Source organism: Cornus florida, unplaced genomic scaffold (assembly GCF_030987335.1).
Source record: "Cornus florida cultivar Cherokee Brave unplaced genomic scaffold, ASM3098733v1 CherokeeBrave_3.0.0_Hap2_Chr01, whole genome shotgun sequence".
NCBI classification, from domain to species: Eukaryota; Viridiplantae; Streptophyta; class Magnoliopsida; order Cornales; family Cornaceae; genus Cornus; species Cornus florida.
This window is the reverse complement of record NW_026775571.1, coordinates 36,065,306-36,209,484: the sequence shown is the minus strand read 5'-3', so window position 1 is coordinate 36,209,484 and position 144,179 is coordinate 36,065,306. Positions and strand designations below refer to the sequence as shown.

The 144,179-nt window shown below is 36.7% G+C and overlaps 1 protein-coding gene across 1 annotated transcript; it reads left to right on the top strand.

Annotated features, from left to right (window-relative positions):
• The first annotated feature begins 38,393 nt into the window (after nt 1–38,393).
• On the top strand, nt 38,394–95,222 carry LOC132294793 (monothiol glutaredoxin-S2-like). The gene is made up of 2 exons (XM_059792785.1): nt 38,394–38,573; nt 94,623–95,222. The coding sequence occupies exons 1-2, from the start codon at nt 38,479–38,481 to the stop codon at nt 94,831–94,833; spliced, it is 306 nt and encodes a 101-aa protein (XP_059648768.1). The 5' UTR covers nt 38,394–38,478; the 3' UTR covers nt 94,834–95,222.
• Nucleotides 95,223–144,179: the final 48,957 nt, after the last annotated feature.

The window sequence follows — 144,179 nt, the reverse complement described above, 5'->3', positions numbered from 1 at the left end:
TGATTTTGAAAATGATTTGAAGAAAGATTTGCCAAAAAATGAATTTGAAAAGGTTTTGTTGAAAAATGATTTGAAACAAAGTGATTTAAAAACTTCTTGTGTTGAAGAGACTTCAAAGAAAAAATTTGAAAAGAGTTTTGAACCAAAAGTTCCATTTCCATATGCCTTAAAAGAATCTATTTCAAAAGACAAGCAAAAGGCAAAAACTAATGAAATCATAGAAATGTTTAAGCAAGTGAAAGTCAATCTTCCACTTTTGAATGCAATCAAACAAATTACGGCTTATGCCAAATTCTTGAAAGACTTGTGCACCTAAAAGCGGAAGAACAAGAGACAAGCACCAAAAAAAGTGGTTTTGACCGAGCAAGTAAGCTCAATTTTGTAACATAACACTTTACCAAAGTTTAAGGACCCCGGTTCACCTATTACTTCATGCATTATTGGTGATCATATCATTGATCGGGCGCTTCTTGACTTAGGAGCAAGTGTTAACCTTCTTCCATACTCGGTTTATGTCAAATTGGGCCTCGGTGAATTGAAACCGATGTCGATAGTTTTACAACTTGCCGACCTATCCATTAAGAAGCCTAGGGGTATAATTGAGGATGTATTGATTAAGATTGACAAATTCTTCTTCCCCGTTGATTTCGTTGTCATTAACATGGAACCGGTCCCCAATCCTAACAGCCAAATTCCCATTATTCTTGGCCGTCCTTTCTTGGCAACCGCTAATGCCAACATTAATTGTAGGACGGGGATAATGAAGATCTCATTTGGCCACATGAAGGTGAAGTTGAATATTTTCAACCCCACACCCAATTCATTTGACAAATATGAAGGAGATGTTAATGTTGTAGACAAATGTCATGATCTTCAATGTCAAGGAAATGAGCTTTTGTGTAAGACCAAAACTTCAAAAAGATCATATTTAACCTTGCATTCTCAAAGTCTTGTTTCAAATTCTTACTTTGAAAAGGCATGGAAGCCCAAAGGTTGTGATTGCATTGACAAGGGATCAAAAGTTTCTCTCGAGTTTAATCCAACAAGTTCCTCAAAAAACTATTTGTTAGGTGGAGTTCAAAGCATCTATCACCCCAACAAGGAGGGGTAACATTACAAGATCTTTGATCTGGCCTAAAAGAGCCCAATGTCTTGCTAGAGATGTTAAAGACTAGCACGACATTTCGTAGGGTGTCAAAACCCTATTCCTCCCTCATTTCTATCTTGAATTTCATTTCTTGCGAAGTCTAGATACTTGTTTTTGGTTCATATGCATTGCTAGGAACTGTGATTAGGATTGCATAATTTTTATGTTGTGATTGAGCATTTTGTATAAGTTCGATCAATCTCAAATGAGAGTTCGATCGATCAAACTTCCACTTGCATCCAACACTTAGAAAAATTTTCGACTGGCATCCGCCTGCATCCAAATCACCTCTCTGTCCCATCGTACGAACTAATTCTCAGATCGATCAAAAGACCTTAGATCGATCCAACTTCAAAGTTCGATTGATCTTAAGATCCAACACTTAGAAATTTTGAGCCTGCATCAACCTACATATTTCAGCTCTATGTCTAATCAATCGAAAACATTTCAAGATCAATCTAAAGTTTTTCAATCAATCCAACTCATCATTTGATTGATCTGTAAGTTCCAGGACTTAACCAAATTTTTGAACCAAAAACCTGCATATTTTTTTGCTCTCTGTCTGATTGATCGAACATTTTGATCAGATCGATCTCAATTTTCCAATTCTCTATTTTGACTTTGGTTTAACTTCATTCGACTTTTTAATTTTCAAAAAAAAAAAAAAAAATTCCAAAAAATTTTTATTTTATTCCATATTTCAAAAATCCAAAAATATTTTCTATTTTTCAATTTTAATTTTTAATTTTTAATTTTTAATTTTTAATTTTAGTTTTAAATTTTTCAAAAATTTCAAAAATTCCAAAAACACTTTGAAGAGAGACCATCGAAGTTCGATCAATCTAAAATCTCAATTCGATCGATCGAACTAATCGGGAAAAGTTTTTTAAAATAGACCTGGAGGGTCTCAAGATCGATTCATTAGATCGATCCAACCCTCCAAACCCTTGTCCCTCATTCCCGTCACCACTGTACCCCATCTTCATTATCTTCTCCGATGAATCTTTGGCGAGATCCAAACTTTGATTATCTCTCTCCTCTCGGATTTTCATCTCCATCCTCTTCTCATCTTCTCTCGTGACTTGAGGTAAGATCCGAGCCACACCTTGTTATTTCAAGCTTTAACTTAACAATACATGTTGCCAACATGTTAGATCTAGGATATTTCATTGATGATATCCTCCATTGATGGAGCTTGAAGCATGTTTGTATATATGTGTATATATATGTATATATGGTTATATATTTTTGAATTTTGAATTGATTTATGGGAGTATGGGCATTATAAAGTGACTAGGATTGAGGATTTGTTATGTTGATGGGCCCACGGCCTTGTTCGTGTGGCCCCTATGCTTCCAAAGTCACAGATCTGTAACCTTTCAGTTTTCACCTTCGCACAGTTCGATCAATCGAACTTCTATCTCAGATCGATCTTGAGAGATCGATCGAACTCATCTTTTTCAATTTCTCAGATCGATCGAAGTTTTGAGATCGATCTCACTTTTTTGTGATCGATCGAACTTCACATATCTCATACACATACTTTATTCATCATGTATTTTGTTCATGCTATCTCATATATACCCAATGCCTGTGATATTCCACATTAGATGCATTTCATACTTACATTGTTTAGCATGTTTCATATCCTGTCACTTGCATAGATTCATGTCATCTATATATTTTGTCTATCTTATTTGACATGCATGTTTCTATTTCGTGTTTTTAATTCTTAATTCTGGTACTGACTCCCCTTGCAAGTTTTTAAATTATTTTTCAGGCCATGACTAAGTGCAAGACTATTGCCAAGAGGCAACACTGGCCTCAGAGACATATCCGACGGAGGATAGAGGAGGCATCAGAGCCTTCTCATACGCAGGAGGAGCCATTACAGCCTATTCTACCTCAGTCACTTGCTCATGAGGCTGAGGATGATCATAGTCCATCCACTTCTGTGGCTCAGCCTGCGTTTACACTGTCCCCATCTCCATCACATGCTGGAGCTGAGCATTCACCATTACCATCTCCACCACACTAGCCAGCTCGAGAGCATGATAGGCTAGAGCATAGATATGCGCACATAACAGTGGATCATGAGTCGGTGTTCAACATAGATTTCTTCTCCAGATCGGTGCTGACCCGATCAGCTTTCCATGATATTATCCAGAGGGGCCTTGCAGCTATTCTTGCCCCAATTACTGAGCCAATCTACCCGCGACTAGTACCGATGTTCTTCCAGAACCTCCGACCGTCCCCGTGTACCACGGTAGAGCTGGTCACTACTATAGATGGCCATCAGATTACTATTACTATGGACACGCTAGCCCGCTCATGCCATTGTCCACACCGATGCCCTCCGGAGCTACATGAGCTATATTCAAGGCTATATAAGCCTTTTTATGCCGACATGGCAGTATTTCAGACAGGTCACCATGCCGATGGCGAGACTTTCGCCACCCGCACCTTTCTTCCAGATGACATATGGTTCTTTGATTTCGTTCTCTTTCAGAATATATATATGGTCAGGCACAAGATTCAGCGGTGAGGAGACTATCTGACAACCCTCTATGCTTTTTATACAGGCCACTGGGTATCTATCCCCGCGCTCATCTGGAGCATGATGAGGAAGCTCTTCGATGAGTATATCAGTAAGGAGAAGCCCAGAAGGGCTAAGTCTATTCCATTCGGCCGCCTCACCTCCCAGATACTGATTGACCAGTGCTACCCTTTTCATCCTCGGGAGCACCCTGAGAGAGGTTCCTATCACTTCTTGAAGAAAGACTGGGACAAGAGCTACAATGCTATCATTACTAGACTACAGGACCACGTAGTAGTGGCTGCAGAGGAGCTCGAGGCTGAGGAAGCAAAGGCAGCAGCTGAGGCAGCAGCAGCAAACCCCGCAGCGGATGATGTACCAATAGGTCCAGCTACTGAGCATATAGACATTGATTTATAGTGACCTGCAGATGACGCAGAGCAGCACTCTCCAGCTGGGTCGCCAGTACATGAGGAGGAGCAAACTCAGGATCTTTCTTCTGATTCATCCATACCTGAGGCTCCTAGTCAGACCCCCAGCTTTGGAGAGTGTCTTCAGGCTCTTGAGGATGCAGTGGTTGCTATCAGAGTTGATACTGCTGGCATTCGAGCCGATGTTGTAGCCCACCGAGCTAATTTAGCTACATTCTGCATGGATGTCATGACTGCACTCCGAGACTTATCTCCCAATATCCGCAGAGCTCGTCCTGCCCGTCCTACCTTGTCCTCCTGAGATTCCCAGTTCTTCTATCTTTTCATATTACACCTCTACACTCTATACTTCATTTTTATCACTGTATATTATTTACAGCCGGTCTGTTGGCTTTGATCTTTTGATGTATCCAGTACTCTATTTTCCTTATATATGTTTTTGTTTTAGATGTCATATGTTATATTCTTATCTCTGTATGTTTGACTCCATCAGGTGCATCATAGTGACTATAGTGAGAGAGAATGCTACACAATTTTCAGGACCACCCTTATACCTCTCTCATTGCTTTATTTTATTTACACTTGCATGTCTATTGTGCACTGATTATCCCACTTTGTTATCTGATCAGTTTATCCGAGTGCCAAATTTCAGGAACATAGTTAATCCCAAGTTTGGGGGGGCCATGCCACCCAATTTGGATACTTCAGTCCCGATCATTCTATGCCTTAATTGCACCGGTATACTCTTTCCTTTCGTTCACTTTGCACATTGAGGACATTGTGCCGTTTAAGTTTGGGGGTAATGGTGTACTTTATAGTGTTTGCCTTTAAATTTAAAATTTTGAGCATGACTTGTGTATTTGAGAGATTTTCTATGATTGGTCCATATCTAGCTATGATTTTGATCTTTTGAGGACTATATTCCTTAAAATTTAAAAATTGTTTGACTTGAGAGTCCAATACTCCTTGTATGCCTTGTGGAAGCCATTTAGGAGTAAATTTTTCTTTTTCGAAAGATTAATACCTTGCTTGCACTTGTGGTCCGCATCATCTTGATTTTGTGATTGTTTTGAGATTCATTCTAGGATTCTACACTAGCACAGGTGCACACTAGCATTCATTTGTGGGGTACATGCTTTGTTGATTATTAAATTGGTTATATCCCAATTGAGCTAGTAGTGCATTGAAAGCTTTCATTCTTGATAAAGGTGGATAACAACCTCTTTTCACTAAGTATCTGGGATTCTAGCCTCATCAAGCACTAAACTTCTCGTGCTAAAAGGTGGAGGGCCCAAACTCTAGGTTAATAATTGAACAAAAAAAAAAAAAAAAAAAAAAATTACAAAAGCAATAAAAAAGTGAGAACTTCTCCCAAATGGTGAGAACTGGAAAATGATTAGATGGAGGTTGTCTTGATTTGTAGCCTAGTTGATTTAAGCTTGTAAGTCTGTAGGGGTGTTTGAACACCTAGTGCCCTAAAGCCGTCTAGTTTAGGAGTCATTGACCTAACACTCGACCACGTGAATCGCTAGAAAGTTTAATAGATCAACACATTGCACCATGCTTCCATCTTTGATCCTATAAAAAAATATATATATATATATCGAGTGAAAAGAATAAGCGCACCTAGAACAATAAAGCTTTAATAAAAGGTTCACTTTTTGTCTTGATGATCAGTACTAGATTTGTGTTCTAATTTGAGGGTAAGGATGTGATTAATTCTTTAGTTGGCTAAGATAACAACATATTTGATGTCGGTCCACTCAAAAGGATTCTAGAGTTGTTTTGATTTGCGTGATCATTTTCTTGATGAATGGAGGACCATATTTGCTTGCTTGATTTTGAGATTATGGGAGATTACTTAAAAATGTTTGAAAAATTGCATACTTGAGGTAGTTTTCTCCCAATGCTTGTTTGCAATATTGGTGTCTCTTTTGTGTAAATGAACTTAATGTTTGTGGGTATCATTTCTGGAAACCCTCACGAGACTTCACTCGTCCACTAGGGGTAACTTAGGGGTTTAAAAGGCTTGTTGCATATGCTGAGTGTAATCGTGTTCCCTACGAAAGTAGCGTTATCCATTTATTATTTTCTACTTCATAGTTGTTTAGTTATTCATTTCATTTCTTTACTTTCTAGTTCATTGCTAGGGACTAGCAATATTTAAGTTTGGGTGTGTGAAGAGCGTTGAAAAGTGCATATTTAAACCCCTTAAGCTTAGGCATTATAGTACCTTTATCTATCTTACTTTACCGTTTTAGATTGATTTCATATTATTTCCATTTTTAGGCATTTATCCTGAAAATAAGCTAACTCAGCCAAATAAGAGCAGAAATGAAGCAATTCTGGAATGAATCAAAGAAAGAAGCCAAATGGAAGCAAAAGGAAGAAAAATGTGGAAATCAACATCTTCGATCGATCTCATATCAAAGTTTGATCGATCCAACATGATCGATCTCAGCACTTCAAGATGGATCAAAGCCATGATGACATTTTCAGAGATCTCAAAAGTTTGATCGATCCAACATCATTCTTCGATCGATCGAACTACCTTGTCCTTATCCAAATAATTGATCTTATCTAGTTATACCACCCTACCAACCACTTTTGTCCTTTTCCTAAAAATATCTTCAAAATATCTCAGATTTGTCTTTATTCAAAAAGCGCCGCCATTGAGGATCGATTCAACTTCAGTTCGATAGATCTCAGCCATATTCGATCGATCTAAGTCCAATGTTCGATCAATCGAACTTCCTACAGTGCGAAAAAGTTAAATCTCCAGCTCATAAAAGGTTGTCATTTCTCCAATCATTGGGGAATATTTTGTGCACGACCCTAACTCATGTTGTGTGTCATTTGACCTACCTATACAAGCATAAGGATTACTTTTCACATGATATCACCTTATATCACATTATATCATCTCATACCTTGTAAGAACTCTTGGAGAACAAACTCAGAGGAGGAGGAGGCTAGAGACACCATTGGGGACTCTTCATCAACCAAGGAGCAAATCTCTACCATGGAGTTAGCCCTTGAGGGTTGAAGAAGCACTACCATGAGTGGCTAGACATCCTCTTGGGGCTAGAGTTAGCCCCAATTATGTTTTCTACATCTTGATTTTGTGTATTATTGAGGGATTAGTGTTGTAATACATGTTTTGACACTTTTATATATATAGATCTTGTTTATTCAATGATTTATGTGGTTTAATGCTTCCAATTGATCATTTCATTCTATCCATATGTCTATGTATGCTAGAATAGATGTTCATTTGTTTATCTCTATTTCTTGTGTTATTGATGCATGTCTATGTGTATTAATGCCATAGATTTAGAGATTGTCAAAACATAGTGCTTAAAGGAATGCTGTTGTAATTTTCTAGATGGTTCTTGCTCATTTCTTGATGGATTGTCTCTCCCTTAGCTTAATTAGTTTAATTTCATATCATTAGCTTAATTATAGTGTAGTGGTAGCATAGTTGTTAGATGGGAGGACAATCCATGCTTGTTGTTTGATGTTCCATACTTTTGAATGCAAGTAGCATTTGTCTCTAACCTTGTGGTGTATTTGGCTTGTGTGCTTAATGAAAAGATTAATAACTTGTTAGATATATTGTGCTTTTCACATGCCATTTAGACAATATATACTTAATTGCTAGATATATTGTGCTTTTCACATGTTAATTAGACAATATATACTTAATTAGTCACCCTTGCTAATTTAATCAACCAAACACACACACAAATCAATATTACAACACACATTTCCCTCATTAGTCACTTGTTAAGGGAGTAGAAAAGTATTATTTGGTGGTAACCTCTAAATCGCAAGATATTTCTCTCTCTTACTTACTCTTTATTGCATTAAATTATTTATTTTAATTTGCTCTCTAGTTTAATCAACCAACCAACCATTTGTTTGATCACTCGACCTACTCCCAATCCCTTAGGATGATCCCTACTCACCCTATCTATATTTTTAGTGAAGGTAGTAGTGGCTTCTATAAATGTAAAACTTGACCTTCGCCTTAATGCATTCTCCTAAGCTTGTGGTGCGGCGACACACCATAGTTTTTGTGTGATGAGCGCTGAAAAGTATGTATTTAAACCCCTTAAGTTTAGGCATTCTAGTACCTTTATCTATCTTACTTTACCGTTTTAGATTGATTTCGTATTATTTCCATTTTTAGGCACTTATCCCAAAAATAAGCTAACTCAACAAACTAAGAGCAGAAATGAAGCAATTTTGGGATGAATCAAAGAAAGGAGCCAAGTGGAAGCAAAAGAAAAAAAAAGGTGGAAATCAACATCTTCGATTGATCTCAGATCAAAGTTCGACCGATCCAACATAATTGATCTCAGAACTTCAAGATGGATCAGAGCCATAATGACATTTTCAAAGATCTCAAAAGTTCGATCGATCCAACATCATTCTTCGATCAATCAAACTACCTTATCCTTATCCAAATGAAATCTTATCTAGTTGTACCACCCTACCAACCACTTTTGTCCTTTTCCCAAAAATATCTTCAAAGTATCTCAGATTTGTCTTTATCCAAACAGCGCCACCATTGAGGATCGAGCCAACTTAAGTTTGATAGATCTCAGCCATGTTCAATCGATCCAAGTCCAAGGTTTGATCGATCGAACTTCCTCCTGTGCGAAAAAGTTAAATCTCCTGCTCACAAAATGTTGTCCTTTATCCAATCATTGGGGAATATTTTGTGCATGACCCCAACTCATTTTGTGTGTCATTTGACCTACCTATATAAGGATAAGGATTACTTTTCACATGATATCACCTTATATCACATCATATCATCTCATACCCTATAAGAACTCTTGTAGAGCAAGCTTAGAGGAGGAGGAGGCTAGAGACACCATTGGAGACTCTTCATCAACCAAGGAGCAAATATCTACCATGGAGTTAGCCCTTGAGGATTGGAGAAGCACTACCATGAGTGGCTAGACATCCTCTTGGGGCTAAAGTTAGCCCCAAGCAAGCTTTCTACATCTTAATTTTGTGTATTATTGAGGGATTAGTGTTGTAATACATGTTTTGACACTTATATATATATAAATCTGGTTTGTTCAATGATTTATGTGGTTTAATGCTTCCAATTGATCATTTCATTCTATCCATATGTCTATGTGTGCTATAATAGATGTTCATGTGTTTGTCTCTATTTCTTGTGTTATTGGTGCATGTCTATGTGTATTAATGCCATAGATTTACAGATGGTCAAAACATTGTGCTTAAAGGAATGCTCTTGTAATTTTCTAGATGCTTTTTGCTCATTTCTTGATGGATTGTGCCTCTTCCTTAGCTTAATTAGTTTAATTTCATGTTATTAGCTTAATTGTAGTGTAATGGTAGCATAGTTGTTAGATGGGAGGACAATCCATACTTGTTGTTTGATGTTCATACTTTTGAATGTAAGTAGCTTATGTCTCTAACCTTGTGGTGTATTTGGCTTGTGAGCTTAGTGAAAGGATTAATGACTTGCTAGATATATTGTGCTTTTCACATGCTATTTAGACAATATATACTTAATTGATAGATATATTGTGTTTTTCCCATGTTGATTAGACAATGTATGCTTAATTGGTCACCCTTGCTAATTAAATCAACCAAACAAACACACACATCAATATTGCAACACACATTTCCCTCATTAGTCACTTTTTAAGGGTATAGAAAAGCATTGTTTGGTGGTGACCTCTAAACCCCAAGATCTATCTCTCTCTTATTTACTCTTTAAGATCAATCATTTGGATAAGGACAAGGTAGTTCGATCGATCGAAGAATGATGTTGGATCGATCGAACTTTTGAGATCTCTAAAAATGTCATCATGGCTCTGATCCATCTTGAAGTGCTGAGATCGATCATGTTGGACCGATCGAACTTTGATCTGAGATCGGTCGAAGATGTTGATTTCCACCTTTTTCTTTCTTTTGCTTCTACTTGGCTCCTTTCTTTGATTCATCCCAGAATTGCTTCATTTCTGCTCTTATTTGGCTGAGTTAGCTTATTTTCAGGATAAGTGCCTGAAAATGAAAATAATACGAAATCAATCTAAAACGGTAAAGTAAGATAGATAAAGGTACTAGAATGTTTAAGCTTAAAGGGTTTAAATACGCATTTTTCAACGCTCATCACACCCCCAAACTAAAATATTGCTAGTCCCTGGCAATGAACTAGAAAGTAAATGAATGAAATGAACAACTATACAACTATTAACTAGAAAACAATAAATGGATAACGCCACTTTCGTAGGGAACACGATTGCACTTAGCATATGCAACAAGCCTTTTAAACCCCTAGGCTACCCCTAGTGGACGACTGAAGTCTCGTGAGGGTTTCCAGAAATGATACCCACAAACATTAAGCTCATTTTCACAAAAGAGATACCAATATTGCAAATAAGCATTGGGAGAAAACTACCTCAAGTATGCAATTTTTCAAAAATTTTAAGCAATCTTTCAAAATCTCAACATCAAGCAAGCAAATATGGTCCTCCACACATCAAGAAAATGATCATGCAAATTAAAACAACTCTAGAATCTTTTTGAGTGGACCGGCATCAAATATGTTGCTATCTTAGCCAACTAAAGAATTAATCACATCCTTACCCTCAAACTAGCACACAAATCTAGTACCAATCATCAAAACAAAAAGTCGACCTTTTATTAAAGCTTTATTATTCTAGATGCAATTATTTATTTATTTATTTATTTATTTATTTAGGAGCAAAGATGGAAGCATGGTGCAATGTGTTGATCTATTAAGCTTTCTAGCGATTCATGAGGTCGAGCGTTAGGTCAATAACTCCCAAACCAGACGGCTTTAGGGTATTTGGCGTTCAAACACCCCTATGGACTTACAAGCTCAAATCAACTAGGCTACAAATTAAAACAACCTCCATCTAATCATTTCCCACTTCTCACCTATTGGGAGAAGTCCTCACTTTTTTATTGCTTTTGTAACTTTTTTTTTTTTTTTTTGTGTTCAATTATTAACCTAGAGTTTGGGCCTTCCACCTTTCGGCGTGAGAAGTTCAGTACTTGATGAGGCTAGAATCCCGGCTACTTAGTGAAAAGAGGTTGTTATCCACCTTTATCAAGAATGAAAGCTTTCAATGCACTACTAGCTCAATTGGGATATAACCAATTCAATAATCAACAAAGCATGTACCCCACAAATGAATGCTAGTGTGCGCTTGTGCTAATGTAGAATCCTAGAATGAATCTCAAAACAATCACAAAATCAAGATGATGTGGACCACAAGTGCAAGCAAGATATCAATCTTTCGAAAAATTTACTCCTAAATGGCTTCTAGAAGGCATACAAGGAGTATTGACTCTCAAGTCAAGTAATTTTTAAATTTTAAGCAATATAGTCTTCAAAAGATCAAAATCATAGCTAGATATGGACCAATCATAGAAAATCTCTCAAATACACAAGTCATGCTCAAAATTTTGAATTTAAAAGCAAACACTGTAAAGTACACCATTACCCCCAAACTTAAATGGCACAATGTTCTCAATGTGCAAAGAAAACTAAAGGAAAGAGTATACTGGTGCAACTAAGGCATAGAATGATTGGGACTGAAGTATCCAACTTGGGTGGCATGGCCCCCCCAAACTTAGGATTAACTATGGTTCTGAAATTTGGCACTCGGATAAACTGATCAGATAACAAAAAGGGATAATTAGTGCACAGTGGACATAGAAGTGTAAATAAAATAAAGCAATGAGAGAGGTATAAGAGTGGTCCTAAAAATTGTGTAGCATTCTCTCTCACTATAGTCACTGTGATGCACCTGATGGAGTCAAACATACAGAGATAAGAATATAATATGTGACATCCATAACAAAAGCATATATAAGGAAAATAGAGTACTGGATACATCAAAAGATCAAAGCCGACAGACTGGCTGCAAATAATATACAGTGATAAAAATGAAGTATAGAGCGCAGAGGTGTAATATGAAAGATAGAAGAACTAGGAATCTCAAAAGGACGAGGCAGGATGGGCAGGGCGAGCTCTGCGGATATTGCGAGATAAGTCTCGGAGTGCAATCATGACATCCGTGCTGAATGTAGCAAAATTAGCTTGGTAGGCTACAGCATCGACTCGAATGGCAGTAGTATCAGCTCTGGTAGCAACCACTGTATCCTCAAGAGCCTGAAGATGCTCTCCAAAGCCGGGGGTCTGACTAGGAGCCTTAGGAATAGATGAATCAGAAAAAAGATCCTGAGTCTGTTCCTCCTCATGTACTGGTGACCCAGCTGGAGAGTGCTGCTCTACGTCACCTGCAGGTCGCTCTAAATTAATGTCTATATGCTCGGCAGCTAGACCTACTGGTATAACGTCTACTGCGTGGTCTGCTGCTACTGCCGCCTCAGCTGCTGCCTCTGCTTCCTTAGCCTCGAGCTCCACTGCAGCCACTACTACGTGGTCCTGCAGTCTAGTGATGATAGCATTGTAGCTTTTGTCCCATTCCTTCTTCAAGAAGTGACAGGAACCTCTATCAGGCTGCTCTTGAGGATGGATAGGGTAGCGCTGGTCAATCAGTATCTGGTTGATAAGGTGGCCAAACAGAAGAGACTTAGCCCTTCTGGGCTTCTCCTTGCTGATATACTCGTCGAAGAGCTTCCTCACCACGCTCCAGATGGGTACGGGGATAAATACCCAGTGGCCTATATAAAATGCGTAGAGGGCTGTTAGATAGTCTCCTCGCCGCTGAATCTTGTGCCCGACCATATATATATTCTGAAAGAGAATGGAATCAAAGAATTATAGGTCATCTAGAAGAAAGGTGCGGGTGGCGAAAGTTTCGCCATCGGCATGGTGATCTGTCAGAAATACTTCCATGTTGGCATAAGAAGGCCTGTATAGGCTCGGATATAGCTCCTATAGCTCCAGAGGGCATCGATGTGGACAATAGCATGAGTGGGCTAGCGTGTCCACAATAATAGTAATCTGATGGCCATTTATAGTAGTGACTGATGAACGCTAAAAAGTGCGTATTTAAACCCCTTAAGCTTAGGCATTCTAGTACCTTTATCTATCTTACTTTACCGTTGTAGATTGATTTCGTAATATTTCTATTTTCAGGCACTTATCCCTAAAATAAGCTAACTCAGTCAAATAAGAGCTTAATTGAAGCAATTCTGGGATTAAACAAAGAAAGAAGCAAATGAAGCCAAATGTGGGAAACAGCAAAGTTCGATCAATCCAACTTCAAGGTTCGATCGATCGAACACTGATCGATCTCAGTACTTCAAGATAGATCCAAACCTTAACCCAAAGCGTAAAGTCCAAAGTTTGATCGATCCAACACCACCCTTCGATCGATCGAACACTTTTGTCCTTGATCAAATAATTGATCTTATCTAGTTGTACCCCCCTACCAACCACTTTTGTCCTTTTACCAAAAATATCTTCAAAATATCTTAGATTTGTCTTTAGCCAAAAAGCTCAACCAGTTGGATCGATCCAGCCTAAGTTCAATGGATCTCAGCCAAGTTCGATCGATCCAAGTCCAAGGTTCGATCGATCGAACTTCCTCCAGTGCGAAAAAGTTAAATTTCCAGCTCATTGAAAGTTGTCCTTTATCCAATCATTAGGGAATATTGTGTGCACTACCCCAGCTCATTTTGGGCGTTATTTGACCTACCTATATTAGGATAAGGATTGCTTTTTAGAGGGGAGGCTAATATCATTTTTTCATATCATCTCTTGGAGAGCAAGCTTAGAGAAGGAGAAGGCTAGAGACAGCATTGGAGTTCTTCATCAACAAGGAGCAGATTTCTTCTATGGACTTAGCCCTTAAGGGTTGGAGCAACATCAGTATGGGTGGCTAGACATCCTTTTGGGGCTAGTGTTAGCCCCAAGCATGCTTTCTATATCTTAATCTTGTGTATTATTGAGGGATTAGTGTTGTAATTAATGTTTTGACACTTTGATTTATATAGATCTTGATTGTTCAATGATTTATGTGGTTAAATGCTTCTAATTGATCATTTCATTCTATCCATATGCCTATATTTGTTAGAATAGATGCTCATGTGCTTGTCTCTAGATTTAGTGTTATTGATGCATATCTATGTGTATTAATGCTATAGATTTAGAGATTGTCAAAACATAGTGCATAATGGAATGCTCTTGTGATTTTCTTGATGGTTCATACTTATTCTTTGATGGATTATGCCTCTCCCTTAGTTTATTTTCATGCTAGTAGTGTAGATGTAGTGTAGTTGTAGTGTAGTGTTAAATGGGAGGACAATCCATGCTTGTTGTTTGATGATCCAAGATTTTGAATGCAAGTAGCATATGTCTCTAGGCTTGTGTTGTATTTGGATTGTGAGCTCAATGAAAGGATTAATGACTTGTTTTGATCTATTGTGCCTTTCACATGTTGTTTAGACAATATATGCTTCATTGCCTAGATATATTGTGCCTTTCACATAATGTTTAGACAGTACATGCTTGACTAGCCATCATTGCTTGTTGAATCAACCAAACACACACACACACCAATATTGCGACACACCATTTGCCCTCATTAGTCACTTGTCAATGGTATAGAAATGCATTGCTTGGTGGTGATCTCTAAACCCCAAGACTCTTCTCTCTCTTATTTGTTCTTAATTGCATTCTTTTGTTATCACTTAGTTTAATTTAGTTGCTCTCTAGTTTAATCAACCAACCAACCAATTGTTTGATCAGTCGACCTTCTAGTCCTAATAGCGATTCCACAACCTTGTTTGACCCTCACAATCCCTTAGGACGATCCCTACTCGCCCTAGCTATATTTATAGTGAAAGGTAGTAGTGGCTTCTATAAATGTAAAACTCTTGGCCCTCGCCTAAAATTCACACTCTTCAAGCTTGTGGTGCGGCGACACACCATAGTTTTTGGCGCCGTTGCCGGGGATTGATTGATTTAATTAGGCAACGTCGGAATTGTGGAATTCATTAGGAATTAGTACTCTTTTGATCGTATCTTTACTTTGTTTTTATTTTTCTTTAGATTTCTTATTGTGTTTGTTCATCTTTGATAAGGAGCATTGAGCTAGGAGGCAAGCAAAGGAGCATCCAAGCAAAGGAGCTAAGCAAGAAAGGAAAAATGCTAAATTTTTTTTTAAAAACATTGTAAAGCTAAGCTTTAAATTTGGAGTTGAAGTGCTAAAGGACCTTTGTGAGACTTTCTTTACTCAATCTCTTAGTTAAATCGTGAGCCCGCGTGGAGGCTTGTTTCTTAATTGTTCTTTGCATCATTGTTGTTAAAGCATAGGAGTATAGGTTAAGTGTTTGTGGAAGAAGTTTCATTGAAATTGTTGTGAAGGCATAGTGTTTGTCATTCTTTGTGCTTGTTGTGTTTTGCATTATGCATGCAGGGACATCGTTCATTGAGACCAACTCTTGTCCCTCTTGAGTTGCATCTTGAATCCATCGTTAGAAATCCTAGAGGAAGAGGAAGTTCAAATAGAACCAATCTATCAATGGATGACCATAATGATGATCATGTTGAGGACCTTGGTCACATAGACCAACAAGGTATTCTTCATCCTAATGTGCACAATGAGAACATACAAGTACCATTAGGCATGCCTAGGCCATTCATTCACCAACCACCACAACAATAAGGCCAAGTTCCATATGGAATGCCAAGGCCAATGTATGCTCCACAACCTCCCATCATCAATCAAGGAATTCAAAACCAAGGTGTTCATGTTACACCTTAAGTAGCTAATCCACCTCTTGCTTTAAGAGACCATTATGTGCCTAATGAGTATAATGCACCTACATGCATCCAATTGCCTCCATTTAGAGTACATCATTATGAAATTAAGCCACAAACCGTTCAAATGCTTCCTAACTATCATGGACTTCCAAGTGAAGAACCTTACAAGCATTTGGATGAGTTTCTTGAAGTATGTTCCACCGTAAAATATACGGACATGCCGGAAGAGGTCTTAAGACTCAAACTTTTTCCATTCACCTTAAAAGACAAGGCAAAGTATTGGTTTAACAATCTTAGGCCTTTCTCAATCACTTCTTGGGTAGAATTGCAACAAAAGTTCTTGAAGAAGTACTATCCGGTTTCTAAAACCAATGCCATGAGCACCTTAATTCGAGATTTTTCATATGGGGATAGAGAAACGTTTCATGAGGCATGGGAACGCTTCAATGAGTTGCTTAGGAAGTGTCCACATCATGACATACCCAAATGGCAATTAGTTCAGTATTTCTTTGAGAGCTTATTAGACAATTATAAGGGTATGGTTGATGCTTCTATGGGTGGCTCATACATTGATAGGCATGAGGATGACGTGTGGCGTCTTTATGAGAGCATGAGTGAAAATTCTTTGCATAGAACATTATCATCCAAGAATGGTAGAAATTTACAAGGTAGGAAGAGTGCTGGCTTACATCAAGTTGACCATTCAAATGAAATAGCTGCCGAAATGAAGTCTTTATCTCAAAGGTTTGATCAATTTTTGATTAACCAAAACTCGGCGAACCAAGTATTTTCCTTCCCTAACCATTCTCATCGTGCCCCAAATGAAACATGTATGACTTATTCTAGTGTTCTTCATTCTACTTCTCATTGTCCTCACGGACATGTGCAAAATGAACCTAATGAACAAGTCAATGCAGCTTTTGTGAACTAAGGGAACAATCCTTATGGTACTCATTATAATCCAAGTTGGAGGAATCAGCCGAATTTCTCTTGGAAAAACCAAGAGAGGGCTCAAACCCTTCCTAAGGCTATTTTTAAGGGAAGTACATTCCACTTCCACTTCAAAACCAAGGATCCCAAGGTTATAGACCTTATCAATCACAAGGAAATTAATTGCTAATTCTCATTTTCCTAACCAATCTTATTCCCAAGGAAATACTAGAAGTCCGGCCTTTGAAAAAAAAAGTTTTGAATGCTTTGGGCACTTTAGAGGCTAACACACAATTGCTTCATTCTCACTCTCAATCTATTGCGAAGCTAGAAACCCAAGTAGGGCAAATAGCAAGCACTCTCAACGCAAGAGAGAAAGGAAAAATGCCTATTAATGCCCCACCTAAGCAACAATGTGTTGTGGAAACCAATTCCTCATCGGAAGGCCACATCATTGAACATGTTAATGCGGTGACTACCTTGCGGAGTGGTAGGATTGTGGACAATCAAGTTGAAATGTCCAATGAAGAGAGTGAACCGGTGCAACCTCAAGTTGTCACCCGTCCCGTTTCACATTCCATTCCTCCTTCATTGCATATACATGACCTAGTGAATAAGAAAGTCTTGAAAAATGTGTTTAAAAAAGAAGTTTTAAAAAATGATGTTAAAAAAGTTTTGCTGAAAAATGATTTGAAACAAAGTGATTTAAAAACTTTTTGTGTTGAACAGAGTTCAAAAGAAAATTCTGAAAAAGTGTTTGAACCAAAAGTTCCATTTCTGGATGCCTTAAAAGGATCCAATTCAAAAGACAAGCAAAAGACAAAAACCAATGAAATTATGGAAATGTTCAGGCAAGTAAAAGTTAATCTTCCACTTCTGGATGCAATCAAACATATTCCGGCTTATGCCAAATTCTTAAAAGACTTGTGCACCCAAAAACGGAAGAACAAGAGCCAAGCACCAAGAAAAGTGGTTTTGACCGAGCAAGTAAGCTCAATTTTGCAACATAGCACTTTTCCAAAGTTTAAGGACCCCGGTTCACCTACTACTTCATGCATTATTGGTGATCAGATCATTAATCGGGCACTTCTTGACTTAGGAGCAAGTGTTAACCTTCTTCCATACTCGGTTTATGTCAAATTGGGCCTAGGTGAATTAAAACCGATGTTAGTAGTTTTACAACTTGCCAACCGATCTATCAAGAAGCCTCTGGGTATCATTGAGGATGTTTTGATTAAAATTGATAAATTCTTCTTTCCCGTTAATTTCATTGTCATAGACACGGAACCGGTCCCCAATCCTAAGAGCCAAATTCCTGTTATCCTTGGTCGTCCTTTCTTTGCAACCGCTAATGCCAACATCAATTGTAGGACGGGGATAATGAAGATCTCATTTGGCCACATGAAGGTGAAGTTGAATATCTTTAATCCCACACCCAATTTATTTGACAAATATGAAGGAGAGGTTAATGTTGTAGATAAATGTCATGATTTTCAATGTCAAGGAAATGAGCTTTTATGTAAGACTAAAACTTCCAAAGAATCATCTTCAACATTGCATTCTCAAAGTGTTATTTCAAATTCTTACTTTGAAAGGGTATGGAAGCCCAAAGGTTGTGATTGCATAGACAAAGGATCAAAAGTTTCTTTTGAGCTTAATCCAACAAGTTCTTCAAATAACCATTTGTTGGGTGGAGTTCAAAGCATTTATCACCCCAACAAGGAGGGGATGCAGTACAAGATCTTTGATCCGGGCTAAAAGAGCCCAATGTCTTGCTAGAGACGTTAAAGACTAGCAAAAACATTTCGTAGGGTGTCAAAACCATATTCTTCCCTCATTTCTATCTTAAATTTCATTTCTTGCAAAGTCTAGATACTTTTTTTTGGTTCATATGCATTGATAGGAACTTTGATTAGGATTACATGAGGTTTGTGTTGTGATTGAGCATTTTACATAAGTTTGATCGATCTCAAATGAGAGTTCGATCGATCGAACTTCCACCTGCATCCAACACTTAGAAAAATTTTCTACCTGCATCCACCTGCATCCAAATCACCCCTCTGTCCTATCATTCGAACTTATTCTTAGATCGATCAATAGACCTTCGATCGATCCAACTTCAAAGTTTGATTGATCTCATGATTCAACACTTAGAAAAATTTTGAGCCTGCATCAACCTGCATATTTTAGCTCTCTGTCTCATCGATCGAAATATTTCAAGATCGATCGGAAGTTTTTCGATCGATCCAACTTCCAAGTTCGATCGATCTTCACATTTCAACACTTAGCCAATTTTCTGAACCAAAAACCTGCACATTTTTGCTCTCTGTCTGATCGATCGAACTCTTCTTCCGATCGATCTCAGTTCTCCATTTCATTGTTTAACTTTGTTTTAACTTTTCAAATTTCAAAAATCCAAAAATATTTTCTTTTTTATTTTATTTCATTTTTTTAAAAGTTTTCAAAAATTCAAAAATATTTTAATTTATTTAGTTTTTAATTATTATTGTTTATCTAAAAAATAAAAATAAAAATAAAAATACAAAAATATTTTATTCTATTTTATTTTATTTTACAATTTTTAATTTTAATTCTAAATTTTTAATTTTAGTTTTTCATTTTTCAAAAATTTTAAAATTTCAAAAAAATACTTTGAGGAGAGTTCATTAAAGTTCAATCGATCTGAAGTCTCAGTTCGATCGATCGAACTCTGTCAGAAATGTTTTTAAAATAGACCTGGAGGGTCTCAAGATCGATCATTTAGATCGATCCAACCTTCCAAACCCTAACCCCCTTCTCTCTCGCCGTCACTGTGCATACTCATCTTTTCCATCTCCGGCGAGATCTTCGGTGAGATCCAAGCTACACTCTCTCTCTCATCTCGGATTTCACTTCCTTCGTACCTTCTCCACTTCTCTCATCGTTTTGAGGTAAAATTCGAGATCTCATCTATGATTTAAGCTTCGATATAATGATTACATGCTTTATATGTTACATTCATGCTTTATACATGATTGAATCTCCATTTTTGAAGCTTCAAAGCACTGAGTTTACATGTTTATATATATATATATATATATATATGCTTCGTATGTTTATATATATATATATATATATATATGTGTTTGATCTACCTATAGGAGGATAGGCCATAATTGGGTGATGATTATTGTTAATTTGTTCTGTTGATGGGCCCACGAACACATTCATGTGGGCCCCGTGCTTCCAAAGTCACAGATCTGTGACTGTTTACATTCATCACATAGTTCGATCGATCGAACTTGTATCTTAGATCGATCTTGAGAGATCGATCGAACTCATATCTCAGATCGATCGAAGTTGTGAGATCGATCTCACTTATTTTCGATCGATCCAACTTTTGTGATTGATCTCACTTCTTTTTCTAATCGATCGAATTTCACAGATCCCACACACACACTTTATTCTTCATATCTTGTATTCATGCTATCTTATATATGCCCAATGCCTGTGATATTCCATATTGGATGCATTTTATACTTACATTGTTTAGCATGTTCATATCTTGTCACTTGCTTAGATTCATGTCATCTATACGATTTGTCTTTCTTATTTGACATTCATGTTTCTATTTCGTGCCTTCAATTCTTAATTCTGGTATTAACTCCCCTTGCAAGTTTTTAAATTATTTTTTAGGCTATGACTAAGCGCAAGATCGTTGCCAAGAGGCAACACGGGCTTCAGCGACACATCAGACCACGGCTAGAGGAGCCAACAGAGCCCTCTCATGCACAGGAGGAGCTAGCACAGCCTACACCACCTCAGTCACCTGCTCATGAGGCTGAGGATGATGATATTCCATCCACCTCAGTGGCTCATCCTGCATTTACACCATCACTATCTCCACCACATGTTGCAGCTGAGCATTCACCAGTACCATCTCTACCACGCCAGCCAGCTCGAGAGCGTGATAGTCCTGTGCCTAGATATGCGTATATGGCAGTCGACCATAAGTCAGTGTTCGACACAGCCTTTTTCTCCAGATCGGTGCTGACCCGATCAGCTTACCACGATATCATTTAGAGGGGCCTTGCAGCTATTCTTGCCCCAGTCACAGGGCCAGTCTACCCGCGACTGGTACGGTTGTTCTTCCAGAACCTCCGATCATCCCCACGTACCACAGCTGAGCTGGTCACTACTATAGATGGCCATCAGATCACTATCACAGTGGACTCGCTAGCCCGGTCTTGCCACTGCCCATACCGCTGTCCTCCAGAGCTTCAAGAGACATATCCGAGGCTATACAGGCCTTCTTATGCCTACATGGCAGTCTTTTTTATAGGTTACCATACCAGTGGTGAGACTTTCACCACCCAGACATTCCTTCCAGATGACCTATGGTTCATTAATTCCGTGCTCTTCCGGAACATCTACATAGCAGGGCACAAGATTCAGAAGAGGGAAGATTATTTGACAGCTCTCTATGCCTTCTACACAGGCCACTAGGTATCTATTCCCGCACTTATCTGAAACGTGATGAGGAAGCTATTTGATGAGTATATTAGCAAGGAGATGCCCGAACGAGCTAAGTCTCTCCTATTCGGCCACCTCATCACCTAGGTTTTGATTGACCAGCGCTACCCTATTCATCCTCGGGAGCATCCTGAGAGAGGTTGCTGTCACTTCTTGAAGAAGGACTGGAACAAGAGCTACAACGCCATTATTACTAGAACGCAGGACCACGCAGTAGTGCCTGCAGATGAGCTAGAGGTGGAGGAGGCTGAGGCAGTAGCTTAGGCAGCAGCTCAGGCAGTAGCAGAGGTAGCAGCAGCAGATCCCGTAGTAGACGACGCATCAGTCGATCTACCTGCCGAACATATAGATATTGATTTAGAGCGCCCTGTAGATGACGTAGAGCAGTACTCTCCAGCCAGGTCGCTCATTCACGAACAGTAGCAGACTCAGGAGTTTTCTTCTGATTCATCTATACCTAAGGCTCCAGATCTGACCCTTGGCTTTGGAGTACGCCTGCAGACTCTTGAGGATGTTGTTGTTGCCATACGAGCTGATCTTACGGCCCACAGAGCTGATTTTTCTACCTTCCATACGGATGTCGCGACTATGTTCTGAGATCTATCCAGAGATATTCGTGGACCCCGACCTACCCATCCTACCTCATCATCCCGAGTTCCCAGTTCCTTCTATCTTTTGATCCCTCTCTGCTCTCTGCTCTCTGCTCTCTGATCTATATTTTTGTCACTGTACAGTACTATTATTTTTACAGCCGGTCTATCGGCTTTGATATTTCTGTTGTACCTATACTTTATCTATTTTATATATCTATTTTTGTTATGGATGTCATATGATTATATCCTCATATCTGTATGTTTGATTCCATCAGGTGCATCACAATGATTTTAGTGAGAGAGTGTTATCCGATTTTCAGGACCACCTTTATACCTCTCTTATCTCTTTATCTGTTTATCCCATTTACACTTGCATGTCCACTGTGCACTAATTATCCCATTTTGTTATCTGATGAGTTTATCCAAGTGCAAATTTTCAGGACCACAGTTCATCCTAAGTTTGGGGGGGCCATGTCACCCACTTCGGATACTTCAGCCCGATCATTCTTGCTTAGTTGCACTAGTATACTCTTTCCCTTGTTCTCTTGCACATTGAGGACATTGTGCCATTTAAGTTTGGGGGGAATAGTGCTTTGCAGTGTTAGCTTTAAATTTTTAAGATTTTGAGCATGACTTATGTATTTGGGGGATATTTCTATGATTGGTCCATATCTAGCGATGATTTTGATCTTTTGAGGACTATATTGCTTAAAATTTAAAAATTGCTTAACTTGAGAGTCTAATACTCCTTGTATGCTTTATGGAAGCCATTTAGGAGTAAATTTTTCGAAAGATTGATATCTTGCTTGTACTTCTGGTCCACATCATCTTGATTTTGTGATTATTTTGAGATTCATTCTAGGATTCTACACTAGCATAGGCGCACACTAGCATTCATTTGTCGGGTACATGCTTTGTTGATTATTGAATTGGTTATATCCCAATTGGGCTAGTAGTGCGTTGAAAGCTTTCATTCTTGATAAAGGTAGATAACAACCCCTTTTCACTAAGTAGCCAGGATTCTAACCTCATCAAGCACTGAACTTCTCACGCCGAAAGGTGGAGGGCCCAAACTCTAGGTTAATAGTTGAACTTGCTTATAAAAAAATTAAATAAATAAATAAATATAAAAAAAAAAAGGAAAAGTTGCAAAAGCAATAAAAAAAAGTGAGGACTTCTCCCAAAAGGTGAGAAGTGGGAAATGATTAGATGGTTGTTGTCTTGATTTGTAACCTAGTTGATTTGAGCTTGTAAGTCCGTAGGAGTGTTTGAACACCTAGTGCCCTAAAGTCGTCTGGTTTGGGAGTCATTGACCTAACGCTCGACCTCATGAATCGCTAGAAAGCTTAATAGATTAACACATTGAACCATGCTTCCTTCTTTGATCCTATAAAAAAACTAAAAAAAAAAAAAATCGAGTGAAAAGAATAAGCGCACCTAAAACAATAAAGCTTTAATAAAAGGTCCACTTTTTGTCTTGATGATCGGTACTAGATTCGTGTGCTAGTTTGAGGGTAAGGATGTGATTAATTCTTTAGTTGGCTAAGATAGCAACACATTTGATGCTGGTCCACTCAAAAGGATTCTAGAGTTGTTTTGATTTGCATGATCATTTTCTTGATGTGTGGAGGACTATACTTGCTTGCTTGATGTTGAGATTTTGGGAAATTGCTTGGAAATGTTTGAAAAATTGCATTCTTGAGGTAGTTTTCTCCCAATACTTTTTTGCAATATTGGTGCCTCTTTAGAAAGAATGAGCTTAATGTTTATGGGTACCATTTCTGAAAACCCTCACGAGACTTCACTAGTCCACTAGGGGTAACCTAGGGGTTTAAAAGGCTTGTTGCATATGCTAAGTGCAATCGTATTCCCTACAAAAGTGGCGTTATCCATTTATTGTTTTCTAGATTCATACTTGTATAGTTGTTCATTTCATTCCTTTACTTTCTAGTTCATTGCTAGGGACTAGCAATATTTAAGTTTTGGGGTGTGATGTGCGCTGAAAAGTGCGTATTTAAACCCCTTAAGCTTAGGCATTCTAGTACCTTTATCTATCTTACTTTACCGTTTTAGATTGATTTCGTAATATTTCCATTTTCAGGCACTTATCCCAAAAATAAGCTAACTCAGCCAAATAAGAGCTTAATTAAAACAATTCTGGGATTAAACAAAGAAAGAAGCAAATGAAGCCAAAGGTGGGAAGTAGCAAAGTTCGATCGATCCAATTTTAAGGTTCGATCGATCGAACACTGATCAATCTCAGTACTTCAAGATAGATCCAAACCTTGACCCAAAGCATAAAGTCCAAAGTTTGATCTACCAACACCACCCTTCGATCGATTGAACATTTTTGTCCTTATTCAAATGATTGATCTTATCTAGTTGTACCCCCCTACCAACCACTTTTGTCCTTTTGCCAAAAATATCTTCAAAATATCTCAGATTTGTCTTTTCCCAAAAAGCTCAACCAGTCGGATCGATCCAGCCTAAGTTCGATGGATCTCAGCCAAGTTCGATCGATCCAAGTCCAAGGTTCGATCGATCGAACTTCCTCTAGTGCGAAAAAGTTAAATTTCTAGCCCATTGAAAGTTGTCATTTATCCAATCATTAGGGAATATTGTGTGCACGAACCCAGCTCATTTTGGGTGTCATTTGACCTACCTATATAAGGATAAGGATTGCTTTTTAGAGGGGAGGCTAATATCATTTTTTCATATCATCTCTTAGAGAGCAAGCTTAGAGGAGGAGGAGGAGGCTAGAGACAGCATTGGAGTTCTTCATCAACAAGGAGTAGATTTGTTCTATGGACTTAGCCTTTGAGGGTTGGAGCAACATCACTATGAGTGGCTAGACATCCTCTTGGGGCTAGAGTTAGCCCCAAGCATGCTTTCTATACGTTAATCTTGTGTATTATTGAGGGATTAGTGTTGTAATTGATGTTTTGACACTTTGATTTATATAGATCTTGATTGTTCAATGATTTATGCGGTTAAATGCTTCCAATTGATCATTTTATTCTTTCCATATGTCTATGTATGTTAGAATAGATGCTCATGTTCTTGTCTCTAGATTTAGTGTTATTGATGCATGTCTATATGTATTGATGCTATAGATTTAGAGATTGTCAAAATATAGTGCTTAATGGAATGCTCTTGTGATTTTCTTGATGGTCCATACTTATTCCTTGATGGATTGTGCCTCTCCCTTAGTATATTTTCATGCTAGTAGTGTAGATGTAGTGTAGTTGTAGTATAGTGTTAAATGGGAGGACAATCCATGCTTGTTATTTGATGATCCAAGCTTTTGAATGCAAGTAGCATATGTCTCTAACCTTGTATTGTATTTGGATTGTGAGCTTAATGAAAGGATTAATGACTTGTTTTGATCTATTGTGCCTTTCACATGTTGTTTAGAAAGTATATGCTTCATTACTTAGATATATTGTGCCTTTCACATGATGTTTAGACAATACATGCTTGACTAGCCATCCTTGCTTGTTGAATCAACCAAACACACACACACACACACACACACACACCAATATTGTAACACACCATTTGCCCTCATTAGTCACTTATCAATGGTACAGAAATGAATTGCTTGGTGGTGATCTCTAAACCCCAAGACTCTTCTCCCTCTTATTTGTTCTTAATTGCAATCTTTTGTTATCACTTAGTTTAATTTAGTTGCTCTCTAGTTTAATCAAACAACCAACCAATTGTTTGATCACTCGACCTACTAGCCCTAATAGCGATTCCACAACCTTATTTGACCCTCACAATCCCTTGGAATAATCCCTACTCGCCCTAGCTATATTTATAGTGAAAGGTAGTAGTGGCTTCTACAAATGTAAAACTCTTGCCCCTTGCCTAAAATTCACACTCTTCATGCTTGTGGTACAGCGACACACCAGTGACCAGCTCTGTCGTGGTACGCGGGGACGGTCAGAGGTTCTGGAAGAACATCCGTACTAGCCACGGGTAGACTGGCTTAGTAACTGGGGCAAGAATAGCTGCAAGGCCCCTCTGGATAATATCATGGTAAACTGATCGGGTCAGCACTGATCTTGAGAAGAAATCTGTGTCAAACATCAACTCATGATCCACTGTCATGTGTGCATATCTAAGCACGGGCCTATCAAGCTCTCGAGCTAGCTGAGCTGGCTGGTGTGGTGGAAATGGTAATAGTGAATGCTCAGCTCCAGCATGTGATGGAGATGGAGACGGTGTAAACGCAGGCTGAGCCACAGAAGTGGATGGAATATGATCATCTTCAGCCTCATGAGTGGGTGACTGAGGTGTAGTAGGCTGTAATGGCTCCTTCTGTGCATGAGAGGGCTCTGTTTGCTCCTCTATCCTCGGTCTGATATGTCTCTGAGGCCCGTGTTGCCTCTTGGTAATAGTCTTACGCTTAGTCATGGCCTGAAAAATAATTTAAAAACTTGCAGAGTCAGTGCCAGAATTAAGAATTGAAAGCATAAAATAGAAACATGCATGTCAAATAAGATAGACAAAACAGATAGCTGACATGAATCTATGCAAGTGACAGGATATGAAGCATGCTAAACAATGTAAGTATGAAATGCATCCAATGTGGAATGTCATAGTCATTGGGCATATAAGAGATAGCATGAACATAATACATGATGAATGAAGTGTCTGTATGAAATCTGTGAAGTTCGATCGATCACAAAAAGGTTTGAGATCGATCTCAAAACTTCGATCGATTTGAGAAATTTGAAAAACTAAGTTCGATCGATCTCTCAAGATCGATCTGTGATAGAAGTTCGATCGATCAAACTGTGCGAAGGTGAAAACTGAAAGGTCACAGATCTGTGACTTTGGAAGCATGGCGGCCACATGAACAAGGTCGTGGACCCATTAACACATTAAATCATCAATTCTACTCACATAGCATGGCCCATACTCCCAAAATCAATTCAAAACTCAAAATATATAACCATATATACATATATATACACATATATACAAACATGCTTCAAGCTCATTAATGGTGGATATCATTAACGAAATATCATTGATTCAACATTTAAAACATGTATTGAACAAGTGGAAGCTTAAAATCATGAGATATGGCTCGGATCTTACCTCAAGTCGAGAGAGAAGATGAGAAGAAGATGGAAATGAAAATCCGAGAGGAGAGAGAGAGAATTAACGTTTGGATCTCGCCGAAGATTCGCCGGAGAAGATGATGAAGATGGGTGAGTCCAGTGGTGACGGGAATGAGGGACAAGGGTTTGGAGGGTTGGATCGATCTAATGAATTGATCTTGAGACCCTCCAGGTCTATTTTTAAAAACTTTTCCCGTTTAGTTCGATCGATTGAACTGAGATTTCAGATCGATCGAACTTTAATGGTCTCTCTTCAAAGTATTTTTGGAATTTTTGTAATTTTTGAAAAATTAAAAACAAAAATTAAAAATTAAAATTGAAAAATATAATAAAATAAAATCTTTTTGGGATTTTTTTTTTTTTTAAATTAAAAAGTAGAATGAAGTCAAACCAAAGTCAAAATGGAGAATTGAAGAACTAAGATCGATCTGAACAAAATGTTCGATCGATCAGACAGAGAGCAAAAATATGCAGGTTTTTGGTTCAAAATTTTGGTTAAGTCCTGGAACTTGCAGATCGATCAAATAATGAGTTGGATCGATCGAAAAACTTCAGATCGATCTTGAAATGTTTTCAATCGATGAGACAGAGAGCTGAAATATGCAGGTTGATGCAAGCTCAAAATTTCTAAGTGTTGGATCTCAAGATCGATCGAACTTTGAAGTTGGATCGATCTAAAGGTCTTCTGATCGATCTGAGAATTAGTTCGAATGATGGGACAGAGAGGTAATTTGGATGCAGGCGGATGCAGTTCCAAATTTTTTCCAAGTGTTGGATGCAGGTGGAAGTTCGATTGATCGAACTCTCATTTGAGATCGATTGAACTTATGCAAAATGCTTAATCACAACATAAAAATCATGCAATCCTAATCACAGTTCCTAGCAATGCATATGAACCAAAAACAAGTATCTAGATTTCGCAAGAAATGAAATTCAAGATACAAATGAGGGAGGAATAGGGTTTTGACACTCTACGAAATGTCGTGCTAGTCTTTTGATGAGCGCTGAAAAGTACACTTTTAAACCCCTTAAGCTTGAGTATTCTAGGAAGTTTATCTATCTTATTTACCCGTTTTAGTACTTATTTGTGTTTTTGTCTATTTCAGGTCAATAATATTAAAATTGGCTAAAAATGGTTTCTTAAGGCCTTTTTGGAGTCAAACTAAGTCTTGGAGAGGATTCGGAGCAAAAGGAGGCTGATTTGAAGCAAAAAAAAGGCTGATCCTGAAAAGCTGTCAAGTGAGATCGATTTGAAAAGTGAGATCGATCAAAGTTGGATCGATCGAAAATCAAAGTTGGATCGATCGAACTTTTACTAAAAGTTGGATCGATCGAAAATCAAAGTTGGATCGATCGAACATTCCTGGCAGCGAGCTGTCTTATTCCGTGCGCGCCCAAAAGTCCACCTATCACATAGTACGGGATTAGATATTTTTGGGGCTATATTCCTGACTTAGTGACTAAGAAAAGGACCTTCTATTTAAAGGGAAGTGACCCATTTGTAAAGTAGCTTTTTATCTTTTTATTTTTTTACATTGTATTTTTTATTTCTCTCTAGCAAAGTTAGAGATTAGGGTTAGAAGAAAAAAGGGAAGTGGAGGCACATCTTAAGATCCATCCCTAGACCACTCTCTCTCTCTCCATCTCTAGAGCTTCAAAGAAGAAGAAGAAGAAGAGGAAGAAGAAGATGGAGCCATATTTAGAGCTTGATTCTATGACCACATCCACCTCCTCCATGATTGGCTAGATCTACACTTAGGGCTTGGATGAGCCTTAAGTCTTGTGTAATCTAAACCCTTGTATTTCTATTTTTAGGGATTTATATATATTGTTGTGATTTGTGTTTTAGCTTTGTGAATTTAATGAATCTTGGTATATTTCTATGATTTCTATGGTTTAATTCTTCCTATTAATTCTCTAGTTTATTTACATGTCTATGTGTGATTAAATTAGGAATTATTTCTTACATGATTTATGTGGATTAATTTTTTCTATTGATTCTCTATTTGATTACATATTGTCTTATGTGTGATTATTTGGGAATTAATCTCTGCACTAGTTTTTCTATATTAATTGCATGTCTATGTGTGGTTGATTGAAAATCTAGTGATGGCTAATCATAGGTTTTCATTGAATGGATTTGTCAATTAATTTGATGGTTTATACTTATGCTTGATGGGTTGTTCTACAATTTAATTCATGTTTGTAGGTAGGTAGACAATCTATGCTTGCTTAGATATTCCATGGCTTATTATTGCAAATTCCATGATTCTCTAGATTGATGTGTGCTACAATTATTGCTACTTAAATAGGTCATGCTTAAAATTGATGGGTTGTGCTACACTTAGTTTAGGTAAACAATTCATACATAAATTAGATGGTCCATGCTTAATATTACAAATTCCATGATTCTTTAGATTGATGTGTGCTACAATTGTTGCTTCTTAGATGGGTCATGCTTAAAATTGATGGGTTGTGCTACACTTAGTTTAGGTAGACAATTCATACATAAATTAGATGGTCCATGCTTAATATTGCAATTGGTAGTCGCATTTTGTTCACAACAATGTATTCCCCATTAATAGAAAGCAAGTGGTTAATTACATGAGCTTAGTGGTGATTCCGACACCCTAAGACCTCTCTTCATATCTCTTAAATCCCTATCTCTCACTAGTTTATTTTAATTTCATTGCACCTTAGTTTAATCAATCCAAACCCTCTCTTTGCAATCTTGTGATCCACTAGAGTCGAAGTTAAATTCCAACACGTATAATACGTATAATCCCTTGGGACGATCCCTACTCACTCTTGCTACATTAGTAGAAGTGTTGGTAGTGGTTTTTATAAATTTAAACTTGACCCAAAAGGCTTTTCTTGAACCGTTCATTCAATACATTATTTTTGCATATATCAAGCGGCCTCGTCGTCATCTTTAACGTCTCTAGCAAGACATTGGGCTCTTTTAGCCCGGATCAAAGATCTTGTAATGTGTCCCCTCCTTGTTGGGGTGATAGATGCTTTGAACTCCACCCAACAAATAATTCTTTGAGGAACTTGTTGGATTAAACTCGAGAGAAACTTTTGATCCCTTGTCAATGCAATCACAACCTTTGGGCTTCCATGCCCTTTCAAAGCAAGAATTTGAAACAAGACTTTGAGAATGCAAAGTTGAAGATGATCCTTTTGAAGTTTTAGTTTTACACAAAAGCTTACTTCCTTGATATTGAAGATCATGACCATTTTCTACAACATTAACCTCTCCTTCATATTTGTCAAATGAATTGGGTGTGGGGTTGAAGTTATTCAACTTCACCTTCATGTGGCCAAATGAGATCTTCATTATCCCTGTCCGACAATTGATGTTGGCATTAGCGGTTTCCAAGAAAAGACGGCCAAGGATAACGGGAATTTGGCTTTTAGGATTGGGGACCGGTTCCGTGGCAATGACAAAGAAATCAACGGGGAAGAAGAATTTGTCAATCTTAATCAATACATCCTCAATTATACCCTTAGGCTTCTTAATGGATCGGTTGGCAAGTTGTAAAACTACCGACGTCGGTTTCAATTCACTTAGGCCCAATTTGACATAAACCAAGCATGGAAGAAGGTTAACACTTGCTCCTAAGTCAAGAAGCACCCGATTAATGATATGATCACCAATAATGCATGAAGTAGTAGGTGAACCGGGGTCCTTAAACTTTGGTAAAGTGTTATGTTGCAAAATTGAGCTTACTTGCTCGGTTAAAACCATTTTTCTTGGTGCTTGGCTCTTGTTCTTCCGCTTTTGGGTGCACAAATCTTTCAAGAATTTGGCATAAGCCGAAATTTGCTTGATTGCATCCAAAAGTGGAAGATTGATTTTCACTTGCCTAAACATTTCCATTATTTCATTGGTTTTTGCCTTTTGCTTGTCTTTCAAAATGGATCCTTTTAAGGCATTCAGAAATGGAACTTTTGGTTCAAAACTCTTTTCAAAAATTTTCTTTGAAGTCTCCTCAACACAAGAAGTTTTTAAATCACTTTGTTTCAAATCATTTTTTAACAAAATATTTTCAAATTTATTTTTCGGCAAATCTTTCTTCAAATCATTTTCAAAATCACTCTTCAAATCACATTTTGAAGCTTTCTCATTCACAAGATCATGTATATGCAATGAAGGAGGAATGAGATGTGAAACGGGACGGATGACAACTTGAGGTTGCACCGGTTCACTCTTTTCATTGGACATTTCAACTTGATTGTCCACAATCTTACCACTCCGCAAGGTAGTCACCGCATTAACATGTTCAATGGTGTGGCCTTCTAATGAAGAATGGGTTTCCACAACACATTGTTGCTTAGGTGGGGCATTCATAGGCATCTTTCGCTTCTCTCTAGCATTAAGAGTACTTGTTATTTACCCTACTTCGGTTTCTAGGTTCGCAATAGATTGAGAGTAGGAATGAAGCAATTGTATGTTAGCCTCTAAAGTGCCCAAAGCGTTCAAAACTTTTTCTTCAAAGGTGAGACTTCTAGCATTTCCTTGGGAATAAGATTGGTTGGAAAAATGAGAGTTAGCAAATTGATTCCCTTGTGATTGATAAGGTCTATAACCTTGGGATCCTTGGTTTTGAAGTGGAGGTGGAATATACTTCCCTTGAAAACCACCTTGGGAAGGGTTTGAGCCCTCTCCTTGGTTTTTCCAAGAGAAATTTGGATGATTTCTCCAACTTGGATTACAATGAGTGCTATAAGGATTGTTCCCTTGGTTCACAAAAGCTGCATTAACTTGTTCATTAGGTTCATTTTGCACGTGTTCGTGAGGACAATGAGAAGTAGAATGAAGAATACTAGAACAAGTCATACATGTTTCATTTGATGCACGATGAGAATGGTTAGGGAAGGAAGATACTTGGTTCGCCGAGTTTTAGTTAATAAAAAATTGATCAAACCTTTGAGATAAAGACTTCATTTCGGCGGCTATTTCATTTGAATGGTCGACTTGATGTAAGCCAACACTATTCCTACCTTATGATTTCTACCATTCTTGGATGATAATGTTCTATGTAAAAAAATTTCACTCATGCTCTCATAAAGACGCGACACGTCATCCTCATGCCTATCAATGTATGAGCCACCCATGGAAGCATCAACCATGCCTTTGTAATTGTCTGATAAGCTCTCAAAGAAATATTGAACTAATTGCCATTTGGCCATGTCATGATGTGGACACTTCCTAAGCAATTCATTAAAGCATTCACATGCCTCAAGAAACGTTTCTCCATCCCCATATGAAAATTCCCGAATGAAGTTCTCATGGCATTGGTCTTAGAAACCAGATAGTACTTCTTCAAGAACTCTTGTTGCATTTCTGCCCAAGAAGTGATTGAAAAAGGCCTAAGGTTGTTAAACCAATACTTTGCCTTATCTTTTAAGGTGAATGGAAAAAGTTTGAGTCTTAAGACCTCTTCCGGCATGTCCGTATATTTTACGGTGGAACATACTTCTAGAAACTCATCCAAATGCTTGTAAGGTTCTTCACTTGGAAGTCCATGATAGTTAGGAAGCATTTGAATGGTTTGTGGCTTAATTTCATATTGATGTGCTCTAAATGATGGCAATTGAATGCATATCGGTGCATTGTATTCATCAGGCACATAGTGATCGTTTAAAATAAGTGGAGGATTAGCAATTTGAGGTGCAACGTGGGCACCTTGATTTTGATTTCCTTGAATGATGGGAGGTTGTGGAGCATACAATGGCCTTGGCATTCCAAATGGAACTTGGCCTTGTTGTTGTTGTGGTTGATGAATGAATGGCCTAGGCATGTCTAATGGTGCTTGCATGTTCTCATGGTGCACATTTGGATGAAGGATAACTTGTTGGTCTATGTGACCAAGGTCCTCTACATGCTCTTCATTATGGCCTTCCATTGATGTAATGGATTGGGTAGAACTAGAACTTCCTCTTCCCTTAGGATATCTAACTACAGATTCAAGATGTAAATCAAAAGGGACAAGAGTTGGTCTTAGTGATCTACGACCATGCATGCACAATGTAAAAACACACAAACACAATGAATGAACAAGTCCTTCAACTTCACAACAATTCAATGAAACTTCATCCACAAACACTTAACCCATACTCCTATGCTTTAACAACAATGATGCGAAGAACAATTAAAATTGCCTTCACGCGGGCCAATGATTTAACTAAGGGATTGAGTAAGAAAAAGCTCACTAAGGTCCTATAGCACTTAAACTCCAAATTTATAGCTTAGCTTAGCAATTTTTTTAAAATTTTTGGCATTTTTCCATGCTTGCTTAGATCCTTTGGTGAGTGCTCCTTTGCTTGCCTCCTAGCTCAATGCTCTTTGTCAAAGATGAATAAACACAATAAGTAACAAAAAGAAAAATAAAAACAAAATAAAGACACGATCAAAAGAGTACTAATTCCTAATTGATTCCACAAATACGACGTTGCCTAATCCCCGGCAACGGCGCCAAAACTGATGGTGATGTCTATGTCGTCCTACACCATAAGCTTAAGAGTGTGCATTAAGGCAAGGGCCAAGTTTTACATTTATAGAAGCCACTACTACCTTCACTAAAAATATAGTTAAGGTGAGTAGGGATCGTCCCAAGGGATTGGAGTCGAATTTGGTTGTGGAATTGCAATTAGGGTTAGTAGGTCGAGTGATCAAATAAATTGTTGGTTAGTTGATTAAACTAGATAGCAAATTAAACTAAATAATTTAATGCAATAAAGAGTAAGTAAGAGAGAGAGAGATCTTCGGGTTTAGAGCTCACCACCAAACAATGTTTTTCTACACCCTTAACAAGTGACTAATGAGGGAAATGTGTGCTGCAATATTGATGTGTGTGTTTGTTTGGTTGATTCAATTAGCAAGGGTGACTAATTAAGCATACATTGTCTAATCAACATGTGAAAAGCACAATATATCTAACAATTAAGTATATATTGTATAATAGCATGTGAAAAGCATAATATATATAGCAAGTCATTAATCATTTCATTAAGCTCACAAGCCAAATACACCACAAGGTTAGAGACATATGCTACTTGCATTCAAAAGTATGGAACATCAAGCAACAAGTATGGATTGTCCTCCCATCTAACAACTATGCTACCACTACACTACAATTAAGCTAATAACATGAAATTAAACTAATTAAGCTAAGGGAGAGGCATAATCCATCAAGAAATGAACATGAACCATCTAGAAAATTACAAGAGCATTCCTTCAAGCACAATGTTTTGACAATCTCTAGATCTATGGCATTAATACACATAGACATGCACCAATAACACAAGAAATAGAGACAAACACATGAACATCTATTCTAGCATACATAGACATATGGATAGAACGAAATGATCAATTGGAAGCATTAAACCACATAAATCATTGAATAAACAAGATCTATATATATATAAGTGCCAAAACATGTATTACAACACTAATCCCTCAATAATACACAAAATCAAAATGTAGAAAACATGCTTGGGGCTAACTCTAGCCCCAAGAGGATGTCTAGCCACTCATGGTAGTGCTTCTCCAACCCTTAAGGGCTAACTCCATGGTAGAGATTTGCTCATTGGTTGATGAAGAGTCTCCAATGGTGTCTCTAGCCTCCTCCTCCTCTAAGCTTTCTCTCCAAGAGTTCTTATAAGGTATGAGATGATATGATGTGATATGAGGTGATATTATGTGAAAAGTAATCCTTATCCTTATATAGGTAAGTCAAATGACACACAAAATGAGCTGGGGTCGTGTACAAAATATTCCCCAATGATTGGATAAAGGACAACTTTTTGTGAGCTGGAGATTTAACTTTTTCGCACTAGAGGAAGTTCGATCGATTGAACCTTGGACTTGGATCGATCGAACATGGTTGAGATCTATCGAACTGAAGTTAGATCGATCCTCAATGGCGGCGCATTTTGGATAAAGACAAATCTGAGATATTTTGAAAATATTTTTGGGAAAAAGACAAAAGTGGTTGGTAGGGTGGTACAACTAGATAAGATCAATCATTTGGATAAGGACAAGGTAGTTCGATCGATCGAAGAATGATGTTGGATCATTCAAACTTTTGAGATCTCTGAAAATGTCATCATGGCTCTGATCTATCTTGAAGTGCTGAGATCAATCATGTTGGATCGATCAAACTTTGATCTAAGATCGATCAAAGATGTTGATTTTCACCTTTTTCTTTCTTTTGCTTCCACTTGGCTCATTTCTTTGATTCATCCCAGAATTGTTTCATTTCTGCTCTTATTTGGCTGAGTTAGCTTATTTTTGGGATAAGTGCCTAAAAATGGAAATAATACAAAATCAATTTAAAACGATAAAGTAAGATAGATAAAGGTACTAGAATGCCTAAACTTAAGGGGTTTAAATACGCATATTTCAGCGCTCATCACACCCCCAAACTTAAATATTGCTAATCCCTAACAATAAACTAGAAAGTAAAGGAATGAAAAGAACAACTATACAACTATGAACTAGAAAACAATAAATGGATAATGCCACTTTCGTATGAAACAAGATTGCACTTAGCATATGCAACAAGCCTTTTAAACCCCTAGGTTACCCCTAGTGGACGAGTGAAGTCTCGTGAGGGTTTTCAGAAATGATACCCACAAACATTAAGCTCATTTTCACCAAAGAGGCACCAATATTGCAAATACGTATTGGGAGAAAACTACTTCAAGTATACAATTTTTCAAACATTTCTAAGCAATCTCCCAAAATCTCAACATCAAGTAAGCAAATATGGTCCTCTACACATCAATAAAATGATCATGCAAATCAAAACAACTCTAGAATCCTTTTGAGTGGACTGGCATCAAATATGTTACTATCTTAGCCAACTAAAGAATTAATCACATCCTTACCCTCAAACTAACACACAAATCTAGTACCGATCATCAAAACAAAAAGTGGACATTTTATTAAAACTTTATTATTTTAGGTGCGCTTATTCTTTTCACTCGATTTTTTTTTTTTTTTTTTTTTTTTTATAGGATCTAAGATGGAAGCATGGTGCAATGTGTTAATCTATTAAGCTTTCTAGCGATTCATGAGGTCGAGCGTTAAGTCAATGATTCCCAAAGCAGACAGCTTTAGGGCATTAGGCGTTCAAACACCCCTACGGACTTACAAACTCAAATCAACTAGGCTACAAATCAAAACAACCTCCATCTAATCATTTTCCAATCAAGACAGTGAATGGATTGGTAAGGACCTTCATAAATGTACATCATGTTCCAAGTTCAATTCGTTGATGTGAGAATAGATTCCAACTTTGACTATTTGAACTTGGAGTTTGGTAGCAACAGGTGAGTGTGATAAAATGGTGAAGAATGGGAAGAAGATGTTTGGTTCAAGGTGGAGGAATATTTGTTTAAGGTGGAGCTATGGAGGATTGCATGAAGACTGAATTTTAGTTAAGGTGGAGATTGTTTGGCTTGTATCTCAAATCTCTGAAGGATGTTGTTATGAAGAAATCTGACAAGTTGCATTATTCCCGACAGGCTGCACTTGTTGAAGTAGTGAAGATTGAAGTCCTGAAAATTTTGACCGCTCGCACTTGCCTAATATGTGCGGGAATACGCTTTTGTTTTTTTCAAAAGGTATAGACTTGTGGAGGAAATTGTTTCTTGTGTCGCTTTTATTTTAGAGTTGGAGTTTGTTTTAGTAACTCCTTGGTAGGCAAGTTGTGGGAATTCATATCCAACAAGGAATTGGCAATTAAAAACTCTATAAATAGATACCTAGGGTATTGTTGAGAGGTATAAGTGGACAGACATGTAGCCCGTAGAGGTAGACTCACGAGGGAGTGAGTTGTGAATTGATGGGAAGAGTGAGAGTTAGGTTTGGTAGATAATTCTCTACAAATTGTAACAATGTCTCCTCATCAGTATAGTGAAATATCCTCATCCATGAAAAAGCCTAAAGTTTTGGCAAACCACATAAATCTTGTGTTGTGCATCGATGCTGTTGCTTCGTTTTGATCTCCATCATGATGTTCTTGTTGGCACCGATTGCTTTCTGGCAAAAGTAGGCCAATCAAACTTTTTCGGACCTGTCCAACTTCTACAAGTTCCCGCTGTTGCTTGATCTTGTTGTTTCGCTTCCGCTGCGCCCTAACAAGTAGAGCACAGCCTCATATCGCCAATACATTTAATTACCCAAAAATAAGTTCATTTTCTCTGAGGAGTTTAATTCATTTCTTCTCTAAAATAATATTATTAGTTTTTAATGATTTTTTTTTTATTAATTTTCTTTTTTTTTTGGGGTGCAAAATAGACTAATTATTTTACAATTGAACTTTATAAATCGAAAAAAATTACAATTGCAAATAAAGTACTAATACTAAACTTTTTTTTTTATATTCAAACGAAGGATTTAGCTTTTAAAAGAAAATAGTTTTATGAGCATTGTCTCATATCTAGTCTATTATGAGTTTATGAACAATGCCAAATGTTCCTCTTCTAGAATTATTATCTGTAGATCATAGACAATAGGATTCTCAAGAGATTAAGCGAATATCTAAAGAAGTCAAAATACATGCAAGTGTTATATATAAAATCAGCTATATTAGGGATGATAATGATACTGATTTTCACATATTCATGCACACACGCCAACACGAAGAATCACGCACAGATTGCAATCAATCTTAGTAAGACTTCGGCAGATCATAATGCTATATAACTGATGATTAAAGAACAAAATCGTAGTAGTAGATATATATAGACTTTTTTATATTTTCCTCAGCTAGCTTTTCCACGAGTTGTCCTCTTCAAGGAGGAGAGAGAGGGACAGAGTTTTCTCATTAACCCTGTACCTCACCGCCCTCGCTTTCATCTTTATCTTAAGCCCATAAAGTTGACCTTATCCTCTACACCCTTTATCCCCGAAACCATATGCAACATGGTTATTTTGTGTTCTTGAATAGTATTTAGCATGTATCATCACTATTGAAAAAAAGAAGAAAACGAAAGTTCCCAAATGGATCAATTCAACTTGTTTCCCCAACTCAGCAGATTCTCCTGACCACATTTAGAGAAAGCTGAAAGTTGTTAGTGGCTGGGCGAAAATTGGACCAGTTGATGGAGCTAAAAGACAGGTCACTTTCTCCTCCGTATGCACAGATTCGTTATCTTGAAACTTTTATTCCATGGAATTTTTAAAAAATAAATAAATAAATAAAAAATCTAATGGAAAACATTCTCTTTTCCCTCAATTATGACTTTTTCCTAGTGAACAAATTACGCAATATTCCACCACCATTGCCATCCTATAAATACCCCAATGGGGCTCAATTTTCATCATACCAAAACTCACATTGGTCTGTTTCATTGTTTGGCATTTGAAGTTGATACTTTCTATATATATATATAGCCTAATTTTTCTTCACGTTAGAGCAATTAATGGAGAGAGTTAAGAGAACCGTGTCTGAAAGGCCATTGGTGATCTTCACTAGGAGCTCTTGCTGCATATCCCATGCCATCATAACCCTCTTAAGGAACTTTGGCGGCCACCCGGCCATCTACGCGCGAGCTTGATCAACTACCGAGAGGCCAACAACTTCCTCACCACCACTACGACAGTCGACAGCCATAACTGCCACCACCACCACTATCTCTCTCTCCTCTCTATTTTTTTTTGCCAATGCTCCACTTCTGGTCTCATTGCTCTTCCTCTATCATCACCATCTCTCTGTCGACTGAGAAAATTATTTAATCTGTTGACGAATTTGATTTATTCCAAGGGGGGAGAAACAAACCCAGATTTGATGTAGTAAAACATAATAGAAGAAGAAGATACTTTAATTTCTGAAATGATTCTTTTTGATCAACACAATACATCAGACTTTATATATAGCTTTGTGGGTACATGAATTCACTAGATACATAAATATTTTAGATACATACTAATTAAGATCTTTTAGTCTTTCAAAAAAAAAACATGAACCTGCCTTCAATCTTCCAAAGACAATGAACCTTTCAACACTCAATGTTCAGAAATTTCCAAAATTTAGTTTAGTGTCCCAACATTTGATTGGGGTCCAAATCCTTATTTTCAACCATCACAACCACCATCCCCGCTGCTCCAAGAAGTCGAGCCCTGGGCCACAACCACCACCAACTCCGACCTTCAAAATCTATCATTGGGACTCCCAAGACTACCAGATCGACGTGAGGAAGTGTATGTTCTTCTTGTATGTGTATGTTTATAAGTGGGTTTCGGTTTTGATTCTTTGCAGTTTTTTTATAAATTTATTATTATTTTTTTTGTAATTTTTGTTGGATTTGATACCAATTGATGGACAAATGTGATCCCAATCGATTGGAATATGAATTTGGTACGGATTTATCAATGAATTTCAAAGTTTCTGTATATGTGTAGGTGGGCTTCGGACTTGGATTCGTTACAGTTTCTGATTGAATTTTTGGTTGATTTTGGTTACTTTGACATCAACTCATGGCAGAATATGATTCCAGATGATCCGAAATTTGGTTAAGTGATAATAAGTGCTCAAATGTGATGCATTTTAACATTATAATATTTTAGTCTATTCATCTATCTTATTTTTCCATTTTAATTCTAATTTGTGTTTCTATCTATTTCAGTTTTGGAGTTAAGAAGAAAATCCAGAAAAAGTCAGTGCACTGTTCAAGTTTCGATTGATCGAAGGAAGTGTACAACATATTTATCTCACAATCTCCCCCATTGGCAATTTCATGACAAAACCCTAAAAATAACATTATAATTTACCCAAGCAAAAAAAAGAAGATTTCAAAGTTGTCATAGAAAAAAAAATGCAATTTTTCCCAAAAATTCTTTCAACTGCTCTTGAACCATGACATGAATTTTTTTCACCTATTCTCTGCACAAAGATTAAGAAAAAATACCAATGAAAGCTTAATAAATAAAGTAAAATAAAATAAAAGTTCCCTTGATTAATTAAACTCCCCCTGAATAACACAACTTATCTCTTCCCTTTTTGGAACAAATTGACATATGTAGGAAGAATATCGAAGACCACATTGCAAAAGACAGCAGATTATTTGACTCATGTCATTGATATAAAAAATAATTTTAAGCACCCATGACTATGTCAGCTAAACCATGATGCTTATGACTATGTATGAACATATAAGCACAAATCATGAGCAAAAGAATAATCCACCAAAAGAAATCCAAAACCTGATATCATAAAATATATATATATATATAATATATATATTTGCCTCCATATCAGTCATCCCCATCAAACAGAACCGTGGATGTGACAATATCATCTTCATCATCACTATCATCACCCGAATCACTCTCAGAACCATCATCATCATCATCATCAGCAGCTCTCTCTGAAGTCTCTAGAGGTGCGGGTCTATAAACATCCTCAATAGGAATACCCGACTGCTGCTCCCTAAGAACCTTGACCTTAGCTCATAGTTCTCTAAATTCATTCTCCTGAGAGTGAATTCTTTCCATAACAGCACGATCCTCTGAAGTAGAGAAGCAAACAGAAGGTTCGCATCATCCTTCGTAAAGTTGCCTTTGGTTGTGAAGAGCTTGTCTGGAACTATAACAAAGGATGTTGGTGCAGTGAATTTTCCTTCTACTATCCGAGAATTTTCCCGAGTTGCCTTGGACTTATTTAAGGCAAGAAGATCCAACTCAGTCATGCTCTTCTGATGATAAGCTCACAGAGAAATCATAATGTTATTCTTCTTGTATAATTCCATAATGATCATAGGGAATGGAGAATTATAGTCTGTACAATGGATGGTCCAAGTTCAATGAGAGCTCACATAGCCAAGAAAAAGAGGATTTGAGCCCGTTCCAAATTTATCTCATCCTGCTTCCCAAAGGACCCTAGATTCGCAATAACAAAAAGATTGAGTGCAGCCTCATCCGTGAGATATCGAGAAGGAATGAATTTAGGATTCTTTGGAGATACCGGAAAACAAATAACAGCATGGATTTCCGGAAGTTGTGGCTCATAATTTTTACTTGGAACAATTGCTCCATTACTTTCAAGATAATACTCTAAGCCCAAAACATCACTGATGATACCATCTCCAATGTGATAATCATTATCAAAAATAGCTACAACAATTTGTTGTCATGGAGATCCATTTCCTTGATATTGGCGTAGAAATAGTGTCCCATATTCGGAGAAAATCCACCTTTAATTCGCGTGAAGAATATCTAATTGTTCTTCTCTATGTAGTCCACAAGCTTCTTCCCGGCATTGTCCCTAAGCTTTTGAAGAAGAACATTCCTTTCTGTCTTATCGGCCCATCCTTTTAGACATCATTTTAGGCCTTCCACTCATCTTCATTGAAAAAATGATGTCGAGTAAATTCAATTTTCTCAGTCTTAGACACAGTAGGATACCGGCTGGTATGTCTTGTGGAGGTACATTGGGAGTAACGAGATGAGATGAAGCAGCCGGAGGATTCAAAACCAACATTTGGTTCCCGAATATAAATCCCAGTTCTTCGATGCTTTGGAGCCTTTCCGGTATTAATCGCTTTCCCCTTTGCACTGTTGGATGCCTTAGGAGCCATGTTGATTCACAATAATTTTTGGTTTGAAGATGCCAAGTACTTTGAGGAATTTTGTCAAACACTTGGTGTGCAACGCAAAAGTGTTCTTCACGGAAGCTTGATTTTAATCCTCTAAATCCGAAAACCAATGTCAACAAGATGATGAAGGTCTTCAATCCGCAAGACAACAACCATAGAAATCTTCAATCCCTTTTCCTTATCAAATATTCAATCAAAACTTCAAAAGTTTTAACCCAACCTCCAAATTCCATCAAACCCAATTAATTCACCTTGTCCAATATCGCAATGATGCAATGAAGATCATGAACACAAGATTTGGAAGAAGAGAACGATGATAACATGTAGTTATGATGCAAAGTTGATGATATATGATGACAGATATATATGGATGTAGGAGAGGGAGAGGGAGAGGGAGAGGGAGAGGGAGTGTGCAAAGAGACCCAAACCCGTGCACAATACAAGTCTTAAATGACTTGGGCGGTGGGACTTGAACCTGTTCCGGGGGGTCCTGAACCGGTTCAAGTCTAGCGGTGTAATTTGCAAAGTGCAATTTAAGGCACTTGAACCAGTTCGGGAGAGGCTCGAACCAGTCCAAGTCTTTCAGACTTGAAACCATACCAAAATTACGTTCAAAATATTTCTAGCTCCTCCAATGATGGTCAAAAACATTAATCCTCAAATAATTCACCAAAAACTCTAGAAAGCTAAACAAAATAAAATATTTTTGAATTTCTGAAAAATTTTCAAATTTTTCTTTTTTTTTCTTTTTTTTTTTTTCTTTTCAAAATGATAGAAAATAAATCCCATATAACTCAATTCCACATATGATAAAAAAAAAATTCCAGAAAATTTATGAGTAGACCGAACTCAAATTTTTCAACACCACAAAATTTTCAATTTAATCAATTTTCGGAAAGCAATCACAACATGAAATTCAATTTGCAATTTTTATGAAAAATTTGGAAATTCATCTAACAAGTTTATGTGTGTATGTGTACCCAATCTCTTCAAATTTCATCAAATAATTGTCTAAATCATATGGATTGAAAAGTATCAAGATAAAATTATTTTTGAGCAAATTCTAAGCAAGGCGGCTTTCACTCTAACGAGTACAAAACAATTCCCTATTTCAACTTATCTCCACCTTTCTTTTTACTCAAATAAGTCCACTTCAAAGCCTAATAGGAGCTTTCTTTTTTTTCAAGCTGATTTTTTATTTGTTTTTTTATTGCTCCATTTTTTTTAAACACTTAATAACCATCATAACTTTTATGAGCAATATTACCTAGTCAACTTTTCAATAATTTTCAATCAATTTCCTTAGAGATGGACTAGTGCACTAGAATATGAACTCGAATGATTCAAATCTAAAAATCAAATAAACACAGCAAATTGACTTTCATTGTATAGATTATAAAGAAAAATCTATTTTACTGAATCATCACATGTCCTCAATTTACATTCAGAGATGGATCATAAATTTTATACATAGAATTTTCACACACGTGTTCAAATAAAATATGATCATTATTCTAAAAAAAATAAACCCTAGACTCCAAGAAGTGATCAAATGGTAACCAGATCTTCAATAATCACATTCCATGATCACACAAACTTTCTAGGACCTAATTAGGAGGTTTTTCACCCAATGACGTATTGGAAACAAGTTCCATAGAATCAACCAGTACATAGTTGACTAACTCTTCCTTCTTAATCCAAACGGCCTTCATATTCAACTTTTGAAAAGCTTTTTTAGTTTTGACTTTTCCTTTCATGCAAATTCTTAGCTTTAGAATTTTTGGAATTTTGGCTTTTTCTTAGCATGCACCCTATTTCTAACATAAAATCTATGATTATGAAATCTAGACTGATTTTCCCTTTTATTTCTAAAGCAATAATATTGGATATGTCTAGTCCTACCATAAAAAGTGCAATGCAACACATTAGGCACATAAGACATGTTAGAATGCAATGAATCAACCAATTTAGGTTTAGGCATGTTCTGATTTACAGGTTTCACAAAAATTGTTTTACCCTTATTACTAGTTGAGTCCTTAACAAATCCTAATCCAGTTTTGTCATTCAAATCCCAATCAATATTTATCATCTTATTCAGTTTGATTTGTCCAGATGTAAAAGTAATCAATTTCTCTTGTGATTTTCTCAACTCAACATCAAGAAATTCAATTCTAGAAACAAGAAAATCTTTTACAGAGTTAGCTAGTCTTACCTCGCCTTCAAGAGATTTGACTTTTCCTTTGAGATCAAAGATAAATGAATTGCTTTCGATAATTCTTAATTTACTTTCTTCAACTTATTTTTTCAGTTCATCTCTCTTTTCTTTAGCTTGTTTAAGTTTTTTCGCCAATTTCTTGACAGCTAATTTTACTTCTATAGTTTCTGCAAACATTTTTTCAATTACTCTTCATCAATCTCATCCTCTTGAACCTGTTCATGATGGAATTCTTCGTCTTTATTGTCTAAAATATTAGAATCTGACAAGGTAACAATATAAGGACCTTTATTAAGAAAAGCAACAAAAGAAGAATCATTACAATCATCATGAGAGGATTCTTTATCACTAGGAGTAGTACTATATATAAAAAACTGAAACTTTCATAACTTTTCCTTTATTCATATCTATTTACTCTTTCTTAGGACTAGGATAAGCGGTTGAGGTGTGACCCTTGCCACCACAATTCAAGCAAGTAAGTTCAGTTTCTTTTGATTCTTCTCGTTTCTTTTCATTAATTCTAAATGTCGAACCCTAGCCTTGTTAAAATTACGAGGATTGACCCCATTGTCATTCCTTCTCTTTTGTTTTTGTAGAAACTGGTTAAACTGTCTAGTTATGAGTGCCACTTCTTCATCAGAATTATCATCAAAAATATTTTCAACCTGAGTTAACTTTAAAGCTAGATTCTTTTCTTTTTAAATTTGATAAAAATTTTGCATCTCAAAGTGTTTCAGGAAATCCACAACAACATCTACCTTAGCACTAGACAAATCCCAGTGTTCATTGATAGTTTCTACTATAATTTGAAATCTCTTAGGTAAAGACCTCAAGATTTTGTCACAAATTATCTTATCACTAACTCTTTTACGTAAGTGACAAAGTTCAGAGATGATTTCAAGAAAACTAGAATAAAAATCAGAAACAGTTTCATATTCTTTCATCACTATGTTCCCAAACTTATGAGAAGGCATCTGAATTTTGGATTGCTTTACTTTTGATGTTCTTTCATGAGTAACCTGCAAAATATCCCAAGCTTCTTTAGCAGTTATTGATAAGTGCTCAAATGTGACGCATTTTAGCACCTAAGTTAGGGTATTTTAGTCCATTCATCTATCTTACTTTCATGTCTTAGATACTTATTTTTGTTTTTGCCTATTTCAGGTCAATAAAGTTCAAACAGGCTAACAAAAGCCATTTAACTCAATTTTAAAGCTAATGAGCAAAGTTGGAAAGAAGCTAAGAAAATTGCACCAGAGGTGCTTCAATTGATCGAAGGGAATCCTGATCGATCGAAGAGGTCTACAATCGATCAAGATGAGGCGGTGCCAGCTCAACCAATTGGATAAGGCCAAAGAAGATATTTTCGAGCCACATCAGCTTCAATTGATCGAAGCGAGTGTTGGATCGATCGAGAATCTTCGATCGTTTGAAAATGCTACTGGCAGTGAGCTGTCTAATTCCCGAGCACGCCAATTATAGGCTGTAATACGAACTTGGTCCTTACTCAAAAGAGTATGTAATTGATTTATTGAACCATATTGTATGATATCATCATAGAGAGATATTATCAATTATAGAAAAAAAAAATATATATTCCTTTCTCTAAAACTAGGATTTTGGGAGGAAAGCAAGGATGAAGATGATGATGCCAACCTCCAAGCTAGCCCATGAGGGTTCTATGATCGCTACAATGAGTGGCTAAATTCTTCTCTTGAGGCTAGAGATAGCCCCTAGGCTTGTTTCCTAAACCTAACTTTTGTGTATTTTTGGGGATTTTAGTTGTAATAGATGTCTTGATGTTGAATTAATATAAATCTTGTGATTTCTACTTGATTTGTATTGATTAATGCTTTCAATTGATCATTTGTTTCTATTCATATGTCTATGTATGCTAGAATGGATGTTCATATGCTTTTCTCTAGATTTAATAAAATTAATGCATGTCTATGTGTATTGATGTTGTTAATCTAGTGATGGTCAAAACATAGTACTTAATTGAATACTCTTGTGATTTATTTGATGGTTCACACTTGTTTCTTGATGGATTGTACCACACCTTAAGTTTAATTAGTTTAATTCTTATGTCTTTAGCTTAGATGTAGTGTAATTGCTTTAATTTCTTAGATAGGTGGACAATCCATTCTTGTTTCTTGATGTTCCATACTTATAAATGCAAAGAGTACATTTCCCTAGACTTTTGTGTGTGCACTAATTGTGGTTTAATTGAATGGTCATTGGTCTCATTTGGTTGGCTGTGCTATTCATTTGGTTAGACAATCTATACTTATTTGCCATCCATCATGCTTTATTTTAAATTAGTGACACACACACACATTTTACAACTTAAATTTCCCCATTAATCTACAATTGTTAATGTTTGGTGAAGTAAAGCTTAGTGGTGAACTTTAAGCCCCAAGACCTTTCTCTCATTTGTTTTCCCTCTGATATGTAGATTGATAATTGCATTATTTTTAATTGGACTTAGTTTAATCAAATCAAACCCCTCTTTTGATCATTCGACCTATTAATCCGACATTAATTTCCAAGCACAAATACACCTCTTTTCCCTTGGGACGATCCCTACTCACCTTAGCTATATTTATAGTTAGAAGTGGTAGTAGCAATCTAAATTTAAAACTTGGCCACACTACACACTTTGTTACAAATTTGGTGCACCCATGACACCGCACCAAGTTTTTGGCGCCGTTGCCGGGGATTGGCACCGTCATATTTTGGAAATTAATTAGGAATTAGTACTCTTTTGATCTTGTTTTTATTTTTATTTTATTTCGGTTACTTATTGTGTTTGTTCTTGATTGGCTAGGTGAATTGAGCCAAGAGGGTGAAGTAAAGGAAAATTCAAAAGCAAAAGAAACAAGCCAAGCAAAGCTAAGCAAGAGCATAAAAAGCTTAATAATAAAAAATTGCATTGCAAAGCAAAGCAAGGCAAAGAAAAAAAAAAATGAAAAAAAAATTGAAGTTGCTTAAAGGACCCTTTGTGAACTTTTCTAAACTCTTTCTCTAGTTAAATCGTCGGCTTACGTGGAGGCAAAGTTTTTATTTTCTTAGATAGATCATGAGCCTGCGTGGAGGCAATTTTATTTTTCTTGCATATTATTCAAAACATGGGAGTATGGGATCATTGTATGTGGAAGATTGTTGATTGATTTATTAAGGAGGAGAAGTGCTTGTTGTTTGTTTTGATAGTGCATACATGGTCGTAGGTTGTTAAATCATACTCTTGTTCCACTTAATTTGAATCTCGAATCCATTATTCATAATTCTAAGGGAAAGGGTAATTCTTGTCATTCCATTTCATCAATGGAAGACATCAATGAGGACCATGTGAAGAACCTTGGTCACATAGACCAACAAAGTATCCTCCACCCTAATGTGCACCATTATGAACACATTCAAGTACCATTAGGCATGCCAAGGCCCTTCATTCCACAACAACAAGGCCATATTCCATTGGGAATGCCTCGACCAATTTTTGTTCCACCACAACCTCACATTATTCAAGGCAATCAAGGTGTTCGTGTAGCACTACTAGTTTTGAATCTTCCTCTTGCTTTGCGAGATTATTATGTGCCAAATTAATATAATGCACATGCATTCAACTTCTCCCATTTAGAACACACCACTATGAGATTAAACCACAAACTATTCAAATGTTTCCCAACTATCATGGACTTCCAAGTGAAGAACTTTACAAGCATTTGGATGAGTTTCTTGAAGTGTGTTCTACCATGAAATACATGGACATGCCAGAAGAGGTTTCGAGATTAAAACTTTTCCCTTTCACCCTTAAAAATAAAGCAAAATATTGATTCAACAATCTTAGGCCTTTTTCGATAATTACTTGGGCAGAAATGCAACAAGAGTTTTTAAAAAAGTACTATCCGGTTTAGAAGACCAATGCAAAGAGAACTTCAATTAAAGAATTTTCTCAATGGGAAGGGGAATTATTTCATGAGGCATGGGAACACCGTAATAACTTGCTTAGGAAGTGTCCACATCACGACATTCCTAAATGGCAATTGGTACAATTTTTCTTAGAAAGTTTGTCAGATAATTTTAAAAGAATGGTAGATGCTTCCATAGGTGGTTCATATCTTGATAGGCATGAGGATGATATATGGCATCTTTATGACAGCATGGGTGAGAATTTTATGCATCGATCCTTATCTTCCAATAATGGTAGAAATCTAGGTGGACGGAAGAATGTTGGCTTATATCAAGTTGACAATTCCGATGACATAGCCGCCGAAGTCAAGTCTTTATCTCAAAGGTTTGATCAATTTTTTATCAACCAAAATTTGGTGAATCAAGTGTCTTCCTCCCCTAGTCATCATCATCATAATTCCAATGAAGATTGCATAACTTGTTCTAGTGTTTTACATTCCACTTCCAATTATCCCCATGGACATATGCAAAGTGAGCACCATGAACAAGTGAATGCCACATTTATTAACCAAGGGAATAATCCCTATGGCACTCATTACAATCCCGGGTGGAGGAACCATCCAAACTTCTCTTGGAAAAGTCAAAGGGAAGGGTCAAACCTTCCCCACGTGGATTTTAAGGGAAGTATGTTTCACCCCTAATGCAAAGCCAAGGTTCCAAAGGTTATCGATCATTTTTTCAATCATCACATGGAAATCAATTTTCAAACTCTCATTTTCCTAATCAATCTTCATATTCTTAAGGAAATTCTAGGAGTCTCGCTTTTGAGGAAAAAGTGTTGACTGTTTTGGGTGCTTTGGAGGTAAACACCCAATTACTTCATTCTTATTCTCAATCGATAGCAAAGCTAGAAACCTAAGTTGAGCAAATAGCTAGTACCTTGAATGCTAGGGAAAAAGGGAAAATGCCATTGAATCCACCACCCAACCAACAATTTGTTGTAGAGACCAATTCCTCTTCGAAATGTCCCACAATTGAATATGTCAATGCGGTGACAACCTTGAGAAGTTGAAGGATTATGGATAATCAAGTTAGTAAATCAAATGAAGAGGGTGAACCGATGCAACCAAAAGTTGACACCCGTCCCGTATCACATCTTATTCCTCTTTCATTGCATGTGAAAAACCCTTGTGTTGAGAAAGATTTAAAGATAGATTTGCAAAATGATTTGAAAAATTCTTATGTTGAAGGTGCTTCCAAAAAGGATTTTGAAAAAAAATTTGAGCCAGAGGCTCCATTTTCAGATGCCTTAAAATGATCCAATTCTCTTGAAAAGCAAAAAATCAAAGCAAATGAAATAATTGATGTGTTTAGGCGAGTGAGGATAAATCTTCTTCTTTTGGATGCAATTAGACAAATTTGGGCTTATGCCAAATTTTTGAAAGATCTTTACACCCTAAAGAGGGAGAACAAGAGCCAAGCACCAAAAAAAGTTGTTTTGACCGAGCAAGTAAGCTCTATTTTGCAACATAACACTCTTCCAAAATTCAATGACCTCAGTTCACCTACAACTTCTTGCATCATTGGTGACTATGTCATTAATCGGGCCCTTCTTGATTTGGGAGCAAGTGTGAACCTTCTTCCATATTCAGTGCATGTTCAATTGGGCTTAGGAGACTTAAAACCGACATCTGTAGTTTTGCAACGAGCTGACCGATCCATCAAAAAGTCCCGGGGTATTATTGAGGATGCCTTGATTAAAATTGATAAGTTCTTCTTCGAGGTCAATTTCGTTATCATTAACATGGAACCGGTCCCAAATCCTAAGAGCTAAATTCCCGTTATCTTTGGCCGTTCCTTCTTGGCAACCATTAATGCCAACATAAATTGTAGGACGGGGATAATGAAAATTTCATTGGGGCATATGAAGTTGAAGTTGAACATATTCAATCCAACCCCCAATTCCATGGTCAAGCATGAAGAAGTGTGTGTTGTTGAAAAATGTCTTGAGAATGAATCTACCAAAAATGAGTCTTTGCTTGAGGTTGAAAATTCCAATGATTTGTCTTCTAAAAAGATTGCAAAGAAAAATGTTTTCAAACCAAGTGTTAAAAGGGCATGGAAGCCCAAGAGTTTTGTTGACAAAAAACCATCAATCTCGCTTGAATCAAATCCAACAAGTTCCTTAGGGAACAATTTGTTGGGTGGGATTCAAAGCTCCATTCACCCCACCAAGGAGGGGATGCACAACAAGATTTTTAATTCGGGCTAAAAGAGCCCAACGTCTTGCTAGAGACGTTAAAGACTAGTGCATTTTGTAAGGTTTATAACCATATTCCTTCCTCTTTTCTGTTTTTATCTGTTTCTACATTGTCTAGATATGAGTTGAATTGAAAATTCCAGTTTTCATAAAATTTCCTGCATTTTGTGCACTTCCAGTGAGGTTTCGATAGATCAAACTCCAGTTTGATTGATTAAAATCCCACTTCGATCGATCGAACCACCTAGGTTGAAGGCCTTTTCAAATTCCATTTCGATCGATCAAAGTCCAACTCAATTAATCAAAGTCCATTTTAATCGACCGAAGTTAAGTGTTTAATCGATCGAAATAATTCAATCGATCGAAAAGGCGTCATTTGAATTTTTCGGAAACCCCTTTGGTAGTTCAACTTCCTAAACCCAAATTTTTATTTTATTTTTTTTCTTTTTCTTCCCTCCCTTCTTATTTTTCTTTTCTCTTTCCTTTTCTTTTTCTTTCTTTCTTTTCTCTCTTTCTTCCTCCCTTTCATCTTCTCCCTCCCCACCTCATTCTCTCCTGATTCATCTCTCTCTCTCATCCCATCTCTCAACCTCCCTAAATGTCTCCCACAATCTCACATAAACACCACCCACCTACCTTCTTCTCAAGCGCTGATGACTTAAACCCCATTCAGCCAAGTCACCGCCAACATCCATTTCTCCCAACGAGTTTTTGGCCCAAAAGTGGCCAAAAATCAGTTTATTCCTCTTTATCACTCTCGGTTCCATCATATTCTCCATCTCCGGCCGATTTAGGCCAAGGATATCTTGATTCTAAGCTTTGGTGAGTCTCCAGGCACCTTCTCCGACGTCGGCAACGTTGGAAAACCCCCGTTTTGATCCAAATCTCTTTGTTTCACCCTCTCATTCTCTCTTTTGGATCGGGTAACCTCTCAATCTTCTTCTTTTATTTTATTCTTTTTATTTTTGTTTATTTTATTCTTTTATTTTGTTTTCTTTAGTTTATTTTTACTTTGCATGACCCATTTTTATTTTCATATGCTTATGGATAATTTTACTTTATTTTGTATTGTTCGTTTTACTGTTTTATGCTTGTATAAAAAAATGGAAAGTAAATAAAAATTAGAAAAGAATAAAAATAAAAAAAAAGTAAAAATGCAAAATAATATATATATATATATATAATAAAAATTGAAAATTGTTTATAAAAAATTGGGAACATTTGATTTGGACTGAACTTTGATGTTGGTTGCATATTGATGGGAATAAATGGAAATGGATGATGGATTATAGTTATTGTAGTTGTTAGAAGGAGAATGGACATGATTTACTTGGATATTGTGGATTGATTGTGGGCAGTGTCCTCTATTGAATGTTGAAATTGATTGTTGATTGATATTTCTTATGTTTGAAAATTTTGGGATGTCCATTTTTAAGAGGAAACCATGCCAGATTTTCGTAAAATTTTTAGACTTTGTTTTTAAATTCCAAAAAAAGCATGTGATTTGATTTGTTTTTGGGGATTTGAGATGGAATTTGAAAAGAATTTTCAGAGTTAGATGTTGAAGTTGAATTGCAAAGAAAGAAAATTTTGAAGTTGTTTTAAAAATCCAAATTGTTTTTGTCATACATAGTCTTTGACTTTGGAAATAAATTGATTGTTCAAAAATTGTTTATTGATTTAAATTGCAAGGTTGGATGCCAAATTGAAATTCTTGTCTTGATATTTTGAATGAAAGGAACATTTCTTTGGACTTGAAATATTTTTGATCTTGTAATGGCATTGAAAATTTTGAAATGTTGTGAGCATAGTCCTGACTTGTCTCATTTGTTTGTCTTGAATATGAAATGCATGGATGTGTTCTAAGTTGTTTAACTTAAGTGCAAGCATGATTTGACTTGAATTTATGCTTTTGAAATTGAAAATGCTAAGTCTTGTCCTCATTGCATAAAAATGTTTCAAATGGACCTCTTTGAAAAGTTTCGATTGATTTGAGTGCATGTTTTGGTAAATGACCTTTGAATGTTAAAATGCTTTGTGATCACACTTGTTGGGTTTTAAATGATTGAAAAGGAAATTTTTGAACTTTGTTTGAAAAATTAAAAGTCGAGTTGCATGATTCCTTCTCTTGTTGTTCATTCATTGCATGATTCTTATCATGAAGTTTTTCTACAATGCAATTGAATGCCTTGAACCCAAAGATTTCAAAAATTCCAATTTTGCCCCACAAGTGTAGAGTAATTCCAAAGTTTACCAAAATGCCCTTGTTTGAGTTGAAATTTGTTCCATTTGATCCCTTTGCATCCATTTGAACTTGATTGTGATTTAATTCTTAATTCTTGCCATGCTAGGGCACAAGTTTGATGTCTTTTGACATTCCTTATCATGTCTTCTGAACTTCTCTTGTAAACTAAGTTGAATTGTCATTCCAACCCAACTGTTTGAAGTCAAATAATTCCATTGTTGCTTGAATGACTTTGAAACTTGTCAACTATGATCTCTTTTGAATGATTGTGTGCCTTTTGGAATAATTGCAACATGTTGCTTGTATATACACCATTTTGCACACACTTATATCACATTGACAATTTTTTAGAGTTCCTGTGCATTCTTTGAACTCATTTTATTGGAATAGATTTCTGACTATGTTTGGGGGTGTGTTATGGATTCTTGGAGTTTCAACTGCATGATTTGGATGATGTGTCTGATCTTTGGCCTTAATATCAATCTTTGAGCTTAACTTCAATTCTAAAATGCAATCTGAACCAAGTTTAGGACTGTGTTTGCTTTATTTTGAAAAATATATGTTTACATGCCATTGTCTTGATATCTTACACTTATGATCCATTCTTGATGATCGAGGTTCTTTCCAGTCCAGATTTTGACTTCCAGATGGTGAGCTTCTTGTATTCTCAGTATTTGACCATTCTCTACTTTATTTAAGCTATAAAGGGGGTCACGAGCCTTGAGTGATCATAGGATGTTGATTTTGTTGCATTGTAGTACATGATATTACTTTGTCTGGAGTTGTTATTATTTGCGCACCATTCAAATATATGCCATCTAGTTGCATACCATGTCCAGGATTCATTCTTGAACTTGCTTGACATAACATGCCTTGGATTGTAGTGTTTTGCAACCATGCATTTCATTTAGTCTTTATTACATGACATGCCTGCTTTTTGAGTCCTAGGTTAACAGTTGTCATCACTATATGCTCCATGTTATCCTATTTGCTTTATTTGATCTTCATTATTGCACTCGTAGACATTCTTGCTTAGGAATTGATATGAGGTCATCCTAAGGTCTACTTGTCATGTCATTGTAGTATCTACTTCAGTTTTAGGTTTGTGAATGCACGTTGCATCATTTATGCACATCATAGCTTATGTTTCTCCTGTTGATCATCTTTTTGCTCAAAATGTTCCAAATGTGACTTTTCTGCCTTCTATGCCATTATTACATATCTGATCTGTTTTATTTAGCTGAGGCATGTAGAATGATGATCTTGAATTTTTCTTAATCACTTCTTACACAAGCATGATCCTTCTTGTCTATTCTTTGTTCTTATTTAACTCATGCATGCTTTGTGTTTTCTATCAGTTGCTTACCTTATCCTATACTTGTGTATTGATTTATACTTGTGATTTTGCAATTGCAGCATCGACGAAAGACTCTTGCTAGGAAAAGAGTTCATAGAGTGCCATAGCCTCCTCCATCCCCAGTTGCAGAGTCTTCTTCCGCTTTTTTATCGTCTGCATCAGTCCAGTCTAAGCCATCTTCCATGGACGCTGAGCATGCTATTATTTGAGAGGTTCTCGCTGAGTCTTACACTATTAAGATGTGGGAGACCGAGTATAGATTCGATAGAGATCTATTTTTTACTTTGGATTAGACTAAGTGGTCCTATGATGAGCTCGTGAGGCGGGGAATTGATACTAATATGACTCCAGCAGACACAGTTGTCTATCCCCGGTTGGTTGCACTATTCTACCAGCACCTCTGGATGGATGAGGATGACAGACTTCTTCTTCATACCACCATTGACGGCCAAGAGATTGATTTTTCTCTTCCGACCATAGTTGCTGCTAGTCATTGCCCCCACACTTCTCCATTGGCTGATGATTCTCAAAAGCCTCTGTACCCTACACATCCACCTTTTCCTACTGAGCTGACCATGGTGGCTACATTATCTCCATATACTGCATTTGAGGGGCACACCTTTGCAGACTGGGTCGAGATTGATCCCCGGTATTAGTTCTTTAATTTAGTGTTGCACCTCAATGCATTCTCGACAGGCCATGGCACTCAGCGGCGAGAGGGGATCTTTTAAGCCCTATATTGTCTAGACCAGGGGTACTGGATTTCTATTCCCGTGCTTATATGGGAGATTATACACAAATTTTGGAAGAACCTGCAGCACACACACAGTACTAGAGTAGAAACTTGGCCCTTACCTTTTGGCCATTTGATTACTCAGCTGCTTCTAGACTAGGAGCATTTGATGCAGAGAGAGCGAGGAGAGCTTATGATCTGACCCGGTGGAATAAGACTTTCAACTCATGCCATAAGAATATGGCAAACAGGGATATGAGGAGACTATAGGCGCAGCAGCAGAGAACAATAGCACAGGCAACCTTAGTAGACGATACTCTAGAGGATGATACAGTAGACAAATCTCTTCCCAGGCGGAGGTGTCGCACTACCACTGTAGCCTCTAACACTCAGCCAGATATTCCTTCTTCATCTCAGTAGACCGATCCATCTTATGTCCCTCCCATAGAGCTGATAGAGCAGACTGACACTCGTTCCCAATATGTTAGCACAGATTCCAGCTACAGATCAGAGGTTACTCAGCTATACACAGACTTCATTTCTTTCAGAGCTGATATGACTGGGCGATATGAGGATGTCACGAGGTGGCATAACAATCTAGTGAGGCAACATGATAAGTTGCTAAGGAGGCATGATGAGTTACGAGCAGATGTAGCTGCAGTGAAAGGTGAGCTAGGCGCACTGCGGACTGACCTTACAGATTCTCTCACTCGTCACAGCATTGAGATGTCTACCATGCTCCAGCATATTGCGGACACCATTACTCCAGATCCTACTGTCTGATTCCACCATTTTCTTTCTTCCTCATTATCTAATATTTGCACTGTTATTGCTGAGATATTTTTACATCATCTTGACACTTGTACTAGGTTTTGAATATTCTAGATATTTTGGGTATTTTTTGGATATTATTACTTACATTGCATTGATACATTGATTTCTCGATATCTGATCTTGCATTTATTTTCTATATATGGATTTTTGGATCTTTGATATCGGTTTTGGATATTATGAGCTTTATAGTGGTATATGCCATCCTTTTTGCCCAGTTCTCAATTTCACCTCTTATTTTTATCATTGATGCATATGCTTTGACAGTTATTAGTGTGACCATTTTCAGACAGGTTTTTCAAAATCTAAGTTTGGGGGTGCACCTTCTAAAGTTAAGCTTCCATTACCGGGTCTCTTTTGCTTCACCCATTTGGTATATTCTTTCCATTATCTGTTGCTTCTTTGCACATTGAGGATAATGCACAAATTAAGTTTGGGGGTGTATGTGCATATTTCACATGTCACACTTACTTTCTATGCATGTGGTATGATTTGAGAGTCTTAGACTATGATTTTGATCTTTTAAGGACCATAATACTTAGAATTTAAAAATTGTTTGACTTGAGAGTCTAATACTCCTTGTATGCTTTGTGGATGCCACTTAGGAGTAAATATTTCAAAAAATTGATATCTTACTTGCATTTGTGGTCCACATCATCCTAATTTTGTGATTGCTTTGAGATTCACTCTAGAATTCTACACTAGCACAGGCGCACACTAGCATTCATTTGTGGGGTACATGATTTGTTAACTATAGATTTGGTTATATCCCAATTAAGCTTGTAGTTCATTGAAAGCTTTCATTCTTGATAAAAGTGGATAACAAACCCTTTTCATTGAGTAGTTGGGATTCTAGCCTCATCAAGCATTGAATTTCTCACGCCGAAAGGTAGAGGGCCCAAACTCTAGGTTAATAATTTTACTTGCTAAAAAAAATTGCAAAAGCAAAAAAAAGTGAGGACTTCTCCCTAAAGGTGGGAAGTGGGAAATGATTAGATGGAGCTAGTTTTGATTTGTAGCCTAGTCGATTTGAGCTTGTAAGTCATTAGGGGTGTTTAAACACCTAATGCCCTAAAGCCGTTCGGTTTGGGAGTCATTGACCTAACGTTCAACCTCATGGATCGCTAGAAAGCTTAATAGATCAACACATTACACTATGCTTCCATCTTTGATCCTTAGGATTAGGAAAAAAAAAAAAAAATTAAGTGAAAGAATAAACGCACCTAAATGAATAAAGTTTTAATAAAATGTCCACTCTTTGTCTTAATGATCGGTACTAGATTTGTGTGCTAGTTTGAGGATAAGGATGTGATTATTTATTTCGTTAGCTTAGATAGCAACATATTTGATGTCAGTCCACTTAAAAAGGATTCTAGAGTTGTTTTGATTTGCATAATCATTGTCTTAATGTGTGCAGGACCATACTTACTTGATTGATGTTGAGATTTTGGGAGATTTCTTGGAAATGGTTGAAAAATTGCATACTTGGGGTAGTTTTCTCCCAATGCTTGTTTTGTATATTGGTGCCGCTCTTGTGAGAAAGAGCTCAATGTATGTGGGTATCATTTCTGAAAACCCTCACTAGACTTCAATCGTCCACTAGGGGTAACCTAGGGGTTCAAAAGGCTTGTTGCATATGCTAAATGCAATCGTGTTCCCTACGAAAGTGGCGTTATCCTTTTATTGCTTTCTAGTTCATAGTTGCTCAGTTGTTTATTTCTTTATTTTTCTTATAGTTCATTGCTAGGGACTAGCAATATCTAAGTTTAGGGGTGTGAGAAGTGCTCAAATGTGACGCATTTTAGCACCTAAGTTAGGGTATTTTAGATCCTTATTTGTATTTTTACCTATTTCAGGTCAATAAGTTCAAATAGGCTAACAAGAGCCATTTAGCTCAATTTTTGAGCTAAGAAGCAAAGTTGGAAATAACCCAAAAAAATTGCACCAGATGAGCTTTAATCGATCAAAGGGAATCACGATCGATCGAAGAGGTCTATAATCGATCGAGACGAAGCGGTGCCAGCTCAGCTAATTGGATAAGGCCAAAGAAGATATTTTTGAGCCATGTCAGCTTCGATTGATTGAAGCTAAGTGTTGGATCGATTGATTGAAGCTAAGTGTTGGATCGATTGATTGAAGCTAAGTGTTGGATCGATCGAGAATCTTCGATTGATCGAAAATACTGCTGGCAATTAGCTGTCTAATTCCCGAGCGCACCGATTTCTACCAAACTTGTGTAGCTGTGAATTTCCTCCAATCATAGGCTGTAATTTTGACTTGGTCCTTACTCAAAGGAGTATGTAATTGATTTATTGAATCATATTGTATGATATCATCATAGACAGATATTACCAATTATAGAAAAAAATATTTCTAGAACTAGGGTTTTGCGAAGAAAGCAATGATGAAGATGATGATGCCAACCTCCAAGCTAGCCCTTAAGGATTCCATAACCACTACAATGAGTGGCTAAATCCTTCTCTTATGGCTAGAGATAGCCCCTATGCTTGCTTCGTAAACCTAGATTTTGTGTATTTTTGGGGATTTTAGTTGTAATAGATGTTTTGATCTTCAATTAATATAAATCATGTGATTTATACTTGATTTGTATGGATTAATGCTTTCAATTGATCATTTGTTTTTATCCATATGTCTATGTATGCTAGAATGGATGTTCATGTGCTTTTATTTAGATTTAATGAAATTATTGCATGTCTATGTATATTGATGTGGTTAATCTAGTGATGGTCAAAACATAGTGCTTAATTGAATACTCTTGTGATTTATTTGATGGTTCACACTTGTTTCTTGATGGATTGTACCACACCTTTAGTTTAATTAGTTTAATTCTCATGCGTCTAGCTTAGATGTAGTGCAATTGGTTTAATTTCTTAGATAGGTGGACAATCTATTCTTATTTCTTGATGTTCCATACTTATGAATGGAAAAAGTACATTTCTCTAGACTTTTGTGTACGCACTAATTGTGGTTTAATTAAATAGTCACTGGTCTCATTTGACATTAAATTTGCTAGACAATCTATGTTTATTTGCCATCCATCATGCTTTGTTTTCAATTAGTAGTACACACACACATTTTACAACTTAAATTTCCCCTTTAATCTACAATTGCTAGTGTTTGGTGAAGTAAAGCTTAGTGGTGAACTCTAAGCCTCAAGACATTCTCTCATTTATTTTCCCTCTAATTTTTAGATTGATAATTGCATTGTTTTTAATTGGACTTAGTTTAATCAACTTAAACCCCTTTTTTGATCATTTGACCTACTAATCTGACATTAATTTCCAAGCACAAATACACCTCCTTTCTTGGGACAATCCCTACTCACCCTAGCTATATTTATAGTTAGAAGTGGTAGTGACAATCTAAATTTAAAACTTGGGCCACATTACTCACTTTGTTGCAAATTTGGTGCACCCGCGACACCACACCAGTTATACAATAAAAAACTCTGACATATTTAGATGAAACAACAGAATTAGTAATTGCACACAAAGGTTTTACATTAGCGTCACTACGATCAGTTTAAATAGCTGTGTAAGTGAAGGTATCCTTCAAAACCTGAACAGTACTGTTACCATCTTGTAACTTATCCTCAGTCAAAAGTGTATAGCCTATCTTAACAATACCACAGACTTTACCTCCTGAATTTTATAAATAAGCTTTCATCTTTGATTTCCAAAAAGAGTACTTGTCACATTCGAATAAATGACCACATTGATTAGATCCACCCTCTTTCAAAACATAAGACATGATGAAAGAATTTTTTATAACATAAAAAAAAATTTCCACTTGGATCAACTTAGTGTGTAGAGGTTGGCTCTGATAGCAATTGTGAGTTGTGCAATGGAATAGGTTGCGAAAATTCGTCTTTTAAAAATTGTTTTAGAGAGACATTAATTACTTATTTCTTTATCCAATTTTTACTCTACAAAAATTACCAGTTAATTAACAATCGCACATAAATAATGAGAAAGTAAAGTTAGAGTGACATCATATTGTAGTGAGGAAACCAATTGGAAAAACTCGAGGATTTTTACATTGTCGCGAGTGTAAAATGATCCACTATGTAAGAAGCAAAGTACACTAAACTTTGACTTGGGCTCCCACCCCTTCACTCTACCAAGACTCAATCCGTTGAACACCCCTAGCTTTGCAACTTCCCGTCCAACAGCTCTCAACTTCAGACTTACACCTTGAACCTTGTAGAAGGATTACTGGTAGATAAACAACACTCCGCAAGTGCCTTGATAACTTCAAAGTGTGATTGGAAAATTTTCTTCTTCAAATCTGAATTTGTTGTAGTAATGAAAAGATTTCCTTTCTCTTATAATTTTAGATGCAATCTTCAAAAGCTTGAACTCGATCAGGGATTTGAACAACACCTAATTCATTCATGTGTATGTAGTGTGTAGCTCTCAAAAAAATCTCACAAACTTAGCTTTGTAAAAATATGAATTTTGATGCAAAAAGCCGTCTCAACTAAAATGAGAAAAATATCTTTTTATAGGCTTTAGAAACCTTAATTGTATTTTGCAAACAATTTAAATTCGTGCATGAGTTTTAAGGAAAAAGTACTCTATGTAAAATAGAAAGTTGAACACAAAAGGAAACAAAGTTTCAAAATCCGTTAAAGGACTTGAACTAGTTCGGCTAACCCTTGAACCGATTCAAGTTGGCCAGTGTGAATTTTGAAATCCAAGTTTTAATACTTGAATCGGTTTGGACCCTTTGAATCGGTAAAAGTTGGTCAGATCTAAATAGGGGTTTATACTTAGAAAAATTCAGTATCTCAAGTTTTAAAAAATATGCAAGTGCCTTAAACTTCAAACTAACATTCCTAAAGTGTTGTTCTTACCTTTTCGAAATCATTAAGCTATCAAACATGAACAACTCCATCAATCCGCTTCCGATCTTGATCTTGAAAAGAAAACAAAATATTATAACTTGATCGGACTTATTTTATTAATAAAATTTGCCAATAGAAAATATATATCTCTACTACAACACCAACGCTTTTTCAAAAGCGCTAGTAAAGACCCTTTACCAGCGTTTTTTTAAGAAGCACTGGTATAGGGTATTTACTAGCGCTTTTTTGAAAAGGGTCATTTTTTATTTTTTTTTGGAAAAATATCTTTACGGCTGCTAAATGTCATCCAATATAATATAAGTTGGCAATATGAAAATACCATCCAAATTGTTTTTACATAATACAACCACAAGTTAACCTGCTGCCAATATGAAAAATACCATTGAAATTGTCTACTAATAGATAAAGCTGGTAAATGTCAACCAAAACCCAAAAAATGTCAAACAAAAAGCCAAAATGTCTACTAATACAACCACAAGTTAACCTGCCAATATGCAATTACCATCCAAATTGTCTAGATCTACTAAATGTCACACAAAAAGAATTAAATTTTTTTGACAAATGTAGTACAAGTTCTTCCAAAAGAACCCATCCAAGGTGAAGGAAATGCAGAAAGCACAGCCACAACCCCATCTTCAGCTTCAACTTCAACTTCAACTTCAACAACTCTTCTTGCCCATTTGATTTGAATTACCCTACATTTTTTATAAATTCATTAAGCGCACATTATAATAAATGAAAATTTAACATATAAGAGAAATTAAAGTTCATAACCTTAACTGAATTGGCATCATGACTAGAAAATGAATTTGGGGATACTCTAGGAGCATTTAAAGAATCAGAACCCTTTAAAATAACAAAACAAAATGCATGAAATCTTGGCATAAGTAAACGTGTATTTAGTAAAGAGTAAAACTAATAATAAATATACCTATCCAGTACAATTTTGTTGTTGCATCTACATTAGCATAGCCACCTGTTGTTGTAAATTTTCCAACTTGCCGTCATAGATGGCTCGTAAATTTTCTAATTTGTTGTCATAGTTGGCTTGCATTTTTGAAATGGTCTCTTGCAACTCTACACGTGCAGCATATGCCTCCTCATCAGATTTTTTGGCATTATTAATCAGTTCAGCTTTACTAGGAGAGGGCCCTAAACATCGCTTGGTGTAGACCCCAAGCCAAGCATCCGCACACGACCAGTTCTCTCTTCTCCCCTCACAATGGAGAACAAATCTTTGGAACTGCCAATAGGCGAGTCAGGGTAACTTTCTGAAGACCTTTTATGCTTTCCTGCCAAAAAAATAATAATAATAAAAATTAAAATTAAAAATTAAAAAAAAATGTATAGAAAATAAATTAAATAGAATGCTTCATGTCCAACATTTCTAATTGTAAAATAAATTAACTATATCAGCTAGAAAATTCATTCTAAACTTTTGAAATAGGGTAGAATCTTAACATGATTTTGTTTCCTAAAGGAGAAACAAAGAAGCACAATAAACCAGGTAATTCTAACATTTATAATTTGAACATATGAAACAGCAAAGAAACACAATAAACCAGGTATTTGAGGATGACAAGCTAGGGGATGTGGCCAGAGAAGCCAGAGACAGATTGAATGAAAGGCTAAGAGCACAGAGGAAATCTGAAACCAAAAGGTACATCAATACTGCAAATGTATATCTTAATCTTATGCTTCTATATATATCTGGCGCATGTTAGCAATGACATTATTATTATTTATTAATTCTAACATACGCCTTTACATAGAGGGTTGCATCTATGTGTGCCATGGTCATTTTGAATATATAATTTTTATGACGTTATTGGTTTAGTCAGGATGATTGGAACTTCTATGATTTTCTATGTTTTGGGTGCTAGACAAATCAAGAACCAAGCTAAAAAAAATGTTGTTTATTGTTCACTATTGATATATAAAAATGGTTTTTTTAACTGTTATTATGTGGTTCATTTTTTCCTAGTATATATGATTCTTTCTAGTCCATGGATGGATAGAAAGTGAGTGGGCATACCGAAAGGTTTGGATCATTACTTTAGATCACAAAGTTAGCATCTATACGTTAATGATTTTTACAATGACAAAATTTTATCTATTTATATTAAAAAATGATATACATCATGAAAATTTTCTCATTATTTCATCATGAAAAATGTGGCAGCATTCCATTTCCCACGTTTTTATTTTTTTTATACTTATTTATACTTCTTTCTTTCTTTTTCTTTTTTTTTTTGGGGAAAGTTTTTATTCCTTCTTTAAAAAAAGAGTAGATATAGATTTATTTAAGGAATGCATCTCTCTCTCTATGTCGGGAGAAAAAGAATATGATATGTATATGTATAAGAAGAGATAGAGAGGATTAGATGTGAAGAAGGATTTTTAGTTAGAAAAATGATTATTATTTCATGAATATAACCATGCTATCATATTTTGGAAATGAAAATCAATCTTCTATTCAAGAAATTTATAAACATGTTTGGTTCAGATATTTTAGTTTATGAAATTAATTAGTTCTTATTCACTAGACGACCATGCATGCACAATGCAAATTAACACAAACAACAAACAACAAATAACAAATATTTCTCCTCCACAACACAAATCAATCAACAAGAATCCTCCACATACAATGATCCCATACTTCCATGCTTTTCAACAAATACAAGAAAGTAAATTGCCTCCACATGTGCCGATGATAAACAATGAAATTAAAATGCCTCCACACGGGCCGATGATTTAAAAATTGGTCACTTCAAGGCATGTGAGCCACTAATACACCGCAAAGAGTTTAAAAATTGGTCACTTCAAGGCACGTGACCCCCTTTTTGCAAATTGGAAGCATGAAAACTTACAATCATCTCTGAAGCAGCAGCATCAGTAGCATTGCCATCCTTATTTATATGTGTGTGAATGAATAAATCTGCACGAGAAAGCTGAATACCTTCTTTTTCCTCAATCTATAAAAGAAACATAGACATTGTGATATATATTATTTACCACTAACATTTATAATCATTCAATGACGTAAGAATTGAAATAATTTATATTGCCAAAACTTCAACTAACCTCAGCAGAAACACGTGCAAAGCTTTTTGTTCCTATAGTATGTAGCATTGTCTGCTTCCCACGACGTTCTTTATTTTTTTTTGCCGACCTCCTACAAAAAGTGAGAAAAAGTAAACATTCTTTGAGTAAAGAACATGCCACCTAAAATAATGACTGAAAGCAGGTAAACTATAAATTCAACTCATTGACTTTAAACAAAATTGGTAGATGGAGGATAGCTTTCGCCATAGGTGTACCCCAATGACTAACCAAAAATTCCCAATGCTCCTTCTCAACATTAGGTGGTGGGTTTGCCAATCTTTCTGCATCTGTATCCCGAACAGAGTAGTATTCACTTTTTAATTCAAACTTGTACCCCCTCCATTTTATTCCGATGGAGGATAATGTCCACTGTTTTGACATGATTCCCACATCATACTTTCCCTGAAAATGTGATAATTGCTGCATGTTAATCCACTTTTTCCATCAAAATTATTTTAATGTCATTGAAGGGTTTTACCTTTACAATGTTCCACATGTCCTCTTTAAGCCGTTTAGGCATCTCCCACCAAGTTCTGTAGCATAAAAGAGCTAATCTAGCACTCCGGGCAAGTGTTCCCAAATAATTAGTAGATGTACCACTTCCAGGCCGATCGGCTGTCCAAACTTACTAACCCTAAACAAAAATTAACAATTGTAGATGTTTAGTACAAAAATAAAGAAAGTAATCCTTTTTTCTCCTTCATATTGAATATAGTCTAATTATGTAAACTATATAAGATGATCTCTATATATATATACCTTAATGCTATTAAGGTTGTCGCATTTACGACATTCTTGCATCGTGTCGAGCCCCGTCTCTTCTTCGCCGGTGGTTCGGATGATTTTGAAGTTAAAGCTTCAGTATTTTCTTCACTCATTTTTTCCACTTCACTAGCCGTTCATTTCATTGTGAGCTTATTATTTATCCTTCTTGGAGAAGCAAACAAAAAGGTGAGAATTCATTTAAGAGAATGTAATCAATTGTTAAAAAAAGGCGGTGCACAATCCACGTAAATGTTCATGTAATGTAACATTCACTCGATTGTCATACACAGTAGATGAGGAGGTCTCAGATTTGAGATTCAATGTCAACCTTCGTACTTTTACACATTACTAGTATCTTTAAAAACAAAATTAATACAACAATTATACTTCAACAATATTTTTAATGTTATGCAATTAGTATTCAATAGATTACTTTTTACATCTTATCCGAAGTGGACTTTTAACATGGGACGGAGGGAGTATTTTCCATTTCAAATAAATGAAGTAAAACTGTAATCAAATTCCCATGTCTTCATATATACACATAAACACACTAAATTTTGTTACAAATCAACAAACATTAGTTCAAATGAAATAATTATTATATAGTTCAAAGATGATCACCAACGAACACATAAGTATAAATTTCAGTCAGCTTTTTTGTTTACACAGGGCCCAATAATTCTAGACAATTTAAAATTTTCTCCATATTCCAGCCCTACTAAAACTTCATTTGCTTGTAAAAAAAAGAAAAAAGAAAAAGAAAAAAGGGTTTTTGATAACGTAACATTAGTTAACACGAAATATTTTAGGGCTGCCTTGACAGTATCATTTCCAATGCAAATCTAAAAGTCAGGAAATGTTTGGGAACTTTTGATTGATAGAGATAATGACACTTAACACCACCCCTCCCCCCCCCCCCCCCCCCCTTTTCTCTCTTTCTCTCACACCTAGGAGAGAGAATCATAACAAAGGTTGGAATCCTTGATACCAGAACCCTCTGCGAATCCTCGAGTCTTTTTTATATGTTACTATTCGAGGTACATTCTTCTTTTGTTGTATTATTAATTAAAATTTTCGTTGTATATATGTGTGTGTATATATATAGTGGTTTAACCTAATTGTGACCGACTCGATGATTATTGCTTGGCGTTGAAATTCTAGATCCATCATATCTATTATTTGAATACCATTGGAGGTTTTTTTTTTATTTATTTTTCTAAATTGTTGTTATTGTACTCTTCTTGATCTATAATATTCAGGATCTTAAAATGCTAATTGGCTATGTGTTTCTGAAAATATGTAGACTTGCAATTGAAATGCTGCATTTGATTCGTGAAAGAGTTAGTTGACATTATATTGGGGAGTTTTGTTGCGTCTTTCTATCACATTTTGATCAGATTTTTACTCTTCTTATTTTTTTTCATGCTGTTTGTACTTGTAGGAAGCCAAACAGATTTTTTTTTTTTTTTTTTTTTGTACTTTTCAGCCTTTTATTGGATGCTTAGTATTGAAATAGTTTGGTTTTGCCATTTGGCTCATATGTCCTTAACATTCCCAAAAACACTCACCTGAACTAAGTAACGGTATAATTTTCTTCAAAAACCTGCATAAACTTTGTGTTTTTCTTTTCGCCTTTTTAGTTTTTGCCGCTGAACCCACTAATTTATAGACTTATTATATATATTTGGTGAGTAATAATAGATTTAAAATGGCAAAGTTAAGGACTATCGACAATAACAAATGAGCAAATAAGTTTTTATAAGCTTTAATGAATTCAAAATAAGAGGCAAGTATGATTATGACCATAAGTCAAAAATATGACTTTAATCAATGGAAAATGCTTTAGATCTCAATGTTGGAACACAAAAAACAGAAAGAAAGAAATTACCTAAAAAATAAAATCAGACTAATCAATGACAAAACTTGTTCCAATAATCCAAGCTAAGATCGATTATTTCCTCCTATACAAAGAAAAAAAAAATTGAAAATTTAGACAACTAACACCGAGAAATAAAAAATAAAAAATATTAAATTCATCTCCCAAAAAATAGCAAATCATTCTACTGCTCGCTATGGTTGCTACGGAAACTGAGGAGACAAAAGGGAAAGAAAATTTTCATTCTTATGCTTCAGTCGTTCTTCATTTTCTTTCCATTTCTGGGCGTTTCCTCAGCAACCAAACAGAGCACAAGAGAATCAAAGTAAAAACAAAATGGATTACTAAAATTTTGCTAGACTTGATAATGTGCCATAGAATACATTCAAGTGCTAAAACAATCATAATGAAAGGATTTTTCTCTCTTTTTGTTTTGTATTGTAAAGGATGAGAAGTCATAATTTTTTAAAATAAAAATGGTACTGAATGAAGGGGGATAGTAATGGAAAGTCTAAAATTCCAATTCAGTTCTATAAAGCTTAACTTATAATAGAATGTCTAGAATAGGAGTGGAACTATCTGGGCGACTTGTATAAAATATTCTCTCAATTATTAGAATATGAAATTAGGAGTGTTTTAGACCATTAGCCATTACACTTTAGAGCCTATATTCCTAGGAATTTGATAGTACCACTTATTAACAAGTTCATTACAGGAACTAAACTGTTTGAAGCTCTAAATTCTAGAGCACCATTTTAGAAGATTGTATGTAGGCCTTGAAAAGCTACTCTTAGAACAATCTCTACAAAAATTGATATATTTACCTTTTATCTCAGTGGACATCTCCAATTCAATGATGAGTACTGAAAAGTGCGCATTTAAACCCTTTAAGTTTGAACGATCTAGTACCTTATCCTATCTTATTTTCTCGTTTTAGTCTAATTTCATTTATTTCCCTTTTTAGGCGCTTATCCCCAAAATAAGTTAATCCAGCTGAATTAGAGCATAAAAGATGCAATCTCAAGCTCAATGGAAGAAAAGAACAAAGTGGAAGCAAGTTGGTGAAAGGAAGCCCCTTCGATCGATCGAACAGATCTCAGATCGATCTCACATTGATCGTTCCAACATTGCCAAGATGGATCGAGCCTTTTGTCCTTATCCTCAGCAAAATGCCTTCTTCGATCAATCTAACAATTCTTCGATCGATCGAACATCTTTAATCTTATCCGCACTTACCACTTTTGTCCTCTTCCCAAAAATACCTCAGCCTTGTCTTTATTCCAAAAAGGCGCCGCCAAGGTTTGATCGATCGAACCAACCTTGAGATCGATTAAACTGTCTCGAGTTGCGTGAAAAGTTAATTTTAAGCCAAATTAAATGTGTGCTCGTGGTGCAATCATTAGGAGGTCCTAGTGCACGAGGTCTAACCATTGGGTGTAACATTTGAGCTTTCTATATAAGGATTTTGGCTATTTTGAGTAGGGAGGTTGGTGTGATTAGAGAGACTTGGCTAGAGATTACAGAGAGAATACTCAAATTGTGAAAGTTCTTCATCACTTCTAGGGTTTCCACCAAGGAGGAAAAAGAAGATTTCTAGCATGGAGATAGTCCTTGAGGGTTGGATAACAACATCAATGAGTGGCTAAACATCTTCTTGGGGCTAGAGCTAGCCCTAAGCATGCCTCCTAGACTTTGATGTTTTATAATTAATAGGGATTAGTGTTGTAATTCTTGTCTTGACCTTTGATATATATATAAATCTTGTTTCTACCATGATTTGTGTAGTTTAATACTTCCAATTTATTATTTTATTCTATTCGTATATCTATGAATACTAGAATAGATGTTCATGTGTTTATCTCTAGGTTTTGTGACATTGATGCATATCTATGTGTGTTGATGCTATGAATCTAGTGATGGTCAAGGCATAATGCTTAAATAGAATACTCTTGTGGTTTGTTTGGTGGTTCATACTCATTTTTTGATAGATTGTGCCTCTTCCTTGGTTTAATTAGTTTAATTTTCATGTCCCTAGCTTAGTTGTAGTGTAGTTGCTTTACTTTCTTAGATGGGAGGATAATCCATGCTTGTTGTTTGATGTTCCATACTTATGAATACAAGTAGTATATATTTTTCTAATTTGATGATGTGTATTGGTTGTGGACTTAAAGGAAGGAATAATGGCTCAATTTGATATGTTGTGATATTCACTAGTTTGTCTAGACATTATATACTTATCTAGTCGTCCATGCTTGTTGATTCAATCAATGACGCACACACACACTAGTATTGTAACACATAATTCCCCTCATCCATCAAACATTGAATGTCTAGGAAGGTGATGTTTAGTGGTGACCTCTAAATCCCAAGACCTCTCTTTCATTCTCTACACTTTACTCAATTTAGTTGTTCTATATTCCATTTGTCTATTTTAATTTGTAGTTGAACTCAACCAACAAACCATCTTTTGATCACTCGACCTACTAATCAACATTGTTTCCGCACAAATACTGCCCTCTTTCCCTTGGGACGATCCCTACTCACCCTAACTATATTTATTGTTAAAAGTGGTAGTGGCAATCTCTAAATTTAAACTTGGCCACACTATACTCCACTTTTGCAAGCAATTTGGTGCATAGGTAGGCGACACACTAAGTTTTGGTGCCATTGTTGGGGATAGAGGCAACGCCTTGAAAACAATTAAGGAATAGTACTCTTTTGATCATGTTTTTATTTTATTTTATTTTGGTTACTTATTGTGTTTGTTCTTGATTGGCTAGGTGCATTGAGCAAAGGAAAATTCTAAAGCAAGGAGCAAGCCAAGCTAAGCTAAATATAAAAAGCAAAAATCTAAAAATATAGCAAGGCAGAGCAAGGCAAAAATTGAAATTAATTTGAAGTTGCTTAAGGACCCTTTGTGAGCTTTTTTAACTCTATCTCTAGTTAAATCGTCGGCTCGCGTGGAGACAAGTCTTTAAATTCTTAGATAGATTGTGGGCCTGCGTGGAGGCAATTTATTTTCATGCATATTGTTCAAAGCATGGTAGTATGGGATAGATATATGTGGAGGTTTGTTGATTGATTTGTTGCGGAGGCGAAGTGATTGTTGTTTGCTACGTGCTTGTTGTTAGTTGTTGCTTTGTTTATGCATGCATGGTCGCAGGTCGTTAAATCCTACTCTTATCCCACTTGATTTTCATCTCAAATCGGTTGTTCATAATTCTAGGGGAAGGGGTAGCTCTCGTCATTCCATTTCATCAATGGAAGACATCAATGAGGACCATGTGGAGGACCTTAGTCATATAGACTAACAAGGTATCCTCTACCCTAATGTGCATCATGACAACATCCAAGTACCATTAGGCATGCCAAGACCATTCATTCCACCACAACAACAAGGCCAAGTTCCATTAGGAATGCCTCGGCCAATTTTTGCACCCCCACCTCCCATTGCTTAAGTGAATCATGGTGCTCGTTTAGAGCCACCAATGTTGAATCCTCCTCTTGCCTTAAGAGATCGATATGTGCCAAATGAATATAATGCACCTATATGCATTCAATTGTCCCCATTTAGAGCACATTACTATGAAATCAAACCACAAACCATTCAAATGCTTCCCAACTATCATGGACTTCCAAGAGAAGAACCTTATAATCATTTGAATGAGTTTCTTAACGTGTATTCCACTATGAAATACATGGGCATGCCAGAAGAAGTTTTAAGATTCAAACCTTTTCCTTTCACCTTTAAAGATAAGGTAAAATATTGGTTCAACAATCTTAGGCCTTTTTTGATAACTTCTTGGGCAGAAATGCAACAAGAGTTCTTGAAGAAGTACTATTCAGTTTCAAAGACCAATGCAATGAGAACTTCCATTAGAGAATTCTCACAAGGGGATGGGGAATTGTTTCACGAGGCATGGGAGTGCCTTAATGACTTGCTTAGGAAGTGTCCACATCACGACATTCGCAAATGGCAATTAGTGCAATTTTTCTTTAAAAGTTTTTCAGATAATTTTAAAGGAATGGTAGATGCTTCCATGGGTGGTTCATATCTTGATAGGCATGAGGATGATGCATGGCATCTTTATGAAAGCATGAGTGAGAATTCTATGCATCTATCTTTGTCATCTAAAAATGGTATAAACCTAGGTGGAAGGAAGAATGTCGGCTTATATCAAGTTGACAATTCCAATGACATAGTCGCCGAAGTCAAGTCTTTATCTCAAAGGTTTGATCAATTTTTGATCAACCAAAATTCGGTGAATCCAGTGTCTTCCCCCCCCCCCCCCCCCCCCAATCATTCTCATCACAATTCCAATGAATCTTGCATGACTTGTTTTAGTGTCTTACATTCTACTTCCAATTGTCCCAATGGACATGTGCAAAGTGAGCATTATGAGCAAGTTAACGCTGCATTTGTCAACCAAGGGAATAATCCCTATGGCACACATTACAATCCTGAGTGGAGGAACTATCCAAACTTCTCTTGGAAAATCCAAGGGGAAGGCTTAAACCCTCCCCATGGTGGTTTTTAAGGCAAGTATGTTTCGCCCCCAATGCAAAGCCAAGGTTCCCAAGGTTATAGACCATCTTTTCAATCATCACATAGAAATCAATTTTCTAACTCTCATTTTCCTAATCAATCATCTTATTCTCAAGGAAATTCGAGGAGTCCCGCTTTTGAGGAAAAAGTGTTTACCGCTTTAGGTACTTTGGAGGCAAACACCCAATTACTTCATTCTCATTCCCAATCCATTGCGAAGCTAGAAATCCAAGTAGGGCAAATAGCTAGCACATTGAATGCTAGGGAAAAAGGGAAGATGTCTTTGAATCCACCAAAGCAACAATTCATTGTGGAGACCAATTCCTCATCGGAAGGCCACGCGATTGAGTATGTCAATGCGGTGTCAACCCTGAGGAGTGGAAGAGTGATTGACAATCAAGTTGGAGTTCATAATGAAGAGAGTGAACCGATGCAACCAAAAGTTGACACCCGTCCCGTTTCATATCCTATTCCTCCCTCATTGCATGTGCATGAACCTTTTGTTGAGAAAGTTTTGAAAAATGATTTAAAAAATCCTTGTGTTGAAAAAGTTTCAGAAAAGAATTGTGAAAAAGATTTTGAGCCAAAGGCTCCATTTTCGGATGCCTTAAAATGATCCATTTCTCTTGAAAAGTAAAAGACCAAGGCCAATGAAATAATTGAAATGTTTAGGCAAGTGAAGATAAATCTTTCTCTCTTGGACGCAATTGAACAAATTCTTGAAAGATCTTTGCACCCAAAAGAGGAGGAACAAAAGCCAAGCACCAAAGAAAGTTGTCTTGACCGAGCAAATGAGCTCAATATTATAACATAACACACTTTCAAAATTCAAAGACCCCGGTTCACCTACTACTTCTTGCATTATTGGTGACCATGTCATTAACTAGGTTCTTTTTTATTTAGGAGCGAGTGTTAACCTTCTTCCATATTCAGTATATGTCAAATTGGGCTTAGGTGATTTAAAAACGACGTCGGTAGTTTTGCAACTAGCTAACCGATCTATCAAAAAGCCCCGGGGTATTATCGAGGATGTTTTGATCAAAATTAACAAGTTCTTTTTCCCGGTCGATTTCATTGTCATTGACATGGAACCGGTCGCCAATCCCAAGAGCCAAATTCCTGTTATCCTTGGCTGTACTTTCTTGGCAACCGCTAATGCCAACATAAATTGTTGGACGGGAATAATGAAAATTTCATTTGGGCATATAAAGGTGAAATTGAATATATTCAATCCAACCCCAAATTCAATGGATAAGCATGAAGAGGTGTGTGTTGTGGAAAAGTGTCTTAACAAAGAAATTGAAAAATTTGAGTCTTTGCTTAAGGTTGAAAACTTTAATGATTTGTCTTCTAAAATGATTTCAAGAAAGAAAGTTTTAAAACCAAGTGTTGTAAGGGCATGGAAGCCCAAGATTTGTCTGACAAAGGATCGTCAACTCCATTTAAATCAAATCCAACAAGTTCCATAGGGACTAGTTTGTTGGGTGGGGTTCAAAAGTCATTTCACCCCCATCAAGGAGGGGATGCACAAAAAGATTTTTGATCCAAGCTAAAAGAGCCCAACGTCTTGCTAGAAACGTTAAGCACTAGTGATTCGTAGGGTTTATAACCCTATTCCTCCCTCATTTCTATTTTACCTTTCATTTCTTGCATTGTCTAGATAAGTTTTGGGATCATAAACATCGTTTGGGACTTTGATTGAAAATGCTTGCACTTTCATTTTCAAATTAGGCATTTCGTGCCTGTTTGATCGATCTCAAAAGGAAGTTCGATCGATCGAACATCATCTCTGTATACTTCCATATCTCTGTTCCATCGTGCGAAAATTTCCTGCGTATTTCAACTCTCTATGTATCGTGCGAATTTTTCTCTCAGATCGATCTAAGCATTTTTTTATCGATCCAATTCTCCCTTGGATCGATCTCAGTTCCATACTTAGAAATTTTTTTAAAACTTTGAAAAATACTTCTCTATGCATCGTTCGAAGATCCCTACAGGTTTTTACCTATTGGATCGATCGAGGTTCGATCAATCATTCTTTGATCGATCTACATTCTCTTGTTTGACTTTTGACTTTTTCAAGTCCAAATTTCTAAAATTCAAAAATATTTTTCATTTAAAAATTCAAATAAAAAAAATTTCATAAAATTTTTGTCATCTTTTGGGTTCGATCGATCCGTTCATCTTCATGATCAATCCATTTTCGATCGAACATGTCGGGATCAGTTTTTTTTAAATGACCCAAGGGTCATTTAGATTGATTTCTATATCGATCTAAGGCTCTCTCTCTCTCCCGACGACCATTTCTTCATCTTTCCCATCTCCGGCGAACCTCCGACGAGTTCTCAAAGCTTCAAAACTTCCATCCTTGCCCTCGATTTCATCATCTCTCCTTCGGTCCACTCCTTTCCTTCATTTTTGATAAGTTTTGGGTTTGTTTTCATTTTTGAACTTCACTCTTGTGTTTTCCATGTTTCCATGTTTAAATCTAAAGCTACCATGTTGATTTGTTTCCATATTTGAATCTTCGAAGCATATGTATATATTTTTGTATATATTTTGTTTCCGAATTTGATTTCGGGGGTAACGTGCCGATTTAAGTGACCATTTGTGAATTATTGAGGTGTAGAGGGGCTCACGAGACCGTTCGGATGCCCCCGTGTTGTACACGTCACGGATCCGTGACTGTTCATGTTTTTCCACTGGTTCGATCAATTGAACCCAAGCTCAGATCGATCTGAGCAAGATCGATCTCCAATATGTCATGATTGATCCAACTTGGATCGATCTCATTTTTTTATGATTGATCAAACTTCATTACTTAGCATATTGATGCCCTTGCCCCCTCATTTGTGCTCATGCTAGTATAATTATACCCAATGCCTATGAATACAAATTGGTTGCATTCCATACTTATCATGTCTCGCATGTTTCACATGTTTGATCATTCAATGCTTATACTTGGCTGCATTATCACTTGAATAGATAGGTTCATGTGCATACCTTTTGAGTTATCTATCTTTATTTGACAAGCATTCTTCTATCTATTGTGCTTTCAATTCGATATCTCAAATACTATTTCCTAATATTGACTTTATTTGCAAGTGCTTTTTTTTTTTTTTTTCGCAGACGATGACTAGGTACAAGACCACGGTGAACCGGACATATGACTGGCGAGTCCAGCAGTGGGTAGAGGAACATGAGGAGCAGGACATCGAGTGCTCTTCCTCTTCTACAGCTGCCTCTTCATCTTCATCAGCTCAGGAGGCCAATCCTACGCCACCTCTTGCACCTATTCTAGCACCACCGGCACAGCCTGGCATGGCCCGTGACCAGGTTGAGCGCAGATTTCTGCGACTTTCAGTGGTGCACGAGTCAGTGTTCGATGAGAGTTTCTTTGCCTAGTCGGCCATGACCAAATGGGCCTATGATGAGATCTACCGATGTAACATCTCCCTATCTTGGCCTTGGTAGCCAATCCGGTTTACCCGAGGCTCGTTCGGTTGTTCTACCAAAACCTCCGGCCGGCCCCGAGTAACCTGGCAGAGTTGCGGACCACTATCAATGGCCATCCTATCTACATTACAGTTAAGACTTTTGCTACGGCCTCTCAGTGCCCACACATCTGCCCTCTTAGCTTTAATTATCCAATTCTCTGGTGACCACCCTATTCAGCTATGGCCACAACGCTTAATGGCCTTGCTAGTGCCGGCGAGACATTTGCCATTATGACCTATTTGCCTAACGACCTATGGTTCTTTGATTCGGTATTGTACCGAAATGTTTTTATGGCGAGACATAAGATTTAGAGACGTGCAGACTTTTTAGTAGCCCTCTATTCTTTCTATACTGGTCATTGGTTCTCAATCTCTTCCCTCTATTGGACTGTCATGATGAAGTTCTATGACTCCTTCGTCAGCAAGAAAAAGCCCAAGCGGGCTAAGTTCCTTCCCTTTGCGCACTTGATCAGTCAGATCCTCCGTGACCAACATTATCTTTTTCATGCAGAGGAGCATCCTGAGATAGGGGCTTGCCACTATGGTAAGAAGGACCGGAATAAGAGCTACAATGCTCTTATTCGGAGACTAGATGAGGAGGTTATCCTAGCAGTAGAGGAGGCAGAGGTAGAGGCGGCAGCAACAGCAGCAGATGATCCAGCAGAAGCACTGGCAGCTGAGGGTGCATTTATGGATATTGACCTGGAGTAGGAGCCTCTAGCAGAGTCACCACATCACTCTCTAGTGGGGTCACCACTTTATTCCCAAGAGCATAGTCAAGGTGAGCATCAGTTTCACGATCCTACTATCCTTTACGCTCCAACTCAGACACCCGGCTTGGGGGAGCATATCCAGACCTTGAAGCATGCGGTAGTCTCCCTCCAAGCAGATGTGGCCTCTCTCAGCACCGACGTAACTACCTTCTGTGCTGACGTCCTGACTGCACTACAGAGCATTTCGAGAGAAATCCACAGTTTACGCCCTGCTAGACCGACTTCTTCTGCCTGATCTCTTTCCCTTTATCATTCATATATATCTGTGATCTTTGTTTGCTACTTTGACACTTTGATACTGTTGTTATATTTTTGCGGCCAGTATGTTGGCCCCGATTCTGTGATGTACCATATACTATTTTTGTTTTCTATATTTTATACATGGTATTTTTGGATGTCAGATTATTATATTAATTTATCTATTTATGATTGACTCCATTATTAGGTGCATCCCAGTGACTTCAGTGAGAGAATGCAGCCCATACTTTTTCAGGACCACCCTTAACCCTCTCTCTCTATTTTCATTTATTATCCCACTTACACTTACATGTCCACTGTGCACCATTATTATCCCATTTGTTATCTGATGAGCTTTTATCCCAGTGCCATTTTTTCAGCATCACAGTTAATCCCAAGTTTAGGGGGGTTGTACCACCCACTTCGGATACTTATGTCCCGGCTATTCTTTGACAAAGCCACATTGGTATACTCTTTCCTTTTGTTCTCTTTGCATATTGAGGACACTGTGCCATTTAAGTTTGGGGGTAATGTGTGGTCTTTGTAGTGTTTGTTTTCAATTCAACATTTTGACCATGACTTGTGTATTTGAGGAATTTTCTATGATTGGTCCATGACTAGCTATGATTTTGATCTTTTGAGGACTATATTGCTTAAAATTTAAAAATTGTTTACCTTGAGAGTCCAATACTCCTTGTATGCCTTGTAGATGTAATTTAGGAGTAAATTTTTTGAAAGATTGATATCATGCTTACACTTATGGTCCGCATCATCTTGATTTTGTGATTGTTTTGAGATTCACTCTAAGATTCTACACTAGCACAAGCGCACACTAACATTCATTTGTGGGGTACATGTTTTGTTGATTATTGATTTGATTATATCTCAATTGAGCTAGTAGTGCATTAAAAACTTTCATTCTTGATAAAGGTGGATAACAAACCCTTTTCATTAAGTAGCCAGGATTTTAGCCTCATCAAGCACTGAATTTCTCGCGCCGAAAGGTGGAGGGCCCAAACTCTAGGTTAATAATTGACTGCTAAAATAAAAAATAAAAATAAAAAGAAGAAGAAGAAGTTGCAAAAGTAATAAAAAAAGTGAGGACTTCTCCCAAAAGGTGAGAAGTGGGAAATGATTAGATGGAGGTTGTTTTGATTTGTAGCCTAGTTGATTTGAGCTTGTAAGTCCTTAGGGGTATTTTAACACCTAATGCCCTAAAGCCGTTTGGTTTGGGAGTCATTGACCTAATGCTTGACCTCATGGATTGCTAGAAAGCTTAATAGATCAACACATTGCACTATGCTTTCATTTTTTATCCTTAGGGATAAAAAAAATAAAATAAAATAAAATAAATAAGCGCACCTAAATGAATAAAGCTTTAATAAAAGGTCCACTCTTTGTCTTGATGATCGCTACTAGATTTGTGTGCTAGTTTGAGGGTAAGGACGTGATCATTTCTTTAATTGGCTTAGATAGCAACATATTTGATATCGGTTCACTCAAAAAGGATTATAGAGTTGTTTAGATTTATATGATCATTTTCTTGATGTGTCGAGGATCATATTTGTCTACTCGATGTTGAGATTTTTGGAAATTGTTTGGAAATGGTTGAAAAATTGCATACTTGAGGTAGTTTTCTCCCAATGCTTATTTGTAATATTGGTGCCTCTTTTGTGAGAATGAGCTTAATGTTTGTGAGTATTATTTCTAGAAACCCTCACGAGACTTCACTCGTCCACTAGGGGTAACCTAGGGGTTTAAAAGACTTGTTGTATACGCTAAATGCAATCGTGTTCCCCACGAAAGTGGCGTTATCCATTTATTGTCTTCTAGATTCATAGTTGTATAGTTGTTCATTTCATTCCTTTACTTTGTAGTTCATTGCTAGGGACTAACAATATTTAAGTTTAGGGGTGAGATGAGCACTGAAAAGTGCGCATTTAAACCCTTTAAGCTTGAACATTCTAGTACCTTATCCTATCTTATTTTTTCGTTTTAGTCTAATTTCATGTTATTTTCCTTTTCAGGCGCTTATCCCCAAAATAAGTTAATCCAGCTGAATTAGAGCATAAAAAGATGCAATCTCAAGCTCAATAGAAGAAAGGAGCAAAGTGGAAGCAAGTTGGTGAAAGGAAACCCCTTTGATCGATTGAACAGATCTCAGATCGATCTCACATTGATCGTTCCAACAATGCCAAGATGGATCAAGCCTTTTGTCCTTATCCTTAGCAAAATGCCTTCTTCGATCGATCCAACAATTCTTCGATCGATCGAACATCTTGGATTTTATCCGCACCTACCACTTTTGTTCTCTTCCCAAAAATATCTCAGCCTTGTCTTTATTCCAAAAAGGTGCCGCCAAGGTTCGATCAATCGAACCAACCTTGAGATCGATCAAACTTTCTCGAGTTGAGTGAAAAGTTGATTTTAAGCCAAAGTAAATGTGTGCTTGTCGTGCAATCATTGGGAGGTCCTAATGCATGAGGTCTAACCATTGGGTGAGACATTTGAGCTTTCTATATAAGAATTTTGGCTATTTTGAGTAAGGAGGTTGGTGTGATTAGAGAGACTTGGCTAGAGATTAGAGAGAGAATACTCAAATTGGGAAAGTTTTTCATTTCTTCTAGGGTTTCCACCAAGGAAAAAGAAGAAGATTTCTAGCATGGAGATAGCCCTTGAAGGTTGGATGACAACATCAATGAGTGGCTAAACATCTTCTTAGGGTTAGAGCTAGCCCTAAGCATGCCTCCTAGACTTTAATGTTTTGTAATTAATGGGGATTAGTGTTGTAATTCTTATCTTAACCTTCGATATATATATATAAATCTTATTTCTACCATGATTTGTGTAGTTTAATACTTCCAATTGATTATTTCATTCTATTCATATGTCAATGTATGCTAGAATAGATGTTCATGTGTTTATCTCTAGGTTTTGTAATATTAATGCATGTCTATGTGTGTTGATGCTATAAATCTAGTGATGGTCAAGGCATGGTGCTTAAATAGAATACTATAGTGGTTTGTTTGATGGTTCATACTCATTTCTTGATGAATTGTGACTCTTCCTTTGTTTAATTAGTTTGATTTTCATGTCCCTAGCTTAGTTGTAATATAGTTGCTTTACTTTCTTAAATGGGACGAGAATCCACGCTTGTTGTTTGATGTTCCATACTTATGAATGCAAGTAGTATATATTTCTCTAATTTGATGATGTGTATTGGTTATGGACTTTAAGGAAGGAATAATGGCTCAATTTGATATGTTGTGCTATTCACTAGTTTGTCTAGATAATATATACTTATCTAGTCATCCATACTTGTTGATTCAATCAATGACACACACACACACTAGTATTGCAACACATAATTCCCTTTATCCATCAAACATTGAATGTCTAGGAAGGTGATGTTTAGTGGTGACCTCTAAATCCCAAGACCTCTCTCTCTTTCTCTACACTTGCTTAATTTAGTTGTTCTATATTGCATTTTTCTAGTTTAATTTGTAGTTTAACTCAACCAACAAACCATCTTTTGATCACTCGACCTACTAATCTAACATTGTTTCCGCACAAATACTGCCCTATTGACGATCCCTTCTCCCCCTAGCTATATTTATAGTTAGAAGTGGTAGTGGCAATCTCTAAATTTAAACTTGACCACACTACACTCCACTTTTGTAGGCAATTTGGTGCATAGGTAGGCGACACACCATTCAACATTAAAATCCACATGTCATGATCTATTCTATGCTCTTGCTTGTTTTATCTAGTTCATTTTCTATGTTCCCACTCAAAAGTGTAAATCTATATAACAAATAAGATGAAACAATAACAATTAGAGAGTCTTACAGAAATCAACAATGGACAAAGAATTTACTTGTGGTGATATCTCTAATAATCCTAATTATGTTGAAAGGAAATAATAAGAATCTTTCAAGAACCCCAAAAATAACTAACCCAACCTCAACCCAGAACCTAAAATAAAAAAAATATATATATATATATATCTATATATATATATATATAATAATAAAAAAAAAGAAGAAGAAGAAGAAAAATTGAAAATTAAAAGAAAAAGAACTTACGTTTGGAAAAATCCATTAGTGGGATCAAAACGGATCATCAACATAAACAACCAAACATGCATGTTAAAAGAGTAGGAAGCATATATCAGAAGAAATAGGCATTTAGAAAAAGTAATCAGAACTTCAAGTGAAATCCAAAATTACTTAAATTAACAGATAAATCGGTAAATAACACAAAATATTCCACGAATTAAGTTAGAATCAAGAGTGCAACAGTTCCTATAACGAGTTGAAGCGGAGCTAAACTAAAATTACGACATGAAATCAGAGTAGTAGGCAAATGCAGACTCAAAAACTCTTCAAAACAAAGAAATAATAAAATGCTTTCTAAAATATTGAGCATTTTCTAGGATTGTACTTAATTTTCTCTCGTTCACCCAAGAAACCAAATAGGAAGTCACAAAGATGAGAATTTATATACAGACCTTAAAAATAACGCAATCTCTTTAATTTCTGTTTCGCGAACTTGATTACTTTCCACACAAGAAAAGAGTGAGAGTTAGGGTAGTTTTATGGGAATTGAAATTGCTTTCTCTCTCTTTCTCTTTCTCTTTCCTCTCTTGATTTTGGATGGAAAAGACAGCGAAGGGAAACAGAGAGAGAAGGGGTTTTAAAAAGGAGAGAAAACTTGTAGACTATCCAAGAGCGCATTTGACGGGGAGTGCCGTCAATTGTTTATAAATGGGGAACAATAGTACAAAACCAAAAGAGAGAAAAATCCTTTCATTATGATGGAAGGAGAAAGAGCGGCGATGACCAGTGATGGAAGGGCGAGACCGGAGATGGAAGGAGAGAGAGGTATGATGGAAGGAGAGAGAGTTGTTGAAGGAGAGAGAGTGTTAGGGCTAAATGAAATGGGAAAGTGTTTTACAGTGTTAATTGGCCCCCAAAAAATGACATAGTTTAAAGCTCAAATAGTCAATTGTATATAAATCAGCGAAGGAAAAAAATGGAGGGAGGGGAAAAAAAGGAGGGAATGGATATTAGACTTATACTAGCGCTCTTAAAAATAGCGCCGGTACTATTACACCTATATCAACGCTTTTTAAAAAAAGTTGGTAAAAACCTAATATGTTGTAGTGCTCACAACATTAGATATACTACTAATAAGAGTTATAGCATATTATCCGGAAAAAAAAAAATGTTCATAATCCTGACACAGTTCACACGGGATTAAGGCAATGGAAGTTTCATCGGAAAGGTACGCAAGTGTTTTCATAAAACTCGATTTGAGTTGATTTTGTTTAAATTCCTGTTAGACCCAACTCCAATCGCTAATATTGCGATCCAAAGAATGAGCAAAAATCTAAAGAATCTAATGCACATTCACGTGCTAGGCTCAGCAAGATTAAGTAGGATAATGATAATGATGGCACATACGTACATACACACGGTACCGACGCGTGGAATCAAATAAATTGCGAAATCCAATTGTAAATGATATACTTTGTTCTGAATGCAACTCTTTCTTTTTGTGCCATATTTATTAAAGCTGTAATGATGAGAACTTAATATGTTCCTTAGCTTTCAATCGTCTGTCCTCTTCAAAAACAGACAGAGAGAGAGGGATTGTACGCTTCAGTACCTCACCTATTGTGGGATGCTAGGAACCGCTCACTCATTCATATTTTTCCTATGCCCATAAGCTTAAAATTCTCTCCCCACCTACACTGGTGGTGCCTTGGCACCTTATCCTCTTTCTCTCTCTTCCTCTCTTAGCGTTTTCATTCATGCATCTTAAGTATCTTCTTTTATTTTATTTTTTCTTACTACTTTATCATGCATGCATGCTAATGTACATGCATGGTCCCATATTTGTTTTTTTCTGATATGTCTAGGGTTTTACTTGAATGCAAGGTGCTCCCCACACGGATCAGCTAAAGTTCAGACTATGTCTACGGGCGTGATTCTAAGGAATTGTTTACACCCAATGGAAATACATCATGAGACCTTATGCACATCAAGACTCATGTCTTTTCCAACTAAACCAAGCCTAAGAGTTTGCATGGTCCCATATTCGCACATGCATTTCATAAAAAAACGACAACATAATAAATATAATTGAGAAATAACATATACTTATGAGAAGTGTTATAACTTCTTTAACGAAAAGAAGAAAAAGAAAAAAGTCTTATAACTTATAAGTATTAGTACTTGCATGCAAGGTCTATATATATATAATTTGTAACCATGCAGTACGAAGCCGTACCAATATCGGTCTACATGTATAATGTATTCCTTATCTTGCAACTCTTATTGCGCATCGCTACCCATTGATCCATCTCTGTCAGCTAGCCATCAACGACATCATGAAAAATTCTAGAGAGAAATATTCTCTCTTACTCAATTATGCAAAATCCACCACAATTGTCATGCTATAAATAAACCTATGGGCTACATTATCATCACAGCGAAACCAAAGTGTTCTCTCAAACATCACAATTCACAGCTCTCATATCTGTATCATTATTGTTATACATTTAAAACAGTCAAGCTCTACTACTAGAGTCAAAATTTGAAGTTTATACTTCAATTTACTGGAATCAATGGAGGGGTGTAGACACTAAAATTTTAGTAGGCTTTGGTTTTGACAAATGGACCCATTAAATATGGGTCTAATGTTTAATTAAGTTATTTAATTGGCCCAAACTTGGTCCACTTAAATTATTTGATTAGTCCAGTCCAGATAGTTAAATAAATAAATAATTATTCCTAATAAAATATATTTGGAATAATTATTTTTAAGAATAATTATCATAATATAACCAGCCCGGCCCAGCTATAATTTTATCCTTATCAGGAGATGACATGTGTCATCATCCTATCAACCCAAGAAGCCTATAAATAGAGGCCTGGAGGAAGAAGGAAGGGACATAAATTTAGAGTCCAAAACTCCAGAGACTCAGAAATTCAGAAGGTCCATAATTTGAGAGAATCAGAAATCCAGAGGGCAAACCTGAAGGCGATGAACACCAAACACATCCAAAGCCGTGCCGTTCTTCACCAAATTCAACAAATCCTCTATGAAGACGAAGAACAACAAGCGCATCAAATCATGCCGTTCTTCATCCAAATTCCACGGTGATTCAAGATCAAGCTCGTGCAGCCCTTGGATCCAACCAACCAAAAAGGAGATCGAATCAAAAGACCTTATTCTTTGTAAAGACTATTACAAAGGGTTGTACTCCATCTTTATAAATTAATAAAATATTCTATTTGCCCCCAATTTTGTTTCTTATTTGTAGATTACAAAATTTGTGTATACAAATTTCTGATACGCCCAGCGGGACATCTTCTGCCTCTCATCTCTTTCTCTTACATCAAATCCTCAACAAATTCATCGTCAGATTCTATGACTTCTAATAAGATTCAAATGAAGAGCAAGAATACCACCAAAGACATCGCGGTCATGACAGACAACATTAATACCATCACAAAAGGTGGCAAGAAGGTTGCAACTTCGTCAAGTGGTACAAACACCACTGTAAGTTCAATGATGTGGAGCATGGCCAAATCATCCGTTCCTGCCAAAAGACAGCATGATGCGATGAGAGTCAATTTTGCCAAATCTATCCAAGAAACAACTCAAACTCATACTGCCTTCACCTTGCTGGGGGCAAGGAGGAAGGTTTCTACAACCTCAAAGGTTGCTCCAATCACAAGTTCAAGATCCACCTCGCTGGGGGCAAGGAGGAAGGTTCCTACAACCTTAAAGGTTACTCCAGTCACAAGTTCAAGTTCAAGTTCAAGGCTGGTCCACCTAAGGCCAAAGATTTTTTCTGACTCCATCACTATGCCACTCATGATGATGAGTATTACCTCGTACGAAGAGCAATTGACGACTATGGGTCGTGCAATTGAAAGATTACAACACTCTCTTAAGGAGCAAGATCTAAAAATTACCTCACTGATAGAAAAGTTAAAATTGCGTGATGACAATGCTGAGTCAAGCAAAGGCCGAATTTCTCATTCTAATTCCATGCCAAAGAACACTCCAATTGATGATCAAAATGACGTGTCCGCCAATCCAACAATTGATGTTGCCTTCGTCACCTCACTTTCTGTCCAACAACTTTAAGATATGATAGTGAATTGCATAAGAAAACAATATAGTGGTGTTCCTCAAAGTGATCACATGTACTCAAAGCCTTACACAGAAAGAATTGGCATATTAAAAATACCGGTTGGGTATCAAGCTCCAAAGCTTCAATAATTTAATGGAAAAGGCAATCCCAAGCAGCATATCGCACACTTTATAGAAACTTGCGGCAATGCTAGTACAAATGGAGATCTCCTTGTCAAGCAATTCGTTCGTTCCCTTAAAGGGAATGCATTTGATTGGTACATAGACCTCAAAGCTAAAGGTATTGACAGTTGGGAGTAGGTAGAACGAGAATTTCTCAACCGTTTCTACAGCACTCGTCGTACTGTAAGTATGCTGGAGCTTACAAACACAAAACAGATGAAGGGTGTACCCGTGGTTAACTACATCAACCGTTAGCGAGCTCTAAGTCTTAACTACAAGGATCGTTTGTTTAAAATTTCTGCAATTGAAGCATATATGCAAGGCATGCGCTGGGAGCTTCTTTACATCCTACAGGGGATTAAGCCTTGCATATTTGAAGAGCTTGTTACTCGAGCCCACGATATGGAGCTTAGCATAGAAAATTATGGTGTTAGAGAAGATGTTCTTGATATATCCAACAACCTTCAAGAAGATGAGAGAAGTGAGTCCAAAGAAGAAGACAATATACTTCCTAACTCAGATGACAAAATAGCTTCATCTTTCACTATAAGCATCATCTCGAAAGACTTGTATCAAGAAACGCACCATGCTACAACAATGACTTTAACCGAAGTGCAAAATCACAAGGGGCATTAAGTCAAGGAAACCAAGAAGAAAATCCTTAAAGTGACGATGAGATAGTCCGTGCCCTGTAGTATAAGCTTAGATTGTCGTCTGATTCTTGCAGAGTTCAAGAAAATTATTAAAGTTAAAGTGCTCCCAAGATACGAGCCTAAACTGTCGATGACACTCCTTAACACGAGTTTAAACTGTCTACCTAAAAAAGAAAAAAAAAAAAAAAAAAAAAAAAAACAAAGATGACACTCCTTGACACGAGTTTAAACTGTCTACTTGAAAAAAAAAAAAAAAAAAAAAAAAAAAAAAAAAAAAAAAAAAAGATGACACTCCTTGATACGAGTTTAAATTGTTTACCTAAAAAAAAAAAAAAAAAAGGGACACTCCTTGACACGAATTTAAACTGTATACTTGAAAAAAAATCAAGAGCTCCTTGATATGAGTTTAAAGTATCTCTCAGAAAAAAAATAAATAAATAAAAATAAAAAATAAAAATGACACTCCTTGACACGAGTTTAAACTTTACTTGGAAAAAAAAAATCAAGAACTCCTTGATACGAGTTTAAATAATCTCTCAAAAAAAAAATTGATACTCATTGACACGAGTTTAAACTGTCTACCTGGACAAAAAATAAAAAATAAAAAATAAAAAATAATCAAGAACTCTTTGATACGAGTATAAACTGTCTGGAAGAAGAAAAAAATTGAACTATGTGATGACTTGATCCCTGTTCAGGATACGTAGGCATCTTGGAGACCTATTCCATGTTCAGTCCACCATCCAAAAAAAAAAAAAAACTTCTCAAAGTTGCAAAATGGCAAAGTCACTCATCATGCAATATCAAAAAGTGCTCGTCGCACCTGTCAACTTAGCACACCACCAAAGTATAGCTGCAAGGAAGAAATTTGGCCCACTACCAAAGTGTAGCTGCGAAGAAGAATTTTGTTCTGTTGTCATAGTTGTAGCTATAAAATAAATTTTGATCTAGCAAAGTGTAGTTGTGAAGAAATAAATTGGTTCATCGCCAGACTGTAGCTGCCTAGAAAATTTTTGCTCATCGCCGAGGTATTGCTGAAAGAGAAATTTTGTTTGCCGCTAAGGTATCGCTGAAAAATCTGAATCATCACAAAGGTGTTGTTGCAACAAAATTTTGACTCACCACTAAAGTGTCGTTGAAAAAAAAAAATTCTGCTCGCCGCCAAGGTGTTCTTGAAAGAAAATTTTGGCTTTCCGTTGAGGTATTGCTAAAAAATATTTGCTCACAGCCGATGTATTGTTGAAAGAGAAATTTGGCTTTCCGTTGAGGTGTTGTTGAGGAAAAAAATAATTCTGCTCGTTGCCGAGGTGTTGTTGAAAGAGAAATTTGGCTTTCCGTTGAGGTGTCGTTGAAGAAAAATTCTGCTTGCCGCCGAGGTGTTGTTGAACAAGATCTTTGGCTTTCTGCTGAAGTGTTGAAGAAAAAATTTCGCTCGCCGATAGAACCATGAAGAATATTACTGGCTGGGCACCAACATTCAAGGAATGCTATGAATACATCTCCATGGTGATCATATAAAGACAGCTCGCCGATAGAACCATGAAGAATATCAGTGGCTGAGCACCAACATTTGAGGAATGCTTTGAATACATCTCCATGGTGCTCATATGAAGATAGCTTGCCGATAAAACCATGAAGAATATTAGTGGCTAGGCATCAACATTCAAGGAATGCTTTGAATATATCTTCATGGTGATCATATGAAAATAGGGAGGCAAAATAGAGCACCATTTAGTTGTTATTTTGATAGAAAGATGTGGAAACGCGCCAAGACATCTTCTAACCACTCCCAATATAGTTTGATGTGTGGTAATTCAGCAGAAAGTATACAGGGAATACTCCATGATACTTCCTTCGCCTGAACATTGAGACCCAAGAGTGAAAATTGGTTTTCCTCAACAACTCTCTTATGAAGTGAAGAATTTAATATCAAGGCTTCCGAGATAATGGATTCTTCATTAATCTGATTAAGACCAAAGTTGGTAAGGTCGCCTGTAGCTTTGTGTGTCCAATGAGAAGAACAATGTTCATTGTCGGGATCAGGCATTTGAATGCGTGTCCAATGAGAAGAACAATGTTCGTTGTCAGGATTAGGCATATGAATGGCATTGCGACCAAGAATTAAGTCGGATATGCTTAATGTGGTTCCTTGGCTTCTTCGACTATTTTTGCTCTTTAAGATAATCATCTTTTGTAACAACCCAAGTTTTTCAACTTGGTGCGTCAGTGATGACCCGTAAGTTAATCCAATAACGGATTTGAATTGTGGAAGCAAAAGATAAACCAAGGCCTCTAGGGATATAAATCATTCCTAAGACACCAATGTGACCCTCCTTGAAGTCACGAAACTTAAGGAAAGTGAAAGAACAAACGAGAGTCCATAACGAGCGAATTTCATTAATTAAAGGTAAAATGGTCAATTTACAACTAAGAAGGTAAACTTGACTCTAAAAAAGTCAAATAAAGTCCACACAACCTAAACAAATCATTTCATAATATTCCAAGAGGTTCTAAGAACTTTGGACAAAAATCCCACAAAACGCCCTTTCCCGGTTTAAGCGAAAACTGACACCCTTTCACTAAAACCTAAATAAATCCCACTATGATTTGAATCTGAGAATGGGATTGGTATCATTGGAAAGCTAGCTTAAAATCCTTGAGTTTAGGCTCAAGAATCATCCTATTTATGTTAGAAAAGAAGAATTTATGGCCATTTGAAGTCGAAACTACAGTGTTAATACAAAACTTAAGGCAGCTGTGTATAGGGGCTATTTTGGTCGACCGAAATACAGTTTTGGACAACAGAAACTGGTAAAAACTTTTCAAAAACCTAATTTTTAAGAGTGGGACACTTCGGTAGACCGACATAAGCCATTGGTCGACCGAAATAGGCCATCGGTCGACAGAAATGGCCCTGAACAGTAAAAAAGGCTACTGGAAATGATGATTTACTGGGCAAAAAAGTTCCCAAAAGCTATCGGTCAACCGAAATAGAGTTTTGGATGACCGAAACTCCTCGAATAGATGCTGTAATGCTAGGGAAAAGGTCCTCGGTCCAATCCTAAGGTTGCACATTCATCCCATATGATCTATACATGCTTAAAAACATTCATTAGCCTCAAAAGAGCATCCCTAACATGCTAAAACAAATAAGGAACTTAAAACCTACTCCAGTGCATGAACTTTTTTATAAAAATTCATAATTTATCCATAATTAGTTTAAAAGTCAAAACTTAAGAGTTTTGTGAGATGTGAGTATGAATGCAAACGTAAAATGATGTAGTAGATGCGCTACAATGGCCTATGGCCTCATTGCGACCCAATTACAATTTTTGACATGTCAAACCTCTAATTTTCACAATAGGCTATATTTGCAATACTTGAAATTTTAGTACATGCTTGCGAACATTAAGTTAATGACCCTTAGCCTCATGTTGTACACACAAAAGAAGTATCAAAAAGTCTACTTAAGTACACATTACATATTTCAAGGCAAAAATAACATTTTACACCAAAAAGATACTACATGCTAACACTTGCATATTTTCAAAAATACAACAAAATACTTCAACGTATTAAGGCAACTTAGGGATGTAATGCATCCTAAATCAAATTTTCTTTACCTGTAAAATAACCCAAACAACTAGGATGAGTAATCAAGTTACTCGTAGGATGTGGTGCATGTGCATACCCTATAGTTTCAAGTATAATGTGAACCAAACATAGACCATCACAAGTGTGCATTCCACCTAACGTCTATATTCCCATGTTACTCTAAGGGATCATCTCAAGCTATACAAATGTTTGAAATGATAAACATGTAGCATCCAAGTATACATAAACAAGTACACTAACCATATTAAAACTAAGATTACCAAATCACAAGCTACAAGAAATCCATGATTTACAACTTGGAAAGTAATGCAAAATCAAATAATGGAAAGACTAGGATATGTGGCCATGAGACAATACGAGTTATTTCAGGTAATTATGACCCACAAGGTACAACCTAGTGCGCACTATGACTTCGGAGAATTCTTACCTTCCGTACTAGAGCTAAACCCTAGCCATCAACATTTCATATCCTTACAAGCTTCCAAAAATCAATAAGTCCATGACATTTATATAATCTCAATGCATGAAACTACCGACCAAGCATAAGTAGGGTGAAACTACACAAACCATGCCCTAAGGTTTCATGTCAAAAGTGGCAAGCTAATGATGCTATACATTATGCCATATGAATTTAATATTAATGTAGGTCATGATTACTAATCATTCAATATAGTAATTTACCTACAACAGTGGTGACAAATCACTCCCCAGGCTGACCCCGAAGATACTGGAACTGCAGGTACAGACTGAGCCTACTGTGACTATCCCTGAGTATGTGAACTATCCCCGGCCTTAACTTTCTTCCATTGACTCCTAACAGATACTGATGAAGTCTCTCCACGAGACTGCTTTTATGAACCCTTGATCCTGAGCTATTCTCGGTCCTCTGCCTCAAGCAACATAGCTTTCTGCACTGCCTCCTCGTAAGTCCTCAATTCTAAAACTAAAATCCATAGCCTAATATCAAGATGTAACCCATCTTGAAACTTCCTCACCCTGAGCTCCTCAGTAGCTACCATTTCCAATGCATAACAGGAAAGAGAAGTAAAGCGTGTCTCATACTCAATGACACTCATCCTGCCCTGATAGAGACCTGTGAACTATACTCTCATGTCCTGCCTCATAGCCCTCAGAAAGAAGTGGTCAAAGAATAATGTCCTGAACTCCTCCCATGTCATCATCTTCACATCATGGATAATGGTTATGGACCTCCACCGGATATCGGCATCCCCCATGAACATAGAAGCTGTCAAGGAGATCCTCAATTAGTCTGTAGGTACTCCCATATTATCGAGCTTGTGTACCATGAGGTCAAACCAAGCCTCTGAAGCAAGCGGATCCGTACTCCCTGCAAACTGGTCGATCTTAACCCGCTATAACTTCATGAAGTAGTCCAATACCTCATTAGCAACTGGTGCAAGTGCTGGTGCTGGTGCCGGTATCTGCATCCCTACTATATGCTGACGAAATATCTGCTGAATGGACTTTGACATCCCTAGAGCCACTCCTTGTGCAATCTGCTCCTCATAAGTCAGCGCTCATGGTAGATTAGGATCCACGCCATGAGGTTGAGCCCTGGGCCTCCCTGGACCCGGTGCGAGCCCGGTGTCTACAACTTGCTCCTCAACCTGCTCATCCACTCCAACGTGACGAGAAGACTCTCCGCGAGTCAAGACCATGGTGCTACACACATAAGGGACAAGGTCAACAACAATGCTCGTCATTAAGACCTAATGCGACTCATGCCGTGAATGCATGAAACAAGTATCACATAGTAGATACAAGAAATGTATGCAACATACAATCATGCTAAAATATACAAGCATATACAACATGCCAACACCAACAAGCATAAACAAAATGCTAAGGCATACAAGTATATACAACATACTAAAACAGTTAAGGTAGACTCCAAAACATACTACCACATAAGTGCGTAAACATGTTATTAAATCAAAGCATGTTATCAAGAAATACGTACACATATCAAAGCAAGTCAACAAAAACATGATATACACCCAAAACTCGTCGTCCTAAGGTTTTCGAACCTAGGAGCTCTGATACCACTTGTAACGACCCAAGTTTTGTAACCCGGTGCGTCAGTAATGACCCGTAAGTTAATCCAGTAACGAATCCAAATTGCAAAAGCAAAAGATAACCCAAGGCCTTTAAGGATATAAATCATTCCTAAGACACCAATGTGACCCTCCTTGAAGTCACGAAACTTAAGGAAAGCGAAAGAACAAACGAGAGTCCATAACGAGCGAATTTCATTGATTAAGGGTAAAACGGTCAATTTACAACTAAGAAGGTAAACTTGACTCAAAACAAGTCAAATAAGGTCCACACAACCTAAACAAATCATTACATAACATTCCAAGAGGTTCTAAGAACTTTGGACAAAAATCCCACAAAACGCCCTTTCCTGGTTTAAGCGAAAACTGATACCCTCTCACTAAAACCTGAACAACTCCCACTGTGATTTGAATCTGAGAATAGGATTGGTATCATTGGAAATATGACTCAAAATCCTTGGGTTTAGGCTCAAGAATCACCCCATTTAGGTTAGAAACAAAGAAGTTATGGCCATTTGAAGTCGAAACTACAGTATTTGATACAAAACTGAAGGCAGCTGTGTATAGGGGCTATTTTGGTCCACCGAAATAAAGTTTCGGATGACCGAAACTGGCAGAAATGTTTCAAAAACCTGATTTTTAAGAGTGGGACACTTCGGTAGACCGACATAAGCCATCGGTCTACCGAAATAGGCCATCGGTCGACCGAAATAGCCCTAAACAGTGAAAAAGACAACTGGAAATAATGATTTACTGTGCAATGAAGTTCCCAAAAGCCATCGGTTGACCGAAACTCCTCGAAAAGCTACTGCAATGCTAGGAAAAAGGTCCTCGGTCCAATCCTAAGGTTGTGCATCCATCCTATATGATCCATACATGCTCAAAAACATTCCTTAGCCTCAAAAGAGCATCCCTAACATGCTAAAACAAAAGGGAACTTAAAACCTACTCCAGTGCATGAACTTTTTTTATAAAAATCCATAATTTATCCATAATAAGTTCAAAAGTCAAAACTTAAGAGTTTTGTGAGATGTGAATATGCACGCAAACGTAAAATGATGTAGTAAATGCGCTACAATGGCCTACGGCCTCATTGCAACCTAATTATAATTTTTAACATGTCAAACCTCTAATTTTCACAATAGGCTATATTTGCAATACTTGAAATTTTAGTGCATGCTTGCGAACATCAAGTTAATGGCCTTTGGCCTCATGTTATACATATAAAACAAGTATAAAAAAGTGTACTTAAGTACACATTACATATTTCAAGGCAAAAATAACATTTTATACCAAAATTATACTACATGCTAAGACTTGCTTGTTTTAAAAAATATAACAAAATACTTCAAGGTATCAAGGCAACTTAGGGATGTGATGCATCCCAAATCAAAGTTTCTTTACCTGCAAAATAACCCAAACAATTAGGGTGAGTAATCAAGTTACTCGTAGGATGTGGTGCATGCGCATACCCTATAGTTCATGTATAATGTGAACCAAATATAGAGTATCACAAAGGTGCATTCCACCTAATGTCTATGTTCCCATAGTACTCGAAGGGATTATCTCAAGCTATACAAACGTTTGAAACGATAAACACGTAGCATCCAAGTATACATAAACAAGTACACTAACCATATTAAAACTAAGATTATCAAATCACAAGCTATAAGAAATCCATGATTTAAAACTTGGAAAGTAATGCGAAATCAAATAATGGAAAGACTAGGATATGTGGTCATGCGACTGTACAAGTTATTTCGGGTAATTACGACCCACAAGGTACAACCTAGTGCGCACTATGACTACGGAGAATTCTTACCCTCCGTACTAAAGCCAAACCCTAGTCATCAACATTTCATATCCTTACAAGCTTCCAAAAATCAACAAGTCCATGACATTTATATAATCTCAATGTATGAAACTACCTACCAAGCACAAGTAAGGTGAAACCACATAGACCACACAAACCATGCCCTAAGGTTTCATGTCTAAAGTGACAAGCTAATGATACTACACATTATGCCATATGAATTTAATATTAATGTAGGTCATAATTACTAATCATTCAATATAGTAATTTACGTACAAGTAATTTCAAGTGCTACATGCAAGATCTTCATACTAGACTTTCAATGAAATCTCAATTTCTTAACAACATAAGTGCAATTTCAAGATATTCATAATAAACCCTCAATGAAATCACAAGTATTAGGCAAATCATTAAATAATGACCTACCTATACAATTTAATAGTCATATACATGCGTTAATCCACAAATCCTAAGTCAAACATATAAAATCTCTATTTACATGCAAATACAAGAATTTTAAAGGCATGTAATCAATATATATTAAGCTCCAATATATATAAAATCTAAAGAGGATAAACATAAAACCACCCCTACCTCAATAGAGAATTGTATCTCTATAATCCAAAGCAACCAAGCTTAAAATGAAAAACCAAACTAGGGTTTTATAGAGGAGAGTGAGAGAAAGATAAAGTATTCCAAGCTTATAAGTCTAAGGTGAGTGGAAGGAAGTCAAAAATGAAGTCAAAGCCTTGAGTCAAGCTTTTCCTTCCATGGTGGCTAAGTTAAGGTTCTTGAGAGGAAAGTGGTGAAATGAAATAAAGGCATAAACCCTAACTAAATGTGGTGGGATTCTCCACTCACTAGGTGCTCTTGCATTACCTCACACACACACACAATGCAAGACCAATTGTGGACCTACACTTGTCATCATCTTAAGTAAACTTCCAAGACTTAACATTGAGCCTACACTTGTCAACCATCCATGCCAACAAGTGCTCCTATCCTGGGCCAACAAATGGGTGAATCTCCACCCTCCATGTGTCATAAGATCATGCTCCGAAATCTCCCCACCTAATTCCAACAAGTGGCACCATGAGAATGTGGCACTTGTCACATTTTTCGAAAATTGTAAAAAGGTCTTTTTTGAAAATATCTTCCAAATTAAATTGCAAAATAGTCCTTAAGACGAAAAATAATTATTTTATTTAATTACACTAAAACCTCAAAAGTTACGAATAATTACAAGAAGTTATGCATCCATGCCCTTTACAAGAAAAGTAAGCATCTAGTATGCTTTTCTACAAAAATAAAAATGTAAATATCGTGAAAATTAAATATCATGGATGTACACAAAGCTGGAATCAAATCCGAGCACAAAAAGTGAAGTTATGCTAGGAAAAATGATAAAAGAGAAAAAGACGACATAGGAAAAAAGACGAAAAAAAAAATTACCGAAAAAAGAAAAGAAAGAAAATGACCGGGCCATTACATCTTTTACTTCATAAAACACTTGAATACCACCATGATAAAACAACAAACAAATTTGAAACTCGATCGGTGTTGTCTAGAAGGAGGATTTAAATTTCTACTATGGCTGGCAAAATCAAGTTGCTACCCAATCAAGGCCTTAAAAAAAAAAAAAAAAAAAAAAAAAAAAAAAAAAAAAAAAAAGAGGTGAAAAAAAAGGATCAATGAAAAAAAAAAACGGTGAAAAAAAAAAAGGAGCGATGAAAAAAAAAAAAAAAAAAAAGTGCGTTGGGAAAAAAAAAAAAAGTGTGAAAAAAAGGAGAGAGAAAAAAAAGGACGCGTGAAAAAAAAAGTGCAAAAAAAAATGTGGAAAAAAAAAAAAAAAAAAAAAAAAAAAAGAAGCATGAGAAAAAAGAGGGGGCAAAAAAAAAAAAAAAAGCAAAGAAAAAAAAGAGAGGAGAAAAAAATTAAGTGAAAAAACAGAGGAAAAAAATTGCGTAAAAAAAAAAAAAAAGAAGAGAAAAAAAAAATTGTGTGAAAAAAAACGAGAAAAAAGAAAGAAAAAAAAAAAGGAAGGGGAGAAAGAAATAAAAATAAAAATAAAAACAAAGAAAAGAAAAAATAATATCATACCGATTATTCAAGTAAAGACCGCAATCTAACAAGTCTTCAGAGACTTTATAATTAATGGCAAAACCTATAATATTGGTGGTATATATAGGCAACACAATATCTCCTGTTCGTACTGGGATTTGTATAATTCAGTTCAAATAGGAAAGTAAATTTCAAATCCAAAGTTAGATAGAAAAGCAAAAGAGGAAATCTTACCATCCAAAGCTGAAAAAAAAAAAAAAAAAAAAAAAAAAAAAAAAAAAAAAAGAAAAGAAAAAGAGAAAAAGTTGGATATTTCAACTCCCATTTGAAAAAGGAAACATGTCCTGTCAAACTTGGGACTCGAAGTGGAGGCAATTTGTAGACACTAAAATTTTAGTGGGTTTTGGTTTTGACAAATGGATCCATTAAATATGGGTCTAATGTTTAATTAAGTTATTTAATTGGCCCAAGCTTGATCCACTTAAATTATTTAATTAGTCTAACCCAGATGGTTAAATAAACAGATAATTATTCATAATAAAATATATTTGGAATAATTGTTTTAAAGGATAATTATCAAAATATAACCGGTCCGACTTAGTTATAATTTTATCCTTATTAGGAGATGACACGTGTTATCATCCTATCAACCCAAGAAGCTTATAAATAGAGGCCTGGAGGAAGAAGGAAGGGACACAAATTCAGAGTCCAAAAATCAAAAGACTTAAAAATCCAAAAGGTCCAGAAATTGAGAGAATCAGAAATCCAGAGGACAAACCTGAAGGTGAAGAACACCAAGCACATCCAAAGTCGTGCTATTCTTCACCAAATTCAACAAATCCTCTCTGAAGACGAAGAACAACAAGCACATCAAATCGTGCTGTTCTGCATCCAAATTTCACGGTAATTCAAGATCAAGTTCGTGCAGCCCTTCGATCCAACCAACCAAAAAGGAGATCGAATCAGAGGACTTTATTTTTTGTAAAGATTATTACAGAGGATTATACTCCATCTTTATAAATTAATAAAATATTCTATTTGTTTTCAATTTTATTTTTTATTTGCAGATTACAAAATTTGTGTGTACAAGGAGGTTACAACAATGGTGTCTCAAAAGCCTCTAGTGATGTTCACTAAGAGCTCTTGCTGCATGTCCGACTCTATCATAACCTTCTTTAGGAACAACTTTGGCTCCAACCCAGCCATTCCTGACCTCAATCAAATACAGAAAGGCCGAGAAATGGAAAAGGCTCTACTGAGGCTCGGTTACGATACTGTGCCGGTAGTGTTCATTGGTAGTGAACTGGTGGGAGGAGTTAATGAGGTCACTAGCGGTCATGTCGAGGGTTCCCTAGTCCCAATGCTTAGGCGGGCAGGAGCTATATTTGTTTGACGTTGTGCTTTGCATTTCCAGCTAATTAATAAACCATGTTTTAGTACTTTCGTTCTTAGGTGCCCTCATATATATATATATATATATATATAAATATATATAGAGCTAGCTTAGCCTTGGTTCTGATGACAATACAATTGAATAATACATACTATACTGTTTTTTTTTTTTTTTTTGTAATATGAAGTAATACATATAATCTCCTGGAGATTTAAGCTTACAAATTGCACCCCTTTTTAAAACCTTCCGAAAAAAAAAAAATAAAATAAAAAATGAGTTCAGCTTACAATGATTATATATTCCCGTTTCCTTCACAGTACAAAAAAATAGCACTTATATTTTGTAGATATATTTATAGTGTGTGTGCATTTTTTGGGTTCAAATGGCAGTTATCACTTATCGAAGCAACTGCTAAAAGCTATTTCAAACAGGCAATGTTGCTATTTCAATGGACCCAGAATTGCGTTGTTAAAATAAAATAAAGGGATTATTATATATAAATGTTCTTAATGACTTATATTAATCATTTGATTGAGTTAAAATTTTGTAGTTTCGAAAAAATGTAGTTGACCAAAATGATGACTTGAATATGAAAAAATATTGTTCATTCGCTAAAAAGTAATACTTTTAGGTACATATGTATTACTTTTTGTGCACACAAGTATCACCTTTTGTCATCAAGTACCACTTTTGTGTTGCAAAAAACAAAAAATGGGTACATGCGTGCACAAAAATTGATAGTTATGTGCTCAAAAAGTGGTATCTAAGTGCATAAAAGTGATATATTTTGGAGTATGAACAGTGTTTTTCCATATCCACGTTAGCATTTTGATCAACTTCATTTTTGTAAAACTATGTGACTTTGACTATACTAAATGATAAATATGGATCATTAACACCATTTGTATGTAATAATCCCTAAAATAGACTGAAAATTTTATGATTTGAAAACTTGATGCTCATTTTTCATTTTTTACATGAGTGAGGCAGATCCGTTTTTATTCAAATTGTCTTATTTCATTAATTCATAGGGCCCAATAGCTATGACAAAAGTTGGACATGACATGATTTTTCAAAATTAATCTCAAACCTCCTCTTAACCTTGAAATTTATTTTTTATTTTTCAAAATTCAAAGAATTTTATAGATTTTGTATAAGACAGTACAAAGCCCAATAAAGAAATGGCTCAGCCTGCTTAGGGCCCAAAAGAATAATAACAGTAAAGGGCTTTGAAGCCAACAAAACGAACAGAAAATGAACGAGTCTACCGCCTATTTGTAATCAGGAGCTCACTCCATTTCTCTATCCATCCACCACAATGGCTCTGGTTTTCCTATCCCATGACGAGAGTGACAAATGTGAAGTATAACTTTTGTAATTAGCATTTTTTATTCTCTCTGATCAAGTTGCAATATTTTGGTCACTTTTGAGTTTCGATGTTGAAATAAGAACTACATATGTACGTAAGCCTACTCTGGATCAACCAGAAAATCATTTATGCAAGTTTGGAAGTGAGGGTACACATTACGCATGTATATTTTGAGTCGGAATGAGAGTGCTTTGAGTAATGAAGCTTAAAACAGGTTTAATTTTGCGCTCTGTAAAAGTACAACCAGTTCAACTTTGAACTTAACCAGTTGACCGATTGAGTTTGCAACTGAACGGGTTTGACCTTTCTTGATACAGAAGAGGAAATTGTTTTTCTTGTTCAATTCGACTTCTTTTTTTTTTAATTTTTTTTATGAGGTTTTAGAGACAAATTTTTGCACGAAATCGCCAAAAATTTCAAACCTTTTTAGTTCTCTCTAAACATCTCTATATATATTCGTTTTATCTCAAAAATCATTACTGGTTTTAAGATCAAGTTTTGAAAACCCTAGAAAGCCTTTGAGAGATTTTCAACAGTGTTCTATTTTATATATTGAGAGCAGACATACCATACACATGAATGATTTAGGATGAGTGTTTCCCTTCTGATCAGAGTTCTTAAGAACTGAAGATCCATTGATACCGGTACGTCATAGAAAAGTTGTCCATTCAACTTTAACTATGAGTTTGAAAAAAAGAAGGAATCGATCACACTTTGAAGAGGTCGGAGCATTCATGGAGTATTAGTGATTTACCGACTATCCTTTTACAAGATGAATAATTCAACTTTCTATTAATTGCACCAAATTTGTATAATATGACCCCCTAAAATTAGTTTAGTTTCTAAAATTGTCTCCTAACTTTTTTCTTTTTTTCCTCTTTCTTTCCGTAAACTCCTTTAATTTCCCTAAAAAAGTAAAACTTTTTTGCTTCAATCAACCTCTAAATCACTCCTTTCAAAGCTATGTCATTCTTGTTTCCTTTTTCTTTTTCTGTGTCTTCCTTTTTCTTCTACTTTTTAAAATTCTTCATTTTTTATTTTATATTTTATTTTGTACACTATGCCCTAATAAGCGCTGAAAAGTGCGCATTTAAACCCCTTAATCTTGAATGTTCTAAGACCTTATTCTATCTTATTTTCCCGTTTTAGTACTAATTTATGTTTCCGTCTATTTTTAGGTCAATAAGGTTCAAACGGACTAATTTCGGTCCATTAAGACCTTTTTGGAGTCAAACTAAATCTTGGTGAGAAGTTGGAGCAAAATGAGGCTGATACTGAAAACTGCCTAGTTGGAACGATCGTGTGAATGATCGAACCATGAACGATCATATCTCTGAATGATCAAACCAACTTTGAACGATCACACCATAGCTCTGAATGATCACACTGTTGGTTGGATCGATCGAACTGTTCGCAGAAGTTATAAAAAAGCATATCTAAAGCTTATTTGGAATCAACTCAGGCCATGCTTGAAAGGGGAGATCCTAGGGCCGACTTCTTACATTTTTGGGCTCTAAAAGCCTTGTATATAAGAGGGATTGAACCATTTTTATAGGGAGATTGATATTTTTACATTGTAATTTCTATATTGTTGTAGTTTCTCTCTCTAGAAAGTTAGATATTAAGATTAGAAGAAAAGAGGGAAGTGGAGGCATATCTCAAGAACACATCTCTAGATCCACATACTCTCTATCTCTTGAGCTTCAAAGAAGAAGAAGAAGAAGAAGAAGAAGAAGAAGAAGAAGAAGAAGATAGAGCTATGTTTGGAGCTTGCCCTTGAGAGTTTCATGACCACATCCACCTTCTCCATGATTGGCTAGGATCTTTACTTAGGGCTTGGATGAGCCCTAAGTCTTGTGTAATCTAAACCATTGTATTTCTATGTTTGGGGATTTTTATATATTGTTGTGATTAGTGCTTAGTCTTGTGATTGTTGATTTAATTATTTCTAGTGATTCTCTATTTTAATTACATGTTGTCTTATGTGTGATTATTCGAGAATTGATCTCTACACTATATTCTTTATATTGGTTGCATGTCTATGTCTGATTAATTAATGATTTAGTGATGGCTAACCATGGTTTTCATTGAATGGGTTTGTAAATTAATTTGATGGATTTTGCTTACACTTGATGGGTTTTTCTATAATTTAATTCATATTTATAGGTAGGTAGACAATCTATTCTTGATTTGGTACTCCACACTTATTATTGCAAATTCCATGATTCTCTAGATTGATGTGTGCTCTCATTAGATATATTTGTTAATTAATTGATGGATTATGCCTTTGTCTTGGTGGGTTGTTTTACACTTAGTTTACTTATTGGTTAGGTAGACAAATTACTCTTGCATTAGATAGTTCACACTTTTACATAAAAATTGTGTTTATGTTTGTGGCCATATCTAGATTGCAATAATGTATTCCCCATTAATGGAAAGCAAGTAGTTAATTACATGAGTTTTGTGGTGATTCCAACACCCTAAGACCTCTCTTCATATCTCTTAAATCCCTATAGTACTTTACTTACATTTTAATTAATTGCATCTTAGTGTAATCAAATTACTAACCCTCCTTTGCAATCTTTTGATACGCTAGAGTCAAAGTTGAATTCCAATACATATAATCCCTGTGGACGATCCCTACTCGTTATGCTTCATTAGTTGTAGTAGTAGTTTTTATAAATGTAAATTTGACTAAAAAGGCTTCATAAACCACATTCATATTTTGACCTTGCGAAGCGACCTCTCGCATTAAAAAGTCAATTTTCTATCACTTAGAAAGGGGCTCGTCATGCCCCCCCTAAATTGAAATCATTACTTCGCCCTCGTTAAAACATTAAGTAATAAGTAACACACTTGAGTACATCGGTATACAGAGTAGGGGTGGCAAAACAGGTCACGACCCACCAACCCACCCATATTCGCCCGTTTTAAAATGGATATGGGTGAACCATTTTAAAATATAAGTCAAAATAGGTGACCCATATTCAACCCATTTTTATGGGGGGTAAAATGGGTTAAATATGGGTCAGCCATTTTGACCTATGTTTCACCCATTATATAAGAGACATACTTTTACATTCTTTATTTGACTTCAATATACCTCTTCTTCATCTCTAAAATTCTCTAACACGATTCCAAATCCTTTCTCTCTCCCACTCTCTCTAAAATTTTCTCTTTATCATCCTTTTTTCTTTCTCTAAAATTCTTTATAGTACTATAATATTACTTTGCTACATTCACAATACATATACAATGAGAATTTACAATTATAAATAAAATAAAATAATATAAATTTAAAGAATTTCCAAAATAAATTGAAAGATTTACAATTGTCGATACATATTTGAAGGGGCATAATATTTCGCTGGGCAAATTCGGCCCGGCCCACCATCTGAGAAAGAAGCCCAGAGACTCCCCAACACATTCGTTCTCACTTAGGGCCTGTTTTAAGTGATGGATCCACCCAAGAAGGGACCAAACTCGTTTAGAAAGGACCAAGCCCATATTGTTTCTAGATTTAGAAACTACATAAGGGATTTTAGGGCAAAGTGTACACCTTTATAAATAGAAGGAGAGAGAGAATGTAAAGGTGTATTGATTGAAGTGTAATAAATTAGTTTCCTAATAAAGAGATCAGCTTCTTGCACCTTCATCTGGCGCCATCTGTGAGAAACTGATGAGTAATTTTCTAATAGTTTTCCGATCCAATTGATGACACAACTACATTCCGGGACAATGATTGGCGAAGAGGGCACACAGCATCAAGAGTTTGGCTGGAACGATCGACAAGAGGATCTCTTGCAACTGATTTTGAACCTGCGTAAGGAGAACGCAGAGGTCGTGGAGATTTTACGCAGAGAGAACGTAGAGCTTCTGTGATTGGAGCGTGGGTTGGAGCCTCATCTACGTTCTCCAACCCACGCTCCAACCATACTGGTGAATCAAGCGGTAGTGAATGAGGTCGACCCTCAGAATGACCGCGTTGGGTCCATCCACCATGACATAGAGTTTAATGGCAGACCTAGTGACCAACCAATTGATCAGGAAAACACTAGCAAAATGATTGCTTAAAGGTCAGGCACACACCAGACATTCGAAGAAATGTCAAAGTCAGATATCCGAACACATGTTTAGCGAAAGGTGGATGTACGACTAAAGGATTTGAAAACACCAACACCAAAATGTGAAAACAGTGTTAACGCGGGGTGCAGAAGCTATTAGTTGATTTTAATTGTGATAAACTCCTTTAATGACATAGATATGATTATTATATAGACCAACTTACTCCATTTATGATTGATTAAATTATATGATCAATTAACCATCCACAATCACAAATATAAATACTAAAAAGTAAAGCAAGTAGAGTTAGAGAGATTGCACCAGGATTTTTAGCGAGGAAACCCCAGTTGGTAAAATAGGCCAACTATTTGCATGGGAAAAACCTCACGGACTATGCAGTCCAAAGTAAACTGATCCATTATGTTCGAAACAAAGTACACTGAACTTTGACTCTGACTCACACCTTATCGTTCTACCAAACACCAATAGCTGACAATCCTATGTCTTTGCGACGTCCCGTCCAACAACAACTTGACCTTAGGCTTATGCTTGATTTTTGTAGAAGAGTAGTAGGTAGATCAAACGACACTCGAATGCTTTGACCCTTTTAAAGTGTGATCGCTTTTACTTCTATTCTTCAATATCTAAACTTGATGTAGAAGACATAAATCCTGATTTTTCTTTGGAATCTCTGAATCTTCAAAGTAGCTCCAAATTTCCTGAATTTTCTCTCTCTAAAGGCTTTTTCAAAATATAGAATTGATGTTCTTTAAAGCCATGAATAAACCTAGAAGACTATTAGGGTTTATATAGAGTTTAGAATGTCCTAATCCCTCAGAAAATATGAAAAATTTCGTGCATAGGACTTGGAAAGAAGTCTAGTCCAAAAAGGAATCAAACAGAGAAAGAAAGGAAAGTTTCCAAACTATTTAGGATCCCTTGAACCCTTACAATGTTGTGGCTACTGGTTCAAGAAGTTCAGTAGCAATTCCGACGCACTTTGGTTACCGGTCGGTTCAGCCTTTGGCTATCGAATCAACACTGGCAGTGACTAATTCTTCTTTGAACTTAGTTAGCTACTGGTACAAGTATCTTTTTACCGGTTCCCAATGCATATAAAAGAATTCTCTATTTCCTTCAACCTTCTAAAACTTCTTAAGTGTTCTCACTCACTCATATACCTTCTTAAAGCATTGTTCTCATCATTTCAGAGTGTAGTAAACCATGACCATTTGAACTTCTTTGATCAAATCCACATCTGATCTTCGAACCAAAAAAATATAACTTGATCGGACTTGTTTTGACATCAAAATTTAGCCAATTACAAAATATATCTCACACAGAAGACATGGCCGCCAAGGACTCCGTTGATATAGTTGACTCGCTATTCACTGAGGAATTGTTAAAGGCACCCAAGCCGATAAAGTTCATTATCCCACCATTTACGTCGTTCGACAACTCAACAGACCCAATGGATCACGTTTATAATATCCAGCTGAAGATGGCCTTGGACAGTGATGATGATGCCCTAATGTGCTGAGTATTTCCAGTAAGTTTGACCGGACCAACTATTAAGTGGTTCAAGCACTTGTCGAGGGGGTGCATTGGAGGTTTTTGTTGATTATGTGAGGTGTTCATGACGTAGTATTTTGGCAATCAGCAGATCCAAAAGAGCGTGTCTAGCCTGTTCACTATGAGGTAGCACAAGGGGGAGAGGCTGCAGGCTTTCCCCACGAGATATAACCTCGAGCTGAGCATGGTCAAAGGATGTGATCAGCGAGTGGCAGTTAAAGCTTTCAAGCTGGCTCTCATTCATGGCACTCTATTTCATGGTGTTTTGGTGCACAAAAAACCTAAAAAATTGGGAGATGTGGGGTAAAAAGCACAAGGCTACATACAAATGAAGGAGGAAGAGGCCATGCGGGTGCCTCAGGCCACTATGAGGCAACTATGATCACCGTCGAGAACCGTTCACATGATAAGATCAAAGGGCAGAAATTACCGAGCCAAATGCCGCAGGCCCTATGGAGACCACTAAAGCGTCAGAAGGAAGATGAAGCCATCACACCATTTAGATCCTCCTTGGCCAAGCTTTATCAAGACAACAAGACCATGTTCACACCACCACAGCCTATAAGACAATCGATCAAGTAGAGAGACCATTCCAAGCACTGTGCCTTTCATTGTGATTTTGGCCATTAGACGAACGAGTGCAGGAATCTTAGAAGGCAGGTGGAGATGATGATAGCTAAAGGAGAATTCTCCAACTATGTGTTGCCCAAGGTATAGTTCAATCCCACTCCAACTCCAAAGCCAAATGCACAAGGCAGAGTGCATACAAGATGAACCCTCAGGAAGTCTAACTAGTAACAGTTATCTGGTGTGGTGTCGCGGGTGCACCAAATTTGCAACAAAGTGTGTAGTATAGCCAAGTTTTAAATTTAGATTGTCACTACCACTTCTAACTATAAATATAGTTAGGGTGAGTAGGGATCATCCCAAGGGAAATGAGTTATACTTGTGCTTGGAAATTAATGTCGGATTAGTAGGTTAAATGATCAAAGATTGTTGGTGATTGATTAATTAAATTACAATGCAATTAAAATTAATGCAAGTAAAAGGCAATCTAGAAAATAGAGGAAAGATAAATGAAAGAAAGGTCTTGGGGCTTAGAGTCACCACTAAGCTTCATTTCATCAAACATTAGCAATTGTACATTAATAGGGAAATTTAAATTGTAACTTGTGAGTGTGTGAAAAAAATTGAAACTAAGCATAGATGGCAAATAAGTATAGATTGTTTAGCCAATTTTCATGAATAGCACAACCTATCAAATGAGACCAATCTCCATTCAATTAAATCACAATTAAAGAACACACAAATATCTAGAGACATGCACTTTTTGCATTCACAAGTATGGAACATCAAGAAACAAGAATGGATTGTTCACCTACCTAAAAAATTAAAACAATTACACCACAACTAGGCTAAAGATATGAAATTAAACTAATTAAACTAGAAATGTGATACAATCCATCAAGAAACAAGTGTGAACCATCAAATAAATCATAAGAGTGTTCCATTAAGCACCATGCCTTAACCATCACTAAATTAACATCATCAACACACATAGACATGTATCAATTTCTTTAAATCTAGAGACAAAAACATGAACATCAATTCTAGCATACATAGACATATGAGTAGAGCCAAATGATCAATTGAAAGCATTAATCCATATAAATTAAGTAAAAATCACAAGATCTATATTTATTCATGGTCAAAACATCTATTACAACTAAAATCCCCAAAAATAAAGCTATGTTTGAAAAGCAAGCCTAGGGGCTATCTCTAGCCCCAAGAGAAAGATTTAGTCACTTATTGTAATGGAAATGGAACCCTCGAGGGTTAGCTTGGAGGTTGGCATTATCATCTTCATCCTTGCTTTCTTCCTTAAAAACCACTAGTTCTAGAGAGAGGAATATATATTTTTTTTCTATAATTGGTAATATCTATCTATCTTAATATCATACAATAATGTTCAACAATTCAATTATATACTCTTTTAAGTAAGGACCAAGTCAGAATTACAGCCTATGATTGGAGGAAATTCATAGCTACACAAGTTAGGTAGATATCGGCGCGCTCGGGAATTAGACAGCTCACTGCTAGCAAGCATTTCGATCGATCGAAGATTCTCGATCGATTTAACGTTTAACTTCGATCAATCGAAGCTGATGTGGCTCGAAAATATCTTCCAGGCTTTATCCAATTAGCTGAGCTGGCACCACCTTCATTTCGATCGATTGTTGACCTCTTCGATTGATTGAGACTTCCCTTCGATCGATCAAAGCTCCTTTGGTGCATTTTCTTGGCTTATTTCCAACTTTGCTTCTTAGCTTCAAAATTGAGCTAAATGGCTTTTGTTAGCCTCTTTGAACTTTATTGACCTGAAATAGGCAAAAACACAAATAAGTAACTAAGACAAGAAAGCAAGATAGATGAATGGACTAAAATACCCTAGCTTAGGTGCTAAATGCGTCACATTTGAGCACTCATCACACCCCCAAACTTAGATATTGCTAGTCCCTAGCAATGAACTACAAGGAAAACAAAGAAATGAGCAACTGAGTAATTATGAACTAGAAAGCAACAAAAAGATAGTGCCACTGTCGTAGGGAACACGATTGCATTTAGCATATACAATAAGCCTTTTAAACCCTTAGGTTACCCCTAGTGGACGAGTGAAGTCTCGTGAGGGTTTCCAGAAATGATACCCATAAACATTGAGCTCTTTCTCATAAGAGAGGCACCAATATACAAAACAAGCATTGGGAGAAAACTACCTTAAGTATGCAATTTTTCAACCCTTTCCAAACAAACTCCCAAAATCTCAATATCAAGTAAGCAAGCAAGGTCCTCCACACATCATGACAATGATCATGCAAATCAAAACGACTCAAGAATCCTTTTTAAGTGGACCGGCATCAAATATGTTGCTATCTAAGCCAACTAAAGAACTAATCACATCCTTACCCTTAAACTAGCACACAAATCTAGTACCGATCATCAAAACAAAGAGTGGACCTTTTATTAAAACTTTATTCATCTAGGTGCGCTTATTCTATTCACTCGAATTTATTTATTTATTTATTTATTTTTTCTAATCCTAAGGATCAAAGATGGAAACATAGTGAAATGTGTTAATCTATTAAGCTTTCTAGCAATCCATGAGGTTGAGCATTAGGTCAATGACTCCAAAACTGGACAGCTTTAGGGCATTAGGTGTTAAAACACCCCTAAGGACTTACAAGCTCAAATCGACTAGGTTACAAATCAAAACATCCTCCATCTAATCATTTCCTACTTCTCACCTTTTGGGAGAAATCCTCACTTTTTAATTAATTAATTTATTTATTTTTATTTGCCTTTACAATTTTTTTTTTTTTTTTTTTTTTAACTTAGAGTTTGGGCCCTTCACCTTTTGGTGCGAGAAATTCAGTGCTTGATGAGGCTAGAATCTTGGCTACTCAATGAAAAGGGTTTGTTATCCGCCTTTATCGAAATGAAAGCTTTCAATGCACTACTAGTTCAATTGAGATATAACCAAATCAATAGTCAACAAAGCATGTACCCTACAAATGAATGCTAGTGTGCGCCTGTGCTAGTGTAAGTTCCTAGAGTGAATCTCAAAAGAATCACAAAATCAAAATAATGTGGACCACAAATGTAAGAAAGATATCAATTTTTTGAAATTTTTTCTCCTAAATGGCATCCACAAGGCATGCAAGGAGTATTGGACTCTCAAGGTAAGTAATTTTTAAATTCTAAGTATCATGGTCCTTAAAAGATCAAAATTATAACCCAAGACTCTCAAATCATACCATATGCATAAAAAGTAAGTGCGATATGTAAAGTATGCAAATATACCCCCAAACTTATCTGTGCATTGTCCTCAATGTACAAAGAAGTAATAGATAATGGAAAGAGTATACCAAAAGGGTGAAGCAAAAGGGACCCGGCAACGGAAGCTTAACTTTGGAAGGCGCACCCCCAAACTTAGATTCCGAAAGCGTATATGAAAATGGTCACACTAGCAACTATTAAAGCATATGCATCAATGATATCAATGAGAAGTGAAACTGAGAACTGGGCAAAATCATGGCATATAGCAGTGTAAGCTTAGAATATCCAAAACTGATATCAAAGATCCAAAAATTCATATATAGAGAATAAATGCAAGATCAGATATCCAGAAAACAATGTATCAGTACAATGTAAACAATAATATCCACAAATATCTAGGAAATATCCAAACAATATCCAAAACTAGTGCAAGTGTCTAAATGGTGTAGAAATATCTCAGTCAGAATAATGCAGGTAGCAATGATAGATAATGAGTAGGAGAGAGAAAATGGTGGAATCAGACAGTAGGATCTGGAGTAATCTTGTCTACAATATGTTGGAGTATGGCAGACATCTCGGTGCTATGGCGAGTGAGAGAATCTGTAAGGTCAGTCTGCAGTGCGCCAAGCTCACCTGTCACGGCAGCTATCTGCTCGCAGCTCATCAGATCGCCGAACTAAATCATCGCGTCTCCCTACCAGATCATCATGTTTCCTCACCAAATCACCATGCCTCCTCGTGACATCCTCATGATGCCCAGTTATATCAGCTCTGAAAGATATGAAGTCTGTGTACAGCTGAGCTACCTCTGATCTATAGTTAGAATCAGTGCTGGTATATGCTATCAGCTTCGTAGGAGGGGCATGTGAAGGGTTAGTCTGCTGAGATGCAATAGGTACATCGGGATGAGAGGTAGAACCTGTAATGGTGATGCGACGTCTCTATCTAGGGGGAGATCTATCTGCTGTATCATCCTCTAGAGCATCGTCTGCTGTGGCTACTTGTGCTGATGTTCTCTGCTGCTGTGCGTGTAGTCTCTTCATATCTCTGTTTTCTCTGTTCTTACGGTATGAATTGAAAGTCTTATTCCATCGGGCCAGGTCATAAGCTCATTTCGCTCTCTCTGCATCAGGCTCTGGAATCTCCTCGGGTGGTCTAGAAGCAGCTGAGTAATCAAATGGCTGAAAGGTAAAGGCTAGGTCTCTGCTCTAGTGCTGTGCGTGTGATGCAAGTTCTTCTAGAACTTGTGCATCAGCTCCCATATAAGTGTAGGAATAGAGATCCAATACCCCTAATATAACCAATAGAAGGCCTGGAAAATCCCCTCTCGCCTCTGAGTGCCATGTCCTGGAGGGAATGCATTAAGGTGTAGCACTCAATCAAAGAACCAATATCGGGGATCAATCTCAACCCTATCTGCAAAGGTGTGCCCTTCAAATGCAGCATGTAGAGATAATGTAGCTACCATGGTCAGCTTAGTGGGAAAGGTGGAGCAGTAGGATAAAGAGGCTCCTGAGAGTCATCAACCAATGGAGAAGTGTAGGGGCACGACTGGCAACAACTATGGTCGGGAGAGAAATATCGATCTCCTGACCATCAATGGTAATATGAAGAAGAAATCTGTCATCCTCATCCATCTGGAGGTGCTGATAGAATAGAGCTACAAACCAGGGGTAGACGACTGTGTCTGCTGGAGTCATAATAGCAGCAATACCCCGTCTCACAAGCTCATCATAAGACCACTTGGTCTGATCTAAGGTGGAGAATAGGTCTCTATCAAATTTGTACTCGATCTCCCATGTCTCACTGGCGCAAAACTCAACGGGGATCTCTCGGATAATAGCATGCTCAGCATCTATGGCAGATGGCTCAGACTAGACTGATGCCGAAGATGAAGAAGCTGAAGAGGAAAACTCTGCCACTAGGGATGGAGGAGGCTGAGGCACTTTGTGAACTCGTTTCCTAGCAAGAGTCTTTCTTCGACGCTGCATCTGCAAAAACATAAGTATAAATTAGTGCACATGTATAGGATAAGGTAAGCAACTGATAAAGAAAACATAAAGCATGTCTGAATCAGATAAGGACAAAGAATATACAAAAAAGATCATGCTTGTGCAAGAAATGAATAAAAAAGCTTCAGAATCATCATTCTACATGCCTCAGCTAAACAAAACAGATCAGATATGCAATGATGGCATAGAGGGCAGAAAAGTCACATTTGGAACATTTTGAGCAAAAAGATGATTAACAGGACAAGTATAGGCTGTGATGTGCAAAAATGATGCAACGTGCATTCACAAACCTAAAACTCAAGTAGATGCTGCAATAACATGACAAGTAGACCTTAGGATGATATCGTATCAATTCCTAAGCAAGAATGTCTACGAGTGCAGCAGTGAAGATCAAATACAGTAAGCAGTATAACATAGAGCATATAGTGATGGCAAATATCAACCTAGGACTCAAGAAATAGGCATGTCATGTAACAAAGACTAAGTGAAATGTGCAGTTGCAAAACACTATAATCCAAGGCATGTTATGACAAGTAAGTTTAAGAACGAATCCTGGATATGGTATGCAACTAGATAGCATATATCTGAATGATGTACATATATAAACAACTCCAGAAACAGAAATTTCCTGTACTGTAATGCAACAAAATCAACATCCTATAATCACTCATGGCACGTGACCCCCTCTATAGCTTAAATGAAGCAGAGAATGGTAAAAAACTAAGAATACAAGAAGCTTACCATTTGGAAGTCAAAATCTGGACCAGAAAGAACTTCGATCATGAAGAATAGATCACAAGTGCAAGATATCAAGACAATGGCATGGAAACAGATGCACATTAATATCAAGCAAGCACAGTCCTAACTTGGTTCAAATTGCATTTCAAAATCTTTAAGTAAGGTCAAGAATTAATACTAAGGCCAAAGATAGACACAACATCCAAATCATACATTTCAAACTCAAAAGTCCATAACACACCCCCAAACTTAGTTAGAAATTACATCCAAGAAAATAGGCTCAAAAGATGCATAGAAATCTCAAAACTGGCAATGTGATATAAGTGTGTGCAAAATGGTGTATATATAAGCAACATGTTGCAATTATTCCAAAGGGCACACAATTATTCAAAAGAGATCATAATTGACAAGTTTCAAAGTCAATTAAGCAACAATGGAATCATTTGACTTCAAATAGTTGGGTTGGAATGGCAATTCAACTCAGTTTGCAAGAGAAAATTAAGAACCATGATAAGGAAGGTCAAAAGACATCAAACTTGTGCCCTAGCATGGAAGGAATCAAGAGTTATATCACAAACAAGTTCAAAGGCACTTAGCAAATGCAACTGGATGCAAAGGAGTCAAATGGAACAAGCTTCAACTCAAACAAGGACATTTTGGTCAACTTTGGAGTTGCTCTACACTTTTGGGGCAAAATTGGAATTTTTTTACAAATTTTGCGGTCAAGACATTCAATTGGATTGTAAAAAAGCTTCATGAAAAGAATCATGCAATAAATGAATAACAAAAGAAGGAATCATGCAACTCGACTTCTCATTTTTCAAACACAGTTAAAAAATTTCCCTTTTTAAACATTTGAAACTCAACAAGTGTGATCACAAAGTATTTTAACAATGAAAGATCATTTTACCAAAATAATGCACTCAATCCAATAAAGTTTTTTCAAAGAGGTCCACTTGAAACATGTTTATGAATTGAAGACAAGACTTATTATTTTCAATTTCAAAGGCACAGATTCAAGTCAAGTCATGCTTGCACTCAAGTTAGACAACTTAGAACACATCCATGCATTTCATATTCAAGACAAACAAATGAGACAAGTCAGGACTATGCTCATAACAATTTAAACTTTGCAATGCCATTTAAGTTCAAAATCAACATCAACATCTCAACTTTGAAAACAAGTTAGAAATTTCTTTCTTTTCAATCCAAAATCAACTTTAAAATTCTTTTCAAACTTCAACTCAAGTCCCAAAATCAACAACATGCCTTATTAGATTTTAAAATCAAAGTTCAAGAATTTTACGAAAATCCGGCATTGTCTCCCCTTAAAAATGGACTTCCCAAAATTTTGAAGCACAACAAACACATGCATATTTCAACAATCAAAACCAAATCAAAATTAATTCAACAAATCAATCTCATTCAGTCTCATTCAACAAGGGACACCGCCCACAAACAATTCACAAATCCAATTTAAAGTTTGTGCATTCTCCTTCTAAACTACATCAAACTTCTCAATCTCTTCATGACAGTGCTACAAACAATTTCTAAGGTCCATTTTTTAACTTTCAAGTCCAAATCAAATTTTATTTTATGTTTTTTAATCTTTTTTGGTTTTCAAAATTTTTAGTTTGTTTTGATTTTCAATTTTGTCTTTCATTTTCAATGATTCAATACCAAAATATATACAAACAGAAATAATAAAACAAAAATGACAGAAATAAAAATGAGCAATGTAAAAATTAAAAAAGAAAAGAAAAGAAAAATAAAATAAAATAAACATAGCAATGGGCATACCCGATTCAAGAAAATGGAATAGAAGATGGAAACAGAGAGATTCAGGGATGAAATAAAGATTCCGGCCTCACCGTGGCCAAAGATGGCGACCGGAGGTGATGATTTTGAAGGCACCCGAGAGAGAATGGAGAAGGAAGAACCGGTTTTGGCCACTTTTGGGCCAAAAGTCCCGCTGGGAAATATGGAGGATGTCGACGAAGCTTCGGCCGCCTTGGGTTCTTGTCGACGCTTGGAGAGAGAGAGTGTAATGACCCAGTCATTTGCCTTCCTTTCTTTTTTCCTGAACTTTTACGAACGAATTTTTTTCGTTTAATTTTCTTTTCTGAGCTCTATTTCATGCCGCTTAGTGTCATCTCGAGTGCTCATAATTGGTTTCTGAGACTCTTTCTTGTGGATTGACAACTTCCTTTGAGGACCGAGTCATTTTCGCATTTTTCGTTTTTCGGACACTATGCGCTATTTCGTCTTTTCCCTATTCTGTTATTTTCCATATTTCGTCTTATCTTCGTTTGTCAGTTTTTGGCACAACCTCACTTTTCAAGCTCGGAGTTGGTTTTTGACTTCACGTATCCTTATCGTGAGTGGTTTCCACGAAATACGTATCTTTACTTTTGCAATAAAGTACTCTGGTTGCTTCCGGTGCCCATAGGGGCATGGATGTATAAATCTTTGGAATTAATTTCATTTGTTGGGGTGTTTTTCATAAATATCTTTTGAAGATATTTTATTTCAGGGGAATCTAAGAAAATATCTTTTGAAAGATATTTTCATTCTGGGGCAGTTTCGCAGTTAACCTTTTTTGTAGGGGCCATTGTGCAATTAACGAAAGTTATTACAAAATGTCTCATCTGGAGCCTAGATCCTCGTACGGGATTCATTTTCACTTTTTGTTGACTTGTAAATTCGTAGAATTCCGTTCTGATCATTTTTCTCCAGTTTCAGAGTTTCTGGACCCAGTTGCCGCCGAACTTGTTCGGGGCATAACTTTCTGCTCGGGACTTAGTTTTTGATGCCGTTTCTTCCATTATTCATATTTTCTTATTCTAAATCTTTTTTGTTCACGGAGTTTTGCCGTTTGAGCGCGTTTACTCAAAATCCACTTTTTCGGACCCGGCGGGGCCCTTTCGGGGCACTTTTTGAGATTTCTATAAATAGGTTGCCCTAATTTTTAAAATCAGATTTTCATACCTTCTTCCTCCTCTTGGCTAGCAGCCATGGGAGCCTAAGGGGCTGCCTTCACTCTTTCTTCTCGTCCACTAGATTTCCTTGGCAGAAATTCTTCGGCCTTAACATTTGTTGTTCTCCTCGTCGTGCTCTACCATTATTCCTTATTAGAATTCATTTTTGACAATTTCTTGAGTTTGGCTTTGAAGTCAAGTTTGGATTTTCATGGGGCTTTCTTCGGATTCATGTAGATTGTGTTGTCCCCGGCATAACCCTTCGATTTCGGCAGATTCGGAGCACTTTTTTTTCAGTGGGGATTTGAGGTCTTCATTTCAAATTGAGGTAGGGGATGTTCTAGGTTTAAATTCTTGTTATATAGCATGCTTGTGATGCTTATACTACTTGTTTGCATGATTAAATATAAAGTCTAGAGATTTTATTATTTATTTTTCTTGTACGGGATCTAATTTTTTCGGTTGCTCATGACTTGGTTTAAACATATAGCATGATTTTATATTGCCCCTTGATATGCTCATTGTCGTGTATTAAAATTGGAACATTTGAATAAGTATTAAAGATTTTATTTAATATTTATCTTAGGTGAAAGATTAATTCACATGGCCTTAACTAGCTTGAAATCAGTATGTTTTAGCATATTAAATTAGTCCTTAACATGCTCTTCAACATAGTTGAATTTGAAAGTAATTGGAGGTGGTTTTGAAAATTAATAATTATTAATTAATTTAATTAATTAATTTGCCCCGAGTGCACTATTCACTCTATTTGAATTTTGACTTGATATTCTTGATTTACATGCCATATAGCTTCACATATATTTGATTTAGAATATTCGGTTAGGTTTTGAAACTTTTTATTTAATTAAATTCCATGTTTAAGATTTAATCCTCATGGTGATATACAACTTGGAATTGTATTGTGGCATGCGAGAAAATTAAGTTTCGGTATGGTTGTTCACATGTATTAAATTGGGATTTATTACATGAGAATTACAACTTTTGTTTTATATTTAACTTTAGTGAAAGTTTAATTCACATAGTCGTAGATTGAATGAAATAAACTTGTAATGTGATATTACATTAGTCCTTGGCATGTTCTCTAAGATATGTTAAATTGAGAGCATTTGGTTAAGTTTGAAAATCTAGAGATTTTAATTAAAAGAATTAATTAAAATCTATTTTGTGGTCCCAGTAGCTTAATTAAGGTTTTAACTTGATATTTGTATTGATCATGACTTGTTTACTTGCATGTATTAATTTGGGACTATTTGAAGTTGTTTTAGAACCTTGGGATTTAAATTAGCATGATTTAATTAAAGTTCTACCTTGTTGTTGTATTTAAACTCATGAGCTTATATTTTCAATATTGAATATATTGTTATCATGCGTAATGATTTGCACACTTCATATTTAACATCATTCATGCATAGCGTGTAACGAATCGCACACTGAAGATTCGACATTCATCCTAGCATATTAGTTGTGGATTTAGAGCATGTATTGTATAGGTTTCCAAATTTGGTTGTGCTGAGTAGATAGTTGATTATCTTGCATATTCCTGTTGATATATGCATTGTTGCACAACTTGTTGATTTTGGAAACTTGGGGATGTCGATATTTGATAATGGCTAGGACGTGGTTCTAGTACGGGGGATAGTCCCTCTATATAGTCTAGTGCGCCCATAGGGAGGTTACCCATGGGCTAGTAACTCTAAAGTAACTTTGTTGTCTGTCTGATCCGGCATGACGTCCGAGTATCCACTTTATTTGATTTCCCATTTCATTTTCAAGTTGATAACTAGATGATGTTGTAACTTGTTGTTTCTTATTTGTCCTTCCATTTTAAGTTACAGGATGTTAACTTTGTGAAATTGTACTTTATGCGTTGTATTGGAAGTTCCAATGTTGGTTGAATTGTATCGATATTGAAAATCGTGTTTTGATGTTCTAATAAAGCTTAGGATTGATCCTATTGATTCATTTATAACATAGACGTTAGGTGGCATGAACCACTACTATTATTTTGTGCTTTAGATTCTAAGTTGATGGCTTTGAGAACTTAAACCTCATTGCATTGTATAACATGCTCTTTTGTTATTGAATTGCATGGATAATGTGATTCTTGTTAACTTGTATTCAAATATGTTTTTGTCATGTTGTATGGATTACTCTAGACCTAGTTAAATTGTATTGAAAATGCAATTCATGTTAATCTATGCTCAAGCACTCTTCTTATCATGTTCTTTGGATTATCACAATCATGATTCATTTCATACACGTATGTATATCATGATTCTTGTTGCTTAGACTCTAAGGTAGCTTAGGATGCTCCCCGAGTCTCACTTGGACATAGACGTTAGGTGGCATGAGCCCCTTTAACATGTTTCACCTTAAGGTGATAAATTTGTAAAATGCTAGGTCGATGCATGCTCATCTCCTACGAGTAGCTTTATATTACTCACCCCTATGATACTGGGGCATATTTCAGGTACGAAGACTTGGTTCGTGACGCCTAGCATTCCTTGGATGTCGTGTAGCTTTCAAGTTTCCATTTCATGCAAATGTTAGCATGAAATGTCATTTTGTAGACTTATATGTCAAAATATGTATATTTGATTCCATGTATGTAATGTGTACTTAACTACACTCCTTTCAATGTATTTGATATGTATGAGATGAGGCCGAAGGCCAATGACCATTATATTGTATTCTATGTACTTTTTAACTTCATCAAATATTGTGAAAATTTTGAAAAATCGCAAGTCATTGCTTCACCATGGTTGCATCGGGTGTGAGAATTCCATTCTCATTCTTTCATAGGGTCTCATAAATCATGTTTGAAGTGTGGCCAAGGGCCAAATGGTCATTTGACTCTATTTTACATTTTTGGATTCCATGTTTTCCATTCCAAGTCCATTTTTGCCTTTTTGCCCGTTGGGGGGTCGGATTTTGCATCGACTATATTTTTAAGCCATGGACCATTGTAGCGCATCTAAATAGGTAAGTTATGTTTGCGTGCAAAGTCGTTTCTGGGCAAAACCTCATCGTTTGTGTTTTGAGCCTCCTACGAATTCATTTTGCGTTTTTGTTGCATACTCTGATTTAGGGGCATTCTAAACTTTTTAATTCAGTTTTATTTCCTTCTTTTAACATGGTTGAATAGAAAACATGATTTTAAGGGGGGTTTTTTCTTTGTGTTTTTCTAGAAAAATTCATCTACTAGCCCGTTTTTACTCTCTGTTCTGGCTGTTTCTGGAAAAAAATGCTTGTAGCAACTTTTTGGGTCCATCTTGACCTAGGCTGTTCAAGGGGCATTTTAGGGACCTTACATCATATTTTTTTTGGTTTCTTCTACATAGTCAGGTAGAAAACGTGATTTTAAGGGGGTTTCTTCTTCGTGTTTTTCCAAAAAAACTCGTTTATGGGTCCGTTTTTAGCCCCGGTTCTAGAAAAAAATTTAGTTGGTACTTGCTGTTAAAACACTTTCCGACCCAGATTTCTTACCCGGAAAATAAGTCTAATTTTTTAAAACTTTGAGGCTTCATATCTTCTTCGTCCTGACTCCAAATCAAGTGATTTTTGAGTATAAGTTTATTAGTTTTTGCTTGTCTATCCAACGGTATTCACGGTTGCATCTAATTCTATCTGAAAAGACTATTTTACCCTTTATAAAATACCCTTGCCGCACTGATTTTAAACTCAAAGGTTGGTTTTTTTGAAACTTTGACGTTTCATATCTTCTTCATCCGGACTCCGAATCAAATGATTCTTGAGTCTAGATTCATTAATTTTTCCTTGTCTATCTATTGGTATGCTCAGTTACATCCAATTTTATCTAAAAAGACCATTTTACCCCTTATCAATTACCCTTGCCGCACTGTTTTGAAACCCAAAAGTTGGGTTATATGAAACTTTGGAGTTTCATATCTTCTTCATCCGGACTTTGAATCAAGTGATTCTTGAGTCTAGATTTGTTAATTTGTCGCTGTCTTTCCAGCGGTGTGCTCGGTAGCACCCGAATCCATATTTTTTTATTTGTCATATTTTTGACCTTTTGCTTCCGCATCAGTTCTCATTGAGTTCCACGACCTCATGGAAGGTCACTTTGACTTCTTAGAGTCTTGTTTTCTGTGTTTGCTTTCACTTATCGGATCCGTTATTAGGTCAATCTTCGGTTCATCATAGGACACGCTGGCCTAAAAACCAGGGTCGTCACAGAGAGAGGTGGGGATGGTTAGGTGGTGAGATTGCAGGAGAATGAGAGATTGAGAGAGGGATTGAGAGGGAGATGGAGATTCGGGGAGAGAGAGAGATAGGTGCCAAAAGGGAAAGTGAGATTAAGGAAGAGAGAAAAGAAAAAGAAAAATTAAAATAAAAGAAAAATAGGGAAGGAGAGAGAAGAAAGAAAAAGAAAATAAATAAAAAATAATTAAAATTCGGGTTTTGGGTGAAGTTGAATGGCCAAAGGGATTTCTGGAAAATTGAAATGACGCATTTTCAATCGATCAAGGGATTTTGATCGATTGAACCTTTAACTTCGATTAATCTAAAAATGGATTTCAATCGATTGTACTTGACTTTGATCGATCGAAATGGAATTTGAAAGGTCCTCAACCCAAGTGATTTGATCGATTGAAGTGGGACCTTGATCAATCGAACTAGAGTTCGATCGATCGAAACCTCACTAGCAGTACTCAAAATGTAGGAAATGGACCTTAAGCCAGATTTTTCAATTCAAGACATATCTAGATGATGCAGAAACATATAAAAATAGAAATGAAGGAGTAATAGGGTTGTCAAACCCTACGGAATGCACTAGTCTTTAACGTCTCTAGCAAAACTTTAGGCTCTTTTAGCCCGGATCAAAAATCTTGTTGTGCATCCCCTCCTTGACGGTGTGAATGGCATTTTGAATCCCACCCAACAAATTATTCCCTAAAGAACTTGTTGGATTTGATTCAAAGGAGATTGATGGTCCTCTGTCAATGCAACTCTTGGGCTTCCATACCCTTTCAACACTTAGTTTTAAAACATTTTTCTTTGCACTCTTTTTAGAAGACAAATCATTGAAGTTTTCAACCTCAAGCAAAGACTCAAAATTTTCAATTTCATTTTCAAAACACTTTTCCATAACACACACTTCTTCATGCTTGTCCATTAAACTCGGGGTTAGAATGAATATGTTCAATTTCACCTTCATATGCCCAAATGAAATTTTCATTATCCCTATCCTACAATTGATGTTGGCATTAGCGGTTGCCAAGAAAGGACGGCCAAGGATAACCGGAATTGGGCTCTTAGGATTCGGGATCGTTTCATGTCTATGACAACGAAATCGACCGGGAAAAAGAATTTATCAATTTTAATCAACACATCCTCAATAATACCCCGGGGCTTTTTGATGGATCGGTCGGCTAGTTGCAAAATTACCGACGTCGGTTTTAAATCTCCTAAGCCCAATTGAATATACACCGAATATGGAAGAAGGTTAACACTTGCTCCCAAATCTAGAAGAGTCCGGTTGATGACATGATCACCAATGATGCAAGAAGTAGTAGGTGAACCGGGGTCCTTAAATTTTGAAAGAGTGTTGCGTTGCAAAATGGAACTTACTTGCTCGGTCAAGACAATTTTCTATGCTTGGCTCTTGTTCTTCCTCTTTTGGGTGCAAAGATCTTCTAAGAATTTGGCATAAGCTAGAATTTGTTTCATTGCATCCAAGAGAGGAAGATTAATATTCATTAGCCTAAACACTTCAATCATTTCATTAACTTTGGTCTTTTGTATTTCAAGTGAAATGGATCCTTTCAAGGCCTCCGGAAATGGAGCTTTTGGCTCAAAATATTTTCAAAAACCTTTTTGGAATCACTTTCAACATAAGAAGTTTTCAAATCATTTTTCAAAACTTTTTCAACAAATTGTTCATGCATATACAATGAAGTAGGAATAGGATGTGAAACGGGACGAGTGTCAACTTTTGGCTGCACCAGTTCACTCTCTTCATTATGAACTCCAACTTGATTATTGATGAGCGCTGAAAAGTGCGTATTTAAACCCCTTAAGCTTAGGTATTCTAGAACCTTTATCTATCTTATTTTACAGCTTTGTATTGATTTCATGTTATTTCCATTTTCAGGTACTTATCCCCAAAATAAGCTAACTCAGCCAAATAAGAGGATAATTAAAGCAATTCTGGGATGATTCAAAGAAAGGAATAAAATAGAGCAAAAGGAAGCAAAGGGTGGAATTTCAGCAACTTCGATCGATCTCAAGAAAAGTTCAATCGATCCAACTTTCATCGATCTCAACACTTAAAGATGGATCTGAGCCATGTTTGTCCCTGTTCAAAGATCTCAAAAAGTTCGATCGATCCAACTTCCTTCTCCGATCGATTGAACATTCTTGTCCTTATCAAAATGATTGATCTTATCCAGTTATACCACCCTACCAACCCCTTTTGTCCTTTTCCCAAAAATATATTCAAAATATCTCAGATTTGTTTTTATCCAAAAAGGCACCGCCATCGTGGATCGATCCAACCTAAGTTTGATAGATCTCAGCTATGTTCGATCGATCCAAGTCCAAGGTTCGATCGATCGAACATTCTTGTCCTTATCAAAATGATTGATCTTATCCAGTTGTACCACCCTACCAACCGCTTTTGTCCTTTTCCCAAAAATATCTTCAAAATATCTCAGATTTGTTTTTATTCAAAAAGGCACCGCCATCGTGGATCGATCCAACCTAAGTTTGGTAGATCTCAGCTATGTTCGATCGATCCAAGTCCAAGGTTGGATCGATTGAACTTCCTCCAGTGCGAAAAATTTAAATTTCCAGCTCACAAAAAGTCGTCCTTTATCCAATCATTGGGGAATATTTGTTGTACGACCCCAGCTTATTTTGGGAGTCATTTGACCTACCTATATAAGGATAAGGATTACTTTTTGTAACAGATCATAGAATATCATATCATACTTTGTAGAACTCTTATGGAGGAAGTATAGAAGAGGAGGAGGCTAGAGACACCATTGGAGACTCTTCATCAGCCAAGGAACAGATTTCTTCCATGGAGCTTGCCCTTGAGGGTTGGAGGACATCATCCATGAGTGGCTAGACATTCTCTTGGGGCTAGAGTTAGCCCTAAGTATGCTTTCTACTTCTTGATTTATGTATTTTTGAGGGGATTTGTATTGTGATTCATGTCTTAACACTTTTATATATATAAATCTTGTTTATTCATTGATTTATGTGGTTTAATGCTTCCAATTGATCATTTCATTTTATCCATATGTCTATGTATGCTAGAATAGATGTTCATGTGTTTGTCTCTATTTCTTGTGTTATTGATGCATGTCTATGTGTATTGATGCTATATATCTAGAGATTATCAAGACATAGTGCTTAATGTCATATTCTTGTGGTTTATTTGATGGTTCATACTCATTGCTTGATGGATTGTACCTCTTCCTTAGTTTAATTAGTTTAATTTCATGTCATTAGCTTAGTTGTAGAGTAGTTGTTAAATGGTAGGACAATCCATGCTTCTTGTTGATGTTCCATACTTATGAAAAGCAAGTAACATGTATCTCTAACCTTATGATGTGTGTGGATTATGAGCTTAAAGAAAGGATTAATGGCTTAATTTGATATGTTGTGCTATCCACCATGTTGTTTAGACAATATATGCTTAATTTGTCATCCATGCTTGTTGAAACAACCATGCACACACACTTTGGTGCAATACACGTTCTTCCCCTCATTAATCATTCATTAAAGGTGTAGAAAAGCTATGCTTAGTGGTGATCTCTAAACCTCAAGATCTCTCTATCTCTTTTATTCTCTCTATTGCATTATTGTTTACTTTAGTTTAATTTGCATCTAGTTGAATTCAACCAACCAACTGTTATTTTGATCACTCGACCTACTAACCCTAATTTTGATTCTTTAACCTAGAACGACACTCAATCACTTAGGACGATCCCTACTCACCTTAGCTATATTTTTAGTGAAAGGTAGTAGTGGTAATTTCTAAATATAAAACTTGGCCACATAAGCATAAACTATTGGAGTGCGACGACCGACCCTGCCAAGTTTTTGGCGCCGTTGCCGGGGATTGATTGATTGGCAACGTCGTATTTGTGGAATCAATTAGGAATTAGTACTCTTTTGATTGTGTCTTTACTTTATTTTTAATTTTTGTTACTTATTGTGTTTGTTCTTGATTGACAAGGAGCATTGAGCTATGAATCAAGCAAAAGAGCATTCAAGCAAAGGAGCTATGCAAGCAAAGGAAAAATGCTAAAAATCTAAAAAAAAACAATTGGTAAGCTAAGCTAAAAATTTGGAGTTGAAGTGCTAAAGGACCTTTGTGAGCTTTTCTTTACTCATCCTTTAGTTAAATCGTCAGCCCGCGTGGAGGCTTGTATTTCAATTCTTAGATAAATTGCTGGCCCGCGTGGAGGCAATTTACTTTTCTTGCATATTATTGTTAAAGTATAGGAGTATGAGAACATTATATGTGGAGGAAGTTTATTGATTGTTAATTCGTTGTGAAGGTGAAGTGTTTGTTGTTATTGTTTGTTGTGTTGCATTGTGCATGCATGGTCGTAGATCATTGAGACCCACTCTTGTTCCTTTAAATTTTCATCTTGAATCGATTGTTCGAAACCCTAGGGGAAGAGGTAGTTCTAGTCAATCCATTTCATTAATGGAAGGACACAATGAGGACCATGTGGAGGACCTTGGTCATATAGACCAACAAGGTATCCTCCACCCCAATGTGTATCATGATAACATGTAAGTTCCATTAGGAATGCCAAGGCCATATGTTCACCCGCCATAACAACAAGGCCAAGTTCTAGTGGGAATGCTAAGGCCAATCTATGCTCCACCACCTCCCATCATTCAAGGTAACCAAGGTGCCCATGTTACACCTCCAATTGCTAATCCTCCCCATGCTTTAAGAGATCACTATGTGCCTAATGAATATAATGCACCCATATGCATTCAATTGCCACCATTTAGAGCACACCACTTTGAAATCAAGCCACAAACCATTCAAATGCTTCTTAATTATCATGGACTTCCAAGTGAAGAACCTTACAAGCATTTGGATGAGTTTCTTGAAGTATGTTCCACCGTAAAATACACGGATATGCCGGAAGAGGTCTTAAGGCTTAAACTTTTTCTATTCACCCTTAAAGATAAGACAAAATATTGGTTTAACAATCTTAGGCCTTTTTCAATAACTTCTTGGGCGGAAATGCAATAAGAGTTCTTGAAGAAGTACTATTCGGTTTCTGAGACCAAAGCCATGAGAACCTCAATTCGAGAATTTTCATATGGGGATGGAGAAACATTTCATGAGGCATGGGAACACTTTAATGAATTGCTTAGGAAGTGTCCACGTCATGACATGCCCAAATGGCAATTAGTTCAATATTTCTTTAAGAGCTTATCGGACAATTACAAAGGCATGGTTGATGCTTCCATGGGTGGCTCTTACATCGATAGGCATGAGGATAATGTGTGGCGTCTTTATGAGAGCATGAGTGAAAATTCTTTGCATCGTACTTTATCTTCGAAGAATGGTAGAAATTCTAATGGTAGGAAGAGTGTTGGCTTACATCAAGTCGACCACTCCAATGAAATTGCCGCTGAAATGAAATCATTATCTCAAAGGTTTGATCAATTTTTGATCAACCAAAACTCGGCGAATTAAGTATCTTCCTTCCCTAACCATTCTCATCATGCATCTAATGAGACATGTATGACTTGTTCAAGTGTTTTACATTCTACTTCCAATTGTCCCTATGGACATGTGCAAAGTGAGCATTATGAACAAGCAAATGCTGTTTTTTTCTAATCAAGGGAACAATCCTTATGGAAATCATTACAATCCTAGTTGGAGGAATCACCCGAATTTATCTTGGAAAAACCAAGGGGAGGGCTCAAACCCTTCCCAAGGCGGTTTTCAAGGAAAATATATTCCACCACCAATGCAAAGACAAGGTTCCCAAGGTTTTAGATCATCATATCAATCACAAGGAAACCAATTTTCAAATTCTCATTTTGCCAATCAACCATCATATTCCCAAGGAAATGTTAGAAGTCCCGCTTTTGAAGAGAAAGTTTTGACTGCTTTGGGCACTTTAGAGGCAAGCACACAATTGCTTCATTCTTACTCTCAATCCATTGCTAAGCTAAAAACCCAAGTAGGGCAAATAGCTAGCACTTTAAATGCAAGAGAGAAGGGAAAAATGCCTTTGAATGCCCCACAAAAGCAACAATGTGTTGTGGAGACTCATTCCTCATCGAAAGGTCACACAATAGAGTATGTCAATGCGGTGACTACCTTGAGAAGTGGAAGGATTGTGGACAACCAAGTGGGTATGTCCAATGAAGAGAGTGAACTGGTGCAACCACAAGTTGACACCCGTCCCGTTTTATATCATATTCCTCCTTCATTACATGTGCATGACCATATAAATGAGAATGTGTTGAAAAGTGATTTTGAAAAGAAAGATGTGCAAAATGATTTGAAAACTTCCTGTGTTGAAGAGACTTCAAAGAAAAATTCTGAAAAGGTTTTTAAACCAAAAGCTCCATTTCCGTATGCCTTAAAAGGATCCATTTCAAATGACAAGCAAAAGGCCAAAGTCAATGAAATCATGGACGTGTTTAGACAAGTGAAAGTCAATCTTCCACTTTTGGATGCAATCAAGCAAATTCCGGCTTATGCCAAATTCTTAAAAGACTTATGCACCTAAAAGAGGAAGAACAAAAGCCAAGCACCTAGAAAAGTGGTCTTAACCGAACAAGTAAGTTCAATTTTGCAGCATAACACTCTCCCCAAGTTTAAGGACCCCGGTTCACCTACTACTTCATGCATTATTGGTGATTATATCATTAATTGGGCTCTTCTTGATCTAGGAGCTAGTGTTAACCTTCTTCTATACTTGGTTTATGTCAAATTAGGCTTAGGAGACTTAAAACCAACGTCAATGATTTTGCAACTTGACGACCGATCAATCAAAAAGTCTAGGGGTATCATCGAGGACGTAATGATTAAAATTGATAAATTCTTCTTTCCTGTTGATTTCGTTGTCATTGACACGGAACCAGTCCCAAATCCTAAGAGCCAAATTCCCATTATCCTTGGCCGTCCTTTCTTGGCAACCGCGAATGCTAACATCAATTGTAGGATGGGGATAATGAAGATCTCATTTGGCCACATGAAGGTAAAGTTGAATATTTTTAATCCAACCCCCAACTCATTTGACAAGCATGAAGAGATTAATGTTGTAGAGAAATGTCATCACCTTAAAAGTGAAGGAATTGAGTTTTTGTGTGAGACCAAAGTTTCAAAAAGTCCATCTTCAACCTTGAGACCAAAGAAAGTTGTTTCAAAATCCTATTTTGAAAGGGAGTGGAAGCCCAAATATTGCATTGACCAAGGACCGAAAACATCTTTTGAGCTTAATCCAACAAGTTCCTTAAAGAACCATTTGTTGGGTGGAGTTCAAAGCACTTATCACCCCATTGAGGAGGGGATGCACTACAAGATGTTTGATCCAGGCTAAAAGAGCCAAACATCTTGCTAGAGATGTTAAAGACTAGCAAGACATTTCGTAGGGTGTTAAAATTCCTCCCTCATTTCTATCTTTAATTTCATTTCTTACGAAGTCTAGATACTTGTTTTTGGTTCATATGCATTGCTAGGAACTGTGATTAGGACTGTATGCACTTTTATGTTGAAATTGAGCATTTTGCATAAGTTCGATCGATCTCAAATGAGAGTTCGATCGATCGAACTTCGACATGCATCCAACACTTAGAAATTTTTCAACCTGCATCCACCTGCATCCAAATTACCTCTCTGTCCCATCATTCAAACTTGTTCTCAGATCGATCATAAGTTCTTAGATCTATCCAAACTTCAAGTTCGATCGATCTTAAGTTCCAACACTTAGAAAAATTTCTGAACCCAAAAACTTGCATTTTTTTAGCTCTCTGTCAGATCGATCGAGCATGTTATTCAAATCGATCTCTATTCTTCATCTCATTGCTTTGACTTTATTTTGAATTTTTTTAATTTTAAAATTCCAAAAATATTCTATTTATTTTATTTTATTTTATTTTCCAAAAATACCAAAAAAGATTTTATTTTATTTCTTCAAAAAAATCCAAAAATATTTTCAATTTTTCAATTTTTAGTTTTTAATTTTTCTATTTATTTCAAAAAAAATATATATATATTCAAAGAGAGATCATTTCAGTTCGATCGATCTGAGGTCTCAGTTCGATCGATCGAACTGGTTCGGGGAAGTTTTTAAAAATGAAACCGAGGGTTTCAAGATCGATTTCAAAGATCGATCTAACCCTCTTCCAAACCCTATCCCTTGTCGCCTCTGCACCCATCTTCCCCATCTTCGGCGAGATCCAAACGTCAATTCTCTCTCCCTCCTCTTGGATCTCGGATCTCGTCACTTCTTCGCACCTCCTCTCTTCTCTCTCATTTTTGGTAAGATCCAAGACTTCATTTGTGATTTCAAGCTTCAATATGATGTAGCCATGTTTTAAATGTTAGATCCATACTCTTTTAATGTTGAAAATCTCCATTGATGAAGTTTGAAGCTTTTTGTATATATATGTATATATGTTTATATATGTGTATATATATTTGGTTTAATTTTTTTTTATTTTTGATTTGATTTTGGGAGTATGGGCCTCGTTAGGTGAATAGGATTGATGTTATGTTGTGTTGATGGGCCCACAACTATATTCGTGAAGGCCCTGTGCCATCCACGTCACAGATCTGTGATTGTCCACGTTCTTCGCAGAGTTCGATCGATCAAACATATTTCTTTGATCGATCATGTGAGATTGATCTCACAATTTTTGTGATCGATTGAACTTCACAGATTTCATATACACATTCCATGTATCTTATTTTGTGTCCATGTTATTTCATTCATGCCCAATGCCTGTGATTTTTCACATTGGATGCATTTTACACTTATACTACTTAGCAAGTCTACATCCTGTCACTTCCATAGATTCATGTCCTTTATCTATTTTGTCTATCTTACTTGACATACATGATTCTATTTTGTGCTTTAAGTCTTTATATCAGCACCGACTTCCCTTGCAAGTTTCCTTTTATTTTGCAGACCATGGCTTGGGTCAAGACTGTAGCCCACGGACACTATCACCACCGAGGTAGGCAGACTTTTGAAACGAGGCCGGTCCATCTCATGCCTAGGACCCCATACAGGAGGAGCCAGCTGAGCCCACACAGTCTCCCCATTCTGACAGCAGATTACATTCTGATGCGGGAGCATCTCCTTCACACGGTGACGCTGAGGCTGAGCATGTACCATCTCCACCACCACAGCCAGCTCAGCCAGCCCAGGAGTTAGAGCAGCCATTACGCAGATACTCACGCCTTCTAGTGGCGCATGAGTCAGTTTTTGATACAGACTTCTTCTCCAGATCGGTACTTACCCGATCTGCTTATAATGACATACTACGGAGGGGCTTTGCAGCCATTCTTGCCCCTGTCACATACCCAGTGTACCCGAGGCTAGTACGGATGTTCTTCCAGAACCTCAAGGCCTGCCCCGCGTAACACGGCGGAGCTGAGGACCTCCATTAATGGCCATCTAATTTCTATCACTGTGAACACATTATCTAGATCGTGCCATTGTCCACATGATTGCCCTCCAGAGCTACAGAGACATATCTGAGGCTATATAGGCCTTCATATACAGATATGGCCGTTCTTCTCACAGGTCATTATGCCGATGGCGAGACCTTCGCCACCCGCACCTATTTGCCAGATGACTTATGGTTCTTTGACTCAGTCTTGTTCCGTGACATCTTCATGGCCAGCCATAAGATTCAGCAGAGAGGGGACTACTTGACAGCTTTGTACGCTTTCTATACAGGGCATTGGCTGTCTATCCCTACATTCATCTGGAGCATGATGAGGAAGCTCTATGATGAGCACATTATCAAGAAGAGGCCCAAAAGGGCTAAGTCTTTCCCATTTGGCCACCTCATCACCTAGATCCTATTAGACCAGCGCTATCCTTTCCATCCACGGGAGCACCCTGAGCGAGGATCCTATCACTTCTTGAAGAAAGACTAGGATAAGAGCTACAACGCTCTTATCAAGAGCCTTCAGGATGATACTGCTGAGGTAGCAGAGGAGCTAGAGGCTGAGGAGGCAGCAGCAGCAGCAGTAGACCCGACAGCGGACGACGCCACAATCAATTCGACTGCCGTACACATGGATATTGATTTAGAGCAGCCTGCCGAGGACGCCGAGCAGCACTCTCTAGTTGGGTCACCCATTCACGATGCGGAGCAGGCTCAGGATCATCATTCTCCTAATCCAGCCACACCTGAGGCTCCAGCACAGACACCCAGCTTCGGAGAACGACTCCAGGCTTTAGAGGATACTGTCGTATCTATCCGCGCCGACACAGTCTCTCTCCGAGAGGATGTTGTCTCCATCAGAGCTGATATTGCTACCCTCTGTACGGATGTCATGACTACATTCTGGGATCTATCCAGAGACATCCGCGGAGCGCGACCTGCCTGTCCTACCTCTTCTTCCTGATCTCTCTATCCCTTTCCTCCTGTTATTTTATATATCTGTGATTTCATCATGTTTTTTATACTGTTATACTATTTTTGCAACCGTGTCTATCGGCTTTGATACTGGATGTACTATACTTTATCTTTATATATGGTTTTGATTTATATATGTTTTTTGTATGGATGACTTATTTTTATATTCTTATATCTGTCTGTTTGACTCCATCAGGTGCATCTCAGTGACTTCAGTAAGAGAGAGTATTGCCCAAAATTTTCAAGACCACCCTTATACCACTCTCTAATTTTCAGTTTCTATCCCATTTACACTTGCATGTCCACTGTACACTATTATTATCCTTTTGTTATATGATGAGTTTATCCGAGTGCCAAATTTTAGGACCACAGTTAATCCCAAGTTTGGGGGGGCTATGCCACCCACTTTGGATACTTCAGTCCTAGTCATTCTTTACCTTAATTGCACTGGTATACTCTTTCCTTTTGTTCTCTTTGCACATTGAGGACATTATGCCATTTAAGTTTGGGGGTAATGGTGCTTTGCAGTGTTTGTTTTTAAATGCAAAATTTTGAGCATGTCTTGTGTATTTGAGAGATTTTCTATGATTGGTCCATGCTAGCTATGATTTTGATCTTTTGAGGACTATATTGCTTAAAATTTAAAAATTGTTTGACTTGAGAGTTCAATACTCCTTGTCTGCCTTGTGGATGCCATTTAGGAGTAAATTTTTCAAAAAATTGATATCTTGCTTACACTTGTGGTCCACATCATCCTAATTTTGTGATTGTTTTGAGATTCATTCTAGGATTCTACACTAGCATAGGTGTACACTAGCATTCATTTGTGGGGTACATGCTTTGTTGATTATTGAATTGGTTATATCCCAATTGGGCTAGTAGTGCATTGAAAACTTTCATTCTTGATAAAAGTGGATAACAACCCCTTTTTACTAAGTAGCCGGGATTCTAGCCTCATCAAGCACTGAATTTCTCGTGCTGAAAGGTGGAGGGCCCAAAGTCTAGGTTAATAATTCAAAAAAAAATTAAAAAAAAAAAGAGCAAAAGTAAATGCAATAAAAAGTATGGACTTCTCCCAAATGGTGAGAAGTGGGAAATGATTAGATGGAGGTTGTCTTGATTTGTAGCTTAGTTAATTTGAGCTTGTAAGTCCGTAGGGGTGTTTGAACGCCTACTGCCTTAAAGCCGTCTGGTTTGGGAGTCATTGACCTAACGCTCGACCTCATGAATCACTAGAAAGCTTAATAAATCAACACATTGCATTATGCTTCCATCTTTGATCCTAAAAAAAAAAAAAAAAAAAAAAAAAAAAAAAAAAAAAAAAGAAAAAGAGAAAAAGAAAAAGAAAAAAAAAATCGAGTGAAAAGAATAAGCGCACCTAGAACAATAAAGCTTTAATAAAAGGTCCACTTTTTGTCTTGATGATCGGTACTAGATTTGTGTGCTAGTTTGAGGATAAAGATGTGATTAATTCTTTAGTTGGCTTAGATAGCAATATACTTGATGCCGGTCCACTCAAAAAGGATTCTAGAGTTGTTTTGATTTGCATGATCATTGTCTTGATGTGTGGAGGACCATACTTGCTTGCTTAATGTTAAGCTTTTGGGAGATTGCTTAGAAATGTTTGAAAATTTGCGTACTTGAGGTAGTTTTCTCCCAAGGCTTGTTTGCAATATTGGTATCTCTTTTGAAAGAATGAGCTTAATGTTTGTGGGTATCATTTCTGGGAACCCTCACGAGACTTCACTCGTGCACTAGGGGTAACCTAGGGGTTTAAAAGGCTTGTTGCATATGCTAAGTGCAATCATGTTCCCTACGAAAGTGGCGTTATCCATTTATTACTTTCTAGTTCATAGCTGTATAGTCGTTCATTTCATTCCTTTACTTTCTAGTTCATTGCTAGGGACTAGCAATATTTAAGTTTGGGGGTGTGATGAGCGCTGAAAAGTGCGTATTTAAACCCCTTAAGCTTAGATATTCTAGAACCTTTATCTATTTTATCTTACCGTTTTGTATTGATTTCGTGTAATTTTCATTTTCATGTTCTTATCCCCAAAATAAGCTAACTCAGCCAAATAAGGGCATAATTAAAGCAATTCTGGGATGATTTAAAGAAAGGAACAAAATAGAGCAAAAGGAAGCAAAGGGTGGAATTTCAGCAACTTCGATCGATCTCAAGAAAAGTTCGATCGATCCAACTTTCATCGATCTCAGCACTTCAAGATGGATCTGAGCCATGTTTGTCCCTATTCAAAGATCTCAAAAAGTTTGATCGATCCAACTTCCTTCTCCGATCGATCGAACATTCTTGTCCTTATCAAAATGATTGATCTTATCCAGTTATACCACCCTACCAACCGCTTTTGTCCTTTTCCCAAAAATATCTTCAAAATATCTCAGATTTGTTTTTATCCAAAAAGGCGCCGCCATCATGGATCGATCCAGCCTAAGTTCAATAGATCTCAGCCATGTTCGATCGATCCAAGTCCAAGGTTCGATTAATCGAACTTCTTTCAGTGCGAAAAAGTTAAATTTCCAGCTCACAAAAAGTTGTCCATTATGCAATCATTGGCGAATATTTGTTATACGACCCTAGCTCATTTTGGGTGTCATTTGACCTACCTATATAAGGATAAGGATTACTTTTTGTAACATATCATAGAATATCATATCATACCTTGTAGAACTCTTAGGGAGGAAGTAAAGAAGAGGAAGAGGCTAGAGACACCATTGGAGACTCTTCATCAACTAAGGAGCAGATTTGTTCCATGGAGCTTGCCCTTGAGGGTTGGAGGACATCATCTATGAGTGGCTAGACATTCTCTTGGGGCTAGAGTTAGCCCTAAGTATGTTTTCTACTTCTTAATTTATGTATTTTTTAGGGGATTTGTATTGTGATTCATGTCTTGACACTTTTATATATATAGATCTTGTTTATTCAATGATTTATGTGGTTTAATGCTTCCAATTGATCGTTTCATTCTATCCATATGTCTGCGTATGCTAGAATAGATGTTTATGTGTTTGTCTCTATTTCTTGTGTTATTGATGCATGTCTATGTGTATTGATGCTATAGATCTAGAGATTGTGAAGACATAGTGCTTAATGTCATGTTCTTGTGGTTTATTTAATGGTTCATACTCATTGCTTGATGTATTGTACCTCTTCCTTAGTTTAATTAGTTTAATTTCATGTTATTAGCTTAGTTGTAGAGTAGTTGTTAAATGGGAGAACAATCCATGCTTGTTGTTGATGTTTCATACTTATGAAAAGCAAGTAACATGTATCTCTAACCTTGTGATGTGTGTGGATTGTGACCTTAAAGAAAGGATTAATGGCTTAATTTGATATGTTTTGCTATCCACCATGTTGTTTAGATAATATATGCTTAATTTGTTATCCATGCTTGTTGAAACAACCACACACACACACTTTATTGCTACACACGTTCTTCCTTTCATTAATCATTCATTAAAGGTGTAGAAAAGCTATGCTTAGTGGTGATCTCTATAACCCAAGATCTCTCTCTCTCTCTTTTATTCTCTCTATTGCATTATTGTTTACCTTAGTTTAATTTGCATCCAGTTTAATTCAACCAACCAACTACTATTTTGATCACTCGGCCTACTAACCCTAATTTTGATTCCTCAACCTAGTACGACACTCAATCCCTTAGGACGATCCCTACTCACCCTAGCTATATTTTTAGTGCAGGTAGTAGTGGCAATTTCTAAATGTAAAACTTGGCCACATAAGCATAAACTTTTGGAGTGCGATGACCGACCCCACCAATTATCAACAATTTTCCACTTCTCAAGGTTGTCACCATATTGACATGTTCAATTGTGGAACTTTGCGATGACGAATTTGACTCAACAACAAATTGTTACTTTGGTGGATTCAAAGACATTTTCCTTTTTTCCCTAGCATTCAAAGTACTAGCTATTTGCCTAACTTGGGTTTTTAGCTTTGCTATTGATTGGGAATGAGAATGAAGTAATTAGGTGTTTGCCTCCAAAGTACCCAAAGCGGTCAACACTTTTTCTTTAAAAGCGGGACTCCTAGAATTTCCTTAAAAATAAGATTATTGATTAGGAAAATAAGAGTTAGAAAATTGGTTTCCATGTGATGATTGAAAAAATGATCTATAACTTTGGGAACCTTAGCTTTGCATTGGGGCCGAAACATACTTGCCTTGAAAATCACCTTGGGGAAGGTTTGAGCCTTCCCCTTGGCTTTTCCAAGAGAAGTTTGGATGGTTCCTCCACCCATGATTGTAATGTGTGCCACAGGGATTATTCCCTTGGTTAACAATTGCGGCATTCACTTGTTCATGGTGCTCATTTTGCACATGTCCATGGGGATAACTGGAAGTAGAATGTAAGACACTAGAATAAGTCATGCAAGCTTCATTGGAATTATGATGATGATGACTAGGGGAGGAAGACACTTGATTCACCGAATTTTGGTTGATAAAAAATTGATCAAACCTTTGAGATAAAGATTTGACTTCAGCGGCTATGTCATTGGAATTGTCAACTTGATAAAAGCCGACATTCTTCCTTCCACCTAGATTTCTACCATTTTTGGAAGATAAGGATCGATGTATTGAATTCTCACTCATGCTTTCATAAAGAGGCCACACTTCATCCTCATGCCTATCAAGATATGAACCACCCATGGAAGCATCTACTATTCCTTTAAAATTATCCGACAAACTTTCAAAGAAAAATTGCACCAATTGCCATTTAGTAATGTCGTGATGTGGACACTTCCTAACCAAGTCATTGAGGTGCTCCCATGCCTTATGAAACAATTCCCCTTCCCCTTGAGAAAACTCTCTAATTGAGGTTCTCATTGCATTGGTCTTTCAAACAGGATAGTACTTTTTCAAGAACTCTTGTTGCATTTCTGCCTAAGAAGTTATCGAAAAAGGCCTAAGATTGTTGAACCAATATTTTGCTTTATCTTTAAGGGTGAGAGGAAAAAGTTTTAGTCACAAAACCACTTCTGGCATGTCCATGTCTTTCACGGTGAAACACACTTCAAGAAACTCATCCAAATGCTTGTAAGGTTCTTCACTTGGAAGTCCATGATAGTTAGGAAGCATTTGAATAGTTTGCGGTTTAATTTCATAGTGATGTGCTCTAAATGGGGCAATTGAATGCATGGTGGGTCACTACACCTAAGCTTAAGAGTGTGCATTAAGGCGAGGGCTAAGTTTTATATTTATAGAAGCCACTACTACCTTCACTAAAAATATAGTTAGGGTGAGTAGGGATCGTCCCAAGAGATTGGAGTCAAATTTGGTTGTGGAATCGCTATTAGGGTTAGTAGGTTGAATGATCAAACAAATAGTTGGTTGGTTGATTAAACTAAAGAGCAAATTAAACTAAATAATTTAAGGTAACAAAGAGTAAGTAAGAGAGAGACAGATCTTAGGGTTTAGAGATCACCACCAAATAATACTTTCCTACACCCTTTGACAAGTGACTAATGAGGGAGATGTATGTTGCAATAATGATGTGTGTGTGTGTTTGGTTGATTTAACTAGAAAGGGTAACCAATTAAGTATACATTGTCTAATCAACATGTGAAAAGCATAATATATCTAGCAATTAAGTATATATTGTCTAAATAGCATATGAAAAGCACAATATATCTAGCAAGTCATTAATCCTTTCATTAAGCTCATAAGCTAAACACACCACAAGGTTAGAGACATATGCTTCTTGCATTCAAAAGTATTGAACATCAAATAACAAGCATGGATTGTCCTCCCATCTAACAACTATGTTACCCCTTACACTACAATTAAACTAAAGGCATGAACTTAAACTAATTAAGCTAAGGGAGAGGCACAATCCATCAAGAAATGAGCATGGACCATCTAGAAAATCACAAGAGTATTCCATTAAGCACAATGTTTTGACAACCTCTAGATCTATGACATTAATACACATAGACAATCATCAATAACACAAGAAATAGAGACAGACACATGAACATCTATTCTAGCATACATAGACATATGGATAGAATAAAATGATCAATTGGAAGCATTAAACCACATAAATCATTGAATAAACAAGATCTATATATATCAAAGTGTCAAAACATTAATTATAATACTAATCCCTCAATAATACACAAGATTAAGATATAGAAAGCATGCTTGGGGCTAACTCTAGCCCCAAAAGGATGTCTAGTCACTCATGGTAGTGCTCCTCCAACCCTCAAGGGCTAACTCCATGGTAGAAATCTGCTCCTTGGATGATGAAGAGTCTACAATGGTGTCTCTAACCTCCTCCTCCTCTAAGCTTGACTCCTTTGAGAATAATCCCTAGAATTGTATATGTCTCAATAAGTGCATCATATTCCTTTTATAGGTAGGTTAAATGACACACAAAATGAGCTGGGGTCATGCACATAATATTCCCCATTGATTGGATACAAGACAACTTGAATGAGCTGGCTTTTTAACTTTTTCACACTAGAGGAAGTTCGATCGATCGAACCTTGGACTTGGATCGATCGAACTTGGCTGAGATTTATCAAACTTAGGCTGGATCGATCCAATTAGTTGAGCTTTTTGGGAAAAGACAAATCCGAGATATTTTTGGAGATATTTTGGGGAATAGGACAAAAGTGGTTAGCGGGTGGTACAATTATGGATAAGATCAATCATTTAAATAAGGATAAAAGTGTTCGATCGATCGGAGGGTGGTGTTGGATCGATCGAACTTTGGACTTTCTGCTTTGGGTTCAAGGTTTGGATCTATTATGAAGTGCTGAGATCGATCAATGTTGGATCGATCGAACCTTGAAGTTGGATAGATCGAACTTTGTTGTTTCCCACCTTTGGCTTCTTTTTGCGTATTTCTTTTTCCACTTTGCTCATTTCTTTGTTTTATCCTAGAATTGCTTCCTTTTTGCTCTTATTTGGCTGAGTTAGCTTATTTTTGGGATAAGTGCCTGAAAATGGAAATAATACGAAATCAATCTAAAATGGTAAAGTAAGATAGATAAAGGTACTAGAATGCTTAAGCTTAAGGGGTTTAAATATGCACTTTTCAGCGCTCATCACACCCTCAAACTTAAATATTGCTAGTTCCTAGCAATAAACTAGAAAGTAAAGGAATGAAATGAACAACTATAGAAGAATGAATCTAGAAAACAATAAATGGATAACGCCACTTTCGTAGGGAACATGATTGCACTTAGCACATGCAACAAGCCTTTTAAACCCCTAGGTTACCCCTAGTGTACGAGTGAAGTCTCGTGAGGGTTTCCAGAAATGATACCCACAAACATTAAGCTCATTCTTTCAAAAGAGGTAACAATATTGACAAGCATTGGGAGAAAACTATCTCAAGTATGCAATTTTTCAAACATTTCTATGCAATCTCCCAAAATCTCAACATCAAGCTAGCAAGTATGGTCCTCCACACATTAAGAAAATGATCATGCAAATCAAAACAACTCTAGAATCATTTTTGAGTGGACAAACATCAAATGTGTTGCTATCTAAGCCAACTAAAGAATTAATCACATTTTTACCCTCAAACTAGCACACAAATCTAGTACCGATCATCAAGACAAAAATGGACCTTTTATTAAAGCTTTATTGTTCTAGGTGCGTTTATTATTTTCAATCGATTTTTTTTTTTTTTTTTTTTTTTTTGAATAGGATCAAAGATGGAAGTATGGTGTAATGTGTTGATCTATTAAGCTTTCTAGCGATTCATGAGGTCGAGCGTTAGGTCAATGACTCCCAAACCAGACGGCTTTAGGGCATTAGGCATTCAAATACCCCTACGGACTTACAAGCTCAAATCAACTAGGCTATAAATCAAGACAACAACCATCTAATCATTTCCCACTTCTCACCATTTGGGAGAAGTTCTCACTTTTATTGCTTTTGCAACTTTTTTTTTTTTTTTAATACAATTATTAACCTAGAGTTTGGGCCCTCCACCTTTCGACGTGAGAAGTTCAGTGCCTAACCCGGCTACTTAGTGAAAAGGGGTTATTATCCACCTTTATCAAGAATGAAAACTTTCAATGCACTACTAGCCCAATTGGGATATAACCAATTCAATAATCAACAAAGCATGTACCCCACAAATGAATACTAGTGTGCGCCTGTGCTAGTGTAGAATCGTAGAATGAATCTCAAAATAATCACAAAATCAAGATGATGTGGACCACAAGTGCAAGCAAGATATCAATCTTTGAAAAAATTTACTCCTAAATGGCTTCTACAAGGCATACAAGGAGTATTGGACTCTCAAGTCAAGCAATTTTAAATTTTAAGCAATATAGTCCTCAAAAGATCAAAATCATAGCTAGATATGGACAAATCATAGAAATATCCCTCAAATACACAAGTCATGCTCAAAATTTTGAATTTTAAAGGAAACACTGCAAAGCACCATTCCCCCAAACTTAAATGGCACAATGTCCTCAATGTGCAAAGAGAACAAAAGAAAGGGTATACCAGTGCAACTAAGCAAGAATGATCGGGATTGAAGTATCCAAAGTGGGTGGCATGGCCCCCCCCCAAACTTAGGATTAACTGTGGTCCTGAAAAGATTGCACTTGGATAAACTTATCAAATAACAAAATGGATAATCAGTGCACAGTGAACATGCAAGTGTAAATGAGACAAACAGATAAACAGATGAGAGAGGTATAAGGGTGGTCCTGAAAATCGGGTAGCATTCTCTCACTGAAGTCACTGTGATGTACCTAATAGAGTCAAATGTATAGATGTATCAATAAAAGCATGCAACATCCATCATAGATAAAAACAACCATAAGGTGCGATACATCTAGTGTCAAAGCTGACAGACCTGGCTGCAAAAATAATAATAGTGTCACAAATGTAGCAGACACACAACGTAGATATAGATATACAAAGATAAAGAGACTAGGAGTCTCAAGCAGAGGGGGCAGGACGAGTGGAGCAAACTCCGTGGATCTCCCTGGCTAAGTCATCAATGGCAGTCAAGATCTCCGTAAGGAACCGAGCAATGTCAGCTCTAATGGCAGCCACCATATTCAGACGGAGGGTAGCAAAATTAGCTTTCAGGGCAACCAGCATATCCTCTAAACTCTGAAGGTTCGCTTCGAAGCGAGATAGCTGATCATGAGCCTCAGGTGCGGCTGAAGCAGAAGAACTGTCATTCTTAGACATGGTCTGCAAAAAAGAAATCTTACAATGGGAGTGAGTGCTGGAATAAATAATTGAAAGCACAATAGAAACATGTATGTCAAATAAGATAGACAAAACATATATGAATCTATGTAAGTGACAGTATGTGAATCATGCTAAGCAGTATAAGTATGAAATGCATCCAATGTGGAATATCATAGGCATTGGGCATAAATAAGATAGCACGAAGTGAATACAAGATAAATGAAGTGTGTATGTGAGATCTGTGAATTTCGATCGATCACAAAAAAGTTTGAGATCGATCTCAAAACTTCGATCGATCTGAGATATGAGTTCGATCGATCTCAAAAGATCGATCAGAGATATAAGTTTGATTGATCGAACTGTGCTCTGTGAAAAATGAGAAGTCACAGATCTGTGACTGTGGAAGCACGGGACCCATATGAACATGTTCGTGGGCCCATCAACAACATCAATCCCAATCACCTAGAGTGGCTCATATTCCCAAAAATCAAAGTAAGTCATTACAATGGACATGGCATAAAGACGAATATAGACATATATACATGAAAAACTCAAAACTTCATCTATGGCCAATAATCATCATGAATAGGGAATAGATCTAACATTTAAACATATTCTTAACAAATCAAAGCTTGAAATCGATGATAGGGTCTCAGACCTTACCTTGAATCAAAGAGAGGAAAAATGGGATGTGAAAAGGAAGAAGATCTGAGAAGAGAGGGAGATCGACACATGGTTCTCGCCAGAGATGGAGATGATGATGGGGTTCAGTGGCTCTGAGGGGTCGGGGTTTGTGAGGGACAAAGGGTTAGATTGATCTATAGTGTCGATTCTGAAACCCTCGGTTCTATTTTAAAAAACATCCCCGACAGAGTTCGATCGATCGAACCTTCGATGAGATCGATCGAACTTGATTGATTTTTATTTTATTTTATTTTTTTAATTGGATGAAATGAATAATTAAAAAGTCAAATGAAATCAAACCAAGTCAAAATAGAGAATTGAAGAACTGAGATCGATCTGAACAAAATGTTCGATTGATCAGACAGAGAGCAAAAATATGCAGGTTTTTAGTTCAAAATTTTGGTTAAGTGTTGGAACTTGAAGATCGATCGAACTTGGGAGTTGGATCGATCGAAGAACTTTAGATCGATCTTGAAATGTTTTCGATCGATCAAACAGAGAGCTGAAATATGTAGGTTGATGCAGGCTCAAAATTTTTTAAGTGTTGAATCATGAGATCGATCGAACCTTGAAGTTGTATCAATCTAAGGTCTTCTGATCGATCTGAAAATTAGTTCGAACGAAGAGACAGAGAGGTGATTTGGATGTAGGTCAAAAATTTTTCTAAGTGTTGGATGCAAGTGGAAGTTCGATCGATCGAACTATCATTTGAGATCGATCGAACTATGCAGAATGCTCAATTATGACATGAAAGCTCATGCAATCCTCACCAAAGTTCCTTTCAATGCATATGAACCAAAAACAAGTATCTAGACTTCGCAAGAAATGAATTGAAAGATAGAAATGAGGGAGGAATAGGGTTTTGACACCCTACGAATGCTTTTGCTAGTCTTTAACGTCTCTAGCAAGACGTTGGGCTCTTTTAGCCCGAATCAAAGATCTTATAGTTCATCCCTTCCTCTTTGGGGTGATAGATACCTTGAGCTCCACCCAACAAATGGTTCCTTGAAGAACTTGTTGGATAAGGCTCAAAAGAATCTTTTGATCCTTTGTCAATGCAAACTTCTATATTTTCATACACCGGGTCAACTAAATGTGCAGCCTTTAAATGTCTTTGAAAAACTTGACCTTTAATGTAAGGTTTCAATCTTTGTCCATTCACTTCAAAAATGTTCCCTTTTTTCAAATTTTTTATTTCAACCGCTCCATAAGGTGCAACAGTGATGATTTCATAAGGACCCTCCCATTTGGTTCTCAACTTCCCAGGAAAGAGTTTTAGTCCAGAGTTGAAAAGCCAAGCTTTTTCACCGGGTTCCAAAGACTTTTTCATAATATGCTTATCATGAAAGGCTTTGGTTCATTCTTTGTAGATTTTGGCATTATCATAAGCATTGTGTCTCAACTCTTCTAACTCACTCAATTGAAGTAGCCTATTCTCTCCGGCTTTGACAAGGTCAAAATTGAGCTTTTTAACTGCCCAAAAGGCTTTATGTTCTAGCTCAACCGAAAGATGGCAAGGCTTTCCATAAACAAGTCTATAAGGAGACATGCCAATGGGAGTCTTATATGCCGTCCGAATACCCACAAAGCATCATTTAGCTTCCTTGACCAATCCTTCCGGGTGGTGTTAACCGTTTTCTCAAGAATATACTTAATTTCCTGGTTAGACACTTCAACTTGCCCACTTGTTTGAGGATGGTAGGGAGTAGCTACTTTATGAGTGACGGAGTACTTAAGAAAAAGGTGCCTCAAGAATTGATTGCAAAAATACTTTCCTCCATCACTTATTATAGCCCTTGGCATACCAAAACAAGCAAAAATATTGGATTTAATGAATTCAATGACCATAGAGTGGTCATTTGTTTTGGTAGCACAAGCTTCCACCCATTTGGAAACATAATCAACGGCAAGAAGAATGTATTGAAAACCATAAGACATAGGAAATGGATCTATAAAATCAATGCCCCATATATCAAAGATCTCAACAATAAGTATATTAGTCAAGGGCATCATATCTCTTCTAGAAATCGTCCCCATCTTTTGACATCTCTCACATGATTTGCAAAAATTGTAGGCATCTCTATGAATAGTGAGCCAAAAGAGCCCACTTTGAAGAACCTTCAAGGCAGTCTTCTTTGCACTAAAATGCCCACCACATGCAAGAATGTGACAAAACACTAGGACACTTGGAATTTCACTCTCCGGAATGCATCTTCTCACAATTTGATCAGGACAATATCGGTATAAGACAGGGTCTTCCCAATAGTAATTCCGGATGTTGGCAAAGAAACGATTCTTTTCGTTCTTTGACTAAGCAGTTGGTAGCTTACCTACTGCCAAATAATTCACAATATCGGTAAACCAAGGCATTTTTCCATTGGAAATTTGAAAGAGTTGCTCATCCGGAAAAGAGTCACAAATTGGTAGACTAGGGAAAGGCTCTATCGATAACCTAGAAAGATGATCGGCCACCATATTTTCGGTGCCCTTCTTGTCCTTGATTTCAAAATCAAATTCCTAAAGAAGCAAAATCCATCTAATTAGCCTAGGTTTTGTTTCCCTTTTTGTCAATAGATGTCTCAAGGCGGCATGATCAGAATAAACAACAACCTTGGACCCTAAGAGATAGGAACGAAATTTATCCAGAGCATGCACTACGGCAAGTAATTTTTTCTTGGTAATGGAGTAATTCAATTGAGCTCTCGAGAAAGTTTTACTTGCATAGTAGATGGCACAAGGAAGCTTCCCTACTCTTTGCCCCAAAACTGCTCCCATGGCATAATCAGAAGCATCACATATGATTTCAAATGGCAATGACCAATTGGGAGGTTGCATGATACGAACAGATGATAATAATTCATGTAATTTATGAAAAGCGTCTAGGCATACTTGATTAAAGACAAAAGGAGTTTCTTTGGCAAGAAGATTGCACAAGGGTCGAGCAATTTTGCTAAAATCTTTGATAAAACAGCGATAAAAGCCAGCATGACCTAGAAAGGAGCGAACCTCTCTCACCGTTGAAGGTGGAGGAAATTAAGAAATAAGCTCGACCTACGCTTTATCTACCTCTATTCCTCTCTTTGAGATAACGTGACCCAAAATAATACCTTCTTGAACCATGAAATGGTTCTTTTCCCAGCTAAGTACAAGGTTGGTTTCACGATATCTCTTAAGCACTAGATCTAAATTTTTGAGGCATGCATCAAATGAAGACCCAAAAACAGAAAAATCATCCATGAAAACCTCTAGATACTCTTCCACCATATCCGAGAAAATTAACATCATACACCTTTGGAATGTGGCGGGTACATTGCACAAACCAAAAGGCATCCGTCTATAAGCAAATATGCTGAATGGACATGTAAAGGTGGTTTTCTTTTAATCCAATGGGTCAAGGGCTACTTAATTGTACCCTAAATAGCCATCAAGGAAGCAATAATATTGTTGCCCGGACAATCTCTCTAGAATTTGATCAATGAATGGTAAGGGGAAGTGATCCTTTCTAGTGGCGGCATTCAATTTGCGGTAATCAATGCATACACGCCATGAATTGGCGGTACGCTTAGAGATTTCCTCACCCTTTGCATTCTCAACCACCGTAATCCCTGATTTTTTGGGAACCACTTGAGTTGGACTCACCCATTTGCTATCAGAGATTGGGTAAATGATTCCGGCATCTAAGAGTTTGACAACTTCCTTCTTAACTACCTCCTTCATGTTTAGATTAAGTCTCCTTTGGGCATCCCTAAAGGGTTTTTCATCATCTTCTATAAATATGCGATGTATACAAATAGAAGGGTCAATTCCCTTAAGATCCACCACACTCCATCCTATGGCTTCCTTATTTTCTTTAAGCACACTTAAGAGAGCATCTTCTTGGTTTTTTTTAAGACTTGAAGAAATGATAACCGGAAGAGTCTCTTTGGTCCTAAGAATGCATACTTGAGATTGGAAAGTAGAGTTTTAAGCTCAAGAATTGGTGGAAAGACTAAAGATGAGACCGGTGGAGTGCTAGAGAATAGAGGAAGAGGTTCTATTGGAGTTTTCCAAGATGGATAATCTAAGCTTGCAACAGATTCCATGAGATTGCTTATTTCATTCATTGATTTTTCATCATTGAATCCACAACTCCCATATATTTCAAGAAGGCAAGAAGCAAGAGGATCATCAGATGAAAGAGATGAAAGACTATCCTCAATTGGTTGTTTCATTACCATCGTTGGAATTGATTCCTCAACAACCTCATCTAACACATCAATAAGGAAACACTCATTTTCATCTTTGGGATGTCGACTTGCATGGAAAACATTAAGTTTGATTATCATATTGCCAAAAGAAAGGTCTATAATCCCGGATCTACAATTAATTGTAGCATTTGTGGTGGCAAGGAATGGTCTTCCCAAGATGATTGGGATGTGGTTGGAGGGATTAGCAACTGGTTTGGTATCAAGAACTACGAAATCAACTGGAAAGTAGAATTTATCTACTTTGACAAGAATGTCCTCAACCATGCCCCTAGGTGTTTTGACGGATCTATCGGCCATTTGAAGCACCACCAAGGTTGGCTTCAATTCATTCAACCCTAACTGGACATATACGGAGTAAGGAATCAAATTAACACTTGCACCTAAGTCAAGAAGAGCTCTACGAATTTCATGAGTTCCAATTACACAAGAAATAGTCGGAGCACTGGGATCTTTGAACTTAAGTGGAGTGTTTTGTTGAAGAATGGAGCTCACTTGCTCCGTGAGGAACACTTTTTTAGGGCTTGGTCCCTTGCTCTTCCTCTTTTGTGTGTAAAGATCTTTCAAGAATTTTGCATAAGGTGGAATTTGCTTAATGGCATCCAAAAGAGGAAGATTGATGTTGACTTGCTTAAAAACTTCCATCATGTCATGTGTTTTCCCTTCTTGCCTCCCATAAGGCGAAGTTTCTTTTAAAGCATAAGGGAATGAAGCTTTTGGCTCACAAGACTTTGTAATTTGAGAGGATGATGGAGAAAATTTAGAATTCTGGTTAGGAACATTTTCTTTCAAGGAAGTAGGAGTGGAATTGAGAATTGGATGGGTGACAACTTTAGGTTGCACCGATTCACTATCTTTCTTTGGTAGTTCAACCCTATTGTCCACTTGCTTACCACTTCTCAAGGTGGTGATGGCTTGTGCTTGAGCTTGGGAAGAACACCCCGATGTAGGGTTTGCTTCCACACAAAATTGGGCTTTTGGATTCCTCTCAGGTTGACTAGGCAATTTCCCAATTTATCTTGCATTCAACGCATTAGCTATGGTCCCAATTTGGGATTCAAGCTTTGATATGGATTCAGAGTGGGAATGCAACAAGTTGGTATCCTTCTCTAAGCTACCCAAGGCCACCAAAACCTTATCTTCAAATATGGAATTACTAGAAAGTGCTTGAGGATAATGAAAGCCAACTTGGGAATTACACATTTGAGAAGGTGAGAGGCCACTCATCCTTTGATGATGGAAAGAAGAAGAAATAAACCCTTGAGAACCTCCATTTCTTTTATAAGGTGGAATGTATTTTCTTTGAAATTTTTTAGGTTGATAAGGGCTTGAGCTTTCATTCCATAATGGAACATATGCATTTGAATAGGGGTGAGCAAATGTAGCATTAACTTGTTCAAAGTGTTCATTAACAACATGTCCATGGGGACACTCGAATGCAGAATGCAAAACACTTGAATATGTTATGCAAGGCTCACAAAGATAAGTTATATGATGAAAAGGAGATACATTGATAGCCGGTTTTTGATTCAACAAGAATTGATCAAGTTTTAACCTCGGCTACAATTTCCCTTGAATTTTCAATATGACACACTGTTACACTTTTCTCCTTTTTATTATTACCACGATCAAGCCGAGAAGTGTAATATTTGTGTAAAAAATTTTCACTCATTTTTTCAAAAAGGTGCCAAATGTCATCTTTATGTTTTCCAAAATACGAACCTCCACATGAGGTATCAACTATGTCCTTTTACATGTCGGATAGGCTTTCATAAAAGTATTGGACAACTTGCCATTTAGGAATACCATGATGTGGACACTTTCTTAGCAAGTCATTCAATCTCTCCCAAGCCTCATGCAACAACTCTCCTTCCCTTTGAGAAAATTCTCTAATTGAAGCACACATTACATTAGTCAAACTTATGGGGTAAATTTTTTTAAAAAACTTATTTTGCATTTATGCCTAAGATGTTATTGAATTTACCCCTAAAGTGTTGAACCAATGCTTTGCTTTATTTTTAAGAGTGAAAGGGAAGAGAAGTAATTTAAGAACTTCCTCTGGGACATCCATATACCTCACGGTGGAACATAGTTCAAGAAATTCATTAAGATGCCTATATGGGTCCTCTTCATCTAAGCCATAAAAGAGTGGACACATTTGAATGGTCTCGGGCTTGATTTCATATTGATTAACCTCAAAATTAGGCAATACAATGCAAGTAGGTGCATGGTATACATGAAGATTATAATGATCACGAAGGACCATTGGAGGAATTGGAGCTTGAACTTCGGGGCCATGTTGATTAAGAGGTAGGTTTTGCATGAAACGTGGGTCTAAGTAGCCAAGATTACCCTCTAGATTTTCCATGTAAATACCTAGAATGTATGATATGACAAGGTCTATTCCCGACTACAAGCGACGCATAAATCATAACAAAACAAGCAAGCACTCCTCCTTCGCAACAAATCAACAATCAACAAACTTCCTCCATATACAATGTTCCCATACTCCCATGCTTTGATAACAATGCAAAGAACAATTAAAAATGCCTCCATGCGGGCTCACGATTTATCTAAGAATTTAAAAACAAGTCTCCACGCAGGCCGACGATTTAACTAAGGGATTGAGTAAGAAAGTCTCACAAAGGTCCTATAGCACTTCAACTCTAAATTTATACCTTAGCTTAGCAATTTTTTTTTTTTTTTTAGCATTTTTCCTTTCTTGCTTAGCTCATTTGCTTGGATGCTCATTTGCTTGGCTCCTAGCTCAATGCTCCTTGTCAAAGATGAACAAACACAATAAGTAATCAAAAGAAAAATAAACACAAAGTAAAGACACGATCAAAAAAAATACTAATTCCTAATGAATTCCACAAATACGACGTTGCCTAATCCACGGCAACGGCGCCAAAAACTATGGTGGGTCGCTACACTATAAGCTTAAGAGTGTGCATTAAGGCAAGGGCCAAGTTTTACATTTATAGAAGCCACAACTACCTTCACTAAAAATACAGTTAGGGTGAGTAGGGATCGTCCCAAGGGATTGGAGTCGAATTTGGTTGTGGAATCGCTATTAGGGTTAGTAGGTCAAATGATCAAACAAATAGTTGGTTGGTTGATTAAACTAAAGAGCAAATTAAACTAAACAAATTAAGGCAACAAAGAGTAAGTAAAAGAGAGAGAGATCTTGGGGTTTAGAGATCACCACCAAGCAATACTTTCCTACACCCTTTGACAAGTGACTAATGAGGGAGATGTATGTTGCAATAATGATGTGTGTGTGTGTTTGGTTGATTCAACTTGCAAGGGTGACTAATTAAGTATACATTGTCTAATCAACATGTGAAAAACACAATATATCTAGCAATTAAGTATATATTGTCTAAATAGCATATGAAAAGCACAATATATCTAGCAAGTCATTAATCCTTTCATTAAGCTCATAAGCCAAACACACCACAAGGTTAGAAACATATGCTTCTTGCATTCAAAAGTATAGAACATCAAACAACAAGCATGAATTGTCCTCCCATCTAACAACTATGCTACCCCTTACACTACAATTAAACTAAAAGCAAGAACTTAAACTAATTAAGCTAAGGGAGAGGCACAATCCATTAAGAAATGAGCATGGATCATCTAGAAAATCACAAGAGCATTCCATTAAGCACAATGTTTCGACAACCTCTAGATCTTTGACATTAATACACATTGACATGCATCAATAACATAAGAAATAGAGACAAACACATGAACATCTATTCTAGTATACATAGACATATGGATAGAATGAAATGATTAATTAGAAACATTAAACCACATAAATCATTGAATAAACAAGATATATATATATATCAAAGTGTCAAAACATTAATTACAATACTAATCCCTCAATAATACACAAGATTAAGATATAGAAAGCATGCGTGGGGCTAACTCTAGCCCCAAGAGGATGTCTACCCACTCATGGTAATGCTCCTCTAACCCTCAAGGGCTAACTCCATAGT

Excerpts from the sequence above, each read along its gene's own strand:
- LOC132294793 (XM_059792785.1), top strand. The coding sequence starts at position 38,479 with ATGGAGAGAGTTAAGAGAACCGTGTCTGAAAGGCCATTGGTGATCTTC. Across the intron at positions 38,574-94,622 it reads GCCATCATAACCCTCTTAAG|CAACTTTGGCTCCAACCCAG; the intron begins GAACTTTGGCGG and ends CTTCTTTAGGAA.